This window comes from Acartia tonsa, chromosome 4 (genome assembly GCF_053477335.1).
Source record: "Acartia tonsa isolate MP-2025a chromosome 4, ASM5347733v1, whole genome shotgun sequence".
NCBI classification, from domain to species: Eukaryota; Metazoa; Arthropoda; class Copepoda; order Calanoida; family Acartiidae; genus Acartia; species Acartia tonsa.
The window spans coordinates 44,494,068-44,638,246 of NC_137263.1; the positions used below are offsets into that span (position 1 = coordinate 44,494,068).

At 34.4% G+C, this 144,179-nt stretch overlaps 7 protein-coding genes and 1 long non-coding RNA gene across 12 annotated transcripts; 7 read left to right on the forward strand and 1 right to left on the reverse strand.

Annotated features, from left to right (window-relative positions):
- The first annotated feature begins 13,588 nt into the window (after positions 1-13,588).
- LOC145315487 (uncharacterized) lies at positions 13,589-16,085 on the forward strand. The gene is made up of 3 exons (XR_013878078.1): positions 13,589-13,649; positions 13,896-14,011; positions 15,971-16,085. It is a non-coding gene; the product is annotated as an uncharacterized LOC145315487 (long non-coding RNA).
- Positions 16,086-16,247: 162 nt separating this feature from the next.
- On the forward strand, positions 16,248-33,429 carry LOC145318335 (tubulin polymerization-promoting protein homolog). Its single transcript, XM_080159635.1, has 7 exons — positions 16,248-16,458; positions 21,589-21,686; positions 22,210-22,292; positions 26,938-26,997; positions 27,332-27,408; positions 27,811-27,984; positions 33,152-33,429. The coding sequence occupies exons 1-7, from the start codon at positions 16,448-16,450 to the stop codon at positions 33,195-33,197; spliced, it is 549 nt and encodes a 182-aa protein (XP_080015761.1). The 5' UTR covers positions 16,248-16,447; the 3' UTR covers positions 33,198-33,429.
- Positions 33,430-39,195: 5,766 nt separating this feature from the next.
- baz (par-3 family cell polarity regulator) lies at positions 39,196-51,945 on the reverse strand. Its single transcript, XM_080158424.1, has 9 exons — positions 51,707-51,945; positions 50,248-51,453; positions 47,776-47,878; positions 45,568-47,407; positions 44,710-44,830; positions 43,660-44,155; positions 41,116-41,362; positions 39,560-39,790; positions 39,196-39,256 (listed from the first exon to the last, which is right to left on the reverse strand). The coding sequence occupies exons 1-9, from the start codon at positions 51,817-51,819 to the stop codon at positions 39,204-39,206; spliced, it is 4,410 nt and encodes a 1,469-aa protein (XP_080014550.1). The 5' UTR covers positions 51,820-51,945; the 3' UTR covers positions 39,196-39,203.
- A 6,430-nt stretch (positions 51,946-58,375) lies between these two features.
- On the forward strand, positions 58,376-62,884 carry LOC145317378 (uncharacterized). Of its 2 annotated transcripts, none has more exons than XM_080158425.1 (5): positions 58,376-58,716; positions 59,120-59,166; positions 59,327-59,877; positions 60,168-61,550; positions 61,781-62,884. In XM_080158425.1, exons 3-5 carry the CDS (start codon positions 59,346-59,348, stop codon positions 62,794-62,796), a joined length of 2,931 nt encoding a protein of 976 aa, XP_080014551.1. In that variant the 5' UTR covers positions 58,376-58,716; positions 59,120-59,166; positions 59,327-59,345; the 3' UTR covers positions 62,797-62,884. The 2 variants fall into 2 exon arrangements, with proteins under 2 accessions (XP_080014551.1, XP_080014552.1); XM_080158426.1 differs by having other exon boundaries at positions 58,558-58,716; positions 59,346-59,877.
- A 562-nt stretch (positions 62,885-63,446) lies between these two features.
- LOC145317381 (uncharacterized) lies at positions 63,447-66,600 on the forward strand. Its single transcript, XM_080158433.1, has 4 exons — positions 63,447-63,683; positions 64,321-64,462; positions 64,942-64,986; positions 66,261-66,600. Exons 1-4 carry the CDS (start codon positions 63,585-63,587, stop codon positions 66,398-66,400), a joined length of 426 nt encoding a protein of 141 aa, XP_080014559.1. The 5' UTR covers positions 63,447-63,584; the 3' UTR covers positions 66,401-66,600.
- Positions 66,601-66,631: 31 nt separating this feature from the next.
- Positions 66,632-84,869, forward strand: Pex19 (peroxisomal biogenesis factor 19). Of its 3 annotated transcripts, none has more exons than XM_080158430.1 (7): positions 66,632-66,686; positions 79,147-79,548; positions 79,955-80,142; positions 80,424-80,489; positions 81,251-81,334; positions 82,007-82,216; positions 84,436-84,869. In XM_080158430.1, exons 2-7 carry the CDS (start codon positions 79,161-79,163, stop codon positions 84,535-84,537), a joined length of 1,038 nt encoding a protein of 345 aa, XP_080014556.1. In that variant the 5' UTR covers positions 66,632-66,686; positions 79,147-79,160; the 3' UTR covers positions 84,538-84,869. The 3 variants fall into 3 exon arrangements, with proteins under 3 accessions (XP_080014556.1, XP_080014557.1, XP_080014558.1); XM_080158431.1 differs by lacking the exon at positions 66,632-66,686 and adding an exon at positions 66,764-66,787; XM_080158432.1 differs by lacking the exon at positions 66,632-66,686 and adding an exon at positions 68,754-69,006.
- A 1,524-nt stretch (positions 84,870-86,393) lies between these two features.
- On the forward strand, positions 86,394-93,721 carry LOC145317379 (solute carrier family 41 member 1-like). Of its 2 annotated transcripts, none has more exons than XM_080158427.1 (12): positions 86,394-86,451; positions 88,143-88,221; positions 88,381-88,465; positions 89,292-89,379; positions 89,507-89,555; positions 89,850-89,902; positions 90,907-90,997; positions 91,138-91,212; positions 91,553-91,646; positions 91,775-92,320; positions 92,591-92,688; positions 93,340-93,721. In XM_080158427.1, the coding sequence occupies exons 2-12, from the start codon at positions 88,162-88,164 to the stop codon at positions 93,505-93,507; spliced, it is 1,407 nt and encodes a 468-aa protein (XP_080014553.1). In that variant the 5' UTR covers positions 86,394-86,451; positions 88,143-88,161; the 3' UTR covers positions 93,508-93,721. The 2 variants fall into 2 exon arrangements, with proteins under 2 accessions (XP_080014553.1, XP_080014554.1); XM_080158428.1 differs by lacking the exon at positions 86,394-86,451 and adding an exon at positions 87,353-87,526.
- Positions 93,722-95,414: 1,693 nt separating this feature from the next.
- LOC145315488 (aldo-keto reductase family 1 member B1-like) lies at positions 95,415-112,551 on the forward strand. The gene is made up of 9 exons (XM_080155470.1): positions 95,415-95,423; positions 96,736-96,865; positions 97,180-97,260; positions 97,816-97,924; positions 98,454-98,583; positions 99,194-99,316; positions 99,426-99,530; positions 103,191-103,327; positions 112,349-112,551. Exons 1-9 carry the CDS (start codon positions 95,415-95,417, stop codon positions 112,389-112,391), a joined length of 867 nt encoding a protein of 288 aa, XP_080011596.1. The 3' UTR covers positions 112,392-112,551.
- Positions 112,552-144,179: the final 31,628 nt, after the last annotated feature.

Consider the following 144,179-nt stretch of genomic DNA (forward strand, 5'->3'; position numbering starts at 1 on the left):
ATACAATTTTTTTTATGAATGATGGGAAAATGGAAAGATTACACAATATATATAAAGACTTTCCTTCTTTTTAGAAGCACAACTACTGAGCATGTGTCTGTCCTTCTGTCTGCCTGTCTGTCGGTAATTTTGGGGGGTTGTAAATGTAAACTTGTATTGCAGGGCTAATAATGTTCATTATAATCCTATTATCTTAGATATAATCAGGGAGGGAGGGGACATTAGGCTGTTTATTATACTAGTCCCCAAAGTTGGGGACTTTTATAAGATTTTTAATGGTTGGTTCATTAAATTTAGTGTTCAGACGTTTCAACCAATAATTGTAATCTACAGAAGGGTTAATTTTGTCTATTATCATTGGGATTGTACATAGATTTATCGGCCATAGTCTTATCTCTGTAGATCTTTGGATATAATTCTGATTTGATCCTTTAATTTTATGACTCTGAAGTAAGAAACACTGACTCAAGATATAACAAGCATGTTTACTTCTTTTATACCCCTTTGTTCTTCTTATTTAATACCTATATTTGCGACAACTTTTGTTTTATAAATTCTTCCAATTTTTAATAACTACAAAAACCCCGCCCCTCTCGGAGAGCCTCGAACCCGCAACATACGGATAAGGTAACCAACATTCTATAAATGAGCTATGAAGGAGACCAATTATCAGTGGTGAAAAAAGACAAAGAAGACAAAAAATTAATTCTTATAGTATACGTTAAAATTTTACACACTTTCATGTCTGTCATTGTAGCTCAAAGGTAGAGATGAGGTTCCAATATATCCAAACACTAAATATCATTTTCACTCTCTGAGATAATAATTAATATTTGGTATATGTAAAAAATATTTTTAAACATTTACATTATATCAAAAAGCTATTGCTTGCCAAAGTATATAAGATTGAAACAAATATTGTTTCAGTGGTCAGTCTTGAACCACCCACCTTGACGCCTGAACTAAAAGAGCTAATTCAGCATGACACATTAATTACTGTTTTACAGCCGTAGTTAACATGCCTAAGTATATAAAATTGAAAAAAATATTGTTTCAGTGGTCAGTCTCGAACCACTCACCTTGAAACTTGACATCTGAAACCTGACGCCTTAACCAAAAGAGCCAAATCAGCATGAGACCATAACTATTGTTTTACAGTCTTATTTTAAATGCCAAAGTATATAAGTTTGAAAAAAGTATTGTTTCAGTGGTTGGTCAGGAACCACCCACCATGAAACTTGACATCCCAAACCTGATGCCTTAACCAAAAGAGCTAAATCAGCGTAACAGTTACTGTTTTACAGCCTTAGGTTACATGTCAAAGTATATAAAATTGAAAAAAAATATTGTTTCAGTGGTCAGTCTTGAACCACCCACCTTGAAACTTGACATTCCAAACCAGATGCCTTAACCAAAAGAGCTAATTTAGCATGAGACAATGATCATTATTTTACAGCCTCATTTTACATGCCAAAGTATATAAGATTGAAAAAAATAATGTTTCAGTGGTCAGTCTTGAACCACCCACCTTGAAACTTTACATCTTGAACTAGAAACCTTAACCAAAAGAGCTAAATAAGCATAAGATATCAGACATAGTTTTACAGCCTTATATTACATGCCAAAAAATATAAGATTGAAAAAAAATATTGTTTCATTACTGTTTTACAGCCTTAGGTTACATGTCAAAGTATATAAGATTGAAAAAAAATATTGTTTCAGTGGTCAGTCTTGAACCACCCACCTTGAAACTTGACATTCCAAACCAGACCCCTTAACCAAAAGAGCTAATTTAGCATGGGTCAATGATCATAGTTTTACAGCCTTATTTTACATGCCAAAGTATATAAGATTGAAAAAAATAATATTTCATTGGTCAGTCTTGAACCACCCACCTTGAAACTTTACATCTGAAACCAGACGCCTTAACCAAAAGAGCTAATTTAGCATGGGACAATGATCATTGTTTTACAGCCTTATTTTACATGCTAAAGTATGTAAGATTGAAAAAAATATTGTTTCATTGGTCAGTCTTGAACCACCCACCTTGAAACTTGGCATCTGAAACCAGACGCCTTAATCAAAAGAGCTAATTTAGCATGGGACAATGATCATTGTTTTACAGCCTTATTTTACATGCTAAAGTATATAAGATTGAAAAAAATAATGTTTCAGTGGTCAGTCTTGAACCACCCACCTTGAAACTTTACATCTGAAACCAGACGCCTTAACCAAAAGAGCTAATTTAGCATGGGACAATGATCATTGTTTTACAGCCTTAGTTTACATACCAAAGTATATGAGATTGAAAAAAATATTGTTTCAGTGGTCAGTTTGAACCTTTCAACTTGAAACTTGACATCTGAAACCTGACGCCTTAACCAAAAGAGCTAAATCAGCAAGAGACAAAGATTTGTGTTTTTTAACCTATTTTGTTTTATTAATAATTAATATTTGGTATAAGTAAAAAATATTTTTAAACATTTACATTATACCACTTAAATATCAAAAAGTATGCCAAAGTATATTAAATTGAAAAAAAATATTGGTTCAGTGGTCAGTCTTGAACCACCCACCTTGAAACTTGACATCTGAAACCTGACGCCCTAACCAACAGAGCTAAATCAACATGAGACAAAAGTTGTTGTTTTACAGCCTTGGTTAACATGCCTGAGTCTATAAGATAGAAAAAAAATTGTTTCAGTGGTCAGTCTCAAACCACTCACCTTGAAACTTGACATCTGAAGCCTGACGCTTTAACCAAAAGAGGTACATCAGCATTGGACAAAGATTAATGTTTTACAGTCTTAGTTTACATGCTAAAGAGAGAGAGAGAGTAAGAGAAAAGTACATATAGAAAACATAGATTTCATGACAAAGGAAAAATAAAAAAATAAAATGACGCAGCATTATTTATATAAAAACCCACCCCTGTTTATGTTACAACATGTTGCGATGAACACAACATGTTTTCAAAATACATTATATTAAAAAGTTATTGCTTGCCAAAGTATATAAGATTGAAACAAATATTGTTTCAGTGGTCAGTCTTGAACCACCCACCTTGAAACTTGACATCTGAAACCTGACGCCTTAACTAAAAGAGCTAATTCAGCATGACACATTGATTATTGTTTTACAGCCGTAGTTAACATGCCTAAGTATATAAAATTGAAAAAAATATTGTTTCAGTGGTCAGTCTCGAACCACTCACCTTGAAACTTGACATCTGAAACCTGACGCCTTAACCAAAAGAGCCAAATCAGCATGAGACAATAACTATTGTTTTACAGTCTTAGTTTAAATGCCAAAGTATATAAGATTGAAAAAAGTATTGTTTCAGTGGTCAGTCTCAAACCACTCACCTTGAAACTTGACATCTGAAACCTGACGCTTTAACCATAAGAGGTACATCAGCATTGGACAAAGATTATTGTTTTACAGTCTTAGTTTACATGCTAAAGAGAGAGAGAGAGAGAGAAAAGTACATATAAAAAACATAGATTTCATGACAAAGGAAAAATAAAAAAATAAAATGACGCAGCATTATTTATATAAAAACCCACCCCTGTTTATGTTACAACATGTTGCGATGAACACAACATGTTTTCAAAAACATATTCATTGTCGTCTTTTTCAAAAAAAATCCAAAGAGGTCTAAATAAAGTGTAAGAATTAAAATTTCAGTCTGTAAAGGTTATTAGATAAATTTTAAATTGGTTATTAAACCATGTCAATATGAGGTGGCTTTTTAGAAAAAGAATGCCACAAAAGGATTTTATAGTAATATAGAGCTTATTTTATATTGTAAAACCAAAAAAAGTAAATAAAATATTGAATAAACCTAGCCAATAGCGAGATAGTTATATCGAGCCAACTCTAGTCCTAGATATAATCCTGATTTGATTCCTTAATTTTAGGACTCAGAAGTAACCAACTCAAGATATAACATTAACAAGCTTGTTTTTTTCTCTTTTATACCAAATTGTTCTTGTTATCTTAGATATAATCCTAATTTGATCCTTTAATTTTAGGAATCTGAAATAAGAAACACCAACTCAAGATATAACAAGCATGTTTACTTCTTTTATACCCCTTTGTTCTTCTTATCCTAGATATAATCCTGATTTGATTCCTTAATTTTAGGACTCAGAAGTAACCAACTCAAGATATAACATTAACAAGCTTGTTTTTTTCTCTTTTATACCAAATTGTTCTTGTTATCTTAGATATAATCCTGATTTGATCCTTTAATTTTAGGACTCAGAAGTAAGAAATTCCAACTCAAGATATAACAGTGATAATAGGTAAATACATAGAAAATTTATCAATATATATTCTTATACTTTAAAGTAACAGGATGTGGTCTGTCTGTCTATGAGCCTATCTTTGTGTTTGTAATGAAAAATCTCCTTAACTGGTGGAGTGATATTGCCTTTCTTCTTCAAAATTAAATCTAAGCTACATCAAAAAGGTTTTTTCTTTGTGTATGGGTGTGTCTAAGACCAGCTTATACCAACAACGATAATATTTTTTTTAAAATCACGAAACCTATAAGTGATTTTCAGCTGTCGCTAGGGGGGGGGGGCAACACTTTTCATCTTACTCCCAAATAATATCTTTACCATCTCCCCCCCCCTTCCTCCATACAAAAAAAAATATATGGCAAAGTGTGACATCTTTGTAAAAGATTGATTCATTTTGCCCTAGATACATACAATAAAATACAATTTGTTGTATTGTATATATACACTACAACTATGGTATGTCTGTACGTCTACTTCATTTTTACATAAAAATACATGACGTCCAACTCCTAGATTTGCGGTGAAGGGGGTAAGTAAAGTGGAGTCCGAAATTAATCCAACCATTTCTTGTTGTTTTACAGAGATTTTTATGGGAATACAATTTAGAGCTGCCTAACAAATTGCGAATAAACAAAATTACTCATCCTACATATTAAAACTAGCGGATTCGCCTTTAGCCTCTAGGGGCTTTGCACCATGAAGTAAGGGGAAGTCAACCCTCCTATATAGAATTTGTTATAATAAAAAGATAGGCACTGGTGCAGGCTACCTACTGCAGAAAAAAATAGGGTGGGGAATTTTTTGTTTTTTGAGGGTTGGGGGTGTCCCACCTCCCAAGAAAATAGCCTAAAACCACCACAGGACCAGTAGGTATATTCCCTGAAGAGTAGAATCCGATCGGTTCAGTGGTTACCGAGATCTTAAGGGACAGACAGACGAACAGACTGACGGACGGGCAGACGGGTGTACATACGGAAAGACATCATTCTACTTTGTATTGGCGGAAAAGTTAAATCATATTATATATCTAATAATTTGAAAAGTATGGAATTATTGAAAATATAGCTTTAAGATTTTTTATGACAACTTTCTTTTCTTCCTGTTACTTATTCCTTTCCTACTCATTGATATGTTTGTCCTTGTTGTATGTTATATTTGATTATACTCGAGGGGAAAGTGATATCATAAATTTATCAATCTTCACGCAAAAACAAGAACTTTCTTCTCTATAAATAACGTCAAGCGCAGCAATATCAAGTAAAAATAAAACTTCTTAAAAATGAATTTGAATATTCAGCTTAAATGAACCAATCAAACGTCAACTTGACGAAATACCAGCCTATTATTGATGTATTTTGACAAGGAGACGCGTGATTGGTTCATTTTAGCGGTAAGACGACACCTGATTGGGTTTTTAAACGGTATGGAGACACCTCATTGGCTCATTTTAGCGCCAATTTATAAATTGAGAAATCTGAATTGTAATCAAATATAATATTTTACTTGATACCTCATTTAGTTTTAAACATAGAAATGATAGGCTTAGCCGTATCCTCAAGCTGACGAACGAAATAACATGACCTAATTATGGGGTAGATGCGCTACAAAAAATGAGAAATCCACCATAAAAAAGATGATATACTTTTGCGATAACTTTTTATGTGACAAAAAGTTTTTGGCCAAAGTTTTTAATATTTGATATGTGTAATATGATTTAGTTAGGATATAAAAAGACTTATTGTTTCAACCTCTTCATCCGACAATATAAAGTTAATGTTTCATTTAATTCTTATAAATTATATCCCAATTTAGCGAATTAAGTCATTCTTTCAATGTTAAACATTTTCTCGTAAATTTAGTAATTTACTTTTTAGGTTGCGTAGTAGAGGGTAATAAAAGAAATTTTAGCACCCTTCATGCTCCTTCTTAACATAATAATAATCTCATGAACCATAAGAATATAGGAACAAAGTTTTTATTCAAATTTTATTGTTGCTAGGAAGAGGGGACATTGTCCCCAAATTTTTTTGACAACATTATCTTATTCGTAGGTTTAAAAACTTCTTGCATTCTCATTGGTTGGCTCCAAACAATTAGTGTCCATACTTTTCAACATAAAATTTAATCTAAAAAGGGATAGTTTTGGTTATTATCACTGTTGGGAATGAATTTAAAATTATCATCCATTGTCATATCTCTCAAGATACCTGGGTTAAAGGTAATGATTCTCATTGGGTCTATGAAAATCCTAGATAAGATAAAATATATCTGTACTTGACTAAATCACTTTTCAGATTGCCTTACAAAACTTTTAACATCAAGGGCACGGACAAACATTCAACGATTTCAATCGATTTAAATACGAAATAATTACCAGTTCTTACAAAATATGCCCATTATATATTAGAATTAATAAAAAAATAAAGCATAAAGTTTTATTTTCTAAAAGTGTCTCACATTTAAAAACAAGTGACTTTTGTATGTTATACGGATTTAAAGAGCTTAGATGATAAATCAAAAATGTACAAAAAAAATTAATTTGATTGAATGTATATTAAATAAAGATATTTTTAGAACAAAATGTTTTATTGTAATGGTTTTATCTTTTTCCTACTAACCTTCGTTTTTACGGTGCCTTGATATACACACATACACCGTACAGACTAGTTCATTTACACACTACATAGGAACTAACCAATTCAAAATTTTTACATGTGTTATATGTAAACTAGCGGCTTCGCCCCTAGCCTCTAGAGGCTTTGCCCCAAGAGATGATAAAAAAAGTTGGGGTGAAATTCTTAAAAAAAAAAAAAAAAATAAGAATATCTAAAATAAGGATATCTCCTACAAAAAAAAATGGAAGGGATTTTTTTGTTTTTGGGGGGGTTGTGGGTGTCCCAACCCCCAAGAAAATAGCCTAAAACCACAGGGCCAGTAGGTATATTCCCTGAAGAGTAGAATCCGATCGGTTCAGTGGTTACCAAGATCTTAAGCTTCAGACGGACGGACGGACGGACAGACGGACGGACAGACAGACATCAAGCTACTTTGTATTATAGATATAAGGACTACAGTAATTTTACATTACAATTTCGTTTTGTCTATGTTATGCCAGTTTTAATTACAATTATGTATTGTCACTTTATCGACATAAATCACAGAAATATCATGCTGCTCAATAAGCATAAATTTCCTTGTTTAATTTAGGCAAATAATACAGAAAAGAGAAAAGGAAAAATGATTTTTTTTCTGTGAAAATTATTATTGTTTCCAAAAGTTTGCGCAGTAAAAACTAAAACCTCACTAGATTAATGAATTTATTAGTAGCTAAGCTTTAATTTCTTTTGTCTGTCCGTCCGTTAGTCCAGTAGTCAGTCCTTAACGCAATGGGGGAAACGTGAATTTCTCGGCTGCTGATTAAGATATATAGATTAAATTTTTATTTAGATTTCCTGTACCAATGAGTATCTAGGTTTACAAAAAATTGGTTCGTTGGTTATTTTATGTAAAAATGTTTCTTTATTTTTACTTTCAACGTGAATTTTATGGCACTTAACATCTGCGCTCTTAAAATTACTTTTTCCAATTGTCAATCTAAATATTTTTCTGCTCTGCTACTTATGAATGTTGTCATTCTTGCTTTTTCTTCCTTCATCTACATGTAACTCAGGAGGAAGGGGACATTGGACTGTTTTATAAACACATTATTTTAATGTTTGCTTTAAAAATTTGGGTACTTTCATTGAATTGTGATTGGTTGATTCCAAACTGGCAATGTCTAAACTTTTCTACCAACAGAAGAGATAATTTTGTTTATCAACATCATTTTATCGCCCATTGTCTTATCACCTAAGATTCCTGAGAAAATTAAAGACTTGTAGTAAAACACAACATCTCCGTAAAATTATTACTATTAAAACTAAAGTACAATTGGACTTTTTCAAGTGGGAGAAAACTTTACTCAAACCCATTTTGTATTAAGTTTTAACATTTTAATTTATTTCGTTGCTGTAATTTAACTTTTCTTCTTTTATGCAAATTGTGGCCTCTAGGGGCTCGTATATTAAATTATTTTAAGTTTTTCATTTTAAATTTTTGTACTGTAATCAAAGGTGGGACAAAGGTCTCAATAGACTGGTCCTATATACAAAAGTAAGAGGATGTCTAACATAGGTATATGTATTATGTATGTTTGTACAGTAAGACCTCTTAAATGTATGAATAGGGAAAAGAAGGAAAATAAAGTAATGGGGTAGCGGATAAATTAAATTATCTGCAGTCTTCTTTAAAAAAAAAACAATAAGCAACCATCTATCACTACCGACAGACGGACAAAAACACTTAAAAGAGCAGCTTTGCTATTAAAAAGAATAAAACCTAGTATACTATATACCAAAATTAATTGTACCAATCTACTTAACAACCTAATAAGAGAGGCAGATTTAATTAACCAAATAAATTAACATCAGCCCACAGTACATTAGTACATTGAATTAATACTCAATTGACTTTAGCGTAAAAGGTAACGCGTCTCTATGGCAATAAATAGTTTGGAGTCCGCCACATCACGTCACACTAGAGAGAAGCGTCTTATAATGTCTAATAAAATGACGTCATTCAATACATATGACCAATGATAGGCTAGTATACATTTTAACATTGGCCAATTACAATGTATACTGGCCTATAATTGGTCATTTGTATTGTATGACGTAAATTTTTATTAGGCACTATAAGCTGATTCCACTAATGATGTAAATGAATAGCCTAATGCTGCTTTGTCAAGCATGTGATACCTTTGTTTCACAAACACTACTAACTACATATAAAGTTAGCTACTATATAACAACAGTGTGTCCGTATGTCTGTCAAAAAGATAATCCGTCACTATGTACATATCTACGTTAGGAAGACGTAAAATGATCGTATCTTTCTTGATTAGTATACATTCTCACACGTTCTACCCTATACTCACGCACACATAATTGTATATACCAGTGCAAACACATAAGAAAATAAAGTTTTCATTCTAAAGAGGCTGAGCAAATTATAGACAAAATTGCTCTTGTGAAATGAGATTCAAAGTATGTTACAAAGTCAAATACAATAGAGGGTGGAGACATTGGGCTGTCAATTTTTACAGATACTCAAAGCTTTATAAACATGATCTATCATTCGTTGGCTTAATAACTTTGGGTACTTTTATTAAATCTTTATTGAGTCAACCAATATTATTAATCTAAAGAATTTTGTTTATCATCATTTGTGGTGTATTTTAATTTATCCTCCATTTCCCCATCCCTTGGATCCTACTAAAAGAGGTGCAGCTGCTCCTATGATAAGTTTGGTTAACTTTACCTCTCTCCGGAATACAGAGATAGGCCAATGGACTATAATATTTTCTTTCACAAATATCTATAAGTAAAATTGGCAGCTGGTACATATTAGGAGGGATAGATAATTTTGATTGATTTATCAGCCGCTTCCCTTCCTCCTAATCTCTTTAAAGTTGCTATTTGGTATTTATAAGGAAGGGAGGGGACAATGCCAGCTAAAATTTACAACCTTTCTTCCTCCCACCCCCCTAAAATTACATCTGTTACTAAAAGCAGAGTTTAACAAATGACACTTTCTAGTTCATTGTAATTGTACTGTCACTGATTTACTGAGTACTTGGTAATAGAATAATATTAATTAATTTAAATAAATTAATTCACTAAGATTAATAATTAATATGGTTTGTTAATTAACATAGAGATATATAATAAAAGGGATAAAAATTATCAATATTGGACTTTTCTATAATTAACAGTCTTGGCTACAGACTATATCTTTATTAATTAACTTCAAAAGAATTTAAAATTTATTTTAACAATAAATAAATTAGTTCGAATCATACAAATTAGGACCTGCAACATAGAAATAGCTTGAAGCATCTTATTGACGTCATATTGGAAGGAAATATGATGCCAATCGGCATATTTTGGCCAAACGTTGGAATATTTGTCTACTTTTTTTAAGACGCTACCCAGCATATACTTTTATCGCATTATTTCAAGAAACATGTCGCATTAATACGTCCTTAATGACGTAACTTTTTTATTACTATACAAATGACGTTTCATATTTTTAAAATTTTTTTAAAGGACGTATTGTGTACCAAAAACACGTCGTTATCTTTAAAAAAACGTCACAAAAAAAATATAAATAATAACAATATTTTGAATTTAATGACATTTTATCTTAAATAACGGCGCATTAAAACATCAATTTTTCCTTTAAAACGTCCAGAAAAACAAGATGGCCGCCAAACTTTCAAAATTGTATTATATTTTTTTATTATTTGTGGTAAATAAAATGATTAAATTTAATTCAATTTAAATCATTTAAGGCTGTATTAAGACGTCGAATTTTTATAAAACGTCAAAAAAAACAATATGGCTACCAAATTTGGTAATGTATTATTTACTTACACACAAATTAGTAGAAATAATTCAGGGTTAAAATTAATCTAACAATTTGAATCAAACACATGATATGTTTCTATTATTTCATTGCTTACTGAAAAGTTTCATGACCTATATATATGGTTCTATTCTTTCTAGAAGGTCTCACCAAAAAAATTAGTTTTCATATTATACATGCATAAAGAAACTAAAATATAAATTCATAGTGGTGTCTGTAGTACTAATATCCTTCATTTCATTACAAAATAATAATTGTCAAACTAAAAATAAGGTCAAAACATTGAGAAAACAAAGCTAAACAATTAGTGATTTCAACTGCCATCTGGTGTCAAAATCAGTAACTATTTGATCCATTTCCTTTTTAAATTTATATAAGATCATTTTAATGCGTCCTTATTTATCAATATGTCATTTAAATTATTTAATTAATGAAGATGACTCATTACAAATAAAGGACGTTTTGATTCCATATTATTTATTTTATTTACTGTCACATTAATATGTAATTCTATAAGATGTATTAATATGTGGAAAAAATAGAATATGACGTATTGAAACAACCTTAATATTTATATTTAATCAGGCATTAATTTGTAATTTTTTTTTTTAAGAAAAATAATGGCAAATAAAAAACAATTAAGGCCATATTAATAAGTCATTTTCTTTAAATACGTCACAAAAAAGACGTATTGAAAATTAACGACATGTCAATCCAACCTTTCTAAAGAAACAAAACCACTTTAGTAGATGCTGGGTATTAGCTGAACAATTTCTTGAACTCCTTATTTATATTATTGTTTTGTACTATTATTATAAGGATTTTTCAGGATTTTTGACTTAAAAATTGTTTAAAGTAATAAAAGATATATTTTTTTCTATACCTATAGGTTACAAGTACAACTAAGATTAACATCTAACTGTGCCGTCTTAAAAAAACTTTATGTTAAATTTTATTTTTTCATTTCAGGATGAAACCCCACCAACAAACCTCAAATTGGAATAAATCATCCTATTCAAAGGAAAATTTATTTTTACTTTTAGAACTAGAACCAACACAAGGATGGTTACGTCTCATAGTAGCGGTGCTTTTAGAATAATGAAATTATTGAGTATTTTGTTAGGGAGAGATGGATGATAAGACAATAGAAATCAATCCTGCAATTTTGTACATAATTACTGAAGGATAAGTTCTGATAATTTCACTTTGTGCTCTATTTTCCTGTTTTAGATTTTTAACCTAACTAATAGCAGAACAAGTTTATAAAGTTGGAAGGGGGGGAATTACATTTTATTTAGTAATCTGTGAAAGTATTAGGGTAATGGAAAGGATTAAAAAATAAAATCATTGTTAGTTTTATATAAAGGAAGAGAGAAAGGGAAAGAAAGAAAGAAAGAAAGGAGAAAAGTATAAAAATATTTCATACAGACCAACAAAAACAGGTGACTTGTAGAGTAGCTATGCTACAAATAAATGAAAAATAAATGTGAAGTAGTTCAAAATATTTTAAATCAATTCATTGATTTTAAGGAAAGTTTATTTTAATTGATGAAGAGACATGAATGAAAATATTTTTAATTTTAAAATTTAAAATTTAACTTTTCCAAGTATTTAGCTGGTTAATTATTTTTCGATTATAATTAAATTCATTATTTTTTAACACGCAAAGAGTGTTCTATAAAGCTTGCCTTGTTAATATGTCTTGTATAATTGTTTAAAATATAAAATGGTTTCTGTTTTTTTTTTTGCCAAGATATTTTATTCCTCAATTTTCAATTTTAGAAACAAAGCAACTCTATAACTCTATGTCCGCCTGTCCGTCAGTTATCTCCATTCAGGGGGGAACATGAATTTAGTTTTCTCTTGTGATATTTAAGATAGACGACAGATTTTTTAGAATTCTTTTAACTAACGAGCGTCCAATATATAAATTACTTGGTCCGTAGATCCGTCAGTCATACTATAAAAATATAAGAAATCAAAATATATTTGTAATGTAATTTCTTTTCATTTCAAAACTTCGTGTTAACAAAGTTATTGGTCTTGTTTACTTTTAAATCTTAAACAAAAAAGTTGTTGAAAATTCTTATTAAATTAATTAAAATTTCATAAACACTTTAAGACTAAGAATTACCTAATTATCTTATTTTTTTCTTAAATTAATAGTACGAATTATTTATATGGTTGAAACTAAAACTACGTCTTTATGCTTGTTATTTCAAATACCACGATAATTTGAAGGTGATAGAGAGGTGGCTGTTATTAAACTAGTCCCCAAAATTTTACAATAACGTTTTCTTATTCGTTGGCGTAACAACTTTGGGAACTTTACTGAATTTTGATTAGTTGAGTGTTCAGACGTTTCAACCACTAATTATAATCTACAGATGGGGTAATTTTTTGTGTCACCATTGGGTATGTATATCAATTTATCGGCCATTGTCAGTTGTCACATCACTTTAGATCCCTGGATTCACCCCCTCCAAATATAGGAAATACTCTTTCACCTATGTGACTTAATGATACTTAGGGAAAAAGGAGAAAATTATGCAATATCCGTCTCTCATATTTTATGCATTGATTCCTTGTCCCTGCTAATTATACTCTTGGTGATCTTTATAATAAAGTAACAGGATCTGTGTGTCTGTGTGTAGGATCTCGCTAACCACTGAACCGAAATGGTTCTCCTTTACAGGATTGCTTCTCATAGGTCATTGGAAGGTTTATAACTATTGATAATGACCCCCCTCCCCCTCAAGGGTCCCTAGCGGCCTCTAGGGGCGGTGCCAGTAGTAAATAAATAAATGTATAAAGACATGTGAGGACATATGTACAAATATTCGGCACAACCTTGTTCATCTCAAATCTGGACATCAGGTAAAAGTTATTCATTGCATTGTATTATAGACAGCTTTCCGTGGGTATTAAAATTAAAAATTATTTAAATGCCCCGCAGGTTTAGGGTTTCTGCAGGGGATACTCACGAAGAAAAAGAACTATCTTTTTCCTTGTTTTTATTCTATTTCAAATACAAGGGGGTGGGGTATCTGTGCTCGCTAGATACTTTGAGGTAAAGCATCATTTATTGTGCTTTTTGTTCATGCCTTACTTCTGTATTTACAGTCAAATATGGGGCGTGAGGAGCGGAAGTTGGCTTACCTGACCATAGTAGACACAGTTCTTAGGGGACCTGCAGACCTTAATCTGGACGATGTCGTTTCTGTACTGAGTATCAACAGGTAGCATAGCTATTTATCGCATCGTAATATATACAGTTTTCCGCTGATAGTAAAATGAAAAATCATAGAATTATCTTAAGTTTTGTTTGCCCAAGGCCCGGGCCAACAATACAGGGATTAATTTTATGATTCTTAATATTTTTCTTGGCAAATTCTCTATAAAACTATCTATACATGATTTTGTAATACAGCGAAAATATACCCCTCGAATGAAAAGAAAAATTACATTCGACCCTTTGTTAACAAATGATTATGATGGGGCGGAAACATCTATTTCCATGACTTCAAATATAAAAAGCGATGTCTTTCTTGGGGAGGGGGGGACTTAGAATGAGGCAAATCCCGTAATGGAAATAAGCAAAGCCACTTGTATGTAGTAAAGTGCTAACTGTTTAAAATATACTGTAAATATTGTTTGACTAAAACATGAGTGAGTGTATATATTATGATGTAGTATATACAATACACTTTCGGTTCCTTAAAATGATTAGCGAGCAAATCCCCCCCTCCCTAATGTTCTTAATAAATGCCTAACCACCGCGGGTGGACCTTACTCTGTGGGGCTACACACACAAGCAAAACTACTAACTCCCTCCCAATACTTCATATTTTATAAAAATTAAAGGGTGGTGTTCTGTGAAACTTTGTGGGAAATCGCCACCCTTTCAATTATAATTTCAATTTTGTAAGATAAAACAGAGTAAATAGATAAAATTTATTTTTCCCTTGTACTTTATAAGTACACTAGCGGCTGCACTCCTAGCATCTATTCGAAAGTAAGGAAAGTAGGAAAATGGCATAAAACTAAACTTTGATACAACAATTAAATAACCTAAAACCATCCAGGGACCTATAAGAAGCTTCTATAAAATGAAGAACTTATTCGGTTCAGTATTTATTGAAATCTTAAGCTACATACAAAAATAACCTTACTACTTTATATAATAAGTACATTTAACTTAGCTGTAATTGTAAATTGCAAAGGTAAATATGGTATAATATGAAGTGCGCAATGTACAAAACGCCGCGCTAGTTTGTACTTTTCGAAAATTCGAAGTAGCAGGATGTTATTCAGGGATACCATAGAGAAGATAAAGAGTATGGATGTTATCATCCTTGTTATTCAGGGATACCATAGAGAAGATAAAGAGTATGGATGTTATCATCCTTATTATTCAGGGATACCATAGAGAAGATAAAGAGTATGGATGTTGTTATTCTTGTTATTCAGGGATACCATAGAGAAGATAAAGAGTATGGATGTTATCATCCTTGTTATTCAGGGATACCATAGAGAAGATAAAGAGTATGGATGTTATCATCCTTGTTATTCAGGGATACCATGGAGAAAACATAGCATATGGTTGTTATCATCCTTGTTATTCAGGGATACCATAGAGAAGATAAAGAGTATGGTTGTTATCATCCTTGTTATTCAGGAATACCATAGAGAAGATAAAGAGTATGTGTGTTATCATCCTTGTTATCCAGGGATACCATAGAGAAGATAAAGAGTATGGATGTTGTCATCCTTGTTATCCAGGGATACCATAGAGAAGATAAAGAGTATGGATGTTATCATCCTTGTTATTCAGGGATACCATAGAGAAGATAAAGAGTATGGATGTTATCATCCTTGTTATTCAGGAATACCATAGAGAAGATAAAGAGTATGGATGTTATCATCCTTGTTATTCAGGAATAACATAGAGAAGATAAAGAGCATTGATGTTATCATTCTTGTTATTTAGGGATACCATACAGAAGATAAAGAGTATGGATGTTGTTATTCTTGTTATTCAGGGATACCATAGAGAAGATAAAGAGCATGGATGTTATCATCCTTGTTATTCAGGGATACCATAGAGAAGATAAAGAGTATGGATGTTATCATCCTTGTTATTCAGGGATACCATAGAGAAGATAAAGAGTATGGATCTTATCATCCTTGTTATTCAGGGATACCATAGAGAAGATAAAGAGCATGGATGTTCGAAGAGGTTGGGGACAAGACAGAAACTATTATAAAAGTGTTGGATACTCTCCAAAAGATTCAAGGAATTGCTTTAGATAAATAAATAAGGTTTAAAATAGTTGTTCACTCTAAAGTTATAAACAAATGAAGATGCTTAAATAGATTAAATTCTTGGGATGATTTATCTTGTGAGGGCGGATGTATTCTCTCTTAAATCAGTAATTAACTTCCTTGGACCTATAAGAAGCTTCACTATAGAGGAAAACAATATCGGATTGACAGTTTCCAAGATACTTCACTTTACAAAGATAAACATTCTGTTACTTTTATACGTTGAACAATATGACCTAACCTATTAATCTAAAGCCTACAATCTGTGCAGAAGTTCTGCTCCTGTTCTGTCTCCTGCCAGATCCGCCCTCCTGCTCAACCTGAGGCATCAGTTCCAGTATTTTGCCAGGATGGGAGACAGGTAAGATCATTATTAGTAAAAGTGCAAGCTACTCCATGACTATGATTTTGTCCGTCCGTACGTCAGTCTGTCCGTCGGTCCGAGTAAGTTGACAAAAATTAGATTTTCACAGAGACTATAAAAAAGATAGAGGCAAGATTTTTCTAGTGTAGCAGGCTGTGAGCATTTAGCTAACGAATAAGAAAACGTGGTTAAAAAAAACTTTGGTTACCAGTAAATTTTGAAGTCCAATGTCTCCCTCTCTAAAAAAATATCCTTTCATGTAATATTCCTTAGCTAACTCTGCATTTACATATTTAGAGAGATTCTCCCTTTTGAATTTTGTCATCCTTGTTACTATAAGTTGACCTTTACCTTATGTATTTTATCACAAAATGTCAAGAAACAAAGATGGTTAAGCCTTACATCAGGAAAGCTTTAAAAGAATCAAAATCTAAAATTTTGAGAGGATAATAACTTTTTTCTTTTATACGAGCACAGCTTCTCTTTAACTGTCTGTCTAAAAGCCTTGGCATCAGAAAAAATATATATTTTTTGTTGTTGCTTTTCTTCTGATGGGAGTTCGTTTTTAGAGGGGGGGGAAGGTGTCCAATGCCCATAGAAAAAAACATTTAATCCGTGGAAGTACCAGTAGATATATTCCCTGTAAAGTAAAACCATGGAGATATTAAAGATATTAAGCTTCAAAGACATACTTAAAGAAATCGTTCTAGTTTGTGTACAGAAAATATAACATCCATTAAATTTGAAGGTACACCGACAAACCTCCTAAAGGGACAAACGTCCTAATGCGACAAATTTCCTAAACCTCATAATGCGACATACATCCTAATGCGACAAACCTCCTAAACGACATACCCCCTAATGCGACAAACCACCTAAAGGGACAAACATCCTAATGCGACATTTCTTAAGTAAAACGTCCTAAAATGTTTCAAAAGTTATTAAATAAAAAAAATCTTCCAAAATTTGAGGACAAAATCCACCACTGCTGTTAAAAAAGTTAAACAATAAAATCCAATATGGCGATAAAACACACAGGGACGAAATTCAAAACCGAAATTTATTTCTTGAATAACTTTGTCCACAGGGTGAAATTTAAAAATCCGTCCGACAGTTTTCCCAAAGTCGGTGTTGGCTACCCAACGGCATGGTTTCGAACCCGATACAACCTTGCATTAAAAATATCGACCCTTACCTCACACTTAATAAATGTGATATCACTTGAAAAGTTTTTAGGGGGTTTTACTTGAAAGATGTCGCATTAGGAGGTTTGTCGTTTAGGAGGTTTGTCGCTTAGGACGTTTGTCGTAGTAGGACGTTTGTCGGTGTACCAATTTGAATAGTCATATAGAAGCTTTACTCCAAAAATTAATATTTATGAAATGTCGCTAGTTGTGTAAAACTAAATTGTTACAAAATTAAATTGAATTATTGCATGCTCTTTTAGCCGGGGATCAGCAGCCGCTTGTAAGACGCCTATACGCCGCCAATTTGAACCCGTTAGTTTAGAGAGCCATTATATTTTTCTATTTCACTGTTGTTTATTAGAGATTGTCGGACAGCGGCCGGCCCCTACTTAATTTAGTTTTATTTTATGTATGTAACAATATTTCAAATAAAATGTTAAACCCCTTTAAGAAAATATATATTATATATATTTAGAATTTTAATACAAAATTTCTAGGCTAAATTGTATAATTTTTAGTATACAATTAGAGTTATTTTAAGCATATTTAAACGTGAAAATTATACAGTTCCCTAAAGTTTTAGCTTGAAAAATTTAGAGACTTATAAAATCTCAATTTGGTTAATGTACAAACCAGCAGTGTCTATACTGTTCCACCATTTATTTTTATATACAGATGGTGTAATTTTGTTTGTCAACAATGCCATCAATTTCAGGTCAATTGTCCTAATCCTTTTTATACCTAATTTTTTTCCTTCTTAACAGCCTATCTCAGATATCTAGCTTTAATAGGAGCAGAGTAGATATCATTTTTCCAATACCATTACAGATGGACGGACGAACTTGCGGACATGCAAAGTGAAATATAGAGTATCTTCGCTACTAAAAATAAACTGACTTAATCGTCCTTGTTAGTAAATAACATTAATAATTATATGGAAGAATTTATTGCTTTACTGCATTGAGTTTCTACCTATATAATGACAAAAACATATTCATTTTTTAAAGGTATTGCTGTTCTATATGTAGGGTGTGTTCGTCTGTCCTAACGTCCATACGCCTATAGAGACATTTCTGATCGTTAATTGTTGCTTGTGGTACAATTTAAAGGAGGGTAAACTCTGCAACATAACTAGAAGAGCTTGGAAATGATAATTCCTAAGGCAATATTGTATTCAAATTATATCTAAATCTAAATCTGAAATATTTCAAGTAACTTCACTTTACTACATAGAAATGTTCGTTTGTCCGACTCTATAATTTGTTATGCTCCCCTTTCTGGATGTTGCTTCCTTGTTATTGAGTATCGTACCTTCTATAATAAAATAACCATTAGCTATACATAATATTTGTTATTTAATAGCGTAGCAACTCTACTACAAGAGAATATTTAGTATTATCAAGTACGTCCGTCAATAGGACCTAACCAGGGACCTAACGCCAAAATAACTTTTTAGTAGCATAGCTACTCTAAAATTCACTTTAGCTGTAAGGCTATGGGTGAAATATAATTTCCTCTTCTGCTATTTAAGATAGACTGCTTAATTTTTAAGTAAAGATACCAATGAGTATTCAGCATACAACTTACTTGGTCCGCCAGTCTGCCCGTCATTCTACAAATGGCATTTATTAACTGATATGCAAAGGTGGCATGATTTTTTATGTTTTTTTCATTCCACCCTTTTTTATAATTTGCTTTTGTCCGTTGTTCTTGTTAGTGAAGTTTCTTCAAACATCCTATTTCTTTTAATAAAAATGGATTAAAAGGTGTGTACATTGATCATTTTTGACTGGCATACAAGTTTTAGGCATTTCTATCCAACAGGGTCCTATCCTTCTTTATATTATTTTCTAAAGTTTTGTATTTCAGTATTTTCTTTTTGAAAAAATGGTTTAATTCTTTAGAAACTCGTTATCTTCTTGAAACTAAAACTAGACTTTCTTCTCAATAGTAGAGTTTTTTTAGAGTGGTAGGCAATACCTTTTTTAGACATTAAATCTGCTAGTTTACATTCAGTGGCATTTGCAGGGTTTTGTTAGAGGGGGGTGGGAGATTGAGGGGATAATAAAAAGTAAAGACAGGTGTTCAAAATTTTAAGTTTGGGTTGTTTGCGAGATCTTTTGGTACAGAAAGATTGACATACTTTCAAATAGCGGCTCTGCGACAAAGAAATGGCCTAAAACCATCGCAAAGACTATGTGAAGTTTGCCTAAAAGATGAAACTAAATCGGTTCATTAGTTAGTGAGATATTAAAGGACAAGCAAATAAAACCTCACTACTTTATAGAATTATATATATAAAAACAGGTTATTTTTTTAACATTTTATTGATGGAAGACAACTGTTTCACTATTAAATAGATCATCAGTTCCAATTAAGATGTATAAATAAGAGTTAAAAAATATATGTCTTCGCATTTTGAATCCTTTTAATAGACTTTATAGAATAGTTATAAGGTCCTACAACATAGATCGTAAACCTTTCTAAAAATTCTAAACATATTTATCGGTTGCTTTAAAAGATATTTTTCAAAACATTAAAATATGATATCACTTTAATTCTCTTTACATCGGACGTTGAAATTTTGACTAAACAGCTCTTTTCCAAGCATTCTAAGTGACTTTTTTTCTATTTGCTAAAGTCATTTATCTTAATAATTTAGTTTTGATACATTTTCACAAGTTTTTTTTTACAGACAACAAGAATGACACTTTTTAATGAAATTAACTTGACTACTAGCTTTATGTAACACCAGCGGCTAGGCCCTTAAAGGCCAAAAAGGGGAAAGGGAAGTCGATCCTAAACTTTTAAATTTTGTTTTAGAAAGAAAAGGTAAAATAAATATTTTTTGGAGGGGGGGGAGGGAGGGTTCTGGGGGATAACTACTTTTAGAAAAGCTGAAATCTAAATGCAAATTCATTAGAGCTAGACACAGTTTTTACTATTTCTTCTATTTAAATTCTTTACAATATGAATTCTGAAAATGTTAATGAAAATGCAACTCATAATGGCCTTACAGTAGCAAAGCTACCCAATAACTTAACATGTAAGATTGTCCGACTGTCGAAAACCTGATAAACTTAGCTTCTGTTTGAGATAAGCTGCTGAAATCTTTGCTAAATTTTCTCTGGTCAAAGAAGGATGACCGTTCGCAATTTAATTGGATTAATATCTGATTTATTTGACCTATACGCATTACAGTGTCTCAGATTTAAAAAATATAGTTAAATCATGCAAAAATGATTACCCATGCAAAATATTTTTTCTGTACTGCAAAAATTGCGACGGTAAAAGCACTTTGAAATTTTGAGGCCCCCCTTATGGAAGTTATAAATTCATTGTATCTGAACTATGGCTTCATTGTGCTCCCAGGAAAGGCCTTGAGGAGTAGAATCAAAATATCTCGTTCCTAGCCTTAGAAATGACTTAAAAACCACCATTTTTTAGAGTTTATTGAGAATTGTTCATTTTCCATTTTGTACAGGTTTTTTGAGATTTTCTCAGGCTAGGAAAGAGATATTTTGAAACGTACAAAACTTCCTGATTCTACTCCTCCAGGCCTTTCCTGGGAGCACCATAAATCCATATTTCTGATGCAATGATTTTTTGACCTCCATAAGGGGGGCATTAAAATGTGCTTGTACCGTCGCAATTTTTGCATTACAGAAAAAATATTTTGCATGGGTCATTTCGCATAAATCAACCATATTTAGGCAGGGGGCCAAAATTTTACCAAAATTTTTCAAATCTGGGACACTGTAGTGCGCATCTATACTTAAATGACTCGTTACTTTAATGCACATATATGTTGCCATTCTTGTTTTTATGTATGGAAATCTTTGAGTTCATATAACGTTTTGGGGGAAATTATGATTTTAGGTAAATTTTAACTAAGTAGAGACAAAGTATTTTTCTGCAGTTAACTTCTGAATTTTACTAGACATGGAGATGGAACCCATATCACTATGAGTCAGTCTGACCGCTGGTTGAAGCAGGCCAGGATTATTGATGGCAGGACAGTCAGTACAGTAGATACAGGTATTAGTATGGATCAGACTGACCGCTGGTTGAAGCATGTTAGGATAATTGATGGCAGGACAGTCAGTACAGTTGATACAGGTAATAGTAAGAAACAGCCTTACCGCTGGTTGAAGCAGGACTGTATTATTGATGGCAGGGCAGTCAGTACAGTAGATACAGGTATTAGTATTAACCAGTATGACCGCTGGTTGAAGCAGGCCAGGATTATTGATGGCAGGACAGTCAGTACAGTAGATACAGGTATTCGTATGAACCAGTCTCATTACTGCTTGAATGGTTTAAACATGAAGTATATAATAGAGAACAATCAGTACAGTAGATACTTGTTTACTTGTTAACTAGTCTGTGTACTGGTTAAAACAGTCTGAATATCAGTAGCCAGTTTGCGAAAGGATAGTAACCTTTTCTATTTAAAAAATGCTATAGTTTTCGTGAAAACTAATCTTGTTTTTAACTGCTTTTTTCACGCTACAGTATATAAAAATAAAATATATATACAACAAATATTTTTTCTGTTTAGATATAATCTTCAAGAAAATGACTGGTGGACATATTTGGATGAACTTTAATGAATGGATCTTATTCATAAGAGAATTAGCTAAGGTAGGTTTATAAAACGTGATACCTGAAAGAAACAGGTTGTCTTAGTGTCTGTTTAGTGGCCAAGCTACGCGTCAATTCACTTTGTCTTTCTGTATTCCAGTACTTCCGTGAGTCAGTCCTTTACGCTGTTGAGAAATGTGATTTCCTCAAATGCTATTTAAGATTTTATCTTAAGATGTATCTTTCCAAACAGTCCTGTGTATAACTTCCCCTGTCTGTCGGTCAGGCAACAAATAAACATATTGTGACGTTTCGGGTATAAATATAAATATTTTTCATAAGGATTTCGTGACTTTAATTCTTCTATCTTCTATTCTAATGTTCTTCTTTCTATTTCTTTTTCTACCTTTCTTTTTTGAACAATTAAACATTTGCTCTGTAGTTGTAATTGCACTTAGTCTGATTGTCAATCCATGATTTTTTGTGCTTCTTTTTGATGTTGTCATCTTTGTTAAATTCTCGAAAACATCAGAAATTTCTGAGCTTTATTTTTAGATATATGTATATATTATTTTACAAATAATTATATTATTACTGCGCTACCTATGGACGATAAAAATTAATTATCCTTCTTATTATTCCACTAAAAAAATAATATGACCTATTTATTAATTTCTTATAATTTTTCCAATAAAAGCTTATACAATATTTACATACTATTAGAAGCGAAGCTACTTAGAACTAGTATCTGTCCTTTAGTTTGTCACTGATAATAACTGTATTTTCATTCTTACGTAAAGGACCAGAATGTTTATCATTTCTACTATGTGTTTGTAAAAAAAATATCTAACTTACATGACTCTCCTTCACAGGGAAGCTATTTGTTGGTCCTGGATGGTTTTTATCCATTTTGGAAGAAAGTAAATACATTCACCCCAGAAAAATTGCCACAAAAAAAAAATATTCACACCGCTGCAAATTTAGTTTTTAAAAAAACTAAAACTTAATATCAGCTCTTCAACTACCCCCTTCCCCTTTATTAAAAAAGCCCCTAGAGGCCTATAGGGAAGTGCAGCTAATGTTAGCTAAGATTTCTCATTTAAAACGTCAGGTTAGATACATAAACTGTGCCTAACCTGTAGTTGCTGTGCTACTAATGGATATAATTATCCTTTTATTGATTTTACAACATAATACTTTTGATATTTATCTACTAATTAATATAATCTAATAAACTTAGTATTTATCATGAAAAGTTATTTATTCATATAAATTTATAAAAAGCAAGTTTGAACACAGCCGGAAAAAACGTAGCTCTATAAATCATTGCCTTTAATATTTTTGTAATTAAGAAACAAGTATTTATGTAGAGATGCTACATTTTACAATTAAAGATCTTTTTGGGTTGTAATGCCTAATTTCCATAGGAATTGTTTAAGTCATATTGCACAAATAACAAGGACAACAAAAATACAAATTGTCAGTTTAATTTGAATCGGTTCCATTGGAATTCAGCCCACACGGGATTCAACCCACGGAATTCAGCCCAGCGGGATTCAACCCAAAGGTATTCAGCCCACACGGGTTTCAACCCACGGTATTCAGCCCACACGGGATTCAACCCACGGTATTCAGTCCATACGGGACTCAACCCAAGGAATTAATTCCATACGGATCTCAACCCACGGAATTCAGTCCATACGGGACTCAACCCACAGAATTCAGTCCAAACGGGACTCAACCCACAGAATTCAGTCCACACGGGATTCAACCCATTATATATGTAAAATTACCAGTTTGAAAAAAAATATTTTTTTTTTAATTTGAGAACAAAATTTTTATAAATTTAAAAGAAAAAATTTACATAAACTTTTTTCAAAACTATTTTTTTTAATTTTCTAAAAATTTGGTTCTCAAATTTAAAAAAAAATATTTTTGAAAACTGGTAATTTTATATATATAATGGGTTGAATCCCGTGAGGACTGAATTCCGTGGGTTGAGTCCCGTATGGACTGAATTCCGTGGGTTGAGTCCCGTATGGACTGAATTCCGTGGGTTGAGTCCCGTATGGACTGAATTCCGTGGGTTGAGTCCCGTATGGACTGAATTCCGTGGGTTGAGTCCCGTATGGACTGAATTCCGTGGGTTGAGTCCCGTATGGACTGAATTCCGTGGGTTGAGTCCCATATGGACTGAATTCCGTGGGTTGAGTCCCGTATGGACTGAATTCCGTGGGTTGAGTCCCATGTGGGCTGAATTTCGGGTGGGCTGAATCTCGTAGGTTAAATCCCGTGTGGGCTGAATACCGTTGGGTTGAATCCCGCTGGGCTGAATTCCGTGGGTTGAATCCCGTGTGGACTGAATTCCAATGGAACCATTTAAATCTTATATAATTGTATTAAATAGTATCTACGCTTCCGTCTCTTTTGTCCATTTTCATATTTCTTTATGATATTAAACCTATTTCCATTTCTCATATAAAAACCTATTTCTATTTTGTCAAATTTTCCGCCTCTTGTATTGTCTATTACGTGACTTTTATGTCAATTATATTTTCAATGTGTGTTGCTTTAACAAAAGTGTCTTATTCCCTAACAAATAATTTTATTAGTATAGATAAATACACCAAACAACTACCTCCCTTTTTTTAAGGGCCCAAAAGATTGCAGAAAATTTTGTGTTGGGAAATGTTTAATATTCAGAAACTTTTTTTCTAGAAAGGAACTTGCTTTGTATATTAAAGATTAATACATTATTTCTTTGATGTTGCACTAGATTTTTATGCACTCTAATAAAGTAAAACTCGCAGCTGGCTAAAATAACGATACTCCCATCCGCTCACTTTACCCCATGCCTTCACTCCTACTGAATGAACGAACTGATCATTAAATGAGGTCCATGTTAGGAACCTAAATTGATGAAAAATTTTCCCTTGTCAATATATCCAATTATATTCTATATCTATATCAAATTTACTTCAAAAATGTTGATAATATTATTTAGGCATTAAAAAATAGTTCAAACAAAAATACATTTCAAATATTTAATATTTATAAACCAAATTATTGTCATAATTCTTTGAATATATATGCGCTTGTTTCTTATGTACTATATTTTTATGAAATAAAGGAAAAACTAAGATATCCTGTAAAAAAATTATAGGAATTAAAATTACTAAAATTATAGTAAAACTCTAATCATTTTTCATGATGATTTAATAAAAAATTCTGAAGTAAGTATGAAACAAATTTTAGCTAAAAGTAATTTTCAATGATTTAATGTGGCTTTAGTAAAAAAATAGTCTTTAAGATTCTTAATTTTTTAAAAACATATCATTAGTAATTATTTTGGTAAGTATTTTTTTTTAAATTTTAGCTGTACCCTTGCAGGCTCCCCTCCTGTACTAACCCTGTGGGGCTTTTTAACCATTACTTTACCTTAACCTAAAATAAATCTCATAAATATGATATCATCATCATTAATAGTGAGAATTATTGCAAAACTTTCAGTAAATACAAATGCTTTATTGGACGTGATTGTCCTTGTTTTCTATATAAAAAAGAAACTATCTTATTCTCTCTGAGTTGACCCCAAATTCCAGGACATAGCTGAACACGAAGCAATAAATGGTTCAATTTTATCATTTCTTTTATCCACAAAAGAGATGATTCTATGAAAAGAATGTAGTCGTTAAATTAATTACAAGAATAAAATATGTTAATTATTGGAACTACATACATTAGTAAGGGCTTTGTTTGACAGAATCATTATTTTTGCCTCATAGTTCTCAATAAATCCTGTAAAATGTGGCACTAATGGTACTTATAGAGGGGGTTATCAGCATAGACATCCAAGCTTTTAACTTAGGTAAGAGGTGGTTCTAGATTGGGGGTTCTTTACATGTAGATGGGTAAAATAACACGGTTTTTGTTTAGTTTTTCTGACACCCCCAAATATTTTGATAGTGCCTCTGACACTCGCAAGTTTAAATTAAATCAAATTTATTTCCCAAAAATTTGTGTATCGTCTATTGCCTAATGACTTAAGATCTATTTCAAAGAAGCCCCCATTGTAAAAATTTACAAATTGGAATGTCTTTCATCTCTTGGCGAAAATTTAGCACATTTTTTAGGATAGTGTGATATTTTTTTTTTATTTGAGCAAAGCAACTCCACAGGTAATCTGTTGACAATGTATTTTCATACACTTGGTCCTTAGTTACCTTTTTTATATACATCTTTTTTACAGCAAAGGAAATTTTTTGGCTTATATTCCTCCATGATTATATGATGTAGAACAAAAATATATACATACACTTATGGGGTTTGGAATGGACGTTTTTAAAAGTATTTCTTAATACGCTAGCAGACCAAAACTAAACAGGATTTCCAGTATGACTTCCAAACCGATTGATATCAGCTGGATTAATACCAGTTAGGAGAATAAATCTTGTATTGTATTTTAGACATTTTTACAAATCATAAAAGAAATATTACCAGATAAATGGCCTTCGGCAACTAGGGTCCAACAAAACAGGAATTAATTTTATAATTTCTCATTTTACACTCCACAGAAGCTGTCAATACAGTGCGATAAATAACTATTTTCTCACTCTAGAAAATTAAGATTCATCAATAAATTGACCAAAAAAGCTCTATAAATATGTTTATTGAATTATTATAGTTTTATAAAATTATATTTTAGGATAAAGATTTTTATGTTGATGATTTGTATGAAGCTTTGATACTCTGTGGAAAACCTATGGTGAGAACATTTTTAGTAGCGAAGCTACTCTACAATTAATTTTGTCGGTACGTAAATCCGTCTTTTGCACTATTCGGGTTACTTGTATGTATAAACCAGATAAAAAGAGAGAAATCTAATAATTTTGTTTTAATTTAATGGTCGGGATAACCTTAAAATTTATCTTAATTGTAAAGAATATTTAAATGGGAAGGTTTTGAAGGTTTCCCTGCCCCCATGCATAATTTTAAAAACAGAGCTTAAATATTTTATAATATGTACCTAATGTAAATAAAAAAAGGTATTTTCTTTTTTCAAGTTCTTGAAATACGAATGTAAAAAGTTTTTTGTTTAGATGTTAGATGCACATTTTGACCGTAGTTCAATTACAAGCCGACTTACCGACCCCAACCACTATGGAGGCACTCACAGGTACATTCAAGGGAACACTACAAACTAACTGACCCTAATCACTATAGAACACACAGGAACACTACAGACTAACTGACCCTAATCACTATAGAACACACAGGAACACTACAGACTAACTGACCCTAATCACTATAGAACACACAGGAACACTCCCTAATCACTATAGAACACACAGGAACACTACAGACTAACTGACCCTAATCACTATAGAACACATAGGAACACTACAGACTAACTGACCCTAATCACTAAGGCACACACTGCAACACTACAGACTAACTGACCCTAATCACTATAGAACACATAGGAACACTACAGACTAACTGACCCTAACCACTATAGAACACACAGGATTACTACAGACTAACTGACCCTAATCATTTATATAATCATTATTTATAGATTTCGATTTGATTCAAATGGGCGAGGCCTGGGACTATCAGGTCGTAGAGATTACCGGGACTTGCCAGCATTATGGCCGACCCCTCCAGACGACAGCGGCTTGCTTGGATACCTGCCAAGCCTACTTGGAGCCGGCAGGGAGGGAGCTACCTCACCCTTAAGCCTATCATCAAGGTAATATAACAACATTTCATTACATGAGTAAAAATTATTGATATATAATCAAATAAACATGTTTAATCCTTTGTTTTATCCTTATTATTAGATATTTTAAGGAAAAAATATGTTATTTATATTTATCATTTTTCTACATGATTTCACTCAAAATATGCTGAAAATAAGTAAATGCAAAAATATTTAAAGATCAAAAATATTAAATGCATTGACGATTTTGATCTTAAATATCACTGCAAAAAAACAATTATTTATAGAAGATAAATAAGAGATTGTTTTGTACAAAATACAAAAGAAGTATTTATGTGAGAAAATATAAGAAATACTAAGAAGTTACAAATTTGAAAATTAAAAAATTTAAAAAAAAAATCTTGCTAACTGTTAATAGGAACGTGAAGCTTACTGTAGATCTAAGGAAAGTTAATTTTAACTATCTTTTGGGGGAGTGTACCCCAAAAATTCTAGAGAAATCGCCCCTCAACACCCCCCCCCCCCACTTCTAAAACAATCTGATGGTTATGAATATTTAGATAACTTATATTATAGAAGAAATCATATTGAAATTTAATAATCAATAGTCAATTATCATTCTATCCTAAAGCTATTTTAATTTCCATTGAATATTCTAGATATGCGATCAATTATATGTTACTCTAACTGATCATTATAATTGCACTACAGACAGACAGACAGACATTCCTTTACTTAATAATATAATTTCAAGGAACATTGTTTACCTACATCATATTCTTGAATTCTAAGTTTGTGAAGATAATGTTTGTTTATGGTATAACACATTACTTGTTAATTGTTATAAATGGCTACATTGCAGAAAATATACAGGGTGAACATATAAAATTACTTTTGTGAAAAATATTTGATACAGAAATTCAGATTGGACGTATTACGGAAAAAACACAATACATAGAAAAAATCTAATATTCTTAGGCAAAGTAAAATATTGAGTATAAGATTTTCAAGATATTTTCCTCTGCACTGGGTTAAGTTTAAATATTGCAATAAGGAAAAAAACATAAAATTTACTAATTTTGTTAGAAAATGTTCATGTAATGATGACTAAACATTAGAGAACTTTTTAAATAAATTTTTTTATGGTAGCCCTGCAAAAATATACGCATAATTTGATGACTTTATACTAAAACAGGAATATTACTCCAAACTTTCAATAAATATTTTACTTGTAGTCAGAATATACAAAAGTAATCACAACATGATGACTAAACTCAACTAATTTTTAAAAATTTTAATGAACGAACGGACATTCTGGTAAATATTATAGAGTTGCTACGATTTCTAAAACATACCAAATTGTTATAGGAATCATCATGCAAAGTTTGAAATCGACTAAACAATTCTAACATGTCTAAATTAACGAAAAGAGCTAACCGTTACTGACGGACCGACCCTTATTATAAAAAAGCCTCGCTTTATAGAAATTTTTGGGTAGCCCTGTACATAATAATGTAAGCATAATATGAAGACTAGACTAGACAAACAGGAGAAATATTAATTTTAAACTTTGATTAAATATATATAAAAGGCAAAAGCCTTATGAAGATATTAGCATAGATAAGTATAAGCATGTACTCTATAAGCTGCAGGGAGGGAGGGGACATTGGACTGTAAATTAAACTGGCACTCTAAATTTGAAAAGTAAGTCAACTTATTCGTTGGCCCAGAAGATTTGGTTACTGTTATGGATCTTGAATGGTTGGTTCGAAAACTTCAAAGTGTTTAAATTTTTCATCCAATATTTTGTTTAATATCATTGAGATTGTATATAAATTTATTGTCCATTGTCCTATCCCTTGAGATAACTGATACGCATATTTGTAATATTGTTACATAGCAGTCTTTTTTCTTAGATTTACTCTTCGAGTTTTGGAAAAATTTTATACATTTCTAGAGTGCTGAAGTAAATGTTTATTTTATTAATTTGGGGCCTGATTTACCATATAATCCAAGCTTTATTAGGCAACTCTAATAAGAATAGTCTTAAAAATAAAAGAAACCACTTAAACCTTAAGTATCTGAATGTTTCTTTTACATAGATTTTGATTTCTGTCATTTAAACACGACTTAGATATTCCTATAGAACTATTTTAATTGATTTAAAAGAAAAAAAATAATTGCTCAAAGAAAGGCCTAATCCGAGCATTTAACAAATTTATCTCTTTTATTTGGGACCAAACTTAACACCCCCTTAAAACTTAAGTTGGAAGACCGCCTTCCCCTCTTTTTTACCCCCTTAAGTTTTATCTCATTTTTGCAAAACCTTGTTAACGCCACCGTTTATATGTAATGGTTTTTGTTTGTTCCATTAAAATGAGAGACAGGAAAGTTTCAACTTTTTGTACGAAAAGTATTTTTAATTAATTTTATTTCATAACATAGATTCAGTTTTAAAATTTTGGCAAACTTTTTCTTATCTATTGCAAAAATTTCGGGAATAGTCCCTTTCGTTACATCGCCCCATAAATGGCGATTCGTTTTATTTTAAAATGTTTTTTTTTATAGGTTATTTTAGGTTAGGTTAGGTTATTTTGGGTTAGGTTATTGCCCCACAGGGTTAGGTAATTGGCCCCGCAGGGTTAGAGCCCCCTGCAGGGGCTAGAAATAGGAGAAAAGCTACTGTGAAAAATACGAAGAATCGCCCCATATGGAGCGATGTTACGAAAAGGAACTATACCCAAAATTTCATAACATCAGCCCAGTGGCGTGCACAGATTTTTTTCCAGGCGGTTGTCCTTTTTAAGTTTATGAAAACCTAGTAGTAATAAGTTTTGTCAAAAGTGTCCAAGAAAGGAGTTCTAAGGGGAGTATAAAGTGTATAATACCTTACATTTAAAAATTTACATCCCTTCTTCTCCCAGAATTTCCTTTCCATAAATTGAATTTTTTGGAAGTGGGCTAGAAGGAATATAAATTTCACAGTAACTTACTACTGTTTAATCTCTATTTTGTCTAACTCTAACTTTGTAACTTTCCAGAAAAAAAACAGAACTTTTGTTTAAGAAGTACTTTCATGTGAAAGTCTCGTCTTCCTACTAAATAGTAAATCTCTTCTATAATTAGGGTCTGCTAGTACACTACTACGTCTGGGGACTGTTAGGTATTATGGTTTTTTTAACAAAAAATAATTTCTACTTGATATGAAAATTAGTATAATTAGTAAAAAAAAAGTTTTATTTGCATAAAAAGTATTTGAATATTTATAAAAAATGAAGTTTGATTTGCAAATTACTGTATTTTATTTAAGTTAAATTCATTGATTTTAATTAGCAGCAATATCACAGAATTGTTGTAGATTAAAATAATACAAACTCAGAAATGCAAATTAAAATTCCCACAAAATAAAGATGACAGAATAAAACAAGAATGTAAACATTGAAGATTCGCATCAAGAATGAAAATCAATTAATAAACAAATAATTCAAGAAGTAAACTTTACTTGATCGCGGATGGGATAGAAAGGAAAGTAATGTTGACAAAAAAAAAACATAGCTCGGCAGTTCCTTGTGAGCCGCAATCTAATGCAGCGGCAAAGACAAAACTTATTGATTTTATATTTGGTGGCTGAATGAGCTATACTAGTTGCACGGTTAAGGATTTCCATTAATTTACTATTGAATGCAGATTATTTGATGATATGGCGCGGATGATTAGTTATATAAACGTGGCAACAGCGGCGGCTTAAAAACTTTGGGATTCATTGAATTGGGAGGGAGTCAGAATCAAACAACGAAATATTTTCGGTTTCCCTCAAAGTGCCTGGTCGAGCACTGAATCCCTTCACATATTTGTAATAAATTAAAAATAATTGAATGATGTGTAAGTTTTTCCTGGTGTTTTTTGATACCTTAGGAAAAGATAGGTTAGGTTGTATTAAATAAAGGGAAGCCTGTCCGCAGAGTTAGGATACAACATTTTAGGGTCCTCCACATTAGGAACAAAATACCATAGTATTTAGTAATAATGAGGGTTAAAGAAAACATGTATTTATAGAGTAGTGGCACATTCTATAAATTATGTGAAATGCAAAGAAAGAGTTAGTGCTTTCACTCAAACCTATTATTGAACCACAGTTATCCCCCCCCCCTTTCCTTTATTTACGGTTGAAGGAGGGGGGCTATCCCTGCCGGGCTTTTATGATCTTTCTAACATAATCTAACCTAAAATAAGCATATTTTTTTTTTAATTTTTTGTGGTTCATATTCAATAAAATGGAAACCACAAAAGAATTCTTTAATTGATTAAAAAGTTTTCAGAAAAATTGTGAATTTGAATTCTATAAATGGCTGAAGATTTTCGATTTCAGTGCTTTTGTTGGGAATAGTCCCTTTCGTAACATCGCCCCATAAGGGGCGATTAGTCGTATTTTTATAAAGGCTTTTTATAGGTTATTTTAGGTTAGGTTAGGTTATATTGGGTTAGGTGATTACCCCTCAGGGTTAGGTAATTGGCCCCGCAGGGTTAGAGCCCCCCACAGGGGCTAGAAATAGGAGAATCGCCCTATAAGGTGCGATGTTACGAAAGGGACTATACCCCTTTTGTTAACTAAATATAATTTACTTATTTAAACATTTTATTAAAGGGAGGAAAAGGACAATAAAAGATAAATTTATCTACATTTTACCTCATCAATTACCTCTATGGGCGGGGATGGTGTCCATGACACTCAAACGACAGGTCCAACAACATAGGATAAATAAGGAGAGCCAAATGTCTCTTTCCTGTCCAAAAACCCCGGTTATTAGGTTAATTTACACCCATCAGACAACCAGCGTTTTATTTGCACGACCTTTGTCTGAGCAGTCATAACTGTGTTTAGTAATGAGTTGCGCCTGTTTTGGGCCAAGGCATTCCCCCAACTATAACTATTAATGTCGCATATTACCAGTAGGAACCATTTTTAACATCTTTATTTATGACGCAATATAAAGCCAAGATTCGAACCTATCACCTCCCCGACGACGAGTGTTGAGCCACGGTCATGGGTTACACCTTACAAACTATCTATCTAACATTGTCCCCGACTAAAATTAAATAATATTAAATATTAAATGCTTGTTAATGTTCGTTTGTGTGACTTTCTGATTTGACAAGCTTTACTTTCATGGATGTTATTATCCTTATTTTATTTTAGTTTGAAGCGACGAAGTAGAAGTGTTCATCAACTTTTAAGAGAATAATTCAATCTAATTCATTTGATGATTCAACTTTGGATTTCTTAATTTTTCATTTGCCGCTAAAATGAACCAATGACGTTTATACTAATAAATAGATATCCAATATTACGCTAGAGACACATAATTGGTTAATTTTAGTGGCAAGTTTATAAAATTCTAAGTGATACTAATTATATAAATTATCTAATCATTATTGTATGTACATATAACTTTGAAATAAAAATTTTATGATATATTTTTTATCTATTTAATCAATTAGCATTTTTATAAATTTTATCTCAGTCAAAATTTACGTACTCGGCTTTTTGAAGTAATAACCGACAGACAACGCGCGTAGTTTATTGAAGGTATTAAATCAATAGGGCAATTCTAACATGCCTGAATTAACGAAAAGTGCTAACTGTGAAGTATAGACGGACGCACAGACACTGATAATTTAGAAAAGCCTCACTTTTAAAAATAAATTGTTTTATGTTTGTTTAATAATCATCTTGTACAGCCAAATCCCTTCTAAAAACAATTAAATAGAAATAACTATAAAGATAGACAAACAATTTTTACAAAAACAACAAAAATACGTCAACATTCGCAATCAAATAGATTTATTTAAAAAAACGAACAGATTCTACTAGGATGAGTCGATTTAAAACAAAAAAAAACTTATATAAAAGTATCTAGTGTTCATCTGTCTGTGTATGTTTGAACCGTATGATCTCGATAATCGGTAAATCCATATGGTACTGGGAAGGTTATAACTATTTCAGAGAAGGGCAACCCACCTTTCACAGAGATATCAACTATAAAAAAAATTTCCTGCCTGCATTCCTTCCTACTCGTGTCCCTAGATACATCTAGGGGCGCAACCGCTAGTACTTGTATGAGGTCGTGAGTTCAGATATGAAACTCTTTAATTCGGCAATTTCAAAGCAAAAAAAAAGATGTTTAAGGGGGAGGAGTAATATGCTCCTTCCCCCTCCCCCTACACATATCAGCCATTAATTAAATGATATGATTTCATACCTTTCCTTGATATTCTGTAACTTGGGTACTTGAAATAAAGATAAAATCATTGAATTTGGCTCTGAGCAAGGTTTTCATCCAATATTTCAATTATTCAAGGATAATAACTTGCATAGAAGCAAAGCTTAAATTTAACTTGTACCCAAAGTTAAACAAAAACGTTAGCTTAAAAACTTTAAGTTAAAGTACTTTTCCAATTTTTTCAATCAATAATTTCAATCTACAAAAGGGGAAACTATGTTTAAAATTATGGGGGATGCATATTAATTTATCATCCATTGTCTTATACACCAAGATCCCTGTCAAAACTTGCAAAAAGTAAACTAAACATATAATTGTTTATTTCAATTTTGGCGTACAACCTTTTCTATAAAAGCTTTACATATTAGTATGCATAAGGCTTGAAAGGATTACTGTACTGAATAGACAAACTAAATAATCAACCTTTGTCTTTGTATTACGAGATTTCTATATAAAATCCTCCACTTTTCTAGCTGTACGAAGAACTAAAAAAACACTAACGTTTTTACATCTATGTACAAGTGGTACAATTTATTTCTATGAATTTTTTCTTACAATTTTATTTTCCGAGAACCATTTTAAAGAAAAATATAACATTTGTATTCTGTTATGAGAATAGTTAAATCATTTTATGAAGGCTTTTTTATGAATTTATTACTCTTTCTTTTTTTTATGAAATTATGTTTATTTCTTTTACTTCAAGGTGAAAAAGGAGGGGCACAGTTCACTCGAAGCGACAGTAAGAGAAAAAAAATTTCCCAGACACAAGGCCAACTGTTCCTAAAATGTCCCAATGAAAATATAAATTTAGTGGAAAAATGAAAATCTTAAAATGAGGCCTTTTTGAGAAAATCAGATTTAAAAATTTCAAGTTCAATTTTCATCCCCTAGGAGTTACTGCATCATCATGACAAGAAAAGCAAAGATTATTAATTTAAGATTTTGAATAAGTTTGCTTTTATAAAGTTCTTCATAAAACCACTCCTGAAGGGAGTTAATTAATGACCATTTTTATCAGTTGCTTTGCTAATGTCACGGAAATTCAGCCTTAAATAAATCATATATAGAGAGATTTTATGAAAGACTTCATTAAAGCAAAGTTATTCAAATTTTTAAATAAATAATCTTTGCTTTTATTGTCATAATTATGCGGTAACTCCTAGGGGGTGAAAATTGAACTTGAAAATTTCAAATCTAATTTTCTCGAAAAGGCCTCATTTTAAGATTTTCACTCTTTTATACTAAATCTATATGTTCATTGGGACATTTTCGAAACAGTTGGCCTTATGTCTGGGAAATTTTTTTTCTCTTACTGTCGCTTCGAGTGAACTGTGGGGGGAGGTTGTAACACTACTGAAAAACTACACAAAAAACTTATGGTGTACTTATAACAGTGTACCCTGTTGTCTGGGGAATCATAATAAAAAAAAACTAAAAATAAGATAATTATATCATGAAAACATTGTTGTCAAAAAAGTAAAAAAAATCCCATTTAGATGGACTTACTGGTAATGATTTTATATTGGCCAATGGCTACGCTATCTAAATCTTACAGGAATCATGACGCCAAGTTTCAAAATTATAGACAATTCACCATGCCTTAATTACCTATATGAACAATCCGTTACGGACGAACAGACCTTAATTATAGAAAGTATGAAAGTTTTTGGCGGCAATTTATACCACAAATTTACCTTCTTTATGATTAAATTTTATGATGGGCAGTTTGGAAATTGTAGTTACTTTGTAGTACCCAATCAGGATTCAATATTACCTCAGACGTTCATAATCTATCTGATAGCAAAACGAGTTATTCAACTTTAGGGAGGGGCAATACAAATCATTATATTGTCCCCTCCCTCTCTAAATTAGACTTTCCTCATAATGTAACTTAACCTTGTGGATGCCGGACGAACAGACTCTAGTATTTTCACTATTAATGAACACCAATCTTCAAATTTTAATTTATATTATCGTCATCATCTGTTTAATTAAAGACATAATATTAATAAAAATAATAATAATTATATAATAGTCATAGTTAAATCATCAAAAAAAGACTTAAGTTATTTTTATTTTTACAAAAATAAATAGAAAAGAATGTGATTGTTAGATTCAATATTTTTAAGGAGAAAAAAACAACTCAAATAAAAATGTTGATAAAAATGCAACTTTTTAGAGGATTTGTGAGAAAAAGAAAAAAAAGTTTAAATAATTCTATTGAAAAAAATACAAGTAATGTCCAGTTTTGGGTATAAAAAAACAAGGATGAATGGATTGCAATCATAGGGAAATTTAAATATAAATGCTGTTTTTTAAAAGGGCGTCATTGTGTTATGATTACTTTTCTTAATCAGTGAATTTTTTCGACCAAAAATCATTCAAAATAATGGGAATTATAGAAGTTTAATAATGATTTTTACCGAAAACCTTAAAGGTTGCCGATGACCAAAAGGGTTAAACAGCCAGTTTTAACCCCCCCCCCAAAAAAAAAAAAATGTTCAGTATTTTCAGCTTAGATTAGAACATTTACTCAGTCATACAGAAAATTAAAAATCATATAAAGAATTGTATTACAGACAATTTTCACAAAAAATAAAATAATAATCATAAAATTAATACCAGTTTCGTTAGACGGGGCCTTCGACCTTCAGGGACTAACAAGAACTGATTTAAATAGTATAATTTTTCATTTTGCTATCCGAGGAAAGCTGTCTATTATAGGAAATAGTGATTACATAAAGTAAGCAAACAGCTGACGTCCCTATTTTCAAAATAATCCAAATGACCATTATTAGGCAAAAAATATATCTAGGTAACAACAAAATGCTTATTTTTTCGATTACAGGCGAAAGGTCACAAAACATATAAAAAACAAAAGCAATAATAAATAAAAATGCATTAAAGAAAACTAATAAAATGCTCATCTGACATTGATTAAAAATAAAATATTTATCATTTAACCACTACGAAACAAAAGAAAGGAAAATCAACAAGTTTTAATCAAATGTTTAGCATTATGAATAGGTTTAAACCTGTTGTGTTTGGTGGATATTAAAAATTTGTGTCGACTGGCTTTTATTTTCCAAACTTTCCCTTATTAATTATCTTAACCCAAAAATTTCAATTTTCAAAATAAGAGCAGGGGAGGGGAGGCAATTTAAAGGAAGTAAATGAATTAATTTTGACATCTTTCAAGGATAAAACAAAAATAAAAAGCATAGCGTATCATTGAGCATTTTTTTATTTATTTTTTTTATATCAAAAATCTGATTTTTGTCAAGATAATTTTGAGCTGTCAAAAACATAGATTAATTCATTTTAGTGGCCAACTTTTAAAGTAAACAAAACCATACATATAGTATTAAACAATGGTATTTTTTCTTGATATGTTTTGTTAAAACAAGATAACGTGAATTTGATTCAAAATGGCTGAAAAAAATGGTTAAAGATCAGGATAAAATGCAAGTACTAATATAAATTTAGGCAATATTATTATACTGTTAGGTTAGAATTTATAAGGTTACATAAAATTCTGCATTGATTAGCAAAAGAGCAAAAAAATTTATGTTACTAGTAGGAAAGGCATTATTTAACAAGGCAAAATTTAGTTGAAAATATATCACTTAATTATTGATAAAATCAAAATCACTGTAAATATATAGATTAAATATCAAAATTAAGAACACTTAACAAGTTGCATATTTAAGTGCTAGTGTCATAAAGAAATAAGAGACTTTTTTAAAATTCTGACATTCAAACATTATATTTTATTAATATTTTCATCGCGGCTCTAAATCAGTTTCAATTCAGCTGGATAAAAACCAGTTTTCAACTGCGATTAAAAATGTATCTAATATGGTTTTATATAAAATTCCTTCTGAAATATGAATAAAAATCCTACTTTTTATTTTCGTATCCACGGTTAATTGTCTATAAAACCCTATTGGAATTATAAATTCTTCATTAATTTTTCTTAAAATTTTTCTCTTACTTCTATATTAAGCAAGCAAGCTACTAGCTAGATATTGGACAGAGTACAAACTTTTGATTGTCAAAAATGGACGGTACAAGTGTTACAAATGGAAATTGTGTGAGCGGGTGAGGTAGTGGGGGCGGAAAAAGAGGGGTTTACAACAAGGAACTGGGAAAGTACATAGAGAGCAAAATGGCAAGGCATCTTTTAAGTTGTTTAAGACAAAGCTTTTAGAAAAAAGAACGAGCATCGTTTTCTTTCCCATATTGTTTTGTCCAAGGTACTGAGATTTTGCTATCGCAGAAAGTAATACAATCACAATTTAAGATGATGATAACAATAATCTAATAATGATTCTGATTCTAATTGATTACATGAGACTGTTCTTAGGATGCACTGTGTTCTTCTGGAGAAAAAAGTTAAAGGCAGCTGCAACTAACAAGTACCAGAGTACTATAAAATTTAGGCTTTTAAGAATAAAAATAGATTGGAAACTTGAAAAATCTAGTTAAAAAAAGCAGATACAAAAAAAGATTTTTCAGCCAAAATGTATTTCATTGTGTTAAAGACATACTTCAACTTTTTGGTCCATAAGAACATAGTGACTTTGTTAACTAAGATAATTGTCGTTTATTATTAAGTACACTTTTAGCAGAAGTAATATGTAAAGTACATGAAAATAATTATATGTACATGTAAAACATAGTTGTTAACTAACTAAACACTTAGGACTGGGTACTGAAGGAATGTATCAATATAAAGATATATAGATAATCAAGAGTATGGCAGAAATAATTTACATGTCTCACTTCATAATAATAATAAATACTTTTTGTAGATTATTTTTCTCATGCACATCGACGATTATTTTAAATATGATATGATTCCGGTTTTCTTCTTCTTTATAACTTTGATTTAGAGAAGGGCGCGGTAATTTCACTAGGTGCATATATGTGTGGTGTTGTGTGTATATGATAAGATGGACGGAATTTTTATACTTTTGAACCAGGAGGAAGGGCGGTCACGTAGTTTGCGTTGTTTGGCACTAAAAATAAATAATAAAAATATTTATATTTTCAAATGGTTTACACAAAATAAGTATTTTACTATAATCGAGGATCTTAAGGAATAAGTCAATGGACGATAAATTAATGCAATTGTTATTAAACTTTCTGTAGATTAAAATTGTTGGTTGAAAAGTCTAGACACTACTGATTTGTACAACCCAATCAAGATTTAATAAAAGTCCCCAAAGTTTATAAGCCAGAAGTTTTGAAAAAAACCTTGGGGGCAGCAAAATTTACAATCCCAGAATATAGAATTGTCCTATCAATTGAATATAACTCACCTTGGTGATGTAATCTTGAACCTGACTGAGAATTTGGCATCCGACTATTTCTGTACAAAACCCTGGCGTAGGGGTCCTCCACCTCCCCACCCCCGTGGACTAGACCCTTCTGCTGTTGCTGGTGTTGTTGTTGTTGCAGTTGCTGCAGCTGTTGGCCCCGGTAATCCTCGTAATCTCCGCGACCTTGACCGTAGTCGTACTTGGGCAGGGGTGCCACACTTAGCGGAGGCCCTAAAATAAAACTTAGTATTCATTTTAACATTAGAATTTTCAAAAGAATTCGTAAAGGAAAGCATCTATCGTGTTAAATCGTACTATCTATTTCTAAACGTGAATTAAAGTTGTAACAGCGGGGAAAAATCTATGACGAACAAAAAGTCTATACGTCCACTTTAAATATGTTTTTTTTAAAAAACCTTTTTTTTAAATAAAATATGCAAATGAAATCGCTGCCTCTATAGGTAATGCTTCGCTTGTTCAAATTTCAAAAAAATTCCATATAAACATAGAGTACTATTTCGAATTTTAAGCTACAAAACAAGTTTTTTAAAGTTGTAGAATTTATAAGTTTATTCAATTTTGTAAGTTAAAAGTTAAAATTGGTGTCAATCTAATTATCTACTTGTAACAGAAGTTTTATTGCGTCGTGGTTGTAGTTTTAGTATTTTACTTAAAATATTTTTCTTCTTCAAATGCGTTGCATCTCTGTAAGTAAATGTCCCTATCTGTAACAAAGAGTTTTGCAAACCCTCATTATTTTTCTACCTTTTTTAGTTCACTTTTACCTAAACCTTGTGTTTAAAATTTTCTATGAATGACTATAAATGATATCTGTATGTTTGTCTGTAACGCAACATGGGGGTAAATATGATATTCTTGGCTGCTATATAGGATAGTCAGCTGAAATATTAGGTGTTGGGAATCCAGTATAATTTATTTGGTCCGTCAATCATGCTTCAAAGAAAATAAATACTTATTTTATTTAGAAAGGTTTCGTTATTTTCATTTTCAAAGATTTATCGCAAATTCTCTCTTTTTGTTCTTCGCTTCTTGTTTTTTTATATAAATGTACACACACAGATAATCTTTTTGAGATGGATATTCATGTGCGTAATTGAATTTGAGTTTTGAATTAAAATTAGAATATTTCCCATTTATTTTTATAGTTGTCGCTTCTATGGCCGTACGCGGTATTGTTTAATGGCATATTCAGGAAACATTGTTTATTTCTTTTCCAAAGTAACCTGTCGATATGTCTAGACTATTAAATGAAACACCCAGTTGACAAAATTGATAAATATTGATACTCTTTACTTAACAGAGGAAGTTTGGTGATTTCCCACTAAGTGCCTATTGAGCAACAACAACCCTACCTTTATTTTATTTTAAAATAAATTCTAACTAAGTGGGTTATTTTTTTTTCGTTTACATAAGTAAAAAAATAAACGAACAAAAAACTATGCCCTAACCCTAATTTAAATTCATTACAATGGGGGTGGGGTATTTAAATTTTTGCTAAACAAGATGTTATGAAAGAAAAAGTTTTATAAATTAACCTTCACTGGGGTATGGTCTGTGCTGGTGATTTCTGCGGCCAGAGCTACGGGGCGGTGAAAACTCAGTCCGCGACGGCATCTGTGGCTGCGGATGCTGGCCATGGTGGCTGCGGCCGCCGGGTATGTTGTGCTGGTAGCCCGGGAGACCGCTACCTCCTTGCCTGCCTGACATCATGGCGGACTGGACTGACTCGTATTCGTAGAAGTTTGATACTGGCCGGTCACTGCGGTTAGGATGTTCTCGTCGCTAAATAAAATATGAATAAAAATAAATAAATCATTTTATCAACATTGTCGTAGTTTAGAGGGTTTAATATGAATGTTATGTGGGTTGAAACACCTCCCTATTCCCCCGAAAATTATTTAACCTTTCCTAAAACAAAAAAAATACACGCATTTCTATTACTAAAGATTTTAAATTTAATTTTATTTAATTAGTCGAGGTATGATTTTAAAGTTACAAAAATATTCTCAGATACCTAGTATTTTTTTATCTGTTAGAACTCACATTATTCTATTTGACTGTTTTTATGTTTCTGGGTATGCTACTTCTGTTAACTAGGTATTCTAAATGTTTACAGGTATTTCTACTTTGGTGGTGTTCTAAATGTTCATAGGTATCTCTACTTTTGTGGACAATCCTTATTTTTCATTAACTTTAAATAAATCTAATCATATTTCTTTTTTATAAAAAAAAAATATGAAAAGAATAATAATATACCTATTTTAAAGAAAAGTATAATAAAAATTCCTTTTTATTAACGGTAGACAATAAAAAGATTCTATAAAAAGAATAAAAATAATTAACCAATAAATGAATAATATAAACAATAGATTGTTAGGATAAAAAAATGTACTTTTTAAAATCATTGGACGTTTGACGTAACTTCTATTGTTGTTTAATAATACATTATTAGTAGCAAAACTATTCTATATTTTATTTTGTATGTCTGAATTCGATGTCGTCATTAACTGATGGTTATAAACTATAGAAAGATTTTAAACTTTTCGTTAGAAATTTTAACACATGGAAACTCTATAACAAGGTATGTCCGTATGTCACTATTCACTTCATCGTAACGTAAAAGTTAACAAGATACCTATCATAATTTTTCTGGTATCCCTACCTATTTAGTTTATTTTTCTTATTATTACCAAATGCTGTCCTACTTATGAACCTAACTGTCCTCGTTTCTTTGGGTTTAGTTAATGAAAAGTAATTTCTAAGGAACGTTTATCAATGAAATTCTTTAAAAATCAGGAATTTTCCAGAATCATAAATAACCCACTTGTTCTGATAGTCGTCTGTCCGTCTGTCAAAAAGGATAACGATCACGTACGAAGACATCTTCTCAGCTGCTACTTAAGATAAGCATGTAATATTTTAGTTTCATTTTGAAATTTCCACAAAATTTTCATTTCTTTTCTATTTATTCAGATGTGTATCTATATGTATCCCAAGATAAATACAGTTTTCATTTTAAGGAATCTTTATGTAGCTCCTGGGACAGGGGTGTATATTCTACATGGGATCCCCTGCTCAGGGGGAGGGAGGAATAAAAAATAAGTGGTTGGAGGGGGAAAAAATGTAAAAATTAAGAAAACTGAAAACATTTTTTCCACCTCCCCCCCTCCTTAGTGAAAAAAACTAAAAAAAGTGTGGTAGGAGGGATAAAATAAATAAAATATAAAGTTCTTTAAATATTTTTCCATTATTCCCCCTCCTTGGTGAAAAAAACTAGGGGGGGGGGGGGGGGGAGGGAGAATAAAAAATTTTGTAGTCGGGGGAAAAAAATAAATCTTGTGCAGAATATACACCCCTGTCCTGGGATAGTTTTAGAATTTAAGTTATGTCTTGAAATCGGTTATCGGTCATGTTTTTGTCCCCTTATATACAAAGCTCCCTAGATGCTTGGGGGCGAAGCTACTAGTTATTTCAAAAGGTAATAAATACACATTAAATATCGAAATGTGAAATAAGCATCTGAATTAAGCTTAAAAGACAATATCTTAATAATATTTATTTAAGGTATGAAAGGTTATAAAATATAAATCATTATTGATATAAAACAATTATGAAATTGTCGAGGGAATTACTGCGTTGTATTCTTTGAAGTACAATTTGGATCACTTAGATTTCCTCTTTATATTATAAGAGTATTTTTTAAATATTTTTTTTTAAAGGGGGGGGGGGGGGCGAAAGTGACACTTTTTGAAACCAAAACTAAAAGTCAACAAAGGAACTCAACTATAAAAAGAGTTACAGGTCTGAGATTTTGCATGGCAGTTGCTTTATATGGGTAAAATATGGAACTGTGAAAAAACGGCGGCGCAACCGCCGAAAACCGCCGTTTCCCGCCGAATTTTTTTTTGCATTTTCTCGGCGGTTCAGTCACTCTAAATCTGTAATGTTCGTCTGTCCTATTTCAATTATCTTTCATAACACCTAAGTATACTTAACTTAACATTATCAGCATAATAATCCATAGTTTACTGTTTAACAAACAACTATGTAAGTATACGCTATTTTGTTCTTGTTTTTACCTGAGAATGATATTGAGCTTGGCGTCGATTAAGATGTCGTTGAATTTCCTCGTAGTTGGCAAACCTCGGGTCCGTCGGTGTGCCTGTTATACCCGACCTGCTGCCGGGCCGTGCAGCCGCTAGGCTAGCTGGCAGCGCCGACTCGCCGCGTGACTGTTGCGGCGGTAGCGCTGGCGGTGGCATTGATGATTCTCCAGTGTAGATCATATCTGTTTTATCAGAAGAATCGCCGCTACCTAAATGCTGGCGCCTGTCAACGGCTGCAATTATTGCCGCCGATTCAGCTGCTTCTTGCTGCTGCTGCTGTAGCAGGCGCTTGTAATGCTGTTGGATTTTTGCTTGTTCATTCATCATTCTCTCCCTGGCCTCCTCGTCCCTGCGGCCCATGTTGTCCAAGTTTTGTTGGTGGGTGGATGGAATACCAGTCTCGGGGGTGGGGGTTTTCCTACCGCTGCTACGCATGGCATCGGTGCTTTTGGCCCTCTGCTTACCAAACCTAAAATTTAACAAGACATCAGAATCTAAACCGTTTGAAATATTTTAAATGAAGGTTTTTAGGTGCTGGAAAAAACTAGGAGGGGGAGAAAATTTTTTAAAAATTTGCAGCAGGGAAAAAAATGAATCTTGTGCAGAATATACACCCCTGCTGTTATCTTTAAATCAACTTGAATCAAAATTATCCAATGAAATATATTAATATATAATATTCTTTTCAAAGAGGTCAATGAGCAAGAACTTAATGGATAAGACAATGGAGGATAACCAGATGAGAACCACCAAATTACGACAAACCAAAAAAAACTTTTGTATTCTAAAATTATTGGTTGACTCCAAAAGTAAGTACAACCAACTCCCGAAAAAAAGTAAATCGTGTTGGTATAACTTCGAAGAACATTATAATTTACAGTTAAATGTCTCCTTCCTCCCTGGCAATAACTCTATCATTTTCATTTGAAGCCCATGAATAGTTAAAATTAAACAATACGAAATAGTAAAAAAAGTTTTAATGCTTCAGTAAACTTATTATTTCTTAAACAATAAATATCTTACTTAAACATCCCAAACTTGAAAAGCTTTTGATTTTTCTTTTTCTTTTCATTGTTTGAGTCTAGGCTGCTACCAGACTGACGATAGTCACCACGATCAAATCCGGTTTCCATTATCTCAATATCTAAAATAGAACAACATAAGTTTTTAAAAATAGAAAAAAACAATACCTTACTTTACACATAATACTTTCTTAACTGATAGGTTATATATTTCTACTAGTCTTAATCACAAACAAAGACATACTGCAAATATAGATCCTACAATCCAAGTATTTAAGTAGTATATTTAGAAACTTAGGTACTAAAAAGCTAAATCTTCTTGTTTTCCGTTAAAGTACTGTAATTTTTTTTTTATATTTTTGTTTAAGTAATTAAGAATATTAGATAATTTTCCTTTAGTTCATTATAAAAATGAAAAAGTACACCTATTTGTTTTCATGAAAAAGTTTTTACTTATCGCACAATCTAAAAGCTAAATCTTCTTGTTTTCCGTTAAAGTACTGTAATTTTTTTTATATTTTTGTTTATAATCTTTGTCAATCTATAGGTAGGTATTTATTTTATAACCTTTTATTGTAAAGATTATAAAATTGCATTGTCTTAAGTTGCAAATAGTGTAAATAGGTAAACTTTCTAATGAATGATATTGTGCGATAAGTAAAAACTTTTTCATGAAAACAAATAGGTGTACTTTTTCATTTTTATAATGAACTAAAGGAAAATTATCTAATATTCTTAATTACTTAAATAAAAATAAAAGGATGTGTCTCCCAGATTATGGGTCTTTTTATAGGGAGAGTATCTCTACATTTTCAAATCGCCCCTAATTAAAAGCTACATAACAAAGAAATATTTTTACCTGGATGATCTTCGACCTCCTGTGCTTCGTAGCTCCTATCCACAGCTGCTCGGAAACTCTCATTACACCCTCTCCCCCGGACCACTCGACTTGTCTTGACCCTGTTGGCCTGCTTGCTGCCGCCACCCACCACACCGCTCTCCATTTTCATCTCTGTCATCATCGTTTGTAGAGATTCCAGACTGCTCGACTTTTTCATGCCCAATGTCGGTCCAATTTCTCCGCTTTGCTCGGCCGCCTCGCGTTCCTTCCGCGCCCGTTTGTTGCGCTGATATGTGTCGGTTGTTTTGGCATCCAGCGTGGCGTGGCGTTTCTCGCTCATTGACTGCCGACCCGGCTGGTCGCGGGCAAAGGCAAAGGAAGTTTCCTCTAGGGAGGTTTGACTAGCATATGCGACATCAGTCACGTCTGAATCTTTTTCTGACACCTCGCAGCCGTCGGGCGAATGCGGGCGTAAACTTTTGGTCGACGTCTTTTTACTTCTGTCTGATGATTCCCTGCCGCTGCGATTGTTACCATCTTCTTGTTCAATCATAAAAGATTCAATGTTGGCTTTGTGTAGAGTGGGAGACTGCGGCAACCTGCCTCCAGGGGCACCAATATTTGTAGAATCTAATCCCTGAAGCATAGTTGCGTTCCATGTATCGTGTCCGGTTGCGCGGTAGTAACTTTCGTTTCTGAGTTGAGCATCTGCTGGAGACTTATCCTTGCGTCCCATGAGACGATCAACAACTGGATTGCGGGGAGCTGCGGGCGCAGTAAAGTTGTTAAACGGTGAAGCAGCTGCCTTTGGCTTTTCTATATAAATAACTGTGTCGTTATTTGATGTAACTGACGTGTCATTAAACGAGGAACTATTGTTCATAATACTTCTGTTGGCATTTTCATGATTTCTATATTCTCTAAAGCTATCGTCCCCTGAGCTAGATGTCATCATACTCGACACACTGTCTCTGCCCGTGTGTTTCAGCAGTTTACTTGTAGACTCTTTAACATTAAGCCTTCTGGCAACTGTTAACGTTATAACGCCGGGAGTGGGACCCTCTTCGTGCATGGCACGCCTTAAAGTGTCCATAGCGTCACAATTTAATTTGCCCAGCAGAGAAATGCCATTGATATTGACTAGTTGATCATTTGTTTTCAGTCTACCGTCACGTGACGCGGCCCCGCCGTGAATAACATTTTTTACAAAGATTCCGAGGTCAACGATTCGTTTGTCGCCACCACCTGTGGTTTTGCCCTTCACTGACACGCCCAAACCGGCCCGTTCTGTGTCATGAACAGGGATGTCAAGCGTCAGAATTTCTCGGTGCTTCCAGGGAAATATTACATCACCATTCTGATTAAGCTGAAGTTCTGGCGAAATTGATGAGAAATCCTCAGATTCTTCGCTGTTAGGGACAGTGCTGTCATGTGAGGAATCTCCTTTACCACCACCAAGAGATATAGCACCACCACTGCTATTGGCACGCGACAATGCTGTCTTTGAACTTGTTTGTTCTTGTTGCTTAGTTGGTGCCTTGTCTTTTCTGTCCAACGTAGTACTACTTGTGGTTGTGCCTCCGCCGATTTGATGTTCCATTTCTTCCACCCTTTCCTGTCGCGACACAATCAGCTCCACCTCACTCTGCTGTGGAATATTTCTCAGGATGTTAACAACTTCACTTTGTGTCTTGCCGTCCACAGACACTTCATTCACTTCCAGTAATCGGTCGCCGGGTTTCAGTTGACCATTTTCAATGGCAGCCCCCTTGGGCAGGATGTGCTTAATGTAAATGGGTGTTACGCCGCCAGACTGAATGTCTCGAGTTGTTAGGCTGAAACCAAGGCCATGTGTTCCCTAAAAATAATTTATTTGTCAGAGAAGGTTTAAAAACTTAAAAAAGAAAAAAAAGGTGATTGTTTTTTTTTAGGAAATTTTTTTGGGATAATATTTTTTACTATAAACTGAATAGGAAGTATTTAATAAATGTTAATATTGCAAGTATTGCTGTGGTACTTAGGTACGTTGATTTGACATTAAATGACTTCAATTATTCATTTTCCCAACAAAGTACTGCTTGTATTTTTCTGCATTTTTAACGAAACAAACTCTACAAAAAAATATTCCAAACTTTTCAAAACTTTGAGATTTCCCTTTTTGTAGGTAGTTAAAAAGTATGAGGATACTATAGATGGATACCTAAAGAATTTAGAAAGATTATATACCTTTACTAATTTAATGTTAATTTTCTTTCCAATCTTCCTCGTATTGGCTACTTGTACTGCACTGGTTAATTTGCTTCCGGGTCCAAACTTCTTTCCCAACGTTCTAGAAAACATTTAGAATTTATTATTAATTTTTACAAAAACTTGTATTATTACAATTGTATAAACAGACAAACAAACAAGAATACACAACCACAAGAAGCGCAGCAAGTTGTAACTTTCCGCCTTGAAAAATTGACAGTAGGTAGTGGTACCTAATCTGTAATAAAATCATGATGTATCAAACAAACGCTTCAATGTTTAAACAAAATAGAGCAAACCATATGTAAACCATCTCTGCTACAAGCTATTTAGTTAGCATATGTTTATATCAATACCTATTTAAATTTGCATTTGTGAGGCTCAAAATATAAAGGTAGATTTACACAACAGACGCCACGTTGATAATACAGTGTGTTTTTTTTTTATGAGAACTTTTTTGAAAGCAATTTTACCCCACTTATAGTTATCAGAATTTAATGATTAATGGCTTATTTTCTTCGTTTTTTAAGGGAAATTATGAAACAACCAAAAAAATTACAGTTTTTGTTGAAAAAGTACAGTAAAGTTGAAAATTAAAAACTTAGGTGTCAACATCTAAAAATGGTTTTAGCGCATTTTTCTTATGTTCAAATATTCTACCTTTTGCAAGAATGGCTGCAAAACGCTTCAAAGTTGAGATATAGAGCTATAAATTTATACAGATACTATTGGGGACATGTACTAGAATAGGTCAAAGTTTGAAGGCCATATCTCAATCAGGGAGAAAGTACTGGCCCCCCAAAGTCGACTACTGAAAATCCAATTTTGAGCATAAGAAAAATGCGCTAAAACCATTTTTAGATGTTGTCACCTAAGTTTTTAATTTTCAACTTTACTGTACTTTTTCAACAAAAACTGTAATTTTTTTTGGTTGTTTCATAATTTCCCTTAAAAAACGAAGAAAATAAGCCATTAATCATTAAATTCTGATAACTATAAGTTGGGTAAAATTGCTTTCAAAAAAGTTCTCATAAAAAAAACACACTGTATAAGTGACAGTTTAAGGATGTACATTTACAAGCATGAATAGAAATAGGAGAGAAGAACTATAGTGTGAACCCCTTTTTCGTAAATCTGACGAAGGAACTTTTCCAGCTGACAAAAAGCTTTAAAATTTTTTGAGTATATAATTTCTAAAAAGCTAACTTTATATCAAGGAATTCAACAATTCATAGCTAACTTATTAAAGGATTTGTAATATGCTTTACACTATACTAGAAAATAAATTTTAACACGATATAATTTTTGTGAGAAAAGCTTTATCTTAAGAAATTCGACTATTTACAGCTGACTCTTTATATGAACAAAATGAAAAAAATATGCCCTTTCCTTTTACCCATATGTGTACAGTGTATACACAGTACTACGCTTGGTCCTGTTGAAAACGTAACGAACGTACTGTTGTATTGCTATTTGTTGTTATTTTATTTTTATATAATTTATTTCGAGGTAAACATGAAACAAACTATGAATTTATGTATTTTAAATGTTTATAATAGATACGAATTACGAATTAAAGATTATAAATCATGTACATTTGAAGTCCGAGATATTATTTTTTTGTTTGAATAGAAACTCAAGAAAAAAATATGATTTTATTAACTTAAATTCATAGAGGGATTTTTATTATTTTACAACGATTGCAATAGATGAAGCATATTTATTATTAATGCACAGATAAAACATAGATGTGAAACAACAATATGAAGGCAGTACTTCATGTGATGGACTTGATTCGAGTAAAAGTTGAAAGAACAGCTCTAATTAACTCTAATGAAAAAACTAGAAAACTTCAGTTTAATTCAACCAATGAGATTTCATGTATGCTCCGGTGCGATTCATTTATTGGCTCAATGCTTTCATAATATAGACGCTGCGCTACTTATCGGCATGTTATTATATTTGCTTTAACACTATATACTAAAGTTAGAGATAAGATCTAATCTCTTGCCCCTTATCACAACCCCCAACCCCCAAATTTCAATATTTGCAAAGTTCTTAGGTAAATATTCAATGTGAGAAAATCAAATAGAACCCAGGGTCAAAATGGCAACAACCTGATATGAGTAATATAAAACAAAATTAAGAACGTAAAGATTATTAAGATTAACAGCTGAATAATTGTGTGTATTAAAGGACTGTTATTTTTTCCAATGTTATTAATAGGTTTGGAAATCATTAAAATAACACAAGCCCTATAAGAGAGAAAAAAAAATATTTTATATTTTGAAGGCTTTATAGTGTTGTGTTTTGAATAAATATATTTTGGATAGGTGTATATGTTAATCTTCTAAGCTTAATATCAGAAGTTCTATAGTGGTGTTAACCTGACATAAATTATACCACATCCTTAGAACAAAGCTACTAGAATGAATAAACTAAGCAACTTACCCAAAAGGATCATTTTCATTCTCAATGTTTTCTTTGTTTTCATCTGACAAGAAATAGTTGCTACCAATATTTACATCAGTGTCATATTCTTCTTTACACTTTACTACAGTCAAGTTAAGATCCTTCGAGTACAGAGCTTCTTTAAACACTTCTTGGGATTTATTAAACGGAAGATCTATCAGATTATGACCGTTGATTTCTATAATTCTGTCATTAACTGCCAGAGTTCCGTTGCGGTCAATCCTTCCGCCAGGTTCAATGCCTTGAATGACTAAACCAGGATTAGCAGGGTCGCCGCTGGGCACAACATGAATACCCAGGGGACCTATCTCGTTCTGTATGGAAATGTGAGTGAGATCATTAGGATCAATGACTGCGCTGAGAGAGGTTGTTGCTACCCGCTGTGGAGGGCTGGTACCGCCAACCGGCTCGCCCCGCCTCTGACTAGCACTCTCAAACATCTCTATTTTGGCATCTATAGAACGTTGTTTTGGCAAGTCACCACTGCTGGATTCCTTTCTTATAACTGGTGATTGTCTGTGCTTAGCTTCCTCCTGTTTCTGTTGGCTTTTAGCTGCACGCTCAGCTGCCTCCAACCACTTGGCATCTTCATACCCGACCTGTATAGACAATCTGTTTGAGTCACGGCTGAAAGGTGTAGGCCGATCCGAATCTCTAGCAGCACCAGAACCACGGCCACGCTCGAACGGTGGTGGCAATGGCGATAACTTTCCATTCCCCCCTTCTATGGTAGATTCACTATAAAAAGATGCCTCGTCAATCACAGAAAGATCATTTTTACTGGACTTTAGTTCACCTCGACTCATAACAGCTGCACTCCAACGTTTAGAGTGATCATCATAGTAACCAAGTGCATTATTTTCGTCATTTAACGATGAACTAGATATCTTGTTAAGCGCAGGTTCGCTGCCGCGACGAACTTGCAGCGCGCCGGTGCTATGATCACTGTGCACTTCTATGTCATTTTTGCTAAATCCTGACGTGGATTCAGATTCGTCTGAGCTGGCGGACATACCGTCGCCGCCCTGGGGTACGCCCTCCTCATTGTAGAAGGCGATGAGCTGCTCGCGGTCATCGCAAACATCTACAAGTCGGTCATCGGGATCAAGAATGCCGCCCTCTTTTGCCTTGAGACTGTGAACACTAACCCAACTATGTCTTGGTTTCCCTGTGGCTTTCTTGTACCTGAAATTTAGAAAATAACCTGGTGAATGAATGAGAAATCAAATTATGCTGAATTTATATTAAGGATAGAAAAAAAAATTTAAAAATTATTGACAAATCTAATGCGATTTTTAGTCTAAAAAGTTGCTATCTGACTTTACTACTTTAGTGCCAAAAACTGGGAAAAAAAGCTTTTATCGACTATAATTTTTTTAAAGTGTATTTCTGTCAGTTTTACATTTAATTAATCTAATTTAATTATTCAAATATGTACCTTGTTGTAGCTAGTTGTGTTAACTCACGCACTGTGAGTTCCCCATCTCCGCAGGGCACAACTATCTTAACAGTATTAAAGGATACCGTAACCTTCATCATGTCAACATGCATTTAACCCATTCTTGTTTAAACAAAATAAATATATAAAGTTATGCTATAAATAACAAAATGTAAATGGTTTAAATTCACTTTTTGGTTACATTATTCTCTGAAAGAAAGAAATTTTTACCAATAATTGTTGGATCCTCACAGTGGCCCTAGCGTATTTTTTGCTTGTACATCAAATGAAAATCAATGTAAGGAATTTAAGATTCATTACCAAATGGATGAACTTTCGACATTTGGAATTAAAAAATAGTCTTCAATAATGAAAAAAAACATGTTATGTTATAATTAATAAATGTCTCTAAGCAAAATGCGAGTTTAGTTTACAAATCCTCATATATACTAATCAAAAAATTAAGCATTTAATATAATCCTTAGCTTTATCTTTACTATTCATCTCTAACTTTGTCAAATGCATTTATCTAGAATTATTTATTTTTTCAATTTAAAATTAAATAACTATAGATTTATGTAAAAAAAAAAATACTTTTAATCATAATATATTTCACAATGAGTGAAAATAACTTTAAATACGTTAAAAAATTCTTGATAATAAATGAGTCACTTTTAACGACAATAAAAAATTATATTTAACAACACTCCCCTTCTCTATTATGAATATGAATGTTTGCATTTAAATGACGCCATGTTTGTTTGGGTAATTTGGGATTGTAAATTAGGGTTAACAACATTAGTTTTAAAGCTTTTTATTTTAGATTTTTTACCATATTGTTACAATTCATGAACAATTTTTATCATGTATTTATTAGAAAAAATGAATTTGAACCTTCTTATTAGATGGAATATTGGTTTCGTGGTTATTTTAAATGATAAAAATTATTATGATAAAAGTTGACTACCCTTGTTTTATATTTTTGAATGCCGCGTTATGTTTCTTGTCAAATAAAGTTGTCACCTTTAGATTCGATCAAAAAATTTAAATATAACATTTTTTATAAAAGAATCTTAATAATTATTTTATGTATACTATCAAAATCTTACCTAGATTTTATCTCACCAAAACACCAAGATCCAATCTTGTCACTACCAGAAATTTGTCTCACAACAACAACCAGAAATAAACAACCGAATTTAACCAGCGAACAGAGTAGGCTCCGTTCTAGCTTGCCTCCTTCCAATCTTGTCACTACCAGAAATTTGTCTGTCCCTATAGAAGCTTCTAAAAAATACTGAATACTTCCTAAACAAAATAATTTGAAACAAACAATCAAAACTAAATTTTTCTCAAATAAGCCTTCAACAAAAATCAAATTATTTTAAAAAACAATAAATTAAAACGTATTTACCCGGAACCAGAAGGCAAACTGAGAAAGAATTAAACATTACAACCCCTTTATATACTTTTGCTAGCCACACAAAATCTAAATTTCGTTTGCGCGGCTGCGCCGCGAACGAAATACCAATTTTATGTATACTATCAAAATCTTACCTAGATTTTATCTCACCAAAACACCAAGATCCAATCTTGTCACTACCAGAAATTTGTCTCACAACAACAACCAGAAATAAACAACCGAATTTAACCAGCGAGGTTCTAAGAAACAGAAGTGACCATTCTAAATTATTTAACCTGTAAAAGTCCAAAATATTAAAACATTCAAGTCAAAAATTATAAAAACAACATATTACAAAGAATTTAATAAATGAGAAACATTTCTTTTCTGTTGCATTGAACGCTTAATGTACAACCTCGGAGTTTTATCAGATTTCATCCTAGCATGAATCTGAATCACTGATTCAGACACACCAGCATTCGCAGCAGCAGAAATACCACCACACCTATCGCTATGTTCTCCAAAATTTTTCCAATTTGGAATACCCAAATCCTTTAAAGTCAATCTTAATTGATCTAAACAATAGCGATAGGATGCTGGCTCATCTAAATAAACTAAACCATTTTTAACTTGAGGCATAAACAAATGATCTTCTTTAACACCAAAACGAAGAAAATACTTAAATAAAATATTTACAGGACAATAAGGAGAATCTTTAATACAAGCAATAATGTTTTCATTTGCATCATGAATTTGATTTGTCTTACCTTTTAAAAATAATACTTTACAATCTCCATTATCTAAAAATTCAAAACTAGATTTTTTTAAGTCAACAGCTTCTTCAAATCTAGCCATACAATTAAATTTTAAAACAGTTTTAGCTACAATCTGCCATTTGTCAATACTAATTAAAAAATTATTGTCCCTCAACTGATCACCCTGTAAAACTTTGTCAATCATATTATTCAAAACTTCCTTGTTCATAGGAGCACTTTTCTTAACAGGTTTCGAAAACCTTTTTTCAATACTCTTGACACAACTAACAACATCAGGATGATCAGTTGGGGAAGGTAAGTCAGCTCTAAATAATTTATTTACATGATTTATTGCAGCCCTAGCCATCAAAACCGTACTTAAACTATTTTTCTGTTCCGAAATTTTAATAAAATAGGTCATAATAACTTCTGGGTGCGATGGCAAAGCTACTAAATTATTATCAACACAAAATTTTTCAAATCTAGAAAAAGCTGACAAATATTGTTCCCTAGAACCATGAGCTAATTTTGTAGAAATACAAACATCAATTTTCTTGTGATACATTTTAAATTCCTCAGAAACACCAGTTAAATTTAAAGAACTCGTTCTTACAGATTTCACCAAATTCAACATCTCATTGTCAATTCTTAGTTTTTTAGCCTCCATAATCTGCAAAATATAAAAGATTAAAACATTCCAATAAAATCAATAAAAATAAAATATTTAAAATCTACAAAAATCTTTACATTTCTCACATCCTCCCAAAATACAAAATTTTGAATGTACTTGACTAGAAAAAGCATTACTAATATTGAAATTAAATTTCAAAGCTAAAGTATCAAACTTTTTAACACCTTTAAACATTGAATTTAAAACAAATTCTCCAGAAACAAATTTAGGGCTAAAAACTAAAACAGATTTAATAAATCTATTAAAATGACAACCATCATCACAAATAAAAGTCCAAAAATATGACGAAATCCATTTTGGTACAATTAAAACACCATAACTATTACATTTTTGCAAATGATACAAAGCTGGTATTATTAAATGAATAGGAGGAAAAACAAATAAATTACAATTAGGAACTTTCTGCGCAAAAAAATTCATTCCTAAAGAATCATTATCTTGAAATTTAGAAAAATAATTTACACATTTCTTATTTGTCTTTGACGCAAAACAATCAATTTCAAATTCTCCAAATAAAGAAGAAACTAAATAAAAATTATCAAAATCTAAAGAAAAATCATGTAAATCAAACGTTCTTGACTCATAATCAGCAAATTCAATTATTGGATCATTTCTAGAAATATAAACAACATTTACAGTCAAATTTAATTCTTTCCATCTTATAAAAATATCTAAAATCATCTGCTGCAAAACAACATTTCTTGAACCATTAGTAAGAATAATTTCACAATTTTTATTATCAGTATAATGTAAAATGCTCAAATTTTTAAATTTTAAAACTTTGTCACTCATATAAAAATCATAAAAAGCTGTTAATTCTCTGTAAGTCGAAGATTTCTTTGCTTCACAATCATTAAACAATCTTTTAAATAAAAGCTCTCTGTTATCATCCACATTATATACACAAAAACCAATATCACTGGCATCACTTCCAACAGTAATATCTAATCTAGTTTGAGAAAGACTTGGCCTTAACGGCTGACCATTTAAATTTCTAAAATTATCAGCCAAAAATGAAAGTTCTTTAATTGCTCCATCAGATAACACAATCATACTATTCCAAGATTTAGCCTTAGAAATTAAATGATAAGAAGATCTGCACAAAAGCCTCACACAAGGACCCATTGCTTTTTGACAAAATTGAATTTTGCCTAAAATTCTAGCCAACTTTTTTATGTGGACTTTCTTTCTTTTTGAATTAATTAAAGTTTTAATAGAATCACAAATATCATTAATTTTCTCATCAGGTACAAAATATTTCATACTAACCGAATCACTTATTAAACCCAAAAAGTTGAGAGACTGTTTTGGGTCACCTGAAGACTTCTTCTCATTTACTGTCCATCCAGCTCTCTCCAAAGTCTCTCTAGCAAACTTCGTGTCTTTAACACATTGATCATAAGAAACAGAAAAAATTCTCTGATCATCTATAAAAATATGAAGTCTAACACCCTTAGACCTCAAATAAATTTTATGAGGAATCAGCAACTTTGTGAATATAAATACAGCATCCTTCAGCCCCAAAAACAACACATTCCAATGCCAGTATAAAATTTCTCCAGAATCTAAAACAAAATGACAGCCAACATACTTTTTGTGCTCTTCATGCATCTTTAAGTGCCAATAACCTGAATCCAAATCATCACTTGTCTGATAGTCACCCTGCTTCATCATTTTTTCTCCAACCTCTAAATCCTCCAACTTCACCTTTCTATCCTCAATAAAAGGATTTAAATGTCTAGAAGCATCCACTACCAACCTCTGCTTCTTACTAAAAACAACAGATAGAGGAAGAACAATATATGGCCTCTCCTTTACTCTAGAAATACAGCCTAAACTTTCCAAACGTAATAGTTCTTGGTAGGCAAAATCTTTCTCCTTCAACATACTTTTATTATTATCACAAAAACTAGGAGGAGGAATACTTTTAAACGGAATTTTATAACCATTTTTTATAACATCTAAAATATAATCACTAGCTTTCAACTCATCTTTCCAAAAACTAAAAAATTCAGGATTATTTATTCTTCCTGGCACTCTCGAGTCAGTACTTAACTTCTTTCCAACATAATTAGAATTGTTGACCAACATTTTTGCAACATCCTCCTCCAAATCCTCAAACACAAAAGGTCTGAAATCTGTATTTTCACAATCCATCTTTTCTAAAATTAAATAAAATTATCCATAAAAATAAAATTCTAAAATTAGCATAAAAAATCTACAATAAAACTTCACAGGTACCTATTTTGAAAATATATATATATAAATAAAATAAAAAACTATACAAAATCCATAAAAAACTTAATTTAAAATAAAATAATCTTCATAAAATAAATAAAAAATCTTTCTTGAAAAAGAAACTTGCAATTTTAATTTTTTAATTTTGGACAATCTTTTTTATGATGCCCTAACATATTACAATTATAACATACATTATTTGCAATCCTATCAGCAGAAAATTTATTAAAATTATTAAATTGTCTACCACTATATCCAGCACCACTATCCCCCTCATTTCCCCCACGCCCCCTACCATTCTGTCCACTACCCCCTGCACCACCAAAACCACCCCTCTTGTTTCCATGATTTTCTCTCCTTTTATTTAAAATAAAAAGAGCTGACCTCTCCGCTGCCCTAAACTTCTTAGTTTTACTCTCCGCATCCTCATCTTCCTCAAATAAAGTCTCCTCTTCATACATCTGCACAGTCTTCCACCCTGCCTTACTCCTACTAGCCATTTGATTCATCAAAATCTCATAATCTACCGACTGCATACTACATTCAATCTTCTCCACCACAATACCCAATTTATCAACTACATCATTACTTTCCGCATTATTAGCAATCTTGCCAATACCTTCTTTAACATCTTCTAAATCATGTTTTAAATTCATAAGAACACCTATAGATCTTTTAATCTGTGGCGATCTATGCCTCGCTTTTTCCGCCAACACTTTTGATTTTCTATTTTCATTTTTTAACTCCTGCATTTTTAGTTTAACATTATTAAACTCTAACAATTCTTGTTTACTCAAAATTTGAAAAGTCACTGAGGGACCTGCCGCCGGCAACGTTCCCGCACCCGGCACCGTCGCCGCATCCAATCCTGTCGGCAAATTTGCCGGAACTTCACTATCATTATTTACCACACGACTCATTTTCAAATTTTTCTATAAAAAATAATAAAAATATAAAAACTTAACTTAAATTTATAAAACACACCTTCCTAACCAAATTTAAAAAACCTTAAATAAAACAAATAAATAAATTATAAAAACATTAACACTAAAAGTATAAATATTCACTTGAATCAACATCCACTACGTTCGTTCCCAGAAAAAATTCTAAAATAAAGTAAAAAACCAAACGCGGCAAAATGCGCTTTACCAAAACAGGGATTCCAACTTTTTCTCACTGCAGCAACAAAACTGAAAAAATTACTAAACAAAGGGCATTAACCATCCTTTATGAATGAAGATGTTCCTCTCCCCTCATTTCGTCAGGGATTTATTTTATAAAATAAATGAGGTTTCTTCTTTAGCGAGGACTTTATAAAACAATAAATTAAAACGTATTTACCCGGAACCAGAAGGCAAACTGAGAAAGAATTAAACATTACAACCCCTTTATATACTTTTGCTAGCCACACAAAATCTAAATTTCGTTTGCGCGGCTGCGCCGCGAACGAAATACCAATTTTAAACAATGCAATTTTACCATTTTACATCATCCTACATATATTAGCTCTTAATTGTATCCAAAAAAATACTTTTTATTTGTGTTTTTAAAAAAATTGTTAACTCTAGAATCGAAACAAAGTTGCCAACTACTGAAATTGGAGCCTAGTGTTTCAATAGTTTATCTTGTCTTGTACCTCTCTGATTGGAAACTTTATCATAAAAATATGAATAACCATATTTTTAATGTATTTAGTGAAATTTAGTATTTTTTTATTTTAAAAAGGTAATTTTAAGAAATTAGTTATCTTTAACTTTTTTGATATTTGGCAACCCTTATTGCACAATTTCCTCGTTTCCATTTCATTCTTCTTACTAAATCAACATTACACAACATAAACGAATCCTACCGAAATAATTGTTAAATATAATAATTTGTTTTGAAATGTGATAAGAATGATATAAAATGTTTTGTTAATATACAGGTAACTTTATTGTTTTATTTTTAGAAAAATTTATACTTAAAGTTACAACAATAATGTATGCTAAAATTGTCAAATTTTTCAAAAAGCTTATTTTTTGCAGTTAATTGAGTGTGTACTAGTCATAAAAAAGTAAATTAACAACCTTAATTTTCTTGTTTTAATTGTTTATATCGGTTTTTCTATGAATAAGACAATTTTCGTTCAGACCACAATTTTATTTTTATGTCCAGTATAGTTATTCGAATGGTAATGGCATTTCAATTGTAAAGATATAGCCGTTGATTTTAAATAAAATAGGAATATCCGTTTTTACGCATGATTTATAATTATATCCACATACTTTGCCTTTTTTTTGAAATCGCTCTTTTATTTTTTGTATTATCAATGTGTATTTTTAATTTAGTGTGTTGAGTTGATTGACAGTCTTCAGAAAATCTTTTAATTATCAAGGTATGCCCTATTTACTAACTTTGTTTGATTTTAATGTGTTTAATACGGGTGTTTTAATTACTAATAAATAAAGTATTTGTAATCTTTCAAGGGAAAAAATTATATCCAATATTTTGGCAAAGCAAAGAATTAATATTAAATCGAAACTCTCCAATTTTAGAATAGGACATTCTGTGAAGATGAGCGAAGATCCTAAATATCTCAAAGATTTGCGCGTCGCTGATCTAAAGCAAGAGCTAGAAAAGCGCGGCCTCCAAACCAGCGGAGTCAAAGCGATCCTGGCTGACAGACTCAAAGCTGCAATCAAAGAGGAAGGTTTCGACCCCGAAGAATTTGATTTCAATGCCCAAACCGACGCTGAAAATGAAGGTGGCGAACACGCCGAAGCTTCTACCAGTGACAATGTAGAAAAAGAAGAGAAATACAAAGCTGAAAATGATAATCAGGATGAAGAGGAGGAAGTTGAAGATAGGGATGGAGATGATCAGAAAAGTGAAGAGGAACAAGAACAGGAAGAAAATGAACAAGAATCACAAGAAGAAGATGAAAATAAGGAGGAAGAAATGGAAGAAGCCAGCAATGATAATGAAAACAAGAATGACAATGAAACCAATGATGAAACTCTAGAAGATGAGACGATGAACGCTGAAGAGACAGAAGATAAATTGGAAGATTCGATTCAAGAAGAAAAGATTGAGAATAATACAGTAGGTGGGGTCTAATTTCATAATCTATTTCAAATATTTATCCTAGGTTTTTTCTGTTAGAATTGGTAGTTTGTATTTTTGAAGTCAAGTTATTCTTATTATCAGCAATCAGAATCATCAAAAACAAGATATTTTTTTTATTATTTTAAATTCAACTACAACCTTTTCTTTGAAATTTTTGTACAAGCTTAAAGGTTTTTAACATAACATTTAATGCGTTTTGACTGTTGAGACATGTTACTTCTGCTTAATGTAACATTTTAAATGAATTCAACTTTATATCTTAATTTATAGAAGAAGCAACATCTAAGAATGAAGATAAAGAGCCTGATGAGGACTCTTTGAACCTGATGGTTGGCGATGAGGATAATCTTTTTGCCGACGAGGAGAAAATGAACGGCGCCCCTAGTTCTCCACCCCGCCCAGAAACTGCTCCCGTCAAACATCCATTTACAAGCAAGGACACGATAAGTCTGAGTTCCAGGGTTGACAAAGCGCCCAGTGAAAATAGTTCCATGCGTGTCAATCCTGACGAGAGTCAAAGTGTGGCCAGCCATGATTCTGGAGATGCACTGATGAACCAGCAGAGTGAGTCTGGTGGCTCAAAAGCTGGCAGCAAGAATGGAGATGATATGGATAAGATTCGCAATTTGTGGGTCAGTGGTTTGTCTGCGACAACTAAAGCTGCGGATTTAAAGACCGTCTTCAGTGCGTATGGCAAGGTAGCAGGGGCAAAAATAGTTACCAGTTCGCGAGCTCCAGGGGCCAGGTGTTTTGGTTACGTCACAATGGCCTCACCACAAGAAGCTGACGCATGTATTGATAAGCTTAACAAGTCTGAATTGGGTGGTAGTCTGATTATGGTTGAGAAAGCTACCGCCGACAATGGTCCACATCGTAGGAAGGATGACCACAGGGACAGAGGAAAATCTGCTTCCAGAACTTCAGATTCTCGAGCCACAAGTGCACGCCGAAGCGATCGTCGGGAGGATAGCAGTCGTAAAAGTGGGTCAACTTCCCGTTCCAGCAGATCACATCACCGCGAACCTGCCTACTCAGGCAGGCATCATGATTTAGCAAGCAGGTCAGGTGCTAGCCACAACAGGTCACTCCATGACTCGCACCACAGCAACAGGTCAACTGATTTAAGGCGAGATGACAGACGGTCAGCCGGCAGGTCAGGTGGCTCCGACAGAGATAGAAGATCAGGTCCTATACTAACACTCAATCAGATTAAGGATCAAAGAAAGAGAGAGCAGGAAAGAGAGGAAGAGAGACGCAGGCGTGATAGAGAACGTCGTCGTGAAGAAGATGATGAAAGACGCCGCAAAGAAGCTCATAGACGGCAACAAGAAGCCGAAGAAAAACTACGACTAGAACGAGAGGAATTAAAAAGAGAAAGGGAACGTTTGGAAAGAGAAAAGAAAGAAATATTGGAGCTAGAAAGAGAACGTCAACGGGCCGAAAGAAGACGTCTAGAACGAGACAAAGCTGAACTTGAGAAACTAAAACGGTCACAATCAATGGTCGGATCAAGTAGTAGCAGCAGCAGGATGGATGATAGACGGGTAGCCCCCAAAAGACCTGCTGACGACAGGGATTCTTATCATCTGGACAGGAAGAGAGAACGTGGAGGGAGAGAAGATATGTCTGGATCAAGCAACCAATCAGCAAGTGGTAGGTCTTCTAAATATTCATTCAGATTATTAAAAGTATTAGAACTTAAATATTAAGTATGTTTTAAAATTTCTATTTAATTAATCTTTGAATTCTGTAAAATTCTAAAAATAGAATATCACTAATAGGCTTTTTTACAACATACACTATAGTATATATTTTTTTTATTTGCATCTTCTTAAGACAGGAAATAATTTTAATAGGGTTTGGTTCATAATAAAATTATGCAGGAATGTTATCAAGAAGACCAGACAGAATGCCCCAATCCTCCAGCAGGTATGACCGCCCATCAGGTAGAGACTTGGATCCACCAGGTCATTCAAGTTCCCGTGGCATGTCAGATTTCGGCGGACCTATGGGTTCAGGAAGCTCCAGAGACGAGGGAAGGTCTCGGGGAGGTGGAGACAGATGGGGTTCAAGGGATGGTCCAGGATCCAGCTCTAGTAGAGACATGGGCATGAGCAGAGATAGAGACAGGATGGGGGGACCACCACCAGGTGCCAGGGAAGGATCCAGAGCAGGGGATAGAGACGGTGGAAGATTCAGAGACAGAAATAGTGGCATGGGGGCAAGCAGTTCTGGTAGAGTGGACCGTGGAGGCGGAGATCATCACAGAATGGAAGGTGGTGGACAAAATTACCGTGGCGAACGCTCCTCACATCATCCTTCGTCAAGTGGACGCGGCGGTGGAAGCCGGGGTGGTCCTCAGGGTGCCTACGAGGGACGGTCAGGCGGAGCCAGTAGCGGCTCTCATCATCACGGCTCCAGCGGAGGGCGGCCAAGGTCACCCTTCAGCTCATCCTCATCAGGTTGGTCTTCAAAAGGTGGAGCTGGGCTAGGCGGAAGGGGAATGAGTGGAAGCGGTGGAGGTGGTTCAAGTTATATGGGAGGTGCAGGCGGATCATCAGCGCCTCTTAATAGCGATTGGCGTGTTGAAATGGACTCTGGTACAGGCATGCGTGGGGCCGGTGGCCTTGCTGGAGGACTTCCGCCAGGATTACTAGAATCTGCAAGTGCAGGACTGCCAGGATTGGGCCTGCAAGGATTTGGAGGTGGCGGTGCTGGCGGAGCATCTTGGGGTAATTCCCTGAGCATGCAGACAAAACAGCTTCAGGCGGCGGCAGGATCCCTGATGGCCAATCTGACCGGCTCTGCCAGCGGTTTGTTGTTGCCTCCTGGAGGCAGAAACGACAGATTTGATGGATACAGTAACAACAAGTCAAATATGAATCAAAGGAGATATTAATTTCCTTTTAAAAAAATAATGCTTTTTTCTTAAGCTTAATTTAGTGTTGTGTATTATATGATATTAATATAATAAATGTTTTCGTAAAAAATATTTTTTTTTTTGTTCAGTAATGGTAACTTTAATTGTAAACTATTTTCAAACCCCAAAAGAAACAAAGATCCAGCTCTTAAAGAATAAACCTTACAATAATAAAAGGAAGCAAAATGAAACTAGATCTTAAATCAAACTACCATTTGGGTCTTTGAAATAGAACAATCCAAAGCTAGAAATCAATATGCAACAACCTTCTCAAATAAGTGGAAATATTTAGAATCTTTTAGTGAAACTAATGAATTTTCAGATTTAATGAAACAATTTTGATTGTCCAGTTTATGATGTTTAATGGTTTAAATAGGAGGGAGGGGTATATTGGACTGAAAATTATAAGTACTGTTATAAACGTGAGTTTTCTTTAACTCTTTCGATTCGAGGGTACCTTTTATATTTAAATCTTAGCTTGCCGTTTCTGTCATTTTTTTTTGAATTGGTAAGAAGTAGTCTGATGTCAGTCTTTTGTCTTGAAGTTTTATATTTTGTTTTTAGGAAATGTTGCTATTATTTCAATTTTGTTATTAAACTATTTTACAAAGTGGTATAAGAAATCTGGAAGAAAATTGTGTGTAAACTAATTCAGAATTAATATCACCAATGATATGAAAGTGAGAGATACAAACTATCAAAGCTTTAACACGAAACTGCCTGAAAGTTATATACAGTATCAAACATTACAAACTTAATTCAAAGATATGAAACATGGTACACCAGTTCTTCTATCTACAGTAGATTTCCTGTCGGGTTTAAGAAGATTTATTTTGAAGATTTTTCGAGTCCCAACGTTTATTAAGGTAAGGTATTATCTTTCATGGACTAGTATGCCAAATAATCTTTTGAAACAAAACTAATAATTCAACAAAATCATACAACTTTAATGTTACAAATTGAAATGTAAATTGAAATTCTTGATATTTTAGGTTAAATTCAATAATTAACGAGAAGCATATTTTGGAAAACATATTGTATAAATGAAATAAGAATTAACAGATTTACATTTGAAATGGAAGGGAAAAAAACGTGATACTAAAACCTTTGTCCATGTTTATTTATAGAGAAGCTCCTCTACCATTGTTCTATGTCGGTATGTCTCAAGATTATCATTAATTTTAATTGTCTGAAACCCTTCCTAATATTGGTGCACCGTAACCTTCAAAACCAGTTTTAATGTGTATTTAAAAAGTTTATTATGTGAATAGTCTTTTAAGAAAAGAATATTTTAATGACTTTTTGGTGAATTTTATGGCAATTGCGTTGTTGAGCTAAAATGTTTTATATAAGTATATTTTCAATCGAGCTTCCAAATACTCTTTACTGTGCAAAATAATTTGCTTTGTAGGATGTTTTATACTTTGATTATGAAATGTATATAATAGCCCTGTGTCCCTTTAACCTATTCTTATTTCATGAAAATAATAATATTATATATAGGCAATGTATGTGTGTGTGAAGGGTGATCCACAGGCCTCCAGCTGTAGCATAGTTGGTCTCGACATCCTGGGTACCAGGCACCCCAAACTGTTCACCCATATTCTAGAGAGGATGGGCTTCTCTTTGAACTGCAGTAATGTAGGTAATATATGTTTTCATTTACCTCTAACAACAAAATCAATTTTATCAGCGCAGCTATTCTGTAACTTGTATTAAACCTTATGTTCATAATTGCTTTGAGAAAAATAAAGACAGCGTTACAAATATGCTAAGACCAAATTTCCTCTATTCCTTCAGAGAATAGAGAGAAATTTTTACTTAACATAACTAGTGATTGCAATCCGTCAAATTTTTGGGCCGGATTCTTAAAAGAATCTGTCAAAAAAATGGCCGATTCCTTGCGGATTCTGGATTCTAGCAGTATTTTGAAGGATTTTTTTAAAATTAAGTGCTACATATGTCCTAAACATTAATGTTTTTGGTGTTCTCTTTAATTCACTTTCGATAATCGAACCAGATTTTAAAAGATTTTATATGTAATGATGATAATCTTTGCCTTCAAAAAGAGGCAGTTGAAAGAAAAAACTCAAGACGCTAATTTTAGAAAACTATTATTTTTAGTGATCTATGGGGGTGTTGTGAGCGAGCGATGCCAACCCGACACTGCAGGAAATTAATATACTAAAATGGATTCAGTATCTTTATTATTTTCATCTTTTGAAAAAGTTGCTTTGCTTTTACTACTCAATTGAGATAGCATCATTTATACTACCCAAATAACTAACAATATCAATGAATTAATATATAGGTATTTAAACTGGTTTCTCTAATCATTTGGGTGTTTTAAAGGCCTAAAAATGGCCTTGCTCTCACAAAGCCCATCTGTCAAACTTATTAAGATTTTGCGTATCTTAACCGTTTTTCTTCAGATTCTTAATAAGTACGAGTAGGTAGTTTCGAGTTAGTAGATTCTACAGCTTCTTTTTATAAATCAAACATCCTATAGCTTTCCCCTGATCAAGGGGGGGGGGGGGAGTTTTGACACATTTGCGTAAACAGTGAGTATAGGCTTAATCTTTGGACTGAGAGGATAGGTTATTAGGGATAAATTCATTCTTATATGATGAATTTTCCCAAGTTTTAAGATTTTTTGGATAGGCCTCCAAGTTCAACTTATGAAACAAAATATGCATTTTTTTCTTCAAATATGTGAATAACATTCAAAAATATGCATATTTTGTTTTATAGGTTGACTTCTAACTCTTCAAAAAAAAAATTATTTTTTAATTTTTACCTGTACAGAGAGGACCTGGAGGCCTGCAGCTCCTGAACTTGGAGGCCTATCCAAAAAATCTTTAAACTTGAGAAAATCCATCATATAAGAATGAGTTTATCCCTAATAACCTATCCTCTCAGTCCAAAGATAAAGCCTATACTCACTGTTTACGCAAATGTGTCAAAACTCCCCCCCCCCCCCCTTAAAATGCCGTGTTATTCAGTATATCCTTATTAACAATGTTTTTGTATCTTTTACAGGTATGGAATTCTTCGCCCATATCCTCTGAAAATAGCTTAAAATCACCTCAAGATATTTTAATAAAGCATACCTGAAAAGAACATCAAATTTGGATTACCTATAGAAAAAAAACCTTAGTATTTTAATTTATAGGATATCCTTTAAATATATAGAAAAAAAAATCATTTAAAGAAGACAAAGCATGAACAAGAGCAAGTGATGTTAAACACTTTCCAGTAGTGAATCTTATTTTTTGTATTTATTTAAAGTGCACTAGTATACCAATTCTGAAAGAAAATACTTAGGTTTAATACTGGAAGGCACTAAGATTTACTTGCTCTAGTTCGTGCATATTCACTAGTCCCCTTTAGGAAATAAAAGGAGAAAACTAAGGCAAATCATTGTTATATTAATTTTAAAAATACAGGAAGGCAGTTTGTATTGAGCCCGGCCCTGTATCCAACTGACGCCCTCAACATCCTGGTGGAGACTGGAGGCTTTAGGATCATCACTTCGGCCGGTCAACCTGCCACCAATATTGTAGTCTGGACGCTGGAAAAGTGATGGATTTTCTTTCGTATTTTACCGGATTTTTTATTATTTTTTATGATTCTAACTTGTATATAAAAGAAACTATGGTGCAATAATAACATGGGATTATACTTGGTTGTGATTTAAACTGTGATTCTATACCTATATTAATATTATCTTTTGTACAAATATATATTTTCTATAATATTTATTGAAATAAATTATAAAAATTTCTTTTTTTATTCTTTTAATGAATACTTTTTCAGATGAAAAGAATAAAAATGAAAAATGGCATGATGCATTTATTGGGTTTTATAAGGTAGCATAATAGAATATTTTTGCTTTAAAAAAAGCGAAGCTTTTTTAATGACGGTCGGTACATACGTCCTTAACAATTGGCTCTTTTCATTATTTTATTATGTAAGAAATGTCCTATCTAAAGGGTGTGCAAAAAAATGCGGACATTTTTAAAATTAAAATTGCGCGGCTTGTGTTTATAGTAGAAAAATGTTACGCATATCGTTAGAACCGTTAGGAAGTCTATTTTTTGGAAATATAAAAACGATTCCTGTGCTACGTATAGTTACGGAGCTACGTGTTAAAATGTCCCAACTGATGTAAAACTTGACTTGCGAGTAAATCATTAAAGATTAAATTAAAGGGTATGCAAATAAAAATACGTACATTTTTAAAATTCTAATTGCTCGGCTTGTGTTAATGGTAGAAAAATGTTATGCATACCGTTAGAACCGCTATGAAGTCTATTTTTTTGGAAATATAAGAACTATTCATGTGCTATGTATAATTTATAAGCTATATGGTAGAATGTCCCAACTGACTTAAAACTCAAAAAAAAAATTCCACTTTTCTCACATTTATCAATACAGCTCCTAAACTAAAAATAGCACAAAAATCGTACTTATATTTCCGAAAAAATAGAGCTTATGACGGTTCTAGCTATAAACATAGCATTTTTCTACTATTCACACAAGCCGAGCAGTTTGAATTTTAAAAATGTCCGCATTTTTGCACACCCTTTTTTATCTTTAATGATTTACTCGCAAGTCAAGTTTTAAGTCAGTTGGGACATTCTACTACGTAGCTCCTAAACTATAAGTAGCACAGTAATGGTTCTTATATTTCCATAAAATAGACTTCATAGCGGTTCTAATGATATGCATAACGTTGTTCTACTTTTAACACAAGCCGCGCAATTTGAATTTTAAAAAGGTACATATTTTTTTTATATACTTTAATCTTTAATGATTTACTCGCAAGGCAGTTGGGACATTTTACCACATCGCTCCCAAACTATACGTAGCACAGGAATCGTTTTTATATTTCCAAAAATAGACTTCCTAACGGTTCTAACGATATGCGTAACGTTTTTCTACTATTAACACAAGCCGCGCAATTTTAATTTTAAAAATGTCCGCATTTTTTTTGCACACCCTTTATGTGTGTTTGTGTACCGAAAGATCTCGCTAAAGTTCTCCTTTACAGTGTAGCTTCTCATAGGTCCTGGGCAGGATTATAACTATTTCGGGAAAGGGTACCATCACCCTACCAACAAAAAAAACGCCCCCCAATTTTTAAAAATATTTTCTTAACTATAAAATATATCTTATTAACTCCTTCCCTTCCGAAATGAAATGACCGGAAAGACCTAATTTTTTATGACGTAGTGACGTATAATCCTAAAAAAAAATTTAACTTCTATTAAAAACAAGGACAATTGTGTTATTAACAACATCTTGGATCAATAAAGAACAGAGCTGGATCTTGGATGTGTAGCCGTTGCCGGTGCAGCCACTAACCTAATAGCGATCTTTAAATCAAATTGGCTACGCGTGGCCACGGCTATAATATCATTATGCGATCTTTAAATCACAACCACTTTTTTCAATTTTAAGCAAAAACTAAAAATATGAAATAAAATAATAATAATAATACTTAAACACTTCAAACATTTTAAAATCCATGTTTTATTGGCAGTACTGGCAGTGGCGACGGGTACGGCAACGGCTATACATTTAAAGATCCAGCTCAGTAAACTTTTGATTAAGAAAACAGGATGTATAAAATGTATGATTAAAAGCAGTCAATAATTTCTTTTCCTATGGGTAAATAATGTCCTTAAGAGTATTTTTAATACTGACGAACCAAGTAAATAATATAGAAATCTTTACTTTATCTTTTATAGCAGCCAAGAAAATCATGTTCTTTTACAATTTCTTAAACACAGACGGTCGGACATTTCGAATTATAGAGTAGCTTTTTTACTAATAAATCACGAGACATTGAAAGTTAAAGTACTGTGGCGTTGTGACGGACACAATCAGATTCGAGATTAGCTGCGCTTCTTATAAATCCTAGTGTCCTTTTATTAATATCAGACAAACACACACACACTCTCAAGTTTTGTGCTTAGATCTTAATCTATGCCTTGAGTCAGGTGGTTTATAATATAGTAAACTGGTTCAAATACAATAATATTAATATTTGGGTTTCCATCTAGTTTAACTCTATCTATACTACGTTTAAGACATGTTTCTAGTCTTATCTCTTTGTATTTAAGATTAAATAGTTTGGTGTTAATAATTATAACAAGAGTTTAAAGATAACGTTATTTGTGATTGGTAAGATTTCATAATATTTTTAATGCCTACGTTAAAAGTAAAATATTAAAAAATGAATTGATATTTAAACTTACCAAAAAATTTAAGATCTGCTATACTAGATAGTTTGGTTCATAATGATTTAGCTGTCGATAGGCCTTGTATGAAGATTATTATTATTGGTGGAAATGTTTGGATACTGGTAGTTCAAACAACCTAAGTAAGACTCGATGATAAGCCCCTTAGTTTCAAAGAACAAGTTTATTACCATTGTGGTTCTATAATTTTAATAATGTCCCCCGGGGAGGGAGGGGACATTGGGCTGTTTATTACACAAGTCCTAAAAGTTTTTTTTATACCGTTTCTTACTCGCTTGGCTTAACAACTTTGGGGATTTTTAAATGAATTTTGATTGGTTTGTTCATTAAGTTATCTTTTCAACCACTAAGTGGGGGGGGGGGGGGGGGGCTCTGACAAATTTGCGTAAACCTGGTATATAGGCTTTATCTTTGGACTGAGAGGATAGGTTATAAAAGATAAAAATCATTCTTATATAATGAATTTTCCTAAGTTTAAAAAAAATTTGGATATGCCTCTAGGTTCCGGAGCTCCAGGCCTCCAGGTGGTTCTGTACAGGTAAAAATTAAAAATCATTAAAGAGTTAGATGTCAGCTTATTAAATTAAATATGCATGTTTTTTCATCAAATATGTGAATAACATTCAAAAAGATGCATATTTTGTTTCATAAGTTGACCTCTAACTCTTTTAAAAAAAAATTATTTTTAACTTTTACCTGTACAGAGACCACCTGGAGGCCTGGAGCTCCGGAACCTGGAGGCCTATCCAAAAAATCTTAAAACTTGGGAAAATTCATCATATAAGAATGATTTTATCTTTAATAACCTATCCTCTCAGTCCAAAGATAAAGCCTATATACCAGGTTTACGCAAATGTGTCAGAACTTCCCCTCCCCCCTTTATTTGCCATTGTCTTATCCCTTTAGATCCCTTAATGGCCTTTTTCTTCTTCGTGATTAAAACGAATGCAGGCGAAATTTTTATAAAGGAACATAGGTAAACACAGTTATACAAAAGTAACTTGTAAATAAACATTCATCGCTGCAAAGCTAAAAAACATTGATATATGACTTACATATTAGGAAAAATTTTGAGATTTGAATTTCACCCAACCATAAAATAAACAATATCAATATTTAAATGGGTTTTAATTGTTGACATTTTGAATTTTAAGCCAGAAGTTATTAATGGCTGTTTGTGTTAATTAAGACCACTGAAATCGTTAAACTTTTTCGTAAATGTAATTCTACATATATTTGGATGTGTTGGTTTGTAGATTTTGCAAAAATACCTACAGTATTATTGCTTTGTAAAAATTATTTCTTGGTTAAATTGACCTTGCAATTGTTATATACATTTTTCTTGATAACATTTTATTTATTTTCTATTTCTTTTGTTTCTTGTAGTGTTAGAATAGGTAACAAGAATGACAATATCCTTATATGTAAAGCCTTTATAAAAAAACGAGAAATACTTGCTAACGTTACTGATGATGGATTTATTATTACTTGGACCTTACACCAGATTTTCATATCTATAATACAAAGTAGAACGATGTCTGTCTGTCCGTCTGTCCGTCTGTCTGTCCGTCTGAAGCTTAAGATCTCAGTAACCACTGAACCGATTGGGCTCTACTCTTCAGGGAATATACCTACTGGTCCTGTGATGGTTTTAAGCTATTTTCTTGGGGGGTGGGACACCCCAACCCCCCCAAAAAATGAAAAACACCCCCCCCCCAAAAAAAAATTTTTTTTTTTACTTTTTCTTTTTAAATCTAAAATACGAAAAATTAGGTTGATCAAACCTCTTGGGGCACAGCCCCTAGAGGCTAGGGGCGAAGCCGCTAGTTCTCTTATAAAGTGAACCTTGTTGCCGGCTAAAATAACGATTTTTCCCAACGCCTCTCTTCCTACTGGATAAACGAATTGGCCAAAAAATGGCGACGGAAATTGCAACCTAAATTGAAAAAAAAATCCCCTGTTACAATTTCCACGTATATTCTACGTCCATTTTATGGAGTCATGCTTTAGACATTTTAAAGCGAAACACAACCAACAATCCTCAATAGGATGGACAGACCCTATCAATATTACAGCCTCGCTTCTAATAAGTGCATCTGCACACGAATTGTTATATTAAAAATTCTTCACCTATGTTTCTTAATCAAATGCAAAATATCAAGGACGCGCAAAAAAAATGTTTCTATCATAATTATTAGTAGCGAAGCTATTTTATGATGCACTTTGTCTGTTCGTTTGTCAGGCTGTCTGTAACGTAATAGTGTAACTGTGATTTTCTCATGTTTATTATTTTTAAAAACATCTGTTGCCAAAAGAAACTAGTATCAAAGATTGGTTGGTCGGTCATTCTGCAAAAGATATTTATAAATAAAGGTTTCGTGTTTTCCTATTATTTATAATTCATATGATATCCTTCCATTTCTTTGTCTCTTTGTTTACGACAACTGAATATCTTCTCTATTAATCTCTTAGTCTGTTTGTCTATCGATTATTTTTTTAGCATCGCTTCTTATTAATGTTATATCCTTGTTATTATATTTCCGTGAAATAATTTCTTTTGAAGCTGAACGTCAAAAGAATATTGGAAGCGAAGCATTAAATGCTCTAGTCTGTCGGTATGTTTGTCTTGTCTGTGTGTAAATATTCTAGCCTAAGGATGTTAAAATGCGAAAGGGCCCTTAAAGTCTCACAAATAGTCTTTAAATAACTAATCGTTTTATTAATCTAAAAGATAGTCAAAATAACATGAAAATTGGAAAATATTGAATAATTTTTTCTTTTACATTATATGTAACTTTCTTTTTTATTAAGCTATGCTTATTGGTTGGGGTGCTAGTGTGGTATCCGCCTAGGATAAATGGCAGACACCAGAGTTCGAAAAGACTACGGCAGTGTGACAGACGTGGACACCTTACTATAGAGAAGCTACGCTTCTCTAACAATCACTAAATAACAAACAGCATCTATTCAGTTGTTCCTTTATTGAAGGTCTAAGAGTTACTAAAGTTGTACAACATAATATGAATACATATGGATTAGGAATAAAGATAGTTAAAGGTAAATCATACAAGTAAAACATAGATAGTTGCAATAGTTAGGTAGATGGCTATCCCTGTCCGGGGGAGGCAGGATAGCCCATGGAACAGCACAATAGGTAGATAAGCATAGAGGGGTTGAGTGGTAGGTCTGGGTACTAAAAAGGGAAGGTTTGATGATTACTGTGACAACAACAGTCTGTGTGGGGGTGATTCTATCAGGTGAGGGAAGGCTTAGATCCTTTATCCTCAGGGCTGAGGTGGTGCTGATAACTTGGTGGTTGAAGGGGAAGGTTCCGGTGCTTAAGAAGGGAGAGGGAGGGGTAACACCCCTCCCTCCATTTGCAGGACAACTGAGAGATGAAATCAATACCGTTATCTGACATATTTTCAGGTGGCTTTACAATTGTAGAATAACAGGATTTAGCTGGGTGCGTAGCATCACTATAATGTCTTGGTTTCTGCATGGCCCAGAGTTGCCGCATACCACAACTCTCCCCTCGGAAGGCTGGGAGGGGTTGTCTGCACCGCCAGACTTCCGACAGTGGTTGCGGCCTTCAGTTTGTTGTCCTTGTGGAATGGGTCCGCCAGGATACCAGCTGCTGAACGGTGGTAGGCTCCAGCCCTCCCCAGGTCGAACGGAATCTGCTATATCTGCTGGAGTAGCTGGTCCTGTTGGATGTTCTGGCCGTTGGATGTGTACCTCTGAGGCCACCCTGGCAACCTCCAGGGGTGGCACAGCACATGAGGGGGCTTGGACCAACAGCCGCCTGGTATACACCTCTTCAGGTTTCTCTACTGGGCTGGTGGTCTCCATCGTGTTGGTCACCTTGCTGCTGGCAGGCTGGCTACTGGATGCAGGCGCAGCTTCTTTGCCCTTGGGGCTGGTCAGGTTCATTCGGCTTCCAGGGTCTCTGTCAACGCGGGCAGGTGGTGGTTGCCATACTGTAGGAACGTTGCCTCCCTCAGGCTCATCCTGGACATTGGCAGGGTGGTGCATGGCAGTCAGACCTGCAGGGTAGGGGAAGGTAACAGTCCATCCCCTGTGCCGGAGGCTGTCTTGGATCTGCAAGGGTGGCTCCGCTCTAGTTGGCTGGGGGACAGGCCCATCCACGGCCACTGCTGTTGGTGGACTGGAGGCACAAGGCTCCGGACTTCCTCCCCTAGCCTGAAGGTGTCCAGGCACATCGTCTCCATCTTGGGTAGACATAATTGTTGGGGATCCTCTACTTCTATGGTTAGGCTCGGCACTTGGCGCATCTAGTTGAGTTACTCCCCAGGCAGCGGTCAAAGCTTCTTCAGTTTGGCTGGTAATGGCTGATATCCTGGTTCCTGGGGCAGATGCAGGGGGCGCAGGCAAGTTGGACCCAGCACAAGCTTCCTGGTACACCAGTGCAATACAATTACCCTGGCTTGGTTGAGGGAGGTAGACAGCTGGACGCAGTTGAGGGTGAGGGACAGCTGGACTCTCCCTGCTGGCTGGAGGCTCTGGCTGACTGGGGGTGACGGGTGTCACCCCTTCCTCTGGGGCTGTGGGCTCGTTCCGGGGTCCAGGTATCTCGGTGGCGGCGACGGTTGTCGCCCCAGGCACCAGCGTGGGGGCGCTGGATAGCACCCCCCAGTCTTCACAGGGGTCCAGGTCTCTCGGTGGCGGCGACGGTTGTCGCCCCAGGCACCAGCGTGGGGCGCTGGACAGCACCCCCCAGTCTTCACAGGTGGCGGCGACGGTTGTCGCCCCAGACATCAGCTTGGTGGTGCAGGGAAGCACCTCTCGTTCCTTCCAGGTGGCGATGCCGGTTGGCGTCCCATACATCGACTCAGACTCGCTGGCTAGCGCCTCTTGCCTCTCCCGCTCGGCGGCCGCCAGGGCCTCCCCGTACACCGTCCCGGTGGCGCTGGGTAGCGCCCCTCGGCTCTCGCTGGGGGTGACAGGGGTTACCTCCTCCTTCGGGGGACGCGGTCTGACGGGTACCATCATGTTGAGGCCGACCGGCAGAGGCCGCAGGACTTCTGGCTCCGCAATGTTGGTTGGCTGCACGAACACCGGTCCCATGTGGTTGAGGCTGAGGTCCAGGCCAACCCGGTTGGGTTCAGCTGCTCCTCCCAGCACGTTGATCCTGGCCACTATGGTCCCAATCTGAGACACAGACTCCTGGGTAGCCGCGGCCCCAGCGGCGGCAGCTGGTTGGGGTGACGGCTGGGCATCTCCCTCCAGGTAGACCTGGGTGTCAGACTGGTTGTATGCAGGTTGTTGGGCTGCCTGTGGTGGCTCCTTGGTTACATTCAGCCTCCTCCCCATACACACAGGTCCCTTCCATCCAACAGCGGCTCTCCTCTCCTGGGTGGCGAGGCCAGCCTCAGCCTTAGCTTCTGCAGGTGCTTCTCCACATGAGGGATGCTGCCTCCGGTGACGCCAGGTAGTTGGTAGCAAAGGCCTTTGATGGTGCCAGTCGGAAGGGGGGCTATGATCTCTGGGGGGTATCTGTGGCCAGTGTGTGGACAGGTACCCACAGTTGAACCAGCAAGGTCCAGAAGATGCCATACTGATGGTAGCCTGAACTGTGTTCTGGACTGCCAGCAGGCTGTTGGTAGCCACCTGAGTTGGGCCAGAGTTGCCAGCTGGTATTGCGTCCCTGCCAGGCTCCGTCAGCTGCTGGTGGGGAGCCCTTGCGGTGGTTCTGGTTTTGGCAGGGGGTGGCCTTCTGATTGACTTCCCTAGTTGGAGCTCTGCATCCTGGTGGGCCTCCATCTTCAGCAGCATGGGGGGACTTGGCTGGGTCATGTGCAGTGGTTCAACATAGTAGAGGCATCTGGTCTTGGAGTGTGGGGGAACAGCCTCACTGCTGCTGGTCAACCCTGCTCCCTCCGTGCTGGGTAAAGCCTTCCACTGCAGCAGGTCACCATTTCCCATCCTTAGGCCGGTCCCCAGTCGTTCCATGCCTGGGGGCTCCCAGGGAGGCTTGGGTGGCGGCTCCCCCACCCCCAGGTACGCGTCGGGCATCTGGGTGAAGAGCCTATTCCCCTGGGACAGCTCCCCATCCTCCAGATTGGTGAGGCCAGCGCCAGGGAGGACCTTTCCACCCCAGAAACAGGTGGTACTGGCCCTAGGGCTGGGCCCCTTTGGAGTCTCAGTTCTGGTGGTAGTGTCCATCTTGGGGCTGGCCACTAAGTCTCTGAAGCTTGTCACCTTCTCATTAGGCTCAGTTGCATCGTTCAACACCCCCAGGAGGACACATACAGGTTCAACAATCCCCAGTCCAGTATCTCCATTTCTCGTGCGTTGGGCACCAACTGTACAGGAGCTGTGCAGCGGACATTCAGTCACCCTTCCAGACAAGGGCATCTCAGGGACCAGGGGTCTGTGACCTGGCATGTGTTTTATGTTCACTGTACTCCACACAGTAGGCCAAAGTAATAACAGAAGCAGCACCTTGTATGCAGAAGCAGAGAGTGGTGGGGTACAGATGTTGGTGGTTATGGTCCAAATGAAGACTTCTGTCCACCACAGTGCCAGCAGCTTGCCTAGGCACACAGTTAATGCCCAATCAGGAATGTCTTCTATTGCCGCACGTCGGGCTAGGGGCTGACAATTTCTTATCTTGTAGATATAGGAGCAGAGTAGAGTAGCCGCGCCGCAAGGGGGTTCGAGCCGGCTCACCCCTATTGTAGATACTGTAGCTGTGTAATTAGGGTGGTAGTCCACGTAGCCGTAGGCTCTGTCCTCCTGGCTCAAGAGTTTCTGTGGCTGGAGCGTCCCCATGATAAGTAGCAGGGGGTTGGTCTGTTGGTGCCAGCGTCTTGTTTAACTGTTGAGCCTGAGTATATATACGTGTATAGGAATATCCCCAGAGCTAGCTAGCTGTCCTCCTTGCTCCAAAAAATCACGCTTCCTCTGTATATAGTTCACAACTATGAGGTTCTATGGTCAAGGTACACACCACCACTGCCCAGTGTGGGGCATCAAGTCAGGCTATGTCCACAGGGTGGGCGTACTTTCGTTCAGTTACCATATCAGTCTCCAGTGTTGTCTGGTGAGGTTAGTATTCACTTACTTGCACCCATGATACAAAAAAAACAACACTATTTATCACTTGGGTATTTATATATACATATATATTTTTTTACTAGCCACTCAGCTTTGAAGTAGGGTTGGCAGGCTAGGAAGATGTTGAGGGTCTGAGCGGGTTTAAGGAACTGATTTAGTTTTCCTTATCACACTGTAGGTAGGGAGGGAGGAGCTTGCAAGTTTTTCTTCTAAAAAATATCTCTGTTGTATGCTATAGAGTGGCCCCTCTCCTGTGTGTGTGTGTGTGTGTGAAATCCCCTCTTCTTGCAACGCGCCTACGCGCCGTCAAATCCGCGCACACAGGTAAAACGCGCACTTATCCCTCAACTCGCTCTCTCATTGGTCCGCTTTGTCCGTTGAATTTTATGATATTTCCCGAACTCCGTTGCGCGGCCCGTAAATGGCGCTCTGTTTTCCCGGTCGCTAGCTCCACACCGTGGGCAGACTTAGTCAAGTGTGGGTAGGAGGGGGGAAGCGCGTGAGGGGACGGGGTAAATCCGTCCGTTCCCCCTGTGAGGAAGGGGGGAGTGCTGTGGGTTTGAGGTAACTGTGTGATGAGGTAATGGTGCCCTTTCTCCTTAATCCTAGGCTTTATTGTTATGTCACCTTGATTGTATTTTCTTCAATGGAGAGTGGGCCCCTCCCTTTCCTCTGGAATAAGGGGTGTATTTTGTTGTGCTTGAGGCTTGGGTGGTTAGATTGTTTATCAAGGCATTGTTATATTACATCTAGATTCTATTTTTGGCCTTATCACAATACATAACAGATTTGCTTACCAAGCCTGTTCTATTTTTAGTTGTTATCACAATACACAACAAATCCAAGCCTGTTCTATTTTTAGTTTTATCACAATACACAACAAATTGTTTGCCAATCCTTGCTCATAAATCTATTGTTTAACCATCACACTAGGGTGGTAATCCCTACAATGTGATATAATATCGGCTTTTCTAGATGGGTGGCTGCGCTGTAGCCTCTCGGGATACTTGGAGTTGACGTAGTTTTCTCTGCTTTGGTACACTACACTCGTATGTTGGCTCGCAGCTCGCAGCTATGTGGCGTGTTTCAGCCTATCGGCAGCAGGGAATGTCCCGTCCTACAGCGCCGTATATCCGAATCCGACTGTTGGCGGCAGGGAATGTCCCGTCCTGCTAGCGCCGCTGGTTCGAATCCTTGGCTTGTTTCAGTCTATCGGCGGCAGGGAATGTCCCGTCCTGCAGCGCCGTGTATCCGAATCTGGCTGATGGCGGCAGGGAATGTCCCGTCCTGCTAGCGCCGCTGGTTCAAATCCTGCTATCTCTTGCAGTAAATGTTGGCCTATCTTCAGCCGTTTGCACTTAGTTGGCCTGTTTCAGCCAGTCCGCAGGCCTGTTTCAGCCCTTGAGCGCTCAATTCTCCGTTAGATGTCGGCGCTTCTCGCGGTTCTCCGTCAAGTTTCGCTGTTTCGCTTCCACAACTGCCGGATGCAGAGTTAGACCTTGCTGTCCAGGGTGGGTAATTCAGGTTGCTTGTGTCAGTTTTGCCAGTTTCGCTTCCACAACTGCCGGATACAGAGTTAGACCTTGCTATCCAGGGTGGGTAATTCAGGTTGCTTGTGTCAGTTTTGCCAGTTTCACTGCTGGGAGTACCTTAGCCTCAGCTGCGCGTCTGCTCTACACTTGTGGTTTGCCGTAATCTCACACAGCTGTCACCAAGTTGTGGTATCCGCCTAGGATAAATGGCAGACACCAGAGTTCGAAAAGACTACGGCAGTGTGACAGACGTGGACACCTTACTATAGAGAAGCTACGCTTCTCTAACAATCACTAAATAACAAACAGCATCTATTCAGTTGTTCCTTTATTGAAGGTCTAAGAGTTACTAAAGTTGTACAACATAATATGAATACATATGGATTAGGAATAAAGATAGTTAAAGGTAAATCATACAAGTAAAACATAGATAGTTGCAATAGTTAGGTAGATGGCTATCCCTGTCCGGGGGAGGCAGGATAGCCCATGGAACAGCACAATAGGTAGATAAGCATAGAGGGGTTGAGTGGTAGGTCTGGGTACTAAAAAGGGAAGGTTTGATGATTACTGTGACAACAACAGTCTGTGTGGGGGTGATTCTATCAGGTGAGGGAAGGCTTAGATCCTTTATCCTCAGGGCTGAGGTGGTGCTGATAACTTGGTGGTTGAAGGGGAAGGTTCCGGTGCTTAAGAAGGGAGAGGGAGGGGTAACACCCCTCCCTCCATTTGCAGGACAACTGAGAGATGAAATCAATACCGTTATCTGACATATTTTCAGGTGGCTTTACAATTGTAGAATAACAGGATTTAGCTGGGTGCGTAGCATCACTATAATGTCTTGGTTTCTGCATGGCCCAGAGTTGCCGCATACCACACTAGTTCGATTTCTAGATTTTACGTTTTCCTGTTTAGCTTAATGCTTCAAAAGACTATTATAATTCTTTTTACGCTTTCGTGATTTTTTATTTGAGTTTAATTTTTTTATAGCAATACTCTATCATTCCTTTTTTTCGGATGTCCATCCATAATTTTGAGCTTCGCTACTTATGGATGTTGTCATCCTTGTTATTATTAGAAAATATAATACAGTGCAACTGTAGTGTGAATTAGAATTGAATCATTGTTTGCTATTCTTTTGTTTTTTTTTAATTTCATGATGATAAATAAGAATAAGAAAGTTTAAGATTAGGAATAAGATCTAAAAAATCTGGGAGGCAGGGAATATTGGCTTTAGTACTTTACTGGTACTCAAAGTTTTATGAACTCCATGACTGGAGACTTTTAATAAATCTTGATTGGTTGGTACAAACCAGCAGTGTCCAATCTTCTACTGATATTTTAATCTACAAGGGGTAATTTTTATTATAATTGGGTATAAATATCAATTTATCTTCTATTGCCTTACCTAATTCTTGAGATCCCTGAATTAAACTAAAATCTATATTTTTTAGGATCATAGCTGACAATGGATGAAATTAACGAGATGAAGAATGTTGGAGATATATCAAATGATGTTGATGAAACAAACAGGGAAGACAAAGATTCCATAGAAGACAGCTCAGATTCTCTAAATACACCAGAAGTTCGTAATGACGCCATAGACGAATCAAAAGAAATTGTAGAAAAAGTAAAAAAGAAGAAAGACATTTCAATAGAAAAATCAAAAGATGACAACAATGAAAATTGCATAGAAAATTCAAAAGAGAATGATAATGCCAAGGACAACATAGACAAGCTACTAGACAGTGCATTACAAGATTTTGACAAGAAAAAGCCAAAGAAAGTAAAAGCCAAGAAAGAACAGGGTCCAAAATCACAAGAAGATGATTTGTTGAATCTTTTTAGTAAAACAGGTATTAAAATGTGAGCTTACAAAAAAAACTATTTAATTGCGTTTAAATTTAGGACATTAGATTGTAAAGTGTATAGTTATTACAGTGGCACCCTAAGTTTTATAACCGTTTTATCTTATTCGTCAGTTCTAAAACTTTTACTGAAGTTTAGTAGGTTTGTTCATGTAGTTAATGTCCAAACATTTCAACGAATAATTCATGTAATCTACAGATAGGGCAATTTAGCTTATTAACAATGAGGATGTACAAAAGTTTTTCGTCCATTATCTTGTCCCATAAGATATGAATTCAGTTCCCTGATAATAAAACGACAGCTTTCAATAATTGCTCTACGAACAAAAACTCTAGGTGACTAACCAAAATATTAGACTCTACTTTTTTACATGTGAGACATTACTAATTCTAGGTTTCCCTGATGGTGCAAGTTTAAGAGATATAAATGACCAGTTGTTTAACTTATCACTTATGGGTCAGAATCCTTCTACTTCGTCCGGAAATTTACCTGGAGCCTCTAGAATACCTGGGGCTCCCAGCATGCCAGGTGCCTCCAGTTTACCAGGAATGGAAGCCAGCCTACATGAAGCATTGTTAAAGGTATTTGTTTGTAGACCTTTTGAAAAAAGGCAAATAGTTTTTACCTACTCTTATCAAATCAACAGCTGTTTTTGAAATTCTATTATCTTTATATTTCCAAGGACCTCTAAAACAATGGTCTCCAAAAGTTTTTCTGTTTGTCTGTCTCTTAACAATGCTAAAAAATATCTTGATCTGCAGAAATCGCATTTTAAATTAAGGATTTAGGCTATATTCAAAGGAATTACAACCTAGAAAAAATAATTTTCCATCAATAAAAAATTAACGTTTTAAATTTTCAGATGGGCCAGGATTCCTCGTCACTCAATGATTTGCCAACAGACGAAGAAATGGAAAAAATGTTTCAGGTATGATTTTAAAATTACACATTTAATTGTATTTTATCATACCTGACACGTTAAAATTGTACCTATTGCAACTTTGTTAGGATTATAAAAATAAGAAAAAATCTTTACCTTTAAAAAAAACAGACCATTCTAATGGACTTCAAGACAGAAGAAGTGCAATCAATCTGTAGGTTTAACAAGCAACATTTAGCATTGCAGGCGAAAATTTGAGTAATTACAACTAGTTTAAGTTACTTATTGCCATCAGCAAAAGTTTGAAAAGAAATGTTATCAATAATGAACAGTAACCAAATAGTATAGTTAAATTGTATGTTATTTACAACTGTTATAGGGAATTCCTACAGAAAACTTGGAGAAAGATTTGTGTAACCTGTTACCAATGATGGAACAGTAACCAAATACTTTAGTTACCATGTATGTTAATTACAACTGTTATAGTGAATGTCGACTGAAAACTTGGAGAAAGATTTGTGTAACCTGTTACCAATGATGGAACAGTAACCAAATACTTTAGTTACAATATATATGTTAATTACAACTGTTACAGGGTATGTCAACAGAAAACTTGGAGAAAGATTTTTGTAACCTGTTACCAATGATGGAACAGTAACCAAATACTTTAGTTACCATGTATGTTAATTACAATTGTTACATGGTATGTCAACAGAAGACTTGGAGAAAGATTTGGGTAACCTGTTACCAATGATGGAACAGTAACCAAATACTTTAGTTACCATGTATGTTAATTACAATTGTTACAGGGAATGTCGACTGAAAACTTGGAGAAAGATTTGGGTAACCTGTTACCAATGATGAACGGAATGATGCAATCTTTACTTTCCAAAGTAAGGAAACCTAATTTCTTATGGGTCGTTATTCATGTATTAAGGGATAAGACAATGGACAATAAATTGATGCACACTCCAAAATTTCCTCTTGTAGATCAAAATTGTGTTGGTTGCAAAGTTTGAACTTTAGTGGTTTGAAACCAATCAATTAAAAATTCTAAAGAAGTACCTTAAGTTTGAGCCCAATTTGGAAATTAGATGACTTGCATATAAAACTTTGGGTACCTGTGTAATTTACAAGAGTTTAATAAAACACTACTATACAAAATATGTACAAATATTGACCAATTTATACACAATGTTAAATACCTATGATAGGTATCATATATAATATTTAATCATAAATTCCAGAAATATTTCAAAAGAAATAAAAAATATATTTGGATCGGATAAGTTTATTAGGTAAAATAGTTAAAGAATCTTAATTGTATTGCAATAATGGCTTAATAAAGTGTATTTTTAAAAGTTTTTAGTCTTAATTTAATTTTCTTAAATAAGCCCCATTGTTTCATTGCAGCCAACATTTAAAAACCTTTTATGTGTAGTGTACTTAATAAAACACATTTCCAACATTTTATTTATTGGTGATATTCACAAGCTTTACTCTTGGCTTATCAGGTTAACCAGAAGTCTCAAAGGAATTATTACTGCATTATTTATTTAATTTAGGATCTTCTGTATCCAGCTATAAAAGACATGAGTGAACAATATCCTGCCTGGCTGGACAAGAACAAAACAATCCTTAGCAAGGGAGACTTCACCAAGTACGAACAACAGTTCAAAATAACAAAGAAGATATGCATTGAATTTGAGAAGGAGAGTAGTAACTCAGAGGAGGCTAAAAGTGAAACTTTTAATAATGTCCTTGCATTAATGGAGGTAGGATTTACTGATACTATCTCTTAATGTGCTTGTCGAGCAATGAAACCTCCATCCTCTCTTATTTTTAAAATAAATTCCTATATGGATAACCCATTTGGAGGGCTCTAACCCTTTGTGGCTACCTAGTACCCAATAAGATTTAACCTGACTTAAAGAAATAAACAAAAATTTAAAAATTAACCGCCACCCCTAGATATACCACACTTTTCTGGGATCTTGCTGAGTCAAGTATCAACTGTTGGGAATATCAAAGGATGACTCCATGCAAAATTTGAGCCTGATCCGGCCAAAACCGGCCGTGAATTTTATAAAAAACCGGTTTTTTTCCGGTTTTTAGGGGGTATCTGTAAATCGATTCAGCTGGAGCAAAACCGGTTAGAGGTACAAAAAATTTTACTTCACATGAAATTTAGCCAATGCAATTGCCTACAAAAATGTACATTATCATCAACTTGATTGGACAACTCTTTCCCCTCCTAAATGTCCATTAAAACCTCGGAAACGGCAAAAATCGCCAAAAATCACGCCTTCGGCGTCGAATAACGGCTAAACGGTCAGTCGGAGGCGAATGAAACATAAATAAAGAAATGTCCGCCTCAAAAAGTTGTTCAATATCAAAGAAATGCTTGAAGTCTCTAAAACGACTCCTTCCCCTCCTTTAAGGGGAAAAACTGAAAAAACGTCATTTTCAAAAGTATGCCTACTTCGTGGGTGTGGGGGGCACTGAACCCGTCACCCCAGGGTCACCAAATATAAAGTCTAGGCGGCTCACATTGCTGAATTTTCACCAAGTGAAAGTCTTATGTCATTATCTCTTATGAGAAAAAAGTTATTAATGAATTAAAATTTCAAATTGTGATTTTTTGATGGATTTCTTGGATGAAATGACAGGCCGGTCAATTTTAAGGCCATTTTTTGTGGTTTTTGGGCCGTCACGCCCAAACGGTTTGAGATAATCTCACAGGACCTTTTGCCCGACCTAAGTCTGGTTATTTGTGAGGTCTAAGAAAAAAAAATCCTGGATTGGATGAAGCACGACGTCACTGCGCGCTGTCAAAAATCGCTGGTCGGCTTATTTTGCCCCCTCAAACCCTCACCTCGTGCCATTTTTCTGTGTAAAGATTATAATTATAATCTTTTGCGTAAGTCTGATTTTTTTTCCTAGACCTCACAAATAACCAGACTTAGGTTGGGCAAAAGGTCCCGTGAGATTATCTCAAACCGTTTGGGCGTGACGGCCCAAAAACCGCAAAAAATGGCCTAAAAATTGACCGGCCTGTCATTTCATCCAAGAAATCCATCAAAAAATCACAATTTGAAATTTTAATTCATTAATAACTTTTTTCTCATAAGAGATAATGACACAAGACTTTCACTTGGTGAAAATTCAGCAATGTGAGCCGCCTAGACTTTATATTTGGTGACCCTGGGGTGACGGGTTCAGTGCCCCCCACACCCACGAAGTAGGCATACTTTTGAAAATGACGTTTTTTCAGTTTTTCCCCTTAAAGGAGGGGAAGGAGTCGTTTTAGAGACTTCAAGCATTTCTTTGATATTGAACAACTTTTTGAGGCGGACATTTCTTTATTTATGTTTTATTCGCCTCCGACTGACCGTTTAGCCGTTATTCGACGCCGAAGGCGTGATTTTTGGCGATTTTTGCCGTTTCCGAGGTTTTAATGGACATTTAGGAGGGGAAAGAGTTGTCCAATCAAGTTGATGATAAAGTACATTTTTGTAGGCAATTGCATTGGCTAAATTTCATGTGAAGTAAAATTTTTTGTACCTCTAACCGGTTTTGCTCCAGCTGAATCGATTTACAGATACCCCCTAAAAACCGGAAAAAAACGGTTTTTTATAAAATTCACGGCCGGTTTTGGCCGGATCAGGCTCAAATTTTGCATGGAGTCATCCTTTGATATTCCCAACAGTTGATACTTGACTCAGCAAGATCCCAGAAAAGTGTGGTATATCTAGCCACCCCCCCCCCCCTTATTTTCAACTACTTCAAAAACAAGGGTAGGGTGGTTTTTGGGCTTACCAATGCATTTTTAGGAAAAACCATAATTTAAATATAGCGACGCTTTTCTGTAATAAGTACCTAATAAATGTGTATATTTTAACTCTTGATACTTTTTTTCTATTATTGGTTTGATTTTTTTGGATTTTGAAGTATTTTACGTAATTTTTGAGTTTTTAAATTTTATTTATTTTAGGAAATGCAGCGGTTAGGAAACCCACCATCAGATTTGGTAGGCAGCTCTGACTTTCCCTCCTTGCCAAGCATGAATGCTCAAGACCAGTGTTCAATTTCATAATTTGGCTGCCCTGATTTCCCCCTCTCTCACTGACATGTCCGCTCAGGACCAGTGCTTAATTTTATAATTTGACAGCCCTGATTTTCCCCTCTCTGCCTAGCCTGACCGCTTAAGACCAGTGTTCTATTTTATGATATTGCAGCACTGATTTGCCACTCTGTGAGCTGCCTAGATTTTTCACTCAAGGCTAGTGCTCAATATTCTTTTCTTGCCTTTATTATAAAATATTGTGATTTATAAATAGTTTTATCTACCTATGTTTATTGTTTAATGTTTAAGCCTCTATTTTAAAGAAGATAAAAAACAATTGTAATAAATAGAATCAAAATGTTTTTGAAATATTTAAGATAAAACTTATTTTCAGATTTTGATAATATAAAAATGACAATAATTTGTCATTTCACACATTAATGATTATTTCTATTAAGATCTTTTACGCTTGCCACAGTGCAAATGAAGGTGCTTTGACTTTTGTGTCAGAACCTAAATTGGGACATAGTGCTTTTCAATAAAATCTAAAATGCAGCGGTTTTTCAGAAAATTAAATTTGAAAATTTTAAGTTCAATTTTCACCCACTAGGAGATACCGCATAATCATGACAAGAAAAGCAAAGATTATTTATTTAAAATTTTGAACAACTTTGCTTTTATAAAGTTCTTTATAAAACTACTCCTGAAGTGAGTTAATTAATGGCCATTTTTATCAATTGCTTTGCTAAGGTCACGGAAATTCAGCCTTAAATAAATCATATATAGAGAGGTTTTATGACTGACTTTATAAAAGCAAAGTTGTTCAAAATTTTAAATAAATAATCTTTGCTTTTCTTGTCATGATTATGCGGTAACTCCTAGTGGGTGAAAACTGAACTTGAAATTTTTAAATCTTATTTTCTCAAAAACCGCTGCATTTTAGATTTTATTGAAAAGTGAAATGAAGTTATCTAACCTAGGGTAATGAAATGCACAATGTCCCAATTTAGGTTCTGACACTAAAGTCGAAGCACCCTCGAAGGCACTGTGTTGCACTTTATATTTTTATCACAAACTTATTCAGAAAAGGATATTTTTTTAGATTTCTTGTAAAACAGGGTAAAAAAGACACTTTAATGTCACAAGTGATTAAAATTTATATAGCATCCAAAAAAGATAAATCATCAGGCAATAGATTTATTATTATGTAGACTACCAATCAGTCTCAATAATCTGGCCAAATTAAAAGGAATTCTTAATATGATTAAGGAATGCTATGGTTTACTTATTACATGATTGAAAGAAAAAAAAAATGCCTTTTGTACCAATTTGTCCAATTAAGTGATTTACATTCCTGATTAGGATAAACAAAATTACTCAATGTTGTAGATTGAAAATATTGGTTTAGACACTGCTAGATGGAAAAAAACAAGATTCAACAGAATTTCTTTTTATGTAATCTAAAATACAAAGTAGACTGATGTCTGTCCATCCGTCCGTCCGTCTGAAGCTTAAGATCTCGGTAACCACTGAACCGATTGGATTCTACTCTTCAGGGTATATACCTACTGGTCTTGTGGTGGTTTTAGGCTATTTTCTTGTGGGGTGGGACACCCCCAACCCCCCCCCCCAAAACTAAAAAAATCCCTCCCCCCATTTTTTTTTTTTTGTAGGAGATATCCTTTTTTTTGCAGATTTCCTTAGTCTTTTTTTTTTGCAGAAGATTTCCTTAGTCCTTTTTTTTGCTCAAGATTTCTTTTGTCCTTTTTACGAATTTCACCTTTATTTTTTTTTATCACCTCTTGGGGCAAAGGCCCTAGAGGCTAGGGGCGAAGACGCTAGTATAGGTATATAGCAATATGTAAAAATTTGACTCGTATTTTTTCAGATAAAAAAAATAAGAGGATGAAAAAAAATCAAAGAATTTTAATATTTCATTGACAGGTGAGAAATAAGCCAAATAAATTGATTCGAAAAAAATCACGAAATCTATAGGTACGTGGTTTTCAGTTGTTGTTGGGGGGCAACATATAGTAAAATTGACGACCTCTCCATTGATATTAGAGTAAAACACTAGAGGGAGAAAGGGTTAAATAACTGTATCTCCTTCATCGCAATCGTCTTGTGCAACCTTCCTATTAGGTCATTGAAAATCAACCAATGGTATCGCTTATAATAACACAGCTAAGTAGCAGAAAATTATTTAGAAGCAGACGAAAGAGGTCTTTGAAAAATGAAGGGAGGTAGTTGTCTATATATACATCTATACTACAGATCTCTTCTCTTCATTTGCCCCCGAAATATTATTTAAGATTTATTTCACTTGTTGTTTATAAATACCTGGGAAAAACTGAATTTTAAATAACTATTGTTGGTATTATAAATACTAGCGGCTACCCAAAAAGTCTCTAGGGGCACTTCAGGGAAGCGAATGGGGAGTCGACCCTTCACTCTAAAGTTTTTAAAAATGAGTAGGAGTCTTTTCTTCAAGGGAGGGTAGAGGTATCCTCCAAAAATAATTATAAACCTTCCCTGGACCTTTGAGAAGCTTGCCTGAAGGAGAATCATACCGGTTTAGCGGTTAGAGATTCTTCGCTAAACATAGACTTGTAGACATCCTGTTATATTGAATAACGATTGACCTGTAGTTTGATTTTGACTTTTTGGTTATTGGCCTTTCCCTTCATCCCTACTACTGAAAAGTTATTTATTGTACATTGATCTTTCCCTATATCCCTGATAATGAGAAGATTAATTTATTGCATATTGACCTTTCCCTTTATTCCTAATAGGAAGTGATTGCGTCAGAGAGTGAAAGCCTATACTTTGAATATGTTAATATAGCAGACAGAAATCAGCTGATATATATTACAAATATATGCAGCTAAGCACTTGTTTTAAAGTCCTGTGTAGTGAGGAAATGCTTTCTTTATGCATGATAGATACAACACAGAGACAGGCCGGGCCTAGTTCTGTGTTTTATCTTGCAGTTTGTTTGTTGTGTATTTTGACGTAACAGGTGCAGTGGGATTATTGTTTCTAAAATCAAGTGAGGGAGGGGGGGTATTGTAAATTATCGTAATAAAGTAAACAAAGCAAAACACCTTAGAAAGACGAATTTTTTTTATGTAACTTCTTAGAAAAAGCATTTTGAGGCCTGATTACAAAATTAATGATTCTTGACCGTCAAAAAACCGCCATTTACTAGTATTTGTTATCTTAAATGATTTAATGCTCTAATAAAATAAAATTCTTACATATTTCAATTGAGCCTGGTAATAAATATTTTTTTGAAGCAAAATTTCATTTTTTAGTTTTCTGTTTATTTTTTATTTTACCTAATTATCTACGAGATATCTTCAATACCTAATCCTTGTACAGTGTTCTTAAATATAACTATTGTGTAATAGTTCATCAAAGTATATATTTGATTTAAGAGTGTTCCTTTGATACCTATTAATTTAGGATATATTCAAGCTTTTTAAAAATTTGAGATAAAATGAACAAACGATTAAAAAAAACAAAAACAATTGTCAGAAATCAATACTGATGTTTTATTAGCAATTGAATAGTTTATTCTAAATTTTGACACATTGCGTACTAACAACTTTGTTTACGAAGTTTTGTTATTTTAGTTAAGTACATGCCGTACGGATGGGGGTGCAAGATCAGGGGAGGGGTACACAAGGCCCAACTCTAAGAAGAACAACGGAACAGGAATATATATGAATACAATCTAAAAACACATGTCAAGAAATGTACAGAAAAGTAAAAAATAACTACATACCTAGATATTTTGGATAACTAATTTTAAACAATATCCTAATTTTCTATAATCTATAATTTTATATTGTATTGGAATTTAAAACTGATCAGAGACAGGCAAAAAGAAAAGATGAAGAAAAAACTGACATAAAATCAAAAGTAGATTCTCCAGCAAAGGGCTCCGCTTTTTCTGGTAAGTGATCTGGTTAACAATTTTTACTCAAAAATGATCAGTTGTTGTTAAATAGTATATTTTGTCACACGGGGTGCTGCAATTTCTACAACTAGCAAACTATATCACTGTATTTTTGACAAAACTGAGTGCCTTTTTGTCAATTTCATAATTAGGTGTATAAGGGGGGGGGGGGTAATGCAACCATCTCGTAATCAATGAGTAAACGGCACTTAGAATCCGAATTTCGATCTGAAATTTTGCATGAGTAATCCTTGTTAGGTCTATTTTTCCTAAATTGAACAATAAGTTGGAAAAGTAACGGCTGGCGGCTCAGCCGTTTAGCCTTTTTTTGCCTATTTTCAGGGCAAATTCATCATTAATTACGTAGGAATTAACATATTTTGGTTTAATTCATGTTAAATGATAGCAATAATCATTTTTTAAATTTCTAGTACCGGCCAGAACCAATTGATAACGTTTTGGAGCGGTAAAGAGTATTATGTGGAGATAGGTTTCGTGATTAATTTGCCCTATAGATAGCCAAAAAATGGCAAAACGGCTGAGCCGTTAGCCGTTACTTTTTCATCGATAAGTGCCATTTACTCATTGATTACGAGATGGTTGCATTAACCCCCCCCCCCCCTATAATTGGCAATATTTTTATTGCCATGAACTGAATACAGTGACTGTATTTTTGCGAGTTTTAAATGTGCCTTTAAATTCTGTTAAGAAGTCTCCAAAGTAAACCAATTTTGAATTCGTTCTGTAATGTTAGGATATACCAAAACAAAAATTTAGAAATATACCTATTAAGTAAAACATCTAATAATTGATTATCGTTTAGGTGAAGGTCTGAAGGTTGTAAGAGAAGTATGTCTTCCTTATCTATCCGCTGGGTTAGGCATGGTTGGTGCGGGCATAGTTTTAGACAGGTAAAAAATAGTTAAGTATGATTGTTCATTCCCTTCCGCAGGGTTAGGCATTGTGTCTACACTTTGGATTTTTTTCTTAGATTACAATTAATAATCCATAATATACCTATTAATTTTATTTTTTCAGAGTTCAGTATTGGGACGTTTTTCAAAATATACCTCAACTATTTATATTGGTAAAAATCATTTTAAATCATTAAACCTGTGTAAAAGGTAAGCTGCCTAATCACATTCACATACAAACAGAAATCTTGGAGCTAACTTTTGAAAATAAAGGAGTTTGAAAGAACTCTTAAAAATTTCGTAAGACCGTGGAGTATTCTAATTTTTTCATTCATTGGGCTATTTATAACAGAAATAACCATTAACCACCGATGTCTAAAATCACTGCTGGAAGATACTAAACCTCATTATCTATCCTTCGTGCATAGTTTATATGATATTGAAAATAAAATAAAATTGTTGTACAGGTTCCAGCTTTGATTGGTTTGAAGGGAAATCTAGAAATGACTCTTGCTTCCAGGTTTGTATTTATCTTCTTTGTAAGTAGAGAAGCTTCTTTTTGGTTTTTTAATCTTTAAGGTAAAATCCTTTCAAACATCTTAAAAGATTAAAACTTAAAATTGGAATCATAGCTCTTTCTCTTAACTTCATATTAGTATTATTTTACTATGGTTGTTTTAAAAGTTATTAAACTAGTTGTTTAATGTTTAAGTTTAAAATACCTAAAGAGGAATATCCACGAACAAGAGCAAGTGATTCTAAGCATCTTCCAGCATTGACCCATAGTATTTTTTTAGTAAATATACTAGGTTTATGTTTAATATTTGCTTTAACGACTAAAAAGTTAAGTTTCACCATGGTTTTATATGAAAAAAACTTTGATATGTTAACCATTGTTTGGTGCAATATCATCGAATGTTTTGATGAGTTCAAACTGTTGTTTAAAAGCTTTGACACAAACGTATATTATTGTGATTAAAAATGTATATTTGGAAAAAGGGTTGGTAACTTGTAAACAGTTTAATTAATGTACTTTTGCAATTTACAACATTTGATGCTTTTCTGCAGTGTTATTTTATTTTGCCCTTTGGACTTAACAAAGCATTTGATGATATTGCTTTAAAAATTGCTTTACATTTCAAAGTTTTTTTCATATAAAACCATGGTGAAACCTAACTTTTTAGTCGATAAAGTAAATATTAAACATAAACCTAGTATATTTACTAAAAAAATACTATGGGTCAATGCTTGAAGATGCTTAGAATCACTTGCTCTGGTTCGTGAAAGTGTATGTATATCTGTTATTTTAGTTTTATGTCTTGAAATCAACGATTATGTTTGAGATACAAGTCATAACATTTATATTTGTTTTCTGAAATTTTAATAATAATAATTGAATAATATTAAAACTAACTTTATTAAATCTAACTTCTAGGTTAATAGTAATAAAATTCTCAGTGGTTTTAGCATTTCATTTATCCACTTATCAATGCGTAACTAAGCATCCTGACTATCAATGTTAAGACTATCAACTCAAGCCAACCTGGGAGGACTGGATACAATAGCACAAACTCTGGAGCTTGGAGGATTCAACCTGGCATTAACTCAGCTACAGGTACAGATTTAAAAATTTTACATATTTGAAAAAATAAAAATAAACATAAAATAATCTTTTTAAGGGGGGTGATAGCAAGGGGAACTAAATCAACAAATTACACGTAGATTTTAGACTTGAACTAATTAAAACTTATTTAGGGTATCGTTGTGGGTTTCCTTGCAGCGTGTATAGCTCTAGTGATGTCTGCATTATCTGGTGATACAGAGTTTAATGTAAGTTAAGCTTTTATAATATATTTGTAAATCTGCACTTTGTCAAGAACCAGCAGCTACTTCACAAGAAGCATAGGAGCACTGAAAGCGAGGGGGGCGAGGAGAGAGTCGACCTCCACCTCATTTCAATTTAAGTTTTTAAAAGTAAAAGTATTTTGTTAGGGTGGGTCATCTTTATTAGGAGGATGGAGATAATCTCCCCCAAAATAGTTTAAAACCTTCCCTCTACACATAAGAAGCTTTACTGTAAAGGAGAACTATAACGGTCCTTCGCTTCAGATAAAAAATCTTATTGCTTGATATAATAGGATATCATGAGGTTAATAATATTATTATTAAGTTTGCGTATATGATGGTAGCATGTTCCAGTAGTATTATAACAGCCTCCATTGCAAGCTTTAGTCTTGGCCTTGTCATGGTGGCCGTTATTGCAGGTTACAATTTTCCCCATTTTTTAATATTTCAATGGTAGCCCATTTTTACATATTTCAATTTGTAAAACCGAAAAAATCATTAATATTGAAACTTCAAAAGATATATTACCTAATAGATATTATTTTAGTATCCCGTCGACTTGGAGTTGACCCTGACAACATAGCCACCCCTGTCGCAGCTGCCCTTGGGGATCTAGTCACCTTAGCCTTGCTATCAGCTGTTGCTTCCATACTATATGCCGTACATCCTCTAGTTCATGTACCAATTCTTCTATTATATACCTTAATTGCACTTTACTGCCAAAGAATATCAGCTCTCAATAAAGAAACCAAAGAAATTTTAAAGAACGGCTGGACACCAGTTTTATCCGCCATGGTTATCTCAAGCTTGGGCGGCGCAATTTTGAATCAAGCCATCGAGGAGTATCCAAACATTGCCATGTTCCAGCCGGTCATCAATGGAGTGGCGGGAAATTTAGTGGGTATCCAGGCCTCGCGTATTTCCACCCAGCTACACAAACATGCCAAACCCGGTGTGCTTCCAAAGGAAGTGGCGCCAATTAATCTGTTTAACCCACGTGTTACATTTTTTGGCGGGAAAGGGGATGGTAGCGCGGGTCAGCTTAGCTCTAATTCTGTTGCTGCCAGGATGCTCCTGCTTTTGGTTGTTCCAGGTACGATTTTTTTGTAAATATTTTAAGGATAAAATTTACAACAATTGCGGCCCTTTTAAAATTTATCTTAACTGGTCTCAAGAAAGTACTTAGTTGATTATTTGGCTTAAAGTTTTTGGACATCACCTAAAGACAGTTAAAACATTTTCACGAGCCAAGGTATTTAACATTTGTGTAGTACTTAAACTCTACACTTACATGTCATGTCAGCCAATAGACTCGTTACAATAAACTCTGAAACTAAAGAATTTTTTATATATTTTATTACAGGCCATATTGTTTTTAACACAGCAATCGGTTTCTCCAAAGGATTTGGAATATTTTCCTTTGTGTTTGTGGTGCTCTATCTTCTTGTTGCCATATTACAGGTAATTAGTAGCTTCGCCCCAAGAGTATATAGGGTACTAGGACAAACGTCAGAGCGACAAACGTCAGATTATAATTGATTAATTCTCAAAAACAATGAATACAAAACATAATTTTTAAAGTTTTTATAAAACGTCAGACTTTTACAAAAAGCTTAATTTGTCTGACCTTTGTACCACTCTGATGTTTGTATAGTCGGACGTTTGTCCAGTCTGACGTTTGTCTCTCTGACGTTTGTCGCTCTGACGTTTGTCTCTCTGACGTTTGTCTCTCTGACGTTTGTCCTAGTACCGTATATAGGCCAGTTACTCTATAATTCAATATGTTCCTTCGTAACGCTTTGGGGAAAATATGATTTTCTCGACTGTCATTTAAGATAGACTACTGATCTATTTTTGTAAAGATACCCTTTACCATGTAGCAAAAATACAAGATTAATGGAAGGTTTCGTGAATTTATATTATGTATATTATTCTTTATCTTTTTTCATTTTTTCTCCCTCTTATTTTGACCAATGAACATCTGTATGATACTTGCTTTGCTACTGTTAGATGTTGTCATCCCTGTTAAAATATTTGTTCGCAATATACATAAAATCTCATATTCTATCTTTGAATTTATCCAAGAAAAAAAATTTAATGTCTACTGTCTAGGTATCATTACTGCTGCATATTGCTAGCATCCTAGTCTACAAACTCTGGAGGCGGGGAATAGATCCCGACAACGCTGCCATCCCATACCTGACGGCTCTGGGAGACCTGTTCGGAGGAGCTTTTCTTGCCACAGTTTTCTTTATTATGGACAAATATAATCTTAACTAAATTCATTTTTCCCAGATTTAAAAAATCCATCAATTATTTTTTAAAAAGTACCAAAATTATTTTGAAAAAAATTATCTATGATATAATCACTTTAAGTGCCTTAAAACCCCCTTTGACTAAGTTATTTTTGCTTATTATTGTTAAAACTTTGCTTTAATGTAATCAAAATAAGCTCAAAAATTGTATTATTTTTGTTGCTGTATGAAAATCAAAAGGGGGGGGGGGTGCGAAAGTGACACTTTTTGAAACCAAAACTAAGAGTCAACAAAGGAACTCAACTAAAAAAAGGGTTACAGGTCTGAGATTTTGCATGGCAGTTGCTTTATAGGGGTACAATATGGAACTGTGAAGAAACGGCGGCGCAACCGCCGTTTCCCGCCGTAATTTTTGTTGCCTTTTCTCGGCGGTTTTCGGCGGTTGCGCCGCCGTTTCTTCACAGTTCCATATTGTACCCCTATAAAGCAACTACCATGCAAAATGTCAGACCTGTAACTCTTTTTTTAGTTGAGTTCCTTTGACTTTTAGTTTTGGTTTCAAAAAGTGTCACTTTCGCCCCCCCCCCCCCCCCTTTGTAAAATATTTCACATATATATTAGAAAAAGTCAACTGTTATTTATTGAAATAAATATTATTTTTTCAAATATTTTGTATGTTTATGTTAATCTTGTTTTTGAATTTCAGACACAAAACAAAAAGAAAAACAAACACATATGATAAAACAATGTTTAGATTGTAAGTTTTAAACAAGGATGACAACATCCATAAGTAGCGAAGCTCAAAAATTATGAATGGATATCGGAAAAATATTAATATAAAGCAGTTTCATACAATAAACATTAATCTTGATAAAATAGGGAAATAAGGAAACCTTAAAATTCACGAAAATTTTAAAATCTAGGAATCTATCTAGCATCGCAATTTATAGACAAATCTTGATTAAACTTGATAAAAAATGTGTAGAATATGAGCATATTTGATTCCTGATAATTTCAGCTGTCAATCATGAATAGGGATCGAGAAAACCTAAAAATCTAGGAATCGATCTAGCACCCCAACTAATAGAAAAATCGTAATAAAACTTAAGGAAAATAAGTAGAATGTAAATTTAAGTAATCCCTGAAAATTTCAGCCCATTCTCTTAAAAAGGAGTTGAGAAAATCACGAAAACATGAAAATCTAGGAACCAATCTAGCACCCCAAACAACAGACAGATGGACAAAATAATGCATAGATTAGATGGGCATATGTTTTAAGAATCTTCACTAAAAATTTCAGCTGTCTAGCTTTTCTAGGAGCCGAGAAAATCACGTTTCCCCCACTTTGTCTCAGACGGACGGACATTTCGAATTATAGAGTAGCTTCGCTACTAAAAAATAAGTCCTGTGGGGTTTGTATGTCGATACACAAAAGGAAATTCATCTTTTTAATTTAAAAAATGCATCAGTTTTCATGAAAACTAAATAATGGGAAGAAATCTCCCCTTCGCCCCTAGGGGTGAAGGTAGTGTCAAAGCCACTATATAATCATGATCCGAATGAAATAAAATATATACATATACGCAGAGAGAGGGGGGGCAATGGGCTGTTTATTACACTAGTCCCCAAAGTTGTGTAGTAGGTTTTCTCATTTGTTGGTTTAACAAATTTGGGGACTTCAGTGAATTCTGATTGGTTGGATCATGAAGTTGAGTGTCCAAACGTTTCAACCATAAATTATAATCTACAGAAGGGGTAATTTTATGTATCATCAGTGGGGATATACATCAATTTAACGGCCATTGTCTTATCCCTTTAGATCCCTGATATATACGGCACCCAAGATTTCGGTGTACATTTTCCAATGCGTAGTACTGGTATATTGTATAGTTTGTTAGCAGCGAATCTATCCTATTACTAGATTCTGGTCGTATGCAGGGAGTAAGGGAGGGGACAATGGATCGAATATTCAATTTTTAGGAGTCTCAGACTTTGGGGACTGGCTTAAAGGGAACATGCAAGAATTTAGCAGTTTCTAACCAATCTTGGGGACCAATTATGAATGACGTCACGCAAAATCATGCATAATCTCGCGGCAAACTAGCGCGCCAACAAAAAGATAAACAATAACAAGCAGACAGAATATTTTGATTTTGAAAATTATTTTGTAAATTGAATCATTACATTTTTTATATATCTAATTCTTGTTTAATGTTAATTCATTCCGATTAGTGCGTTGTAGAAAGAAATTATATTAAGATTATTAGTTATTATGAGCAAAGCCTTCCTATAATTAGGTCCCGCACATTTGTACGTCCGTAACGGTTAGCTCTTTTCATTACTTTAGACATGTTAGATGTTTCTAATTGATTTAATGTAAAGGCAAAAGTTTTTTGTCTTTAGCTTAATATTTCTGTAATTAATGATCCGATTAATTTCAAAATTTTAGGGAAAATTCACGAAGTCCTGAGTTGTTCAAGGTTTGTTTATCATTAAAATCTCAAGATGGTGTTATTTTATTTTTCTGTCCTGGATGCTAGGAGCGCAGCTACCAGTTATCCTAAGATATGTTACTTAAACCTTAAGATCTTTAAAATTAAGATGTACTTATGTTCTCAACTATTTTATTTATGTAGTATGAAATTTTGACGCAAGGTATCTCATTTTTATTTCGTTAAATGAAATAACTTGAGTTAAAAGTTCTGTAGGAAGGTAATTGTTTTAGTAAGTTTTGTAATATAATTATTTAGAGGCTTTTTCATGTCTAAGCTTTTTAATAAATACAATAAAAAAATTTGGGTAAAAGATGTTGTAAAAGTAAAATGGTATGTTTCCTTAATTTTCCGAAGTTCAAATAATAACAATTATGGAAATGAATTGTAAACAAGGGTTTTGATCTCTAGAATCAAAGGCTTGTCGTAAAGCATCAGTTTAAGGATGGTGCATTTCGAATTAAAAACAATTCTAAAAGTCAAAAATTTCCACTAAAGGTTGCTATATTGCAAATACTTGTTTTATCTGGAAATATCTGGATTTTCAACCTTAAAGGGTCACAACTATAAAATTGAATTAACTGCCCATTGTCCCCTCCCTTACTCCCTGGGTTGGACGACATGACAATTGAATAATCCAATTCTTCGAAATTCTGTCTTTGTAGCATGATTTTGATCGCTCACTTTTTCTCTGGGCAAATTTGAAATTAGTATATTTCTCTTAATTAAAGAATATTCATGAAAAAAATATGTGTGTTTAGGCAAAGTTATGGAACTCTAACCATCGTCCTGAGCACGTGAAACCTGACCTGGAGGCAACCCTGAAGGATCTCCAGCTGGATTATATCGACTCTTTTGTCATCCATTGGCCACAGGCTGTTCCAAGCACAGGTGAATATTTTTAAAATCCCTCAAACAACCATAATATGTAAAAAAAAAGTTCTCTGAAACATGAACAAAATTAAAACATTTGGGACGCATTTTAAAAGAAATCTTTACACATAGGTTTTTGAAAAAAATCCAATGAACATTTGGTTGCAATGAAAATTTTGGTTGAACATTTGCTGATATTTTCTATTTTTTAAAATTACTTTTATTAAAAACAGAACAACTGAAAAAATATTTGTTTTTAGTAATTTATGAACTATTTAAGTACCTACCCACTCAAATTATAAATAAAATTGGTTTTTGTATTTTTGTTGCAGGAAAAAGCTTGACCCTGAGACCAAATGGATGCTTCCCCGCCCATCATTCCAAGAACACCATGTTTCCTCTGGACGATGAGGGTAGGTTTTACACAGGGATATGACACATGGAAGACAAAAAGTATTTGATAGTAGAACTATAATTTACTGTTTAATATAGGTGTCCCATTGATCTCTTGTACTGTCATAGAAAAAGAATACAAAAATTTTCTTTGAGTGAGATATATAGGGAGGGATGGGTTACTCTCTCTCTCTCTCTCTCTGATTGGTTCCCTCCCCTAGACCTATAAGAAGATCCACTTTAAAGGAGAACCATGTAGGTTCAGCGGTTAGCAAGATCCTTCGCTACACACACATACAGGTAGACATATAAGGATTTGGTGATTATTGATTGATTTGAAATAACATAAAAATACCATAGATAAAATATTTAAGATAAATTATTTTGGATATTATTGTGCTGATTTGGATTCTCATTATGTTGAGACCTGGGCTACCATGAAGGAATTAGTTGATCTTGGTCTAACTAAATCTATAACTAGGATATTACTGTGCTGATTTGGAGTCTCATTATGTTGAGACCTGGGCTGCCATGGAGAAATTAGTTGATCTTGGTCTAACTAAATCTATATCTAGGATATTACTGTGCTGATTTAGAGTCTCATTATGTTGAGACCTGGGCAGCCATGGAGGAATTAGTTGATCTTGGTCTAACTAAATCTATTGGACTATCAAATTTTAACAGGTTGGTAAAAAATTTTAAAAATCAATAGTTTAAAGTGTAAGCTACTTATGTAAGTAAAATATAAATAAAACAAGGATGGCAACATCCATATGGCAAATCTTAGATTGATAAACGACCAAAGTGAGTTATTGAGCAGATATTCAGTGTTAATAATGAAAAAGGGAGAGAGAAAAAAGATAGAATAATAAAGACCTCATATACATAAATGTATTTTTTGTAGCTTTACCGACAGACCGAGAAGTAGTTATAAACCTTCAAAGGACCTATTAGAAGCGTCACTGTAAAAGAGAACCATACAAGTCCAGAGGTTAATGAGATTAACAAACATAAGGGATCTAAAGGGACAATACAATGGCCAATAACCAATCAAAATTCAGTAGCCAACGATTAAGAAAACGTTGTTATAAAACTTTGGGGACAAATTAAAAAAAAATAGCCCATTGTCCCCTTTCTCTCTGCACAAACATCCTATAATGATAATAAAACTTCTAAAGATTCGCATTTCTAAAAGTTATCATTTGTATTTAAGGATGCAAGTTGAGGAAGTGTTGAAGAATGCCAAGAAGTATACCCCAGCTGTTCTCCAAAATGAGAGTCATCCTTACCTGCATGAGAAGGATCTTAGGGACTTCTGTAGAACTCATAACATTGTTTTCCAGGTAAAAATTTCTATTCCAATAGTTCTCCTTTTTAGTAAAGCTTCTTATAGGCCCAGAGAAAATTTTCAAATATTTTGAGAGAGGGTATCTCAACTTCTCCTCAAGAGCCCCTAGTGGCATGTAGGGGCTTATCCGCTAGTAGTTATATATTTAATTATATATTTAGCTGTGATGGAAAGGACATTGGACTGTCACTATTTCTAGTCTTCAAAAGTTTTAAAAACTGGTTCTTAGTCTGGGACTTTCATTAGATCTTGAGTCGGGTATTCAGTTCCCTTGTTCCTCGCCTGAAAGTAAATAAAGTTGCTGCAATTTATTAGAAAAAAATCAAAAACTAGTTTCCTGATCAAAATTGAACTTTATTACCTACCTAACTGAAAAATATTTATTTTCAAAGTTATCAAATTTTTCTCACGCAACCTTTGTTTGTAAATATACGAAGTGCAGTTGTAGATCACTGGTGGTCTTTTGATCAAGCATGTAGCTGGAAATATTATTAAGGGTCATACTAAACATATATTATAGGCGTACTCAGCCCAGGGATCAGCTGACCGTCCCTGGCGTGCAGCTGGAAGTATTGATTAGAGGTCATACTAAACATGTATTATAGGCGTACTCAGCCCTGGGATCAGCTGATAGACCCTGGCGTGTAGCTGGAAGTATCACTAGTGGTGTTCCTAAAGCTGGCTACGAAGTTCTTGGTCATCCTGATATTGCTAAAATTGCAGAAAAGGTTATTTTTTGCTTTTTGTCTAACTGTGTTGTTATTAAAAGACTTGAATTTTCTAATTTAATACTTTCCAAAATGGGTTGCTTAGCACTTAAAAATGTAAAATGTTTAGTATGGTAAAAGCACTGCTAATGTTGTTCTGAGATGGCATCTGCAAATGGGCGGAGCTTTTGTCTGCAAATCTGTCACGCCTTCCAGAATCAAAGAAAACTTCCAGGTATGCCTAAATGCGTATTCAAAGCTGTGTCTTAATCTCAACCTTTAAATGCCACTTTTAGAAGCTTCAAAATAATTCTAGAATTTAGGTTTAAGTTAAATTTGCAGTTCTTTATTAAGAGAAGGAGACTTTGAAAAAGTTAGTGCGAATCTACACTTTAAGTCTTCAGTGACTTTATCCTTTTTAGTCTGTCAGTTGTAAATGCACTTATAACATAATGATTTCTTTCCCTAGGAAGCTTGTATATAATTAGAGTCAGTCCGTCCGTAACGGTCAGCTCTTTTCTTTAATTTAGACATGTTAGAATTTTCCTATAGATTTAAACAAAGGGGGGGGTTTTTAATGCAACCATCTCGTAATCAGTGATTAAATGGCACTTAGAATTCGAATTTCGAACTGAAACTTTTCATGAGTAATCCTTGGTAGGTCTATTTTCCCTAAATCGAACAAAAAGTTGGAAAAATAACGGCTGGCGGCTGGCAGCTCAGCCGTTTAGCCGTTTTTTGCCTATTTTCAGGGCAAATTTATCATTAATTACGTAGGAATCAACTTTTTAAAACATATTTTGGGTTTAATTCATGGTAAATGATAGCTATAACCATTTTTTAAATTTCTAGTACCAGCTGCTAAACGGCTAGAATCGGCTAAAAACGGCTGGGAGCTGCCAAGAGTATGAAGGGTAGATATGGCTTGTGACGTGTCTAGGGGTAGGTTTTTATGGCTGCTGAGCTCAAAAATACTACAAAAAATAGTGGCCGCCTATCCATATGGCAGCTGGGTAACAGCTGCAGCTCAGCTGGGAGCGGCCAAGAGTAGAATGAGTAGATAGGGCTTGTGACGAGTCTAGGGTTAGGTTTTTATGGGTGCTAAGCTCAAAAATACTACCAAAAATAGTGGCGGCCCATCCATATGGCAGCTGGGTAACAGCTGCAGCTCAGCTGGGAGCGGCCAAGAGTAGAATGAGTAGATTGGGCTTGTGACGTGTCTAGGGGTAGGTTTTTATGGGTTCTAAGCTCAAAAATACTAAGCGGCCCATCCATTTGGCGGCTGGGTAACAGCTGCAGCTCAGCTGAAAGCGGCCAAGTATAGGATGAGTACATAGGGCTTGTGACGTGTCTAGGGGTAGGTTTTTATGGGTGCTGAGCTCAAAAATGCTACCAAAATTAGTAATGGCCTTCCATATGGCAGCTGGGTAACAGCTGCAGCTCAGCTGGGAGCGGCCAAGAGTAGAATGAGTAGATAGGGATTGTGATGTGTCTAGGGGTAGGTTTTATGGGAGCTAAGCTCAAAAAAAACTACCAAAAATAGAGGCGGCCCATCCATATGGCAGCCGGGTAACAGCTGCAGCTCAGCTGGGAGTGGCCAAGGGTAGAATGAGAAGATAGGGCTTGTGATGTGTCTAGGGGTAGGTTTTTATGAATGCTGAGCTCAAATTTACTACCATAAATAGTGGTGGTCCATCCATATGGTTGCTGGGTAACAGGGGTAGGTCTGAGCTCAAAAATACTACCAAAAATAGTGGCGGCCCATCCATATTGCAGCTTTGTAACAGCTGCAGCTCAGCTGGAAGCAGCCAAGGGTAAAATGGGTACATAGGGCTTGTGACGTGTTAAGGGGTAGGTTTAAATGGGTGCTAAGCTCTAAAAAAAACACCAAAAATAGTGGATGCCCATACATATGGTTGCTGGGTAACAGCTGAAGCTATGCAGTAAGCTGTTGTTTAAGCTATAAGCACTTTTTGGGACTATTGAAGGATAACCAAATATTTAATATTTCAGTATTGATTTAGTTGTTAAACAGCTGAAATTGGCTGAGAACAGTTACCAACAGATAAAGGTAAAAGTTTAAGACAAAGCTCGTGATGTGTGGGGTAAATTTTTATAGGTGCCAAGCTTATTAATACTCCCCAAAAATAGAAAGGCCCATCCATATGGCATCAAGGTAACGGCTGCTGCTCAGCTGTAGCTGTTACCCAGCGGCCATATGGATGGGCCCCAACTATTATTGGTAGTGTTTTTGAGCTCAACACCCCCATAAAAAGTTAAAAACCTACCCCTAGAAATGTTACATGCTATATTTACAACATATACTTTTGGCTGTTGATAACTGTTTTCAGACGTTATTGGTAATTTTCAGTGAAATCCAGAAATAAAAAAAACTGTTACTAGTAATATGTCCATGAAATGAAGTTATAATGTTAATTGGGAGAAGTTTAATTCTACTGAAATAATAAATTTTGTGATATTCTTCACACGTCACATGCCCTATGTACTCATTTTACTCTTGGCTGCTCCCAGCTGAGCTGCAGCTGTTGCCAAGCTGCAATATGGATGGGCCGCGACTATTTTTGGTAGTATTTTTGAGCTCAGACCTACCCCTGTTACCCAGCAACCATATGGATGGATCACCACTATTTTTGGTAGTAATTTTGAGCTCAGCATTCATTAAAACCTACCCCTAGACACATCACAAGCCCTATCTTCTCATTCTACTCTTGGCCACTCCCAGCTGAGCTACAGCTGTTACCCAGCTGCCATATGGATTGGCCGCCACTATTTTTGGTAGTATTTTTGTGGTCAGCACCCATAAAAACCTACCTCTAGACACGTCACACGCCCTATGTACTCATTCTACTCTTGGTCTCACAGCTGAGCTGCAGCTGTTACCCAGCTGCCATATGAATGGGCTGCCACTATTTTAGGTAGCATTTTTGAGCTCAGCACCCATAATAACCTAACCCTAGACATGTCACAAGCCCTATGTACTCATTCTACTCTTGGCCACTCCCAGCTGAGCTGCAGCTGTTACCCAGCTGCCATATGGATGAGCCGCCACTATTTTTGGTAGTATTTTTGAGTTCAGCACCCATAAAAACCTACCCCTAGACACGTCACAAGCCCTATGTACTCATTCTACTCTTGTCCGCTCCCAGCTGAGCTGCAGCTGTTACCCAGCTGCCATATGGATGGGCTGCCATTATTTTTGGTAGTATTTTTGAGCTCAGCACCCATAAAAACCTACCCCTAGACACGTCACAAGCCTTATCTACTTATTCTACTCTTGGCCGCTCCCAGCTGAGCTGCAGCTGTTACCCAGCTGCCATATGAATGGGCGGCCACTATTTTTGGAAGTATTTTTGAGCTCAGCAGCCATAAAAACCTACCCCTAGACACGTCACAAGCCATATCTACCCTTCATACTCTTTGCAGCTCCCAGCCGGTTCTAGCCGTTTAGCAGCTGGTACTAGAAATTTAAAAAATGGTTATTGCTATCATTTACCATGAATAAAACCAAAAATAAGTTTTTAAAAGTTGATTCCTACGTAATTAATGATGAATTTGCCCTGAAAATAGTCAAAAAACGGCTAAACGGCTGAGCTGCCAGCCGCCAGCCGCTACTTTTCCAACTTTTTGTTCGATTTAGGGAAAATAGACCTACCAAGGATTACTCATGCAAAATTTCAGATCGAAATTCGAATTCTAAGTACCATTTAATCACTGATTACGAGATGGTTGCATTAAAAACCCCCCCCCTTTAATCACAATTTTGTCTAGATTTTACACATTTATAATCTGCTTATTCAGTTCTCACACTCTACAAGTGTTAATGTTCGTTTATCCTATCGCTTTTATGGATGTTGTCATCCTTGTTATATACTAGATCTGGGACTTTGAGCTGAGCAGCGAGGACATGAACGTGATGGACAAGTTGAACATTGGGTGGAGACACTTGTTGTGGGCTGAAACATCAATGCATCCGGATTATCCATTCAAAGATTGTCTCCCCTATGATTATAAGTAAGTCCAGGCGAAGACTATATTATTAGGAGAAGCGTAGCTGCCCTTTATTTTCTATCTTGTCTGTCTACCCTACAGCGAAAATTTTTGGGTGTTTTCCTTTATAAGGCATAGCAACCTTATTTTTTGGAGAAATCTGAAATAAGATGGGGAGGGGGGGTGGATGTTTCTTTATGCCTAAAACTCCTTGAGGGAAACTTAAAAGTTAAACTAGAGGCCTCTAGGGGAATAACCATATTAATGAATATTTCAGTTGGTTATTCAATCTGAAGAAAATTTGCGCAACTATAGCTGTTTTAGTTCATTATATTATCTAACTTTGACAATTATATAGTTTAAGAGCACGATTTTAGTATTAGACAAATGATGTTTAGAACTAACATCAGCAGATTTTTAGGATTGTAGAGAAATTAAATAAACAAACTTGGGAAGTATGATTATTTGAAACCACATTCTGTCAATGAAATTAATCATTACTTAAACAAAACACAATTTTTATTTTATCTTTTACAATTTAGTTTACTAATTTATGCTGTCATATAAAAAAAAAGTATTTTAAAAATGAACTCCTATTTATGAAAAGGACAAATCTAGAAGCCAAAAAAGTTTATATCTATTATTGCCTAAGATATTGATACTTCGTGCTGGTGACATAAAAATCAGAAAGCTATAACATACATACAGGGTGCCCCATTCAATTGGATTCTAACAAAAATTTAAAATTTTAATCTTTCAATGGACAATAAAAATAATCCCTGAAACAAAATTTATAGATTATACCATGATATTATGGAAGAGAGGGGGGACAGTGTATTTGTGGTATCCGCCGAGGATAAATGGCAGACACCGGAGTTCAATTAGATTACGGCAGTGTGACAGACGTGGACACCTTACTATAGAGAAGCTACGCTTCTCTAGCATTCACTAGATAATAATCAACATCTATTTCAGTTGTCACTTTATTGAAGGTCTAAAGGGTACTAAAGCTATATACAACAAACAATAACTACACAGATAGGAATAAATAATCATAACATAAAAGCATTATAATACATATACATTGGTCAGTTTGGGCAATAATGATCCCCCATCCCTGGAAAGGGTGGGGGAATTAACAATACAGTTAACCATAATAAAACTTGACAGATTCAATCATTAATTTTAGGCATAGGGAGGGGGTCGACAGACCCCTTCCCCAGGACTCGGGGGAGGGCCGTTGGCCCTTCCCCGAACCCCGGTCAGGGGTGCCATAGGCATGGCTCACGGTTGCCGAATACCACAACTCTCCCCTCGGAAGGCTGGGAGAGGGTTTCCCTACCAGACTTCCGACAGTGGTTGAGGCCTTCGGTCCGCTCCTTAGGGCTAAGATATATACAAAATGATAATGATTCAATGGAATCCTAGTGGTGAGTGTTTCTCAGGGCTGATGGGCTCCCAACGTGGGATAGAAGGCAGAGGCTGGCTTTGGTTGGACACGTAGTTCAGCGCCGGCAGGTGTCAGGTTGGCGGGTGGCACAGTTGTTGCTGGGACAGTCAGCAGTGGGGCATTCTGGTTGTTGTTGGCAGCGGCTGGGGCACTGGCTGCCAAGTTGACCGTCTGGGCGGCAGCCTGACCTCCCGAGGGGCCGCGGGGTCTTCCAGAGGGCGGTCCTGGCCTGCCTGGGCGGTCATGCCCGCTATCGGCTGATTGCATGGACACCATTTCCTCGGCTGCTTCCCGGCCGATGGGAATGGCATCCCAGTCTACTGAAAAGTCCCGGGACTTGGCATGGGTGAGCCGGGCTCTGGCCAAGGCCTTCCTGTACAAAGTTGGATGGTACAGGAACACTTGTGACATCGCATTCATGGCTGCCCGTACACCTCCTTGTGCTGCTGCCAGGGAAATGATGGTCAGGTCCCCCAGCAGTTTGAGGATTAACAACAGCAAGCACAGTATGGCTGCGCCATCTCCCCACTCGTGAATAGCTTGTCTGAACCCAGCCCAGACATCCAGGGCGGCCTCTCCTTCCTCCGCCAGTCAGTCGATGTTGTAGGACACTATCCCATGGTCACCTGTGGCCGAACAGCTACCTTGCTGAACGCATGAGCCATAGGACAGGCCGGTCAGCATGGCGCTTTTATATGCTGGGAATGCCAGCAGTTGCTGCCAGTCGTTCAACTCAGCCTGCGAATACAAGCCCCCTGAACTGAAGTCATCCAAGGGTTCTGTCAGCAGCTGCTTAGGCGTATCCAGCGGGGGTGGCCTCTTCTTAGGAGCGGGGGTTAACTCTATCCAGCCTTCCTCCGCGTGCACAGTCAGGGGGTATGTGGAGGAGCAGGGAATCTTGGTGGCGTGGCCGCTATACACTTGTGTCACGGCGTCTACAAACCCTGTGGGCTCTACTGGCACTTTGTCCCAACACTCCTTGTGTTCACGGACAACATATTTGTTGCGTTGGCAGGTAAGCTGGAGCAGGACATCTCCCCTCAGCACCGAGAACGTGCTCCCCTGGACACGCACCGGGTGGGCCGGGTCTAGTTGCTGGAGCTTCCAGCAGTTGGCCGCTACTTCTTCTGCTGCTGTGCTTTTCATGCGTGTCTCCAGAGTAAATCCAATATAACCTGCATGTATCTGGGCCTGCAGGGGGACATCAACATCCCTGGCCGATACTCTGGGCAGCGCTGCCGCGGCTGGGTCAGCTGCCACAAACAACGCTGGGTGGTTGGTGGCATGGGCCTCAAAGTCGCAGTTCACTATTGAGGTGGGGTTGGTCATGTTGATGAAAAACTGGGCTTGATGGTCAACCAGGAACGCATCCATCACTAGGCTAGGCTGGAGGCTGCGGATCAGCCTCAAGGGGCAATCTCTTCCCAGGTGGTCCCACACGTAGGTTGCTTCCCCAGTGATGCAAGACAGCTCTGAATGGGGACATTCCAAGGTCAGGTGGTCAGATTGGGACTCCACCCGTCCATCCTCTACTACGTAGGTCTCTTCCTTGACCAGCAGCCGTCGCTCCTGGAGCACTAATTCATTGCAGTACAGCTGGCCCTCGAAGTGGACGTCCTCCCCCTCACAACCCACCCCCTCGGGGCTGTTGACGAGGGCGCCCACCATATCGAGGGTGAAGAACAGGGGATGGTTCAGCTGAAACGTCAGTGGCTGGGTCTTGCCTGGCAGCGTGTAGACTCGGTTCCTGGCCAGGTCTCGGCACGTTTCTGGATCTATCTTAGTTGGCCTCATGAGGGTGGGGACCGAGGTCACCTTGAGGTGACCCCATACCCCACACCTGAATGTCCACTGGGACACAGTGAGCTGACAACTGTATCCTGTTGTTTCCCTAACCTTGACTTGCTGCAGGACGTGTACTTCATGGCCCAGGGGCACCTCCTGGTGTAGAGGTTCCGTGTTGCACATCTTTTCTTTATTGTAGGCTGTGACGTGGGTGGGGTTGGCACAGTCCCATCCCACCAGGACGTAGCTGGTTGTAGGCCACACGGCTGCCAGCAGTAGTCCCCACAGGACCATCCACCAGTGTGAGAAGCTTCCAGGCAGCCATCTACCTCGCGCACGCGGCTGGGGATCTTCGGCTCGGGTCACGGCTGCTTCTCTGGGCTGGACACGGCTGGGCTGCTCCTGGCTAGATACAAGTTTCCATTGAGCGTTATCCTTGTGTGGCCGGGGCACCCCGATACCCTCCCCAATGACAGACTGGCAGGCGACTGCGCTTGCCTGGGTGTCGGCTCCCCTAGCCCTAAGTGGTCCCTTCCCTTGTCCATGGCATGCCCAGTGGCATGGGGCTGAAGTGCGTGTGGCACAGGCTCGCCCTGACTCACGTCCCTCCCCTGCCCTAGGAACTCAGGTGCATGTGGCACAGGCAAGTCCTTATATCCCCAAATTTCAATCTCCCCAGCCTCTGGTGCAGGGGGCACAGGCAAGGCTGGGGTTTTACAATGGTTTGGATACAACACATTTGTCAAATTTAACTTATCCTGGCTCGACTGGGAGTGCTGGGCAGCTGGGTTCCTTCGGATGGCAGGGGGCGCTGGATGGCGTGTAGTTGGGCTCTCCCTGCAGGCTGGTGGCGCTGGCTGGCTGGGGGTGACGGGTGTCACCCCTTCCTCTGGGACTGCTGGCTCGTTCCAGGATCCAGGTCTCTCGGTGGCGGCGACGGTTGTCGCCCCAGGCACCAGGTTGGAGGCTGGCTCGTTCCAGGATCCAGGTATCTCGGTGGCGGCGACGGTTGTCGCCCCAGGCACCAGGTGGGAGGCGCTGGATAGCACCCCCCAGTCATCACAGGTGGCGGCGCCGGGTGGCGCCCCATACATCGATGCTGATGCGCTGGCTAGCGCCTCCTGCCTCTCTCGTTCAGCGGCCGCCAGGGCCTCCCCGTACACCGTCTCAGGGACGCTGGGTAGCGCCCCTCCACTCTTGCTGGGTAGGCTCGGTCGAGCAGGCCCCATCATGTTGAGGCTAAAAGGCTGGGGCCTCAGAACTTCTGGCTCGGCGATGTTGTAGGGTTGCACCAACTCCGGCCCCAGGTGGTTGAGACTGAAGCCCAGGCCAACCCGGTTGGGTTCAGCCGCGCCGCCCAGTACGTTGATCCTAGCTGGAACGGTCCCAAACTGCGGCATCCCGTCGGCTCGGTCCGCGGCTTTGGGGGCGGCTGCTTGCTGCGGTGGTGCTGGGGGCGCGCTCCCTTCCATATGGGCCACTCTGCTGGGCTTTCCTGGAGGGGCACCCTTGTCTGCGGTGCGCCTGCGGCTGGCTACCTGGTCCCAGTCAGCTCTGCACTCGGCCGCCGTGTGGCCGGTATAGTGGCAACGCTCGCACTTGGCAGAACGGTCACGGCGTGGCTGGGTGCGTCTCTCCTCTAGGCTGACTTCCATAGGCGTCGGGCAGTCTCGAGCTCGGTGGCCTCTCCCCTGGCAGCGGAAACAGCGACCAGGAACCTTGTCATCTGGAGCGACCTTCCCCATCTGGTGGAGACCCGGAGCCAAGGCGCCAATCTCCATTGGCTCCGACTCGTCATATTGGGGCAACTGGATGCTGGCCGATCCTGTGAGCCCGTCGGTAGAGTCCACTAGGCACACACCCTCCTTCAGCTGCTTGGTAATCATGGTGACGGTGAACATGGCTCTACGAGTGTACTCAGGTACACTCGTGATCTCATGACTCATCATCTCACGTTTCACATTAGCGTTACGAATGCCACGATTTAATTCGTCCACTAACAACTCGAGATCCTCATGGCTGTAGGCGTCCCTATACAAGGCACACTTGGTTGATATGTATGCTTGTATCGGTTCTGTCGAGTGTTGCTTGTAATCCCTAAACGCTTGTTTAAGCGTCTGGGATTCAAAAGCGGGACGAAATAACATTTCACACTCGGCCTTGACCTGTTCGTAGGTCAAGGCTTGGCCTGCCTCGCCAAACAGATGAGAAGCCATTTCCGCCGCTTGCCCTACCAGTGACAGTAAAAGGGCATTGCGGCGGTTGAGGGAGTCATGGGGCGGCACGCGGTAAGCCGCCCATGACATCTCGAGTCTGCGGATGTGTGAACTCCAGGACTGCTTGGGCGGTCCTCTATACTCCGGCAGGTTACTCAGCATCAGCTTGCGGTACTCGGCTGGAGCCGGCTGAGGGTCATCCTGGAGCCATCCTGGGGCTTGGTCGCCTCCTGGCGCTTGCGGCTGTTCCATCGGGTCAACGGTTCAACGGCGGGACACAAAGTTATAAGGCAATAGGATAAATAGTTTGTCACTTGAGGCTTTCTAGCCTAACAGCCAACACTGTTTTTATCACTAGGTTGGTAGTTTAGTTACAAGATATAACTTAGCTGTACTTATCACTAGTTGGATTCTGAGGTTGTAGAGTAGGCTGGTAGGGGTAGATAGGTGTTGAGGGTCTGAACTGCTGTCAGGAACTGATTTGGTTTTCCTTTATCACACTATAGATAGGAGGAGGAAGCTTGTAATTCTTTATTTTCTAAAAATACCTCTGTTAGATGCTATGGAGTAGCTCCGCTCCGGTGTGTGTGTGTGTGCGTGAAATCTCCTGTCCTTGCAACGCGCTTACGCACCGTCAAATCCGCGCACACAGGTAAAACGCGCACTTATCCCTCAACTCGCTCTCTCATTGGTCCGCTTTGTCCATTGAATTTGATGATATTTCCGCACTCCGTTGCGCTACCCGTAAATGGCGCTCTGTGTTCCCGGCCACTAGCTCCACACCGTGGGCGGACTTAGTCTAGTGTGGGTAGGAAGGGGGAAGCGCGTGAGGGGACGGGGGTAAATCCGTCCGTTCCCCCTGTGAGGAAGGGGGGAGTGCTGTGGGTTTGAGGTAACTGTATGATGAAGTAATGGTGCCCCTTCTCCTTAATCCTAGGCTTATCTGTTATGTCACCTTGATTGTATTTCCTTCAGTGGAGAGTGGGCCCCTCCCTTTCCTCTGAAATAAGGGGTGTATTGTTGTTGTGCTGTAGGCTTGAGGTGATTAGATTGTGTATCAGGGCATTTGTTATATTACATCTAGCTTCTATTTTTGTCCTTATCACAATTACATAACAGATTTGTTTACCAACCCTGTTCTATTTTTAGTTGTTATCACAATACACAGTAAATCCAAGCCTGTTCTATTTTTAGTTTTATCACAACACAACAAATTGTTTGCCAATCTTTGCTCATAAATCTATTGTTTAACCATCACACCAGGGTGGTAATCCCTGCAATGTGATATAATATCTGTTTTTTCTAGATGGGTGGCTGCGTTGTAGCCTCTCAGGATACTTGGAGTTGACGTAGTTTTCTCTGCTTTGGTGCACTACACTCGTATGTTGGCTCGCAGCTCGCAGCTATGTGGCATGTTTCAGCCTATCGGCGGCAGGGAATGTCCCGTCCTGCTAGCGCCGCTGATCCAAATCCGGCTGATGGCGGCAGGGAATGTCCCGTCCTGCTAGCGCCACTGGTTCGGATCCTGCTATCTCTTGCAGTAAGGTTGGCCTATTTTCAGCCGTTTGCACTTATTTGGCTTGTTTCAGCCGGTCCGCAGGCCTGTTTCAGCCCTTTGAGCGCTTAATTCTCCGTTAGATGTCGGCGCTTCTCGCGGTTCTTCGTCAAGTTTCGCTGTTTCACTTCCACAACTGCCGGATGCAGAGTTAGACCTTGCTATCCAGGGTGGGTAATTCAGGTTGCTTGTGTCAGTTTTGCCAGTTTCACTGCTGGGAGTACCTTAGCCTCAGCTGCGCGTCTGCTCTACACTTGTGGTTTGCCGTAATCTCACAGCTGACACCAAAAGTTGTGGTATCTGCCGAGGATAAATGGCAGACACCGGAGTTCAATTAGATTACGGCAGTGTGACAGACGTGGACACCTTACTATAGAGAAGCTACGCTTCTCTAGCATTCACTAGATAATAATCAACATCTATTTCAGTTGTCACTTTATTGAAGGTCTAAAGGGTACTAAAGCTATATACAACAAACAATAACTACACAGATAGGAATAAATAATCATAACATAAAAGCATTATAATACATATACATTGGTCAGTTTGGGCAATAATGATCCCCCATCCCTGGAAAGGGTGGGGGAATTAACAATACAGTTAACCATAATAAAACTTGACAGATTCAATCATTAATTTTAGGCATAGGGAGGGGGTCGACAGACCCCTTCCCCAGGACTCGGGGGAGGGCCGTTGGCCCTTCCCCGAACCCCGGTCAGGGGTGCCATAGGCATGGCTCACGGTTGCCGAATACCACATATTATTTACACGGGTGTGCACAAAATGTTAAGAACCCCTCCTCTCTCTAAATGAATACTTCATGGGTTCATACCCCTCTCCTGGAGATTTTTAGGGGAGGTTAGAGAGTTTTGTTTATATCTTCCCTGAAAAAAATACCTAGGAAGGGTACAGCCCCCTAACTACCGCCCGTTTGCTTACCTATATTTATATATTAAGATCATAAAAATGAAATATTTGTTGATCACCCTGTGCATGGTACATATAATGTATATGACAGTGTCTAGCGAGTGTTTACAAATTAAAATTTTAAAGGTTATGCTTTGCAAATATTTTTAACAGGAATTTAAGGGATAGTTTATCTTTAGATTATAGTAGATTGATGTCTAGTTTTGTGTGACCTCTAAGATCTTGGGAACTACTAGACAGATACATCTGAAAAGCTGTTTATTGGTCTTGGACAGGTTTAAGGCCATTTTGTAAGTGGTTACTTTGATTTTTCTCCCATTAAATAAACAAAAACTTCAAATAATGTAGGGCCTTGGCGGGTAGGAACACCCACCTGTTTAAAGTTTACATTGTGAATGGGTGAGATTTACTTAGACAATAGACCTTAAGTTCTAAGAATGTAATTTATAATATCTTATAAACAGATTTTTTCATTACGTTTATATCCCTCAATTCTTGTAATATTTAGGGCTTAATTTTATATATGTAATATCAATACTATAAATTTTTATTGGTTAAAACTAGTTCATACTTTATATACTGGATACTAAAGAAAGGAGAAGAAAATTTCTAAAAATCTTTCAGATAAATAAAAAAAGAATTAAGATTATCCTTCGTAGAAGCTAAAACTACATTGGTTAGGTACTTAGATTTGAAGTAGATATTACTATTTACCAAGTAGTTGAGGCTGTGAATTATACTAATGCCCAAGGTCCGATAAGGTCGGTTGTCTCATTCTTTTTATCGTTCATTGTCTTATACCTAAAGATCTCTGGATTCAACCTAATTAATTTTAATATACTTTAGATTGGTTGACTGTATTTTAGGACGTTTCTCTTAAAATATGATAGATTTCATGATGTTGTACTATATTAATTGATTGAAATATTGGGGTATAGTACCTTTCTTGGCAACGCCTCATAAGTGGCTTTTCTCCTATTTCCAGCCCATGCAGGGGGCTCTAACCCTGCAGGGCAATCACCTAACCTAATAAAAGCTACTGTGAAAAAACGACGTATCGCCCCTTAAGAGGCGTTGCCACGAAAGGGACTATACCCAAATATTGTTTTCAGGTTGGGTAAGCCTGGAGTTGGATCCACAGCTGGAGCTAAGTAACTGGATAAACTGGAACAGGACAGGAAACATGGAACAGTGATACAACCACAGCAAATAAATAATATACCTTTAATATTATGATAAAAACTACTTTTCAATTGGCGACCTGTATGACATTTCAACGTTGTTTTTCTTTAATAAATTGACATCAATATCTAAAGCAGGTTATTCAAATTTCCAAACAATTTCAATTTTATCACATTAACTTTACTAAGTTTTAAAATAGGTTAAATAAGGGGGGGGGGGGGGTGACACATTTGCGTAAACCTGGAGGCCTGCAGCTCCGGAACCTGGAGGTCTACCCAAAAAATCTTAAAACTTCGTGAAATTCATCATATAAGAATGGTTTTATATTTAATAACCTATCCTCTCAGTCCAAAGATAAAGCCTAGGTACCAGGTTTACGCAAATGTGTCAAAACTTCCCCCCCCCCCCTTAATATGTTAATGGTTAAGAAGATTTTTGTTTTGATTTCTACTGTCGCAAAAAAATATTATTTTGCAAAAATGCAACCTTTTCTGTTCCTTCTATATAAAGTCTAAAATTGTTAATGATTTATTATACACTAATTGCATTTATGTAAACTTATTTTAAATTTTTTGGATCAATTTGTTAAGAATAATTTTTAAGCGAATAAAATTCATTAATAATAATATTTTAAGTATTACTGTTCAATTACAAAAAAATAACAGGTTTTCTATATTTGAATTTCGTTTCCTCCTCTTATCTCTAGTTTTTTTTTCAACTTTTTGTCGTTAAATTTCATTGCTCGTATCATTAGAAAGAACATAAATAACAAAAAATAAACAAAGGTTTCTGCTAGAGTTTTTTTTTGTGGTCAATTTGACCATAGAGATCTACTATATATAAAATATTTGTCATTTATAAAACATGTTTTGGGGAATCTATAGAACACCATTCACTACCTAGGGAGCATCACAAAATTATAATGATATCTTGTCTAAAAGCATTTAATCTCTTCCAATTAGAATCATTTCACAATATCAACAATGAACTTTAAACTAAAATACTTCGTATAAAACAGTGCAAAAAAAATTATGGAAAATATTACGATTTATATAATCTCCCAAATTCACAATAAACAAAATCATGCCTTTGTAAAGACTTATTATATTGACACTTATTAAATTAGTTGGCAATTTTTAACACTTCTTTCTGTATGCATTGAAGTAACACCCTTCAGACAACCAACTCTTGATTGCACGACATTTATCTTGAAAAATATATTTGTGTTTGTCAATGCTATGTGCCTTTTAATATGTAAAGGCATTCCTACTAGCTATATACAAGTACTTTTACAAAACGTGCATTACCCCCCCCCCCCCTAAATTTTATATTTTTTAGATTGATGGTTATACTTGTCCAGGCATTTGGTTAAGGTGTATTATATTTAATTTTTGCTAAATTAAAAAATTAGCGCTTTTAAAAGGAATATATTTAAACATACTTCCTATCATCTTAACAAAAGAGAACAAATTATAAGTCTGCTAGTAAATCATAATATTTCAGGAATGTAGGGTATAGGTTATGTTGAATGGTATATTACTATAAAATATGAAAACTTTACATCTTTGATACTAATTTAATTTCAGCAAATAAATGCATTTTTAATGTTTTCTTAACACTTTTTTATAAAATTTAAAAGGTAAAGATATTTGAAATTATTAAATACTTAAATACTTAAAAATGCAATTGTTGAAAGTGTAGCTTTTCTATAATTAGATTCTATAATTGATCATTCCCATTACAATTAGGAAGATTTTAGCTTATCTATATTTGTAATAAATTAAGTAAGTCCAGATTATCAATCTTCTAATTGGACCAATAGGAACTTTGACTAGAATATCAGGACCATAGAAAGTGCACACATTTTGGAATGAAAGAGTAATTATTTTTCGACATATTTTAAATAGATAAGAAGTTGACTTTCTGAGAATAAAGTTTTGTTTGGAGAAAATATATCATCTAAAATAGAATCTTGTAACTTATATAAACAAAATTGTAGAAATTCCTTTTAAGGGACAGATTCTAGGGTCGGATTAAATATCTAGAGTATCTAATTTTTTTTCTTAAAGTTCAGATTTGTTGAGCATATGGATGTTTTCATTCTTGTTAAGCATAGTGTTTAATGTTCTCCTATAGAGTAACATGATTAAATACTTTATTCCAGTCTAGTTTTCTCTGGGCAATAGAGATTGTCTAGATTAAGCATAGCATTATTTATCTCTTTAGTAGCGAAGCTACTTTATTATTCAATTTGTCTGTCTATACTGCTTAGGGTAAACATATGCTCAAGTTTCTCTGGGCAATAGAAATTTGCTAGACAAAGCATAGCATTGTTTATTTCTATAGTAGCGAAGCTTCTTTATTATTTGATTTGTCTGTCTATACTGCTAAGGGTAAACATTATATGCTCAAGTTTCTCTGGCCAATAGATATTGGTTAAATTAAGCATGGAATTATTTATGACCTTTAGTAGCGAAGCTACTTTATTATTTGATTTATCTGTCTATACAGCTAAGGGTAAACATGATATGCTCAAGTTCCTATTTAAATATTAATCTGACATTTTTATGAAATTTCTTTTTTGCACTTAAAGTCTATTTTTTATTTTGTCTGTCGGTCGGTTGTTAATGGTATGAGAGTAATTTCATTTTTACACGAGATGCAAGATTTTCTTGGCTTCTATTAATGATATTGTGGCGAATTGTAATTTTCTCTGCTTTATATGAATTTTACTTCTAGGTTTCTTAATTAAATTTGATTAATCAGCGTCTACTATATTACTTCCTTTGTCAGTATGCAGGGAACAATTGTGATTTCTGCAGTTTGAGATATGATGATAGAATTGTCTTAACTTTATTAAACTTAGCATAGATAATTAAAGTAGGAAATTTATTTATAGAACAATATTTCATTATTCTAATTCAGAAATGCCTCCACACCCAATGAGCTATTTTGACCTATATGAAGCTTTACTGTGTAAACCATTAATTTCTGTGAAAAGCAAGATCTTTAAGTACAATCAGACCAATAGTAAAGACTGTTACAAATCCTGTATTCGAATCTTGGCGACCAAATTATTAGTTGATTGAAAAGGGGGCGGAGTTAATCCTACAAAGGGGCGAGGCTAATCACCACATTTGAAATAGAAAACTGTTTAAATAGGCGGGGCTAGTCTGTCAATTTTTTTGCAAGTAAATATTTCATTTTAGCAATAGATTTTCTGCATGTATACAGTGCGCCTTCATAATCGCATATCAATGTATGTATCATGTTTGCAAAAAAAGACACTATGGTAAAAATAGTAAGTTTTTTTGCCTGTAGCTGAAGGTTTCGTTAATACGTAACCGATAAGGTTCTCCCTTTTAGAGAAGCTTCACATAGATCCTGAGATTATTTTAGGCTTTTATTTTTAAAGATTGAATCTTTGGTTGGTTTTATGCTATTTTTCGGCTTTCCTCACTCCTTTAAATACAGTGTTCCTAGACGCTTGGGGCATTAAAGTAAAACACTAGAGGGTGAAAGGGTTAATTAACTGTATCTCCCCATTGCAATCGTCTTGTGCAACCTTTCTATTGGGTCATTGAAAATCAACCAATGGTATCGCTTATATTAACACAGCTAAGTAGCAGAAAATTATTTAGAAGCAGACGAAAGAGGTTTTTTAAAAAAAAATGAAGGGAGGTAGTTGTTTGTATATACATCTGTACTATAGATCTGTTCTTGTGGCGAAACCACTAGTGGCAAATAAAGATATGTTGTTTAATGATGAGAGTGGTGTTAGGGGAAATATGTGCTGTTCTGATATTTTGATAATGTGATACATGAATGGAAATATATATGCACACCTAAAACAAATATATTATTATCTACAATACAAAGTAGAACGATGTCTGTTTGTTTGTCTTTCTGTATGTATGTTTGTAGCGAAGGATCTCGCTAACTGCTGAAAAATAAATTATTTTTAAAACTAAAATTAAAATAGTGGGATCGACTACCCCCCCCCCCCAAAAAAAAAAAAAAATTTCCCCCCCACCCCAATTTTTTTTTTATTTTTCTTTTAATCTAAAATACGAAAAATCGGTTTGATCAAACCTCTTGGGGCAAAGCCCCTAGATGCTAGGGGCGAAGCTGCTAGTTTAGGATAAGAAACAATATGAAATACAAATAATAAACTTACATATGACCTTTTAAAAACATGGAATAATACTTAGTTTTTTGTTGTTGAAACAATTAATCTTTTACACCAAAATTTACTTATTAATCCTAATTAATTCAACCAGCCTTAAAGAACGTTACAGACATAACAAGTTATAGAGTAGATGCTTTGCTTATTGGCCAACGAAACTTAATTATTCAGCCATCTATAGGTTTTAACAAAAGAGCAAATCACATTTTTCTTATTTAACTTACAGGGTATTACGGACCAATAGAGTTATTTAAATCTATACACTCAAAAATTTGCCGTCTATCTTAAATAGAAGCCGATAAACCCCATTTACCATAAAATTGACACATACGGATAGATTAAGTCGTGAATAACCTTCGCTAAACCGTAAAAATATACATAGAACAATTTGAAACACATGTGTTTGTCGTTTCCAAGGTTTTGATTGATGTGAAGGAGTTGTTTTATTAAGTTGATTCTAAAGTACTTTAACTTAGGCAATTGAATTTACTAAATATCATGTAAAGTAAAATGTTTTGTACATCCAACCAACATTGGACGCGGATTTTATATTTTTTTGGGCATTAATGTTACGGATCTTGGACAAAGTAGCTTCGGACAAAGTAGCTTCGGACAAAGTAGCTTCAGGACAAAGTAGCTTCCGGACATTTACTTAAGAAAAGTAGCTTCTAATAGAAAAATAAAAAAAAATCGCCGAACCATTTTTAGTAAAATCCACGATCCACTTTTTGTAAAATCATCGAATTTTATGATTACAAACAATTAGTCATCTTCACACCTTTAAAATGGAGGGAAGCTTGGCTAAATTTGTGCTCTCCCAGATGAAGACTGAGCTTCTCCAAGACGACCATAAGTTTACCTACAGGCGTAAGCAAGTAAAGGGAACAAAGATTCACTGGATATGCAGCCAGGAAAAAGCAAAAAAGTATTATGCTCGAGCAACAACAGAAGTTAAAGATGGTGTTCAACGCATCGTATCCATTCTAGTAAGTTTCTTTTACATTCTTTGTTAATAGTATTCTATCTCAGGTCATAAAAAATATATATATTATTAGCGAGGTTTGGTGATTATTAGCTTTATATTTATATGTATAGCAGTTGGACTAGACAATAGTATTTAATAACTCTTTTAAATCAATTTTTAAGATATTTTACTTATCTTTTTGTTGCTATTGATCATGGCCGCAGCGCTCGGCCCCCTGGCCTGCCTAGCCGCGGGCGCTCGGCCCCCTTGCCTATAACCTAACCTATGTTTACTATTTTGGGACCACACACGCATTCCAGTGAGCTTATGAGAAAAAAAGTCAAAGAAGTTGAAAAAGAGGCGATACAAAATGCAGCTAGATACCCCACCCTTTCTACAAGAGTTGTGCTGGCTGAGGTGGCTACAAAGTTACAAACTGATTCGATGGCAGTGGCTACTTCATCATCTAAATCTGATACACTGTCCAAGGCGATGTTTAATGGAAGAAAAGAACATTGGACATAAATAGTTAACTACAATTGTAGTTGTAATTGTAATTTGATCAGTTTATAAATATAAATTGTTAAAGTTTTGTTTGCTTTCAATAAAATTAGAAGTTAATGTACATTAAACATTCATACATAGGTTAGGTTAGGTTAGGTTATAGGCAAGGGGCCGAGCGCTGCGGCCATAACCTTTATTATAATAATGGGTTAAACCAAATATAAAGTAATTGAAGTATTGAAATGTTTTGAATTGAAGATGTAGATTAAATTAGCAGATACTGTCATCTATACAACACCAGGGATAAGGGATAGTGCTTCTCAAGATAAGTCATACATTCTTTCAAAACTGTTGACATTCTATCAACATGTAAATTCAAGGGTTTATAATTGGTTGTTGCTAATAATATTGACAATTTTTACGACGACTAAATGACTAAATACCGACAATATAATGTCGATATAATTTTTTAAAAACTGATGGATAATGGCGTTGCTGCAAAAAGTTTACCCCTACAAAAGGTCTACCCCTATCAAAGGTTTACTCTACAAAAGATCTACCCCTACCAAAGGTCTACCCCCACCAAAGGTCTACTCTACAGACGGTCTACCCCTACCAAAGGTATACTCTACAAAAGGTCTAAAGATCTACTCCTACAAAAGGTCTACCCTTACCAAAGGTCTACTCTACAAAAGGTCTACCCCAATCAAAGGTTTACTCTACAAAAGATCTACCCCTACAAAAGATCTACTCCTATAAAAGATCTACTACAAAAATCTACCCCTACAAAAGATCTACTACAAAAGCTTTACCCCTACCAAAGGTCTATTCTACAAAAGGTCTATTCTGCAAAAGATCTACCCCTACAAAAGGTCTATTCTACAAAAGATCTACTCCTACAAAAGGTCTACCCCTACAAAAGGTCTACCCCTACAAAAGGTCTAACCCTACAAAAGATCTATTCCTACAAAAGATCTACTCCTACAAAAGATCTACTCCTACAAAAGATCTACTCCTACAAAAGTTCTACTCCTACAAAAGATCTACTCCTACAAAAGATCTAGTCCTACAAAAGGTCTACCCCTACAAAAGATCTACTCCTACAAAAGGTCTACCCCTACCAAAGGTCTACTCTAGAGATGGTCTACCCCTACCTAAGGTATACTCTACAAAAGGTCTACCCCTATCAAAGGTATACTCTACAAAAGGTCTACCCCTACAAAAGATCTACTCCAACAAAAGATCTACTCCAACTAAAGGTCTACCCCTACAAAAGGTCTAACCCTACAAAAGATCTACTCCTACAAAAGATCTACCCCTACAAAAGGTCTAACCCTACAAAAGATCTACTACAAAAGGTCTACCCCTACGAAAGATCTAACCCAACAAAAGGTCTACCCCTACAAAAGATCTACTCTTCAAAAGGTCTACCCTACCAAAGGTATATTCTACAAAAAGTCTACCCCTACCAAAGGTCTACTCTACAGACGGTCCACCCCTACAAAAGGTCTACACATACCAAAGATCTACTTCTACAAAAGGTCTAACCCTACAAAAGATCTACTCCCACAAAAGATCTACTCCTACAAAAGGTCCAAACCTACAAAAGATCTACCCCTACAAAAGATCTACTTCTACAAAAGGTGTACCCCTGTCAAAGGTTTACTCTACAAAAGATCTACCCCTACAAAAGATCTACTCTACAAAAGGTTTACCCCTACCAAAGGTCTATTCTACAGACGGTTTACCCATACAAAAGTCTACTCTACAAAAGGTCTACCCATACCAAAGGTATACACTATACATTACAAAAGATATAACCCTACAAAAGATCTACTCCTACAAAAGGTCTACCTCAACAAAAGATCTACTCTACAAAAGATCTATTCCTACAAAAGATCTACCCCTACCAAAGGTCTATTCTACAAAAGGTCTACCCCAACAAAAGATCTACTCTACAAAAGGTCTATTCCAACAAAAGATCTACTCTCTACTCTACAAATTCTACCCCTACCAAAGGTGTACTCTACAAAAGGTCTAATGCTACCAATGGTCTAAAATACATAAGAACAAGGATGACAACATCCATAAAAGCGAAGCACTGAAACGGTAGGACAAACGGACATTAACACTTGTATAGTATCTGAACTGAAAAATCGGAACATAAATGTATATATGTCGAATCAAAATTGTAGGTAAATTTGTTGAAAAACTGCTTAAAACAGAATAATGTTTATGGACATACTTACATTTTTGGACTTGATTATAGAGTTGCTTCGCTTATAATATTGTTCTTTGTTGTCCCAGGAATCGATATACCAAAAATCAGATCAAACGGATAATCAAAACACTTGAAAATTTGATGTTAAAAAAGTAGAAAAATCAACATGTTTAAAATGGACGTAAGGACATTCTGGTAATGATTATAGAGTTACTACGCTTTCTAAATCGTACCCAACTACTACAGGAATCATCATGCAAAGTTTGAAATCGATAGGACAATTCTAACATGCCTAAATTAACGAATAAAAGCTATCTATCTCGGACGGACGGACGTACAGACGGACCGACCCTAATTATAGAAAAGCTTCGCTTTTAAAAACATACTACTTTATATAATAGGATTGATGAATAGTTAGTGTAAAAACTTTATTATGCTGATGCAATATTCCTTGCCCTGGTTTAAAAAATCATTAAATATTTTTTTGTAGCAGTTCTTTGCTATGTGATATTTGCCTATAATTTATTTTGTATTGACGGGTTTAAATTGGCAGTACTTGTGAAGATATGATTTTTATAATCCTCTTTTTTATTTCCCAATAAACAAATTAGGACAATGGCCGATGAATTGATGTGAATCCTCAATAAACAAAAATTACCACTTTTAAAGATTACAACGTTTGGACACTAAATTTAATGTACCAACATAAAAATTCAATAACAGTTGCTAAAATTTTGAAGTTAACTAGTAAGAAAACGTTATTACTAAACTTTGGGGACAAGTGTAATTTAAAGCCCTGCATGTTAGTCATGAAAACGAGGGATTATCCATCTCTTTTTTAGGGGTTATCTTTCCCACTCCGTCCTCATCCCTCATTTTTATGACGTCATTGAGGGACTTTCTTCGTTTTCCAATTTTCTTTTAAAAATCTGTTAGGTATAAAAGCCAAGTATATTAAATGTCTTTAATTGAGATTCAATTGAATAGCTTCTCTAAAATAGTTATGGAGTAGCAGTGCTACTATATAATAATGATGTCTGCATAGTAGGTATAGTTGTTATTCTTATAATAGTTATAGAGTAGCAGTGCTCCTACTATATAATAATAATATCTGTATAGTAGGTATAGTTGTTATTCTTATAATAGTTATGGAGTAGCAGTGCTCCTACTATATAATAATAATATCTGTATAGTAGGTATAGTTGTTATTCTTATAATAGTTATAGAGTAGCAGTGCTCCTACTATATAATAATAATATCTGTATAGTAGGTATAGTTGTTATTCTTATAATAGTTATAGAGTAGCAGTGCTCCTACTATATAATAATGATGTCTGCATAGTAGGCGGGTAAAGCTGTTATTCAAAGCACAATTCGGAAGATTAAAGATAAGCAAAAAGCAATCATTTAAACGTTTTTTTAAAACTGTCAAACAGTATTTTAAAATTCTAATTGCTATTTTTCTTTCCCGAAACTGCCATATATACATTTTATTAATATTATCTAGAGAAGATTGTTAAAATGGGATTAAAATAGCCTGATACTTTCGTTAAAATTATGACCACCCGAATTTCATAAATTTTATATTTTGCTTTACTAATGTAAACATTATGATTATAGTGTTATGTTGACGAAATAACAGCAATAACGCTGGGCAGAAAAAAAATGGTTGACTTGAAATGTCTTTTCTTCGTCTGGATTTAAGGTTTTGATGTTTTATGCTGAAAATTTAATAATATTTGGTTGTTTTCAAGATTCACCATTTTGTTGTTAAAAAGTTGAAGTAAAAATGAGTTAAAGTATTCTCACTTGCTTTGACACATTCAATACATTTTTTAATACAAAGTTGTTTTTTTTAAATTAGCGTAGATCCATAACGAATAGTTATTTTAGGCATGTTAGAATTGTCCAGTAGATTTCAAACTTGGCATGACAACTCTATTACCTTTACAAAAAAGTTCATTCAAAACATTTTGCTTTAAAACTTTTTTGACAAAAAAATTTCATGGGATGAAATTATCCTATTCTGATTTATAAAATACCGATTCCTAGCAAATCAAATATTATGTGATTTATTTATATTAATTGCATTGAAATTTTTTCTAAAATTAATCAGCATTTTTAAAACATCAATTGCATTAAAATTATTGTACTTTCATTATTACATAACTTTTCCAAACAGACTTTTAATAGGGGAGGTGGTGCACCTTTAATAAATTGGCTTAAAACCTGCCCTAAAACTAAACTTTTCTGAACATTTTGAACAATCGGTAGACCAAGTGGACCATCTAACTTATAGCTTTACTTCCTATGATTGCTCCTTTTTCATTTGTTCATTTATTTCAGACATTATAGACATAGAATAGTTATTTCTCGTATTCATTCGAATCCGGTGGATAGGAACCGGTTCTCATCCATACGAAAAAACTATGTCTAGCATCGTATTATATCCAGCTTTCTACGAATATAGAAATGTACAATCATAAGATTAAAACCAGTTTTTTTAGCCGGTGCCTCTGGCACCTCGGGGCTAAAAAAACTAGTTTTTATCTCATAATTGTACTTTCTATATCCGCGGAAAGCCGTTTATAATACGATGCGAGAAATAACTATTATCGTATTATAGACAACTTTCCGCGGATATTAAAATGAAAAATTAAATGATTAAAACCAGTTTTGTTAGCCCGGCTCACAAAACTAATATTAATTTTATGATTTTATTTTATTATTTGTGAAAAATATCTGTAATATGATGCTATACATGATTTTTAGTATGGCTGGTTCTAATCCAGTGAACAATTATCGGCTTCGAAGCCATACCGGAAAAAGTTTTCTTACTTATAAATCATAAAAATCACCATCTTAACGCTAGTTTTTATCTTTTTAATTTTCAGATGGAATTCGTGTTTAAAAGATTCTTGAACAAGAATGACAATATCTATCGAAGCTTAGATAAAGAAATAATATTTATTGGTCTGGATGAAAAAAAAATTATTCATCTCTTGTAAAAAATAGATGGTTTTTCCGCTTAAAAGCCTCTATCGATCACTGAAACACCCTCCACCCCTTATTTTTAAGACAATAAAAATAATAAGGTGGGGGGGGGGGGGGTATTTGCCTAATCCCTTCGAGAGTCCCTAACCCTATGGGGCCTGTTCCTGCCTTAACTCTACGGGGCTGTCCATTAAAAGATATAACCTTATATGACCTAAGGTAAAAAAAAACAAATGAAAATCTATGGCCCTCATTTAAATTTTAAAAAAGTGTTTTTTGAGGGGAAAAGCTCAAAATTCATAGCATGGACTAACACACTCTGAGACCTATAGAGAAGCTTCGCTTGAATTGTAACAACTATTTTCCATCTCAGCGGGCATCAAATATTCAAATTGTTCTAAATATAAAGAATTTTATAATCATTTTTCCAGTAAGGCTTCGAAACCGATTAATATCAGTTGGATTATAACCGGTTCTGAGCACAATCATGTATAGCATCGTATTACATACATTTTTTCACAAATATTAAAGTGAAATTTATACAAGTTTAAATTTTAAAATTTTTCATTTGAATATCCTCGGAAATCTGTCTATAATACGTTGCGACAAATAGCTATTCTTCGCTTTATCCATTAGTCAATAATTTTGCTTAAATATATACATGAAAAAAAAAGATTTACGATTTCTTTCTAATTGTTCATTAATATCTCTTTAATTGCTGGATCAATCTTTTGTGCTGTTATTAAATAAACATATTTTTTTATTTATAATTTCCTTAGATTAGCACTAATATAACAAAATGTCGATAATAAATATATCAGCCACGGTCACTTTTATTTAATACCATGCAGTCTACAACATTATCGAATAGGAATAAATTGTTGTTTTTTAAGTCGGGGGGGGGGGGGGCAGTTTGTCCCCAAAAGGTAGTTTTGTAGCAACCATCATCTTGAAATACAAAGAAGTGTTCAAATAGATGAATAAATTTAATATTCTTAACTGCAGAATTATTGGCAACGCAAATTTTAATCTGCTTTAAATCGTTTTTGTCAGGGGTATAGGGTTGAGACTATGGAGGTAAGTTGATTCTTGGGAGGTAAACTAAAGCAACTTTAATTATTTTGCCATTTTTGAGTAATGGGGTAAAATGCCGCTAAAAAGTTGCTAAAAACATATTAAGGTACTAGCAGAATATAAAATTTAAAATGAACAAAATTCAAAACTATATTTATGATGGTCCAAATTTTAGAAGCAGCTTATAATGCTTATAAAAATGACGCCATACAATTCAAATAAATTATGATAGACCAGGATACATTTTTATTGACCAATAGTAAAAAACTGGACTATCATTGGTTATTTGTATTGTATGACGTTTTTTTTTATAGGCACTATAAGCTGCTTCAAATTTAAGAAAAAAATTGCCCGTTGTTATTTTTAAATACTGTAACTCTAAAATTGAATTGATTACCCGTTGTCCTTTCTCTTTATCCCTGCGTTTTTGAATAACACGTTTAATCATTTTTATCTTGTCTTATACAATAATGTATGTTTTATCTAATGCAAAGTCCGCCTGTTCGTCCGTCCGACTGTCCATATAGGATAGCTGGCATGTTAAAATCGTTCTATCAATTTCTAACTTTCTGTAAAGATTCATTAAACTAAAAGGCACGATCTAATAAGCGTAACAAAATTATAATCTGAAGAATAAGGTCAGTACAATTATGTAAACCCTCCACCCCCCTTAGAGTCTAAATGAGAGATGCTCCTATTTTTTGGCCAATGCATGCATTCTCTCGTACGCTAATGTCTAGTATCTTGTTTCTTTTTAGTAGCGAAGCTACTATATAATTCACAATGTCCGTCCGTCCGTCTGTCCGTAATTAATGAATTGGGGGAAACGTGATTTTCTCAGCTCCTATAAAAGATAGAGAGCTGAAATTTTTTGACAACATTCCCATCATTAAGGAGCACAATTAACTATAAAACATCAATGGCGGTCGGACTGGTTTTTAGCAGGTTTTAGGCTATTTTTTATATTTTCCAAATTTTCCCCATATCTTTGGTGTTTATGGTCCGATTTTCAAAATTTTTTCAGTTAAAGATATCAAAATTAAATTTCCCGTCATTTGAAGAAACAACAATGACGGTCAGACTGCCTTTTTGCAGGTTTTTGGCTATTTTTATATTTTTTACATTTTTCCCCATATCTTTGGTGTTTATGGTCCGATTTTCGAAATTTTTAAAGTTATAGATATCAAAACTAAATTTCCTGTCGTTTGAAGAAAACAACAATGACAGTCAGACTGCCTTTTTGCAGGTTTTTGGCTATTTTTATATTTTTCATACTTTTCTCCATATCTTTGGTGTTTATGGTCCGATTTTCAAAATTTTTTCAGTTAAAGATATCAAAATTAAATTTCCTGTAGTTTGAAGAAAACAACAATGACAGTCAGACTGCCTTTTTGCAGGTTTTTGGCTACTTTTATATTTTTCACATTTTTACACATATCTTTGGTGTTTATGGTCAAATTTTTAAAAAATTTTCAGTTAAATTTCTGGCGTTTTAAAAAAAGAAACAATGGCGGCCAAACTGCCTTTTAGCAGGTTTTGGGCTATTTTTAAATGTTTGACATATTTCCCCATATCTTTGGTATTTTTGGTCTTATTTTAAAACTTTTTGCATTAACAGTTTCAAAATATTTTTTCCCATTGTTATGTGCATCTAGTATGTAATTTACTTTATCATACAAAATAAAACAAGGTTTTGTGTTTATTTTCTCCAATAAATCTATTCTTGATTTAAATAAATACACTTTAAATCTACTTCTACGTATTACCATCCACAATTTTTTGTGCTTCGCTACTTATGGATGTTGTCATCCTTGTTAACATTATTTAAGATTTTGAACAAAAAAAATTATCTAAAATAGTGATAAATACTTTACATGTACGGACATTCTTGTAAAAAAAATATAGAGTTAAAAGGAAAACAGTAAAAGTGTCTGACTATAACGTCAGAAGAAATTAACAATTAACCAATGAGAAGCCAGTATTAATGTAAATATATAGCGGCCTCTCATTGGTAAATTGTTAATTTTTTTCTGACGTCATAGTCAGACACTTTTACCGTTTTTGTTAAAAGCTTACATTTACATCAATAATTATCTAAAGTTTGAAATCGATTTGACAATTCTAACAAGCCTTTATTAACGAAAAAAGCTTACCGTGACCTTAGGACGGACGTACGTATATACCCTAATAATAGAAAAGCTTAGCCTTTAAAAATTTAATGCACTAATTTGAGTAGACTAAGACAAGACCATTTAAAATTCTTGTACGACGTAATGGAGGAATAATTAGATAGGGTGTTGGCTTTACTCCGAATTGTTTGGATTATGTGTAAAAATTTATTGACGGAAGGGATGGAATAAACCATGCATATAATACAAAATTACTTAAGTCTTTTTAAAAATCTTACATAAACTTGCAACTTTTCAGGCAAGTGTAAGCTTTCTTGCTTTCTGGAAATTTCGTTGCCCAGTTTTAATGTCATATTAAATCCTTTATTTTTTACCTAAAACTAGTCTGGGGTCGAACATGGGTCTATAAATAATTGCAGCGCTTGTACACATCATCAAAACATAATTACATTAATTAAAAGGGATCCATAACACTATAAATATAGGTATACATATATAATTGGATTATTAAAAAGGTTTGCAACATAATTCAATGCAAAACTTTAATAAATTTATGTGTTTACGTATTATTTATTTAAAGACTTTTTATGAAGATTTATGTTATGTTAGGGTATAATTCAGGAATAGCAGTTGCTCTGAATGTCAGCAAAAACCTGTTTATTTACTAAGATGTTTATATGGTGGTATTCCTTTTGATTTGATATTTAACAAGGATGACAACATCCATAAAAGCGAAGCACTGAAACGGTAGGACAAACGGACGTTAACATTTGTATAGTGTCAGAACTGAATAATCAAAATATAAATGTATAAGAGTCGAACCAAAATTGTAAGTAAATTTGTTGAAAAACTGCTGGATACAGGATAATGTCTATGAACATACTTACATTTTTAGGACTTGATTATAGAGTTGCTTCGCTTATAGTATTTAGTATTATACTTTGTTGTCCCAGGAATTGATGTACCAAAAATTAGATCAAACGGATGATTGGATCACATGAAAATTTGTTGTTAAAAAAGTAAAAAAATCAAGATGTTTAAAATGGACGTACGGACATTTTGGTGATGATTATAAAGTTGCTACGCTTTCTAAATCGTACCTAACTACTAAAGGAATCGCCATGCAAAATTTGAAATCGATAGGACAATTCTAACATGCCTAAATTAACGAAAAAAGCTATCCGTTACGGACGGACGGACGGACGGACCGACCCTAATTATAGAAAAGCTTCGCTTTTAAAAATATCACATTTGTGACGTGTTCGCATCTCTCTAAAATCTCCTTTTATTAATACATTTATGGATGTTCTCATTCTTGTGTTGATAATATTTATTATTAAGTATTTAGCCTAAAATATTATTAATGAAACTAGAAGAACATTATGCAATTGTTGCTAGGAATCTTTTAAAATTAAAGTAATCCATATGTTTGTATAGTGTCTTATTTAGTTAAGCTATTCTTTATCAAAATTATTTTCTAAATTTGTCGCTAAAATGAGCCAATAGCATGTCACCTTTCACAACGGAGAAACGTGATTGGTTCACTGCAGCGGCAATTTTTTATTTTGATAATTTCATTTTGTATCATATATTTAATTTTGGTGTAAACAAATAGAAGCTTTTTATAAAGCCTATAAAAGAAATGAAGTCATACAATACAAATGACCAATGATAGGCCAGGCAGGCCAGTATACATTTTATTTGACCAATGGTAGGCCAGAATGACGTCATTTTTTATAGGCACTATAAAGAACTGAAAACAAACAGTTGTTTGAAGTTCTAGAGAATATTATAGAGTAGCTACACTTCTGAAATATCTATGCGTTTTAAATATAAAATTTTATTAATCCCTTAGAGCTATTTTTTGCTTACCTGGTTATTATTAAATGTATATTACTTACTTAATGAAACAAGGATGATAACATTCATAAGTAGCCAAACACTAAATATGAAACAATTTACCAAAATATAAAGAGTAGCACGCAGTAAGTCATATAGATTCTCACTAAGGAATCTTCATAAGTTGATTTTAATAAATCAGTCGAGAATAATAATTTCCACTTACAGAAATTTTCTATTATGGCAGACAAACATACAAACAAAATTAGGAAAAATATAGATGTTTATCACATTAAAGTCTTGTCAAAAAGTTTTAGCCACTTAACTTAAATAGCAGGCAAAATAAATATTATCCCTATAAAACATTATAGTCCTCCATGGGCCCAAAGCATTGCCGACAAACCGACGGGAGAAAGTTATAGACTGGATGCTCATTGAACAAAAAAATCTTTAGAAAAAATTCATGACTATTACAAACTAAAACATAACTGACACTAGTGGCTGTGCCCTTAGCATCTAGGGTGCTCTGTATTCAGAGAGATAGATATGGGGCAGAAAAATAGCCTAAAACCATCCCAAAAGTTAAATTTAAAATTAGAGCAGCCTATCCATTACGTGACCTTGGTGAAGCTTCCTTAAAAAAAGGAGAAGTAAATCAGTTCAGCTGTTATCGAGATCTTAAGCTTCAGACAAGAAAAACTCATTTAACAAAAAATAGTTTCACAAAAAAATTAAGCCATTCATCATAAGCTTCATGAACAATTGAAATAAAAATTTTAATTGGTATAGATTTGGCGCAATAATACAATAAATAAAAATTATATAAAAATTGAGAAAAAAACACAAATTGATGTTTTTTCAGTTTAATTCAATCTCTATCTGTTTTTTAAACGTTCTTTACAAACCTCATCCAATTTGTTATAATAAAATTATCGTGAATATATAATGATTTATTCGCAAATAATGAGATGCATATTTTATAGATGCTCTTTTTATCCATTTAATTTATCAGGGAAAAAGGAGGGTATGATATGAGGTGTAAAATGAAATTTGGGTTCTTTTATTTAATTTGATTGGTTGGTTACAAACTACAGCTATCAAAACGTTAAACTAATAATTAAAATCCAAAGAACGGGTAATTTTATTTATTATCGGAGGAAAGATGTATATTAATTTATCGTCTATTGTATTATCCTCTCAGTGTCCTGCTATTAACATGCAATTGCATTAATTTCTTTTGGCTTTATAGCATTAGATAAAAGTGGCTGTGGCTGACTTTAGTTTCTTCAAAATAATATTAATATGAGGCTTTGATAGTTTTTTTTTGTCAATATACATCCATTATCCCTGAAATGCACATGATATATTAGTTTATGGGTACTTTGATAGCGTCAATCATTCAATATTGGCGTTCTCATAAAAACAAGGATGACAACATCCATAAAAGCGAAGCACTGAAACGGTAGGACAAACGGACATTAACACTTATATAGTATCTGAACGGAAAAATCAGAACATAAATGTAGAATAAAAATTGTAGGTAAATTTGTTGAAAAACTGTTTAAAAACAGGATAATGTTTATGGACATACTTACATTTTTGGACTTGATTATAGAGTTGCTTCGCTTAAAATATTGTTCTTTTTTGTCCCAGGAATCAATATACCAAAAATCAGATCAAACGGATAATTAAAACACTTGAAAATTTGTTGTTAAAAAAGTAGAAAAATCAACATGTTTAAAATGGACGTACGGACATTCTGGTAATGATTATAGAGTTGCTACGCTTTCTAAATCGTACCCAACTACTACAGGAATCATCATGCAAAGTTTGAAATCGATAGGACAATTCTAACATGCCTAAATTAACGAATAAAAGCTATCTATCTCGGACGGACGTACGGACGGACGGACGGACGGACGGACGTACGGACGGACGGACCGACCCTAATTATAGAAAAGCTTCGCTTTTAAAAATCACTTACATCTACTAAATACTTATATAAATAAAACAGGATGTCTATCTGTGTGTATGCCTGTACCGAAGGATCTCCCTAGACCAATATGGTTTACCGTTACAGTGGAACTTCTCATAGGTCCTGGGAAGGTTTTTAACTATTTTAGAGGAGGTTACCACCACCCTCCCAACTACAATTGAAAGGGGGAGTCGACTCTTATCCCCCTCAAGTGCCCCTAGGGGCCTATAGGTGAGTATCTGCTAGTAACTGGATAAATTAGTACTTCAGTTTTGCACCCTAGCCTCTAGTATAAGTCCACCAAAGTGTTGTTTTTCGTCTGCAAGAAGAGGGGTCATTGCATAATGGAGCAAGTTTTTTTATTGAGTAAAGATATGTACTTATAAATCTATTGTGAATACAAATAAGTAAAATCTTTTTTTTTATTTCTTAAATAGTCTTTAAGATAATCAAATGCAAAAAATGAGATTAAGAGTGAGCAAAAAACAAAAACCTTTTCTTCTTGCCATTTGTATAAAGATCCCATAGATTCTCTGGGCGAAACCGCTAGTCTAGAATATGAAGAAAAAAATTGAAGAAAGAAAGCTAACTACAAGAGACTTATATGATTTAAAACAGTGTCGTGCACAGTGTTTTGCCTTGGAGGTGCGCGAAGCACACCTTAATATTTTTTCACCCCCCCCCCCCCTTACGATTTTCGTCGCCATCGAAGGTGTAAAACAGACAACAAAAGAGGTAAAAATTTATTGTCAAAATAATCAAAAGTTGAATAAGTGTCCTTTGGTTGTAATTTTTTTTAAATTCCCCCTACAATTAAAGGTGTGTATTTTTAAAAGCGAAGCTTTTCTATAATTAGGGTCGGTCCGTATGTCCGTCCGTACGTCCGTCCGAGATAGATAGCTTTTATTCGTTAATTAAGGCATGTTAGAATTGTCCTATCGATTTCAAACTTTGCATGATGATTCCTGTAGTAGTTAGGTACGATTTAGAAAGCGTGGCAACTCTATAATCATTACCAGAATGTCCGTACGTCCATTTTAAACATGTTGATTTTTCTAATTTTTTTAACAGCAAATTTTTATGTGATCTAATTATCCGTTTGATCTGATTTTTGGTATATTGATTCCTGGGACAACAAAGAACAATATTTTAAGCGAAGCAACTCTATAATCAAATCCTAAAAATGTAAGTATGTCGATAAACTCAATAAACATTATCCTGTATCAAGAAGTTTTTCAACAAATTTACTTACAATTTTGCTTCGACTCTTATACTTTTATATTCTGATAATTCAGTTTAGACACTATACAAGTGTTAATGTCCGTTTGTCCTACCGTTTCAGTGCTTCGCTTTTATGGATGTTGTCATCCTTGTTTACTTGACACTCCTCTTGGCAGTATAAGTTAGGAGGAGGGGGGAGGGGAAAAGAACCTTTTTCCAGGTAGTTGGATACACCCTCCTTTCTGCACGCCTTTGATTTTAAACTGTGCAAATATGATTGCATATTTAAGAATTAAACTTATTATAATCCTATTATTTTGACAAACTAAGGATTATTTCAAATCCAACTTCTGTGTGGCTTTCAAAAGAAAATAGATTCTTCCCTTACAGGTTGTGGTTGTATGTCTGTAAACAACGTATACCTTTATTTGTAGTTTGTGTGCAATCATAGATCCTAAGGGATAAGACAATGGACGATAACTTGATGTGCATCCCAAATTATAATAAACTTGTGATTTATATTATTGGTGGAAAAGTTTGGATACTGCTAAAATGAAATAATCTATGTCAAGTTTTAATAAAAGTACTAAAAGTTTTCAAGTCTACAAATGAGCGAACGTGTTTTTGAAGCTATGGGTACCAGTATAATTAAGAAGCTTTGTATTAGTTAAGGGGAGGTTTTAAGCTTTTTATTTATGGATAGGTCATTCCACTTTTAGCAATGTTCCCCTAGAAAACAACGACTATTTTTTTTCATTTTAGACAAACACTAAATATCAAAAGAAAACCTTCTCAATCCCTGAGAGGCTTGTAAAGGCGCATCAAATATTTATACATGCCTAACCGTCGGTACAACCATAAGAACTTACGGACAAACACATAACCCAGATTTAGAGAGGCTTCGATTTTAAAGAAATTATCTACAATGACTCTCATAACAGTTTTGCATAATCTTATCAGCGCAGTCTTTCTTTGATTTGTGTGTGTGTGTGTGTGTGTGTTTATTTGTTTGTCTAGTTAGATCCCTGTAACGGCATGGGTAATAGGTCTTATTTTAGACCTACTATTTAATAGATTATTTAATCAACTTTACATATCACAGCTGACATATAAACTGAATCTTTTTATAGCATCTATAAAAAATGACGTCATACTGGCCTACTATTGGTCAATAAAATGTATACTTGCCAGCCATTGGTAATTTGTATTGGCCCATCATTGGTCTTTTGTATTGTATGACATTACTTTTCTATAAGCACTATAAAGAGCTTCATATAAACCTGACGTTAATATTACGACTATAGAATTTTTTTTTATAATAAGAAAATGGGAAAGTTCCTAGACGCTAGGGGAGAAGCCACTAGTTTAGTTATAAATAAAGACATGCAGGAAAGAGTCATGCTAAGAGAAAATATTCTTTAGTTTTAAACAATCACCATAGAATAAATACTCATATAGAAAATAGCCAGGCTAAGTGAAATTATTCTTTAGTTTTAAACAATCACCATAGAATAAATACTAATATAGAAAATAGCCATGCTAAGAGAAAATATTCTTTAGTTTTAAACAATAGTCATAGAACTAATTGAGCTAGAATAAGAGCCAATATGTAAACTATAATAAGAGTGCTTAATGATAAATATTTTTAAAGGACTAGAGTCGTTAAACAGATATCCTTAATTTTGAAAACAACCTAGGTTTCACGATTATTAATCTATGTATGTTATTTTTAAAAAAAAACAGCATAGGGAATATTTATCATTTGGTTTCTTTCTTCAAGGAAAAATTACTCCCAGTAAAAGAGCCTATATGATGTTCTATTCTAATGTTGGTTAAACATATACAAATTTGAAGCAGCTCTAATAACCTTCCTAATTCTCCATAGAAAAGTTAATGTTCTATCTTTATCAATCAATGTTCTATTCTGATTATTCTATGTTGATCCTGTTAACGGATTGGTATCTGCATTTCTAAAAAAATATTCATTGGAAAAGAACGTATGTAATGTTCTATCCTTTTTAATCCATGTTGATCATGTACCAATTTAAAAGAGTGGTACTTGTCTTCCTGTAGAAATAAGTCCTAGAACAATAACTTAGGAAATTTTCTATTCTATTAATTCAAGCTGATCATAAACACATTTAAAGGATTGAGCCATAGAATCTATGTTGATCATGAACCTATAGAAAGGAGTTTAAATTAGACAAAGAAAGATAACCTAGATAATGTTCTATTTTTATTAATCCATGTAGATCATGAACTAATTCAAATGATAGGTCCTTTGCTTTTTCTAAAGAAATTGGTCCAAGAAAAAGAACCCAGGGATTGTTCTATCCTTTTTAATCCATGTTGATCATGTTTCAATCAAATGATAGATACCTTGCTTTTTCTAAAGAATTGGTCCAAGAAAAAGAACCTAGGGAATGTTCTATCCTTTTTAATCCATGTTGATCATGAACCAATTTAAAGGAGTGGTACTTATCTTCCTGGGGAGATTAAAACTAATAAAACAGCAAAAAAATATAAAAAATATTGTAGGTTATCAAATTTTACTATTTTTTAAATTAAATTATTTTCTTAAAGCTTTAATTGATCATTATGGAGAACTTTTAATTGTTCAAAATATTTTCGACAACAAACCCCTTGATTGCAAGTCCTTTATCTGGAAATCGTAACTGTGGAATGGATAAAAGTTATACCTTACCCTTCTTCCCACTATTGATGTCACGAAATAGCAGTATGTATCATCTTTAAAATTATAGTCCAACACCACTTACGCTATTATTTGCTTTTTCTTTTGTTGCGTCATATTTGATGAACACTTCTTATTATATATTTGGATGTGTCGCGTCCCGAATCTTTCTCTTTAATAATGTGCATTCATTTAAACAGATACATATTTTTCTAAAAGAGCAATAGTATTTTAGGCAATGCTACTTTATGTGTTTTTTTTGTATAAAAAATATAAAAGCTGCATGTGACAAATTACTCTGATTACATTCAATTATGATAATTGGCCTATGTAAAACTCGAGCTACCATAGTCAAAAAAATTCATCTTTTTTATTACAAGTTGAAATTTTTTCGTTGGAATCTTTAATAAAGGAATAGTAATTTATCGCATCGTATATAGTTAGCTTTCCTCAGATATTAAAATGACAAATTTTAAGATTAAAATCAGTCTTGTTAGCCCCGAGGGACAGATGGCCTGGGCTAACAAAACTGATGTTAAATTTTTATTTATATTTTAATATGACAAAGCCCAAAATTCATAACTTTTGCACCACGTCATCTTCCCGTGACGTCATATTCTCCATCTCTTTTTTAGGGGTTTTCTTTCCCACTTCTCCTCTCATCTCCCTCATTTTATGACGTCACAGGAAGACGACGTAATGCAAAAGTTTTGTATTTTGGGCTTCGTCTTTTAATATTAGTGGAAAATTGTCTGTAATACTATGTTATTTATGATTTTTCAGTATAGCAGAGAACCAGTTCTAATCCATCAGATATTAATCGGTTTCGAAGCCATACATTCTTACCTAACTTAAAACAAAAATCAAAAAAACAAAAAACTTTAAAATTTTCTTTTTCTGCTGCCTTACTAAAACACCTGAGTTTAATATTAATATTCATGTATTCGAAGATGAACTATTAATCTTATTTTGTACGATAAAATAGCTTAATTCTTATGAAATATAGCCTAATATATTTGATAATAGAGATAAAAGCTTGGAGTATCTAGATTATATTATTTTTGTATGGTAAAATAGCTTAGAGTATCCAATTTATATATTATTTTAATCGATAATATTAATTCTTATAAATATAGGCTAGGAATATTTGATGATAGATATCATATAAAAATTATAGCGGAGAGTATTCAATTTATATCTTAATTTGTATAATAAAATAGCTTAGTTCTTATGAAATATAGACTAGGAATATTTGATAATAGAAATTATAGCTTAGAGTATTAAATTTTTATCTTATTTTGTATAATAAAATAGCTTAATTCTTATTAAATATAGCCTGGTAATATTTGATAACAGAGAATATAGCTTAGAGTATTCAAATTATATCTTATTTTGTATGATAATATAGCTTAATCTTATGAAATATAGCCTAGTAATATTTGATAACAGAGAATATAGCTGAGAGTATTCAAATTATATCTTATTTTGTATGATAAAATAGCTTAAATCTTATGAAATATAGGCTAGGAATATTTGATAATAGAAATTATAGCTTAGAGTATTAAATTTATATCTTATTTTGTATGATAAAATAGCTTAATTCTTATGACGTATAGGCTAGGGATATTTAATAATAGAAATTATAGCTTAGAGTATTCAATTTATGCCTTATTTTGTCTGATAAGATTAATTCTTATGAAATATAGGATAGGAATATTTGATAATAGAGATTATATCTTAGATAATTCATTTTTTATCTTTTTTATTTAATAGAATAGCCTAGGTCTTTGTAATATAGACTAGGAATATTTGATAATGAAGATTATAGCTTAGAGTATTATGTCTAAATTTTGTTTGATAGAATAGCTATTATTTGATATGGAAATTCCTTTTTGAATTTAATAACCTGTACACATCTACTCTATTATATGCTTAGTCAATATATGTATTTATCTTTCCGCTACTTATATACATATGAATGTTTTAATCCTTGTTTTTTTCCTAAGGGTTGATGATATTTTCAAGCATAACCTTTTATGGAATATGATCATAATTTATTATCGTGTTTTATACCTTTCATACATACAATATTATTTTCACCATAGCATGGACATCGATTTCTTTCCACTGCGCTGGATTAAAACCGGTTATGGTAATGTCATAGTAATCATTAACAGAAAAAAAGATAAATCAAAGGATTTATCCTTGTCTCTAAGACCCTTCGGCGTCAACAAAAAGAGTTTTCATTTATGGTTTAGTATAGGATATTATTTTACTTTAAACATCTAAATAAAGGGTCTTGATGTGCCTAGTATATTAAAATATCCTATATTTCAGGGGAAGAGGGGACATTAATGACATTGGTAACCTAAGTTTTTAACCACGTTATCCTATTAGAAAGCTCTTTTAATTAATTTTCATAGGTTAGTTCCATTCAAACTAGTAGTGTCCAAACTTTTCAACAGATAATCTTAATCTACAGAAGGGGTAATTTTGGTTATCATCATTGGGAATGGTATGAACATCAATCTATCGTCAATTGTCGATACCTAAACTTTAGGAAACATAGAGCTTACCTGAAAAGCAAAGAAGTTTACGACAGTCCTTTTAAATTAAAGTATAATTAATGGTAACAGTTATAATTAGATAAAATTGTATGAAGGAATTTTAAAGATTTTCTGGATAATTTACAATTAGATGCAAAATAACAGGGACGAAAACGCGCATAGCAATTTTTCTAAGAAATATAAACATTTAGTTTATTTACCTTACTTAGTAAGGGCGGGATTCTCCTTCGATTGGTAAGTAAAATCTAGATAATCCAGAGTATAATCCTCTTTTTTTGGGATGGGATACTGTTCAACCCATGACATTTGGGCCAAGGCAGTCCCCTACTTTAACTATTTATGGCGCGCACCTGACATAGCAGCAGTAGGAACCATTTTTTACGTCTTTAGTTGTGACGCAGTGTCGGGCAGAGATTCAAACCTATCACATCCCAGACGACGAGCGGATGCGCCACGTGTTAAGCCGTGGTCTCAGGGATCTTAAGTGAATTGATGTAAACCCTCAATTGAAATAAACAAAATTATCCCTTTTGTAAACTTGAAATATTGAAATGATTTGTACAACCTAATCAAAATATGGTAGCTGGACAAAGTGTCTTTAAAATCAGCCATGTGACGTCATAAAAAAATGAGGGCTGATGAGAGGTAAAGTGGGAAAGAAAACCCCTAAAAAAGAGATGGATAATCCCTCATTTTTATGACGTCATACAGCTGATTTTTTAGACACTTTGTCCATCTACAAAATATGGTAAAATTCAGTACCTAAAGTTTTTAATCCAATAAATAAGAGAAAATTAATTATTCATAATTAAGCAACATACGGACTGGTCATTCATAATAAAAACTTCGCTTTCAACACGTCATATTTTTTTTGTTATGAAAATATGCATGTTACATTTTTTCTCCACGCTAAAATTTTATCTTCTCTCTATACACCTCTCTCTCATTTCCTTAATGAATTTCTCTAATAGTACTTTAAACCATGGTGTCTAATAAATTACGCAAAATATTTCACATTGTCGATTCATTCAGGTATTTTAAGGGATAAGACAATGGACGATACATGTATATACACTCTTAATTATGAAAAACTCTTCTTTAGTTTAAAATTTTATATAGAAAAGTTTGAATTACTATTGTGATCTAATCAATTAAAGTACTCAGAAATTTACAGTGTGTTTGTAAGTCTTTGGGGGCCAGTATAATTTACAGTCCAGTTTCTTCTCCCTCCCAGAAAAGTCATCTGAACCGCTAAAAAACACTAAAAGTACTAATTTTTTAGATTCTATAATTAGCGGAAACAAAGACACACCTCAAAACATAACTTTGCGGTATTGAGCGTTTTTACTTAATTACCAGAACTATTTTAGTTTTCTTACTCGTTGGATTAACAACTTTAGGGACTTTTATTGTATTTTTATTGGTCGGTTTATTAAGATGAGTGTCCAAACCAATAAATGTAATATACACAAGGGGTAATTTTGTGTATCATCATTGGGGATGTTCTCCAATTTTTCGGCAATTGTCTTATCCTTTAGATCCCTGAATAAAACACTTGTATTGATCCATGTAAATGATTGATAAATTAAAGTGGACTTCTATTTTTTCATTCCATAAAAAGTGATTTATTGAAGAAAAAACTGCAAAATATTGACTTTGTTTCTTTAATATATTTTTAAAATTTGAAATTTGATTTTATTTACCTAATGAGTAGTTTTAGATACCTTTTTTATTAAAATACTTATTTACTAGAGTTTTTTTTTGTTATTAAATTTTATTTTTTTTATGTTAAATTTTCGTTGTAGTTTTGTGAGAACAGAACTGACATCCATGCAACCAAAGTGCGCCAAAATCCGGCACCCGCGTTTCCGTGTAGGAAAAAGATTGAACAGAGGCGACACCCGTGTTTGCGCTTTCTTGCTTTCTTAACATTTTTTCCGCGCACAGTTGTTCAGTTTTATTTCAACCATATTGAAGGTAAGTCGTGGTTAGTGAGAAAAAAGTTATGTATTCTTTAAAAACTTGTAATGTAAAGTGAATTTTAGGTCAATAAGATTTTATTTTATTTTATAACATAAAATAAATTTATTTTCAAAAATTATTTCAAATATTATTGAATTGAAAGTTTATAAAAGGCATATACTTGAATCTATTTTCATGGAAGCTTTATATTAATCTATGATAAAAAAATTGTGGGGAGGGGGGGGGGAGGAAGATCAAATTGTAAAGAGTTATAATCAAAAATTGAAATAGAATTCTATATAATTCATAATTATATTTGTTAAAGTAATTATTATTTTTAATAAGAGAAAAATTAAAAGGCAAAACAGTTTTCTTCTGACGAAATTTAAATCTCTAGTTAAAATTTTAAAAATCTCAAATATAGCCCCACAGATTTAGGACAATTTAATGCAATTGTAAGAGGGTTTTATAAACAATATATATTTCATTGCAATAATAATTTCTATAAAGCACAATTAACTAGGACAGTTATACAATTGACGGCAGAGAAACAACGTACACAAAATTGTTTTCCAGTACGGCTTCGAATGCAATTATTATCCACTCGATTAGAACCGGACTGAAAAATCATATATCCAGTAGTAGTTCAGAGAATTTTCTAAAAATAATAAATAAAAATCATAAAATTATTACCATTTTTGCTGGTCTGGGCATTCAGAACCTCGGGGCCACCAAAACTGGAATTAATTCTATATTCTTTTATTGTACTATACGTGGAAAGCTGTCTATTATAAGATGCGATAAATAACTGTTTCAAATTCTAATAATTTGTAGATAAATCACTTATTATGATATTTTCCTTAGACAGCATATTTTAAAACAATCAATGTTTTAGATAGACATCCTATATAACTAAGTAATTGGATGTCAATCTTTCTGTCTGTATGTATGTCCGTTAACATGTCGTAAGGGTTACATATGACCCTCCTCTTGGGCCGATTGCACTATTTTATGAATCATGGAAAGAAAACGAAGTAGCGGGTTTTTTCACAGTAGCTTTACTCTTATTTCTAGCCCCTGTGGGTGCTCTAACCCTGCGGGACGATCATTAACATTTCACTAACCTAACCTAAAATAATTTATCATAAGCTAGTGTGAAAATACGACGAAACCCTATACTTCGTTTTCTTTCCATGGTCCTTTATTTTAAGTCCATCAGTATTAAACATATAAACATTTTTGCTTATATTCTTAGTTTGGATATTGGATAGTAACAGAGTAGCTGCGCTATTAGAAAGCAGTTATATATGAAAACTAGTGTAATTATATTGGCAATTTTAGCAAAAACTAAACCATTTTAATTTTTACACTTGACAGAATTTACTTTCTCTAGGCTTTTATTATTATTCTTATAATATGTAGGAAAATAATTATGTTTTCTATCTATAGCTATAATTTAGTCCATATAAATTGTTAAAAATTATGCATGTAGGTATGATAATGAAATTTATAATATAAAGTAGTAATGGAGCAAAATACACATAGCTTCGATTGAGTCTTAATTTTCATAAAAGCACCATACATAAAATATTAATCTACATTATGTAATATATGACGCTTGTCTCTTCCCATTTTTTTATTTCTAATTTAAAAGACATGTTCATTGAGGACAATTTTAATATAAATAAGAACGAGTAAATATGAAACCAAAATCTAAATTTCTATTTTAAAAAATAAAAAGTTTCTTTAGAATAATTTAAACTAAAACAAGATTTCAAATAAGTTGAAAAACTACACTAAGACAAAAAAAATAAAGGCTTAAAAAAAAATTTTAAAGGAAGATATTTTATATTTTTCATGTTTCAGTCCGATATGGCAAAAATATTGACAGGTTTTTTCCAGACTATAATTCTAACATGTAAAGTATCTAAAAAATAAAATGATTTATGTAAAGTAAAATATAATAAAGTGAATATTTTAGTAAATTCAAAACTGCTGTATGTTTCAATAAAATTAGATATTTATAAAAATGTTTAATCTTATTTGAAGCTAAAGTGTAAAATTTATAAATTTAAGTTTGACCTACATTTTTATTGATGCTTACTGACTACGAGATATTTTTTAAAAAGTTATTATTGATGGAAATGTTTGAAGACTACTTGTTTGTACAATCCAATCAAGATTTAATAAAAGTCCCCAAAGATTTGAAGATAATTATTATTATTTTTAAAACTTTGGGAACCAGTATGATTTGCACTGCACTGTCCAATTTCCACTACCTCCTTTGATATAATTTCTAAATTAATCTAATAGTGATTGATATCTTTCAAACAGACATGATTTAATTTTTTTAATATATTTGATATACATATGATTTTTTGATGTTTTAAAAATGTTCCAAAAAAGTTTGTATATTTTCCCAAATGATGAGGGAAAGTGTTATCCTAAGGGCAGGGTTTCTAGCAGACTGTTTTGATGGTTGGATATAGTTTTAAATTTTTGTACAGTATTTGTGAGTAAAAGTCAAAACATTAGCATTTCCCATTCCTATACACCGTGATATGAATATTAGCCGAATAATAAATATGGAACACAGTAATAGTGTCTGACTGATTATGACGTAACAATAAAAATTAGCCAATGAGAGGCCACTATAAATTTTACCATTGGTCAATAACGGCCTCTCATTGGCTAATTTTTTTTTGTTACGTCATAATCAGTCAGACACTATTACTGTGTTCATAAATATGTTCTCTATAGTATGACAGGGGGAAAATATTTCAATTTAGCTTGCTAACATGGAATTCGTTGATTGGTGAGTTTGCTCATTCAATAATAGGGATGGGTATGGGGTAAAGTAGGTGGATGGGGGGTAATGTTATTTTAGTTTTACTTTATTAGAGAACATGAAAATCTGGTGTAAAATCCAAGTAATAATATATCCATTAGTTCATATCCACTAACTAATTAGATACAATTCGATAAATGTGAATTTTTACCAATTATTAACAAGAAGGAGAGACAGACAGGTACACTTTTTTCTTAGATCTATTTTAATTAACAGGATTTACTGTTATGTTCATTTCATTGATTATTGATAAATAATACATTCTGTATAAAACCCTAGCATTATGTGAATGTCTGAGACATATTAACACAACAGAACAACAAAATTACATGTTGCATTTCATTCTGTTTTAGAAGCGAAGCGAAGAATAATTTGGTCATTCAGTCAGGATTATGATAATGATCAGATATGCACAAAGGATTTTTAGTTTTGTTAAAAAAGAGAAAATATGAAAATCAACTTTTAATTTGCTTGTAACGTGATATTGTTTCATATTATCGTTCCTGTTAAATATCGAATTTTGCCAGAATTCACTTAATCTGTTTGTCTTTTGTACTTTGAAACATGGACATTTATTTCCTTATTTACTGTTTAATACTGTTAGATACGCCCTCCCAGAGGCCTCTAGGGGCACTGGAGGAAGGGAAGTTGAATTTGATAACAGACACACAAATATACATAGATCCTGTTTCTTTATTTTAAGGATAATAAAACTGGAATCAATCTGATATTTTTTATTTTACTATCCTCGGAAATAACTATTATTTCACATTCTTTCTAAATTGTCGTTAAAGTGCTCTAAGATTTAGGGAAGATTTATAGTTAAAATAAAATGTCAAATGAACTTGTTTAAATATTCCAGGGAAAAAAGGGATAAGACAATGGGCAAATAAATTCTCATGTATATTATTCTGCCCTTATTAATGTAATAATAGGGAGATGAAAGTGTTGTAGTCTAATCTATTCCATATTTTATTATCTTATACAGGCTATTTACGAAGCTAAACAAAATTTATTTTGGATCAAAATTTTAAAAGAAGTTTTTTTTTACCACGAAAAAGCTTCCTGAAAAAACAGAGATCTTTCAGTTTTCAGTAACAAACAGGCAATCATCCTTTTGACTTAGTACATACAAAGTTATAATAGTCTAGCCAATTTGGAGAAGCTAATAAATTTAAAGTACATTTTATTGTTTAAAATTGCTGCTATACAATATAGCTTTAAAGACAAATTAGACGATTTTTTATAAGCACGCACACAAATACTAGTTTAGATTTGCTACGAACATTTTGGAAATTTGTACAGTTGCTTTAAAATTAAAAAAAGGTACGGTTGGCTTTTAAAATATACCCAAAGTTTTATAAATACGTTCACTCATTCGTTAGCTCATAAATTTAATAATACTGATTGGTTGAGCAAAACTAGCATTTATTTTTAAATTGTTTAAACAATCTACAGAAGGTATTATTTTGTGTTATCATCATTGGGGATGTACATGAATTTTTCGTTCATTGTCCTTTAAGATCCCTGACATATTCCGTTTTGTTAAAACCTTAAAATTCTCCTCATAACTTTATGTCACTTTTTGACCACTTTTATTACTTCAATCGAGAATTTACTTACATTTTATATTTATTTACTATTAACTTAGTACTTAAAATTAAAATTTAACAGGGTAGAATAGTTATTTATCACATCGTTTTTTTTCGCGGATAATAAATCAACAGTTGATAGGATTAATTCCAGTTTTGTTAGCACCTTGGGGTAGGCCTTGGCAAAAAAATAGAGATTAATTTTATGATTCTTTATATTATTTTTCGTGGAAAATTCTCAATAACACAGTGCTAAACTTGATTTTTAGTTATGGCTCATCCCATCTCAATCTCCTCTCCTCCTTCTGTATAAACGAACTGACCAATATATGAGTTTCATTTTAGCAAGCTAAATTGACAATTTTTCCTTTGTCATAGTATCCACGTATATTCTACATCCATTGTTTTAATCCATCTGCTGTAAACCGGATTCGAAGACGTACTGGAAATTTGTACAAGTCCTGCAAATAAACATGGCGACTTTGGTTTTCTAAAAATCTTGCCCAAATCTTTCAATTACACGCTATAAACACAGTGGGTTAATAAAGTTAAACTTTGGACATTTTTCAGGATCAATTTCTATAAATTTCTATAGTATGATTTTTTTGTTACAAATTAAAGATGCATTTGTGGGGTATTTCTCAAAATTTTTATATTAAGATTTATAAATAAAATAGTTCTTATAAATTTTTTGAAGAGAGTTTTATATTCTTTTTGTAAAAATAGTTGTTGAAGTTCCATTGTTTCTTTTAAACAGTTAGTTCAGATCAGATATTTTCCTAATAGTGTTAAAAAGATAATTAAAATCCTTTTGCTTTTTAAAGAGATGATTTACTTTGCAAAAAAGAATCATGGTTCGGAAGCCTGTAATTGTGGCCGCTGTTAAGGCAAATAAATCAAAGATTAGTTTCTGCAGCTCCCTCAAAGCACTTGCAAACTTAGTAACATTGGAATCCAATAGCGGCTGAATGTAGCGTCTATGTTACTAGTAGCG

Coding starts and splice junctions, on each gene's coding strand:
- LOC145318335 (XM_080159635.1), top strand. Junction 26,998..27,331: donor TACTCTGTGGAAAACCTATG/GTGAGAACATTT, acceptor TTTTTTGTTTAG/ATGTTAGATGCACATTTTGA. Junction 27,985..33,151: donor CCCTTAAGCCTATCATCAAG/GTAATATAACAA, acceptor ATTTTATTTTAG/TTTGAAGCGACGAAGTAGAA.
- baz (XM_080158424.1), bottom strand. CDS start 51,819: ATGCATGTTGACATGATGAAGGTTACGGTATCCTTTAATACTGTTAAG. Junction 44,156..44,709: donor TTCAAGTTTGGGATGTTTAA/GTAAGATATTTA, acceptor GTTAAATTTTAG/GTTTGGTAAGCAGAGGGCCA. Junction 39,791..41,115: donor CAGACCATACCCCAGTGAAG/GTTAATTTATAA, acceptor GTTTTATTTTAG/GGCCTCCGCTAAGTGTGGCA.
- LOC145317378 (XM_080158425.1), top strand. CDS start 59,346: ATGAGCGAAGATCCTAAATATCTCAAAGATTTGCGCGTCGCTGATCTA. Junction 59,878..60,167: donor GATTGAGAATAATACAGTAG/GTGGGGTCTAAT, acceptor CTTAATTTATAG/AAGAAGCAACATCTAAGAAT. Junction 61,551..61,780: donor AAGCAACCAATCAGCAAGTG/GTAGGTCTTCTA, acceptor AAAATTATGCAG/GAATGTTATCAAGAAGACCA.
- LOC145317381 (XM_080158433.1), top strand. CDS start 63,585: ATGAAACATGGTACACCAGTTCTTCTATCTACAGTAGATTTCCTGTCG. Junction 63,684..64,320: donor GAGTCCCAACGTTTATTAAG/GTAAGGTATTAT, acceptor TATTATATATAG/GCAATGTATGTGTGTGTGAA. Junction 64,463..64,941: donor TTTGAACTGCAGTAATGTAG/GTAATATATGTT, acceptor TATTATTTTTAG/TGATCTATGGGGGTGTTGTG.
- Pex19 (XM_080158430.1), top strand. CDS start 79,161: ATGGATGAAATTAACGAGATGAAGAATGTTGGAGATATATCAAATGAT. Junction 80,143..80,423: donor TACATGAAGCATTGTTAAAG/GTATTTGTTTGT, acceptor TTAAATTTTCAG/ATGGGCCAGGATTCCTCGTC. Junction 81,335..82,006: donor TGCAATCTTTACTTTCCAAA/GTAAGGAAACCT, acceptor TATTTAATTTAG/GATCTTCTGTATCCAGCTAT.
- LOC145317379 (XM_080158427.1), top strand. CDS start 88,162: ATGGGGGTGCAAGATCAGGGGAGGGGTACACAAGGCCCAACTCTAAGA. Junction 91,213..91,552: donor CTGGTGATACAGAGTTTAAT/GTAAGTTAAGCT, acceptor ATTATTATTAAG/TTTGCGTATATGATGGTAGC. Junction 92,321..92,590: donor CCTGCTTTTGGTTGTTCCAG/GTACGATTTTTT, acceptor ATTTTATTACAG/GCCATATTGTTTTTAACACA.
- LOC145315488 (XM_080155470.1), top strand. Junction 99,531..103,190: donor GAATCAAAGAAAACTTCCAG/GTATGCCTAAAT, acceptor GTTATATACTAG/ATCTGGGACTTTGAGCTGAG. Junction 103,328..112,348: donor TGTCTCCCCTATGATTATAA/GTAAGTCCAGGC, acceptor TATTGTTTTCAG/GTTGGGTAAGCCTGGAGTTG.